Source organism: Thalia democratica, chromosome 1 (genome assembly GCF_965202585.1).
Source record: "Thalia democratica chromosome 1, ktThaDemo2.hap1.1, whole genome shotgun sequence".
Taxonomy (NCBI): Eukaryota; Metazoa; Chordata; class Thaliacea; order Salpida; family Salpidae; genus Thalia; species Thalia democratica.
In genome coordinates, this window is record NC_139165.1 from 10,959,456 (window position 1) to 11,103,634 (window position 144,179).

Sequence of the window (144,179 nt, forward strand, 5' to 3'; positions counted from 1 at the left end):
TACATAAAATTGATATTTAAGTGATATAAGTTTAAATTAAGAATAAAAAACTATAACACATTTAAAAAATAAATATGTAAACTAAATTAAAAATTTTCAACCAATGCTTGAAAGTAGTTAAAAATAAAACAGTTTTATAAAAAAGTGTCAGCAGAGGGGTTCGAACCCTCGCCCACTTGGTGGGACCCAGTAGCCAATTCTAGCTTTTCTGGTGCCTTAGACCGCTCGGCCATGCTGACTTATTGGTAAAGAAAATTATAGCATATATGTAAGGACAAAGTTTTTTCAATCTGGCACAGCTTACAACTATATCTAGATTTAAGAGTAGCTTTATTCCTATTAAGTCAATTATTAGTTTGTTTGTAGTTTTTAGAAATAGTTGGTCTAAAATGTGTGATATAAAGTTGTTTTTGTACTATTGCATATGCTGCTAGTTTCTATTGAAACGTGACGTCACAAGGAATATTTAACAAAAACAGCAAACAAAATACGTACAAATGAAAGTTTAATTATTTCATTAACATTATCAAAGCAAAAAAAAGTAAGTAAAATCATCAAGATGCAACCTTTAAAATATTTCATCATTGTTCATCGAATTCAACGTGTACTTAAAAAAAAAAAAAGCTTTAGTAATTATAACGTACTTTGAAACAAACACTTTTTTATTTAAAAGTGAACAAATTAAACCTAGCGTTAGTAACAGCGGGGGTACGCTGTAAAGTTAGTCTGAAGTTTAAAAAAAAATATACCACAATTTCATAACTTTAACAATTTTCACGGAAGACTTTACGTTTCCATTCATAACGAAAGAATGCGACTTTTTTTGGTCAATCTAAAGACATTGCCTGAAAGCTGAAATTCTCAGGAACATTTTAAAGTACTTTTTAGCTTTCTACGGCTAGAAATGACAAAGTTATTGCATTTAGAAGTTTATAATTGTGTCAAAGTTTTGTTGTTAATTTTAGAAAAATTCCAGCATGAATAATCACAAAAAGTTGCTCAATTGCAGAACGACAAAAAAACAAAGTTATAAAGATTTCATTTAATTTTCAATTTAATATTCAAAACCATTTTACTTCGAGTGAGTTACAATTTTTAAAAATAATTTTAATGTACTAAATCGGCAATAATAAAAGTATGTATGATAATAAAAGTTAAAAAATGTTTTTACTTCTTGTTAATGCGGGGAAAATACATAAAATTGATTTTTAAGTGATATAAGTTTGAATTATGAATAAGAAACTAAAACACATTTAAAAAATAAATATGTAAACTAAATTAAAAATTTTCAACCCATGCTTGAAAGTAGTTAAAAATAAAACAGTTTTATAAAAAAGTGTCAGCAGAGGGGTTCGAACCCTCGCCCACTTGGTGGGACCCAGTAGCCAATTCTAGCTTTTCTGGTGCCTTAGACCGCTCGGCCATGCTGACTTATTGGTACAGAAAATTATAGCATATATGTAAGGACAAAGTTTTTTCAATCTGGCACAGCTTACAACTATATCTAGATTTAAGAGTAGCTTTATTCCTATTAAGTCAATTACTAGTTTGTTTGTAGTTTTTAGAAATAGTTGGTCTAAAATGTGTGATATAAAGTTGTTTTTGTACTATTGCATATGCTGCTAGTTTCTATTGAAACGTGACGTCACAAGGAATATTTAACAAAAACAGCAAACAAAATACGTACAAATGAAAGTTTAATTATTTCATTAACATTATCAAAGCAAAAAAAAGTAAGTAAAATCATCAAGATGCAACCTTTAAAATATTTCATCATTGTTCATCGAATTCAACGTGTACTTAAAAAAAAAAAAAGCTTTAGTAATTATAACGTACTTTGAAACAAACACTTTTTTATTTAAAAGTGAACAAATTAAACCTAGCGTTAGTAACAGCGGGGGTACGCTGTAAAGTTAGTCTGAAGTTTAAAAAAAAATATACCACAATTTCATAACTTTAACAATTTTCACGGAAGACTTTACGTTTCCATTCATAACGAAAGAATGCGACTTTTTTTGGTCAATCTAAAGACATTGCCTGAAAGCTGAAATTCTCAGGAACATTTTAAAGTACTTTTTAGCTTTCTACGGCTAGAAATGACAAAGTTATTGCATTTAGAAGTTTATAATTGTGTCAAAGTTTTGTTGTTAATTTTAGAAAAATTCCAGCATGAATAATCACAAAAAGTTGCTCAATTGCAGAACGACAAAAAAACAAAGTTATAAAGATTTCATTTAATTTTCAATTTAATATTCAAAACCATTTTACTTCGAGTGAGTTACAATTTTTAAAAATAATTTTAATGTACTAAATCGGCAATAATAAAAGTATGTATGATAATAAAAGTTAAAAAATGTTTTTACTTCTTGTTAATGCGGGGAAAATACATAAAATTGATTTTTAAGTGATATAAGTTTGAATTATGAATAAGAAACTAAAACACATTTAAAAAATAAATATGTAAACTAAATTAAAAATTTTCAACCCATGCTTGAAAGTAGTTAAAAATAAAACAGTTTTATAAAAAAGTGTCAGCAGAGGGGTTCGAACCCTCGCCCACTTGGTGGGACCCAGTAGCCAATTCTAGCTTTTCTGGTGCCTTAGACCGCTCGGCCATGCTGACTTATTGGTACAGAAAATTATAGCATATATGTAAGGACAAAGTTTTTTCAATCTGGCACAGCTTACAACTATATCTAGATTTAAGAGTAGCTTTATTCCTATTAAGTCAATTACTAGTTTGTTTGTAGTTTTTAGAAATAGTTGGTCTAAAATGTGTGATATAAAGTTGTTTTTGTACTATTGCATATGCTGCTAGTTTCTATTGAAACGTGACGTCACAAGGAATATTTAACAAAAACAGCAAACAAAATACGTACAAATGAAAGTTTAATTATTTCATTAACATTATCAAAGCAAAAAAAAGTAAGTAAAATCATCAAGATGCAACCTTTAAAATATTTCATCATTGTTCATCGAATTCAACGTGTACTTAAAAAAAAAAAAAGCTTTAGTAATTATAACGTACTTTGAAACAAACACTTTTTTATTTAAAAGTGAACAAATTAAACCTAGCGTTAGTAACAGCGGGGGTACGCTGTAAAGTTAGTCTGAAGTTTAAAAAAAAATATACCACAATTTCATAACTTTAACAATTTTCACGGAAGACTTTACGTTTCCATTTATAACGAAAGAATGCGACTTTTTTTGGTCAATCTAAAGACATTGCCTGAAAGCTGAGATTCTCAGGAACATTTTAAAGTACTTTTTAGCTTCTTACGGCTAGAAATGACAAAGTTATTGCATTTAGAAGTTTATAATTGTGTCAAAGTTTTGTTGTTAATTTTAGAAAAATTCCAGCATGAATAATCACAAAAAGTTGCTCAATTGCAGAACGACAAAAAAACAAAGTTATAAAGATTTCATTTAATTTTCAATTTAATATTCAAAACCATTTTACTTCGAGTGAGTTACAATTTTTAAAAATAATTTTAATGTACTAAATCGGCAATAATAAAAGTATGTATGATAATAAAAGTTAAAAAATGTTTTTACTTCTTGTTAATGCGGGGAAAATACATAAAATTGATTTTTAAGTGATATAAGTTTGAATTATGAATAAGAAACTAAAACACATTTAAAAAATAAATATGTAAACTAAATTAAAAATTTTCAACCCATGCTTGAAAGTAGTTAAAAATAAAACAGTTTTATAAAAAAGTGTCAGCAGAGGGGTTCGAACCCTCGCCCACTTGGTGGGACCCAGTAGCCAATTCTAGCTTTTCTGGTGCCTTAGACCGCTCGGCCATGCTGACTTATTGGTAAAGAAAATTATAGCATATATGTAAGGACAAAGTTTTTTCAATCTGGCACAGCTTACAACTATATCTAGATTTAAGAGTAGCTTTATTCCTATTAAGTCAATTATTAGTTTGTTTGTAGTTTTTAGAATTAGTTGGTCTAAAATGTGTGATATAAAGTTGTTTTTGTACTATTGCATATGCTGCTAGTTTCTATTGAAACGTGACGTCACAAGGAATATTTAACAAAAACAGCAAACAAAATACGTACAAATGAAAGTTTAATTATTTCATTAACATTATCAAAGCAAAAAAAAAAGTAAGTAAAATCATCAAGAAGCAACCTTTAAAATATTTCATCATTGTTCATCGAATTCAACGTGTACTTAATAAAAAAAAAGCTTTAGTAATTATAACGTACTTTGAAACAAACACTTTTTTATTTAAAAGTGAACAAATTAAACCTAGCGTTAGTAACAGCGGGGGTACGCTGTAAAGTTAGTCTGAAGTTTAAAAAAAAATATACCACAATTTCATAACTTTAACAATTTTCACGGAAGACTTTACGTTTCCATTCATAACGAAAGAATGCGACTTTTTTTGGTCAATCTAAAGACATTGCCTGAAAGCTGAGATTCTCAGAAACATTTTAAAATAATTTTTAGCTTTCTACGACTAGAAATGACAAAGTTATTGCACCTTGAAGTTTATAATTGTGTCAAAGTTTTGTTAATCATCTTAGAAAAAATCCAGCATGAATAATCACAAAAAGTTGCTCATTTGCAGAACGACAAAAAAACAACCTTATAAAGATTTCATTTAATTTTCAATTTAATATTCATAACAATTTTACTTCGAGTGAGTTACAATTTTTAAAAATAATTTTTATGTACTAAATCGGCAATAATAAAAGTATGTATGATAATAAAAGTTAAAAAATGTTTTTACTTCTGGTTAATGCGGGGAAAATACATAAAATTGATATTTAAGTGATATAAGTTTGAATTAAGAATAAGAAACTAAAACACATTTAAAAAATAAATATGTAAACTAAATTAAAAATTTTCAACCCATGCTTGAAAGTAGTTAAAAATAAAACAGTTTTATAAAAAAGTGTCAGCAGAGGGGTTCGAACCCTCGCCCACTTGGTGGGACCCAGTAGCCAATTCTAGCTTTTCTGGTGCCTTAGACCGCTCGGCCATGCTGACTAATTGGTAAAGAAAATTATAGCATATATGTAAGGACAAACTTTTTCAATCTGGCACAGCTTACAACTATATCTAGATTTAAGAGTAGCTTTATTCCTATTAAGTCAATTATTAGTTTGTTTGTAGTTTTTAGAAATAGTTGGTCTAAAATGTGTGATATAAAGTTGTTTTTGTACTATTGCATATGCTGCTAGTTTCTATTGAAACGTGACGTCACAAGGAATATTTAACAAAAACAGCAAACAAAATACGTACAAATGAAAGTTTAATTATTTCATTAACATTATCAAAGCAAAAAAAAAAGTAAGTAAAATCATCAAGAAGCAACCTTTAAAATATTTCATCATTGTTCATCGAATTCAACGTGTACTTAATAAAAAAAAAGCTTTAGTAATTATAACGTACTTTGAAACAAACACTTTTTTATTTAAAAGTGAACAAATTAAACCTAGCGTTAGTAACAGCGGGGGTACGCTGTAAAGTTAGTCTGAAGTTTAAAAAAAAATATACCACAATTTCATAACTTTAACAATTTTCACGGAAGACTTTACGTTTCCATTCATAACGAAAGAATGCGACTTTTTTTGGTCAATCTAAAGACATTGCCTGAAAGCTGAGATTCTCAGAAACATTTTAAAATAATTTTTAGCTTTCTACGACTAGAAATGACAAAGTTATTGCACCTTGAAGTTTATAATTGTGTCAAAGTTTTGTTAATCATCTTAGAAAAAATCCAGCATGAATAATCACAAAAAGTTGCTCATTTGCAGAACGACAAAAAAACAAACTTATAAAGATTTCATTTAATTTTCAATTTAATATTCATAACAATTTTACTTCGAGTGAGTTACAATTTTTAAAAATAATTTTTATGTACTAAATCGGCAATAATAAAAGTATGTATGATAATAAAAGTTAAAAAATGTTTTTACTTCTGGTTAATGCGGGGAAAATACATAAAATTGATATTTAAGTGATATAAGTTTGAATTAAGAATAAGAAACTAAAACACATTTAAAAAATAAATATGTAAACTAAATTAAAAATTTTCAACCCATGCTTGAAAGTAGTTAAAAATAAAACAGTTTTATAAAAAAGTGTCAGCAGAGGGGTTCGAACCCTCGCCCACTTGGTGGGACCCAGTAGCCAATTCTAGCTTTTCTGGTGCCTTAGACCGCTCGGCCATGCTGACTAATTGGTAAAGAAAATTATAGCATATATGTAAGGACAAACTTTTTCAATCTGGCACAGCTTACAACTATATCTAGATTTAAGAGTAGCTTTATTCCTATTAAGTCAATTATTAGTTTGTTTGTAGTTTTTAGAAATAGTTGGTCTAAAATGTGTGATATAAAGTTGTTTTTGTACTATTGCATATGCTGCTAGTTTCTATTGAAACGTGACGTCACAAGGAATATTTAACAAAAACAGCAAACAAAATACGTACAAATGAAAGTTTAATTATTTCATTAACATTATCAAAGCAAAAAAAAGTAAGTAAAATCATCAAGATGCAACCTTTAAAATATTTCATCAATGTTCATCGAATTCAACGTGTACTTAAAAAAAAAAAAAGCTTTAGTAATTATAACGTACTTTGAAACAAACACTTTTTTATTTAAAAGTGAACAAATTAAACCTAGCGTTAGTAACAGCGGGGGTACGCTGTAAAGTTAGTCTGAAGTTTAAAAAAAAAATATACCACAATTTCATAACTTTAACAATTTTCACGGAAGACTTTACGTTTCCATTCATAACGAAAGAATGCGACTTTTTTTGGTCAATCTAAAGACATTGCCTGAAAGCTGAGATTCTCAGAAACATTTTAAAATAATTTTTAGCTTTCTACGACTAGAAATGACAAAGTTATTGCACCTTGAAGTTTATAATTGTGTCAAAGTTTTGTTAATCATCTTAGAAAAAATCCAGCATGAATAATCACAAAAAGTTGCTCATTTGCAGAACTACAAAAAAACAAACTTATAAAGATTTCATTTAATTTTCAATTTAATATTCATAACAATTTTACTTCGAGTGAGTTACAATTTTTAAAAATAATTTTTATGTACTAAATCGGCAATAATAAAAGTATGTATGATAATAAAAGTTAAAAAATGTTTTTAGTTCTGGTTAATGCGGGGAAAATACATAAAATTGATATTTAAGTGATATAAGTTTGAATTAAGAATAAGAAACTAAAACACATTTAAAAAATAAATATGTAAACTAAATTAAAAATTTTCAACCCATGCTTGAAAGTAGTTAAAAATAAAACAGTTTCAGCAGAGGGGTTCGAACCCTCGCCCACTTGGTGGGACCCAGTAGCCAATTCTAGCTTTTCTGGTGCCTTAGACCTGTCGGCCATGCTGACTTATTGGTAAAGAAAATTATAGCATGTATGTAAGGACAAAGTTTTTTCAATCTGGCACAGCTTACAACTATATCTAGATTTAAGAGTAGCTTTATTCCTATTAAGTCAATTACTAGTTTGTTTGTAGTTTTTAGAAATAGTTGGTCTAAAATGTTTGATATAAAGTTGTTTTTGTACTATTGCATATGCTGCTAGTTTCTATTGAAACGTGACGTCACAAGGAATATTTAACAAAAACAGCAAACAAAATACGTACAAATGAAAGTTTAATTATTTTATTAACATTATCAAAGCAAAAAAAAAGTAAAGAAATCAGCAAGAAGCAATCTTTAAAATATTTCAACATTGTTCATCCAGTTCAACGTGTATTTAAAAAAAAAAGCTTTTGTACTTATAACGTACTTTGAAACAAACACTTTTTTATTTAAAAGTGAACAAATTAAACCTAGCGTTAGTAACAGCGGGGGTACGCTGTAAAGTTAGTCTGAAGTTTAAAAAAATATATACCACAATTTCATAACTTTAACAATTTTCACGGAAGACTTTACGTTTCCATTCATAACGAAAGAATGCGACTTTTTTTGGTCAATCTAAAGACATTGCCTGAAAGCTGAGATTCTCAGAAACATTTTAAAATAATTTTTAGCTTTTTACGACTAGAAATGACAAAGTTATTGCACCTTGAAGTTTATAATTGTGTCAAAGTTTTGTTAATCATCTTAGAAAAAATCCAGCATGAATAATTACAAAAAGTTGCTCATTTGCAGAACGACAAAAAAACAAACTTATAAAGATTTCATTTAATTTTCAATTTAATATTCATAACAATTTTACTTCAAGTGAGTTACAATTTTTAAAAATAATTTTTATGTACTAAATCGGCAATAATAAAAGTATGTATGATAATAAAAGTTAAAAAATGTTTTTACTTCTGGTTAATGCGGGGAAAATACATAAAATTGATATTTAAGTGATATAAGTTTGAATTAAGAATAAGAAACTAAAACACATTTAAAAAATAAATATGTAAACTAAATTAAAAATTTTCAACCCATGCTTGAAAGTAGTTAAAAATAAAACAGTTTTATAAAAAAGTGTCAGCAGAGGGGTTCGAACCCTCGCCCACTTGGTGGGACCCAGTAGCCAATTCTAGCTTTTCTGGTGCCTTAGACCGCTCGGCCATGCTGACTTATTGGTAAAGAAAATTATAGCATATATGTAAGGACAAACTTTTTCAATCTGGCACAGCTTACAACTATATCTAGATTTAAGAGTAGCTTTAATCCTATTAAGTCAATTATTAGTTTGTTTGTAGTTTTTAGAAATAGTTGGTCTAAAATGTGTGATATAAAGTTGTTTTTGTACTATTGCATATGCTGCTAGTTTCTATTGAAACGTGACGTCACAAGGAATATTTAACAAAAACAGCAAACAAAATACGTACAAATGAAAGTTTAATTATTTCATTAACATTATCAAAGCAAAAAAAAGTAAGTAAAATCATCAAGATGCAACCTTTAAAATATTTCATCATTGTTCATCGAATTCAACGTGTACTTAAAAAAAAAAAAGCTTTAGTAATTATAACGTACTTTGAAACAAACACTTTTTTATTTAAAAGTGAACAAATTAAACCTAGCGTTAGTAACAGCGGGGGTACGCTGTAAAGTTAGTCTGAAGTTTAAAAAAAAAATATACCACAATTTCATAACTTTAACAATTTTCACGGAAGACTTTACGTTTCCATTCATAACGAAAGAATGCGACTTTTTTGGTCAATCTAAAGACATTGCCTGAAAGCTGAGATTCTCAGAAACATTTTAAAATAATTTTTAGCTTTCTACGACTAGAAATGACAAAGTTATTGCACCTTGAAGTTTATAATTGTGTCAAAGTTTTGTTAATCATCTTAGAAAAAATCCAGCATGAATAATCACAAAAAGTTGCTCATTTGCAGAACGACAAAAAAACAAACTTATAAAGATTTCATTTAATTTTCAATTTAGTATTCATAACAATTTTACTTCGAGTGAGTTACAATTTTTAAAAATAATTTTTATGTACTAAATCGGCAATAATAAAAGTATGTATGATAATAAAAGTTAAAAAATGTTTTTACTTCTGGTTAATGCGGGAAAAATACATAAAATTGATATTTAAGTGATATAATTTTGAATTAAGAATAAGAAACTAAAACACATTTAAAAAATAAATATGTAAACGAAATTAAAAATTTTCAACCCATGCTTGAAAGTAGTTAAAAATAAAACAGTTTTATAAAAAAGTGTCAGCAGAGGGGTTCGAACCCTCGCCCACTTGGTGGGACCCAGTAGCCAATTCTAGCTTTTCTGGTGCCTTAGACCTGTCGGCCATGCTGACTTATTGGTAAAGAAAATTATAGCATGTATGTAAGGACAAAGTTTTTTCAATCTGGCACAGCTTACAACTATATCTAGATTTAAGAGTAGCTTTATTCCTATTAAGTCAATTACTAGTTTGTTTGTAGTTTTTAGAAATAGTTGGTCTAAAATGTTTGATATAAAGTTGTTTTTGTACTATTGCATATGCTGCTAGTTTCTATTGAAACGTGACGTCACAAGGAATATTTAACAAAAACAGCAAACAAAATACGTACAAATGAAAGTTTAATTATTTTATTAACATTATCAAAGCAAAAAAAAGTAAAGAAATCAGCAAGAAGCAATCTTTAAAATATTTCAACATTGTTCATCCAGTTCAACGTGTATTTAAAAAAAAAAAGCTTTTGTACTTATAACGTACTTTGAAACAAACACCTTTTTATTTAAAAGTGAACAAATTAAACCTAGCGTTAGTAACAGCGGGGGTACGCTGTAAAGTTAGTCTGAAGTTTAAAAAAATATATACCACAATTTCATAACTTTAACAATTTTCACGGAAGACTTTACGTTTCCATTCATAACGAAAGAATGCGACTTTTTTTGGTCAATCTAAAGACATTGCCTGAAAGCTGAGATTCTCAGAAACATTTTAAAATAATTTTTAGCTTTTTACGACTAGAAATGACAAAGTTATTGCACCTTGAAGTTTATAATTGTGTCAAAGTTTTGTTAATCATCTTAGAAAAAATCCAGCATGAATAATTACAAAAAGTTGCTCATTTGCAGAACGACAAAAAAACAAACTTATAAAGATTTCATTTAATTTTCAATTTAATATTCATAACAATTTTACTTCAAGTGAGTTACAATTTTTAAAAATAATTTTTATGTACTAAATCGGCAATAATAAAAGTATGTATGATAATAAAAGTTAAAAAATGTTTTTACTTCTGGTTAATGCGGGGAAAATACATAAAATTGATATTTAAGTGATATAAGTTTGAATTAAGAATAAGAAACTAAAACACATTTAAAAAATAAATATGTAAACTAAATTAAAAATTTTCAACCCATGCTTGAAAGTAGTTAAAAATAAAACAGTTTTATAAAAAAGTGTCAGCAGAGGGGTTCGAACCCTCGCCCACTTGGTGGGACCGTGCCTTAGACCGCTCGGCCATGCTGACTTATTGGTAAAGAAAATTATAGCATATATGTAAGGACAAACTTTTTCAATCTGGCACAGCTTACAACTATATCTAGATTTAAGAGTAGCTTTATTCCTATTAAGTCAATTATTAGTTTGTTTGTAGTTTTTAGAAATAGTTGGTCTAAAATGTGTGATATAAAGTTGTTTTTGTACTATTGCATATGCTGCTAGTTTCTATTGAAACGTGACGTCACAAGGAATATTTAACAAAAACAGCAAACAAAATACGTACAAATGAAAGTTTAATTATTTCATTAACATTATCAAAGCAAAAAAAAGTAAGTAAAATCATCAAGATGCAACCTTTAAAATATTTCATCATTGTTCATCGAATTCAACGTGTACTTAAAAAAAAAAAAAGCTTTAGTAATTATAACGTACTTTGAAACAAACACTTTTTTATTTAAAAGTGAACAAATTAAACCTAGCGTTAGTAACAGCGGGGGTACGCTGTAAAGTTAGTCTGAAGTTTAAAAAAAAAATATACCACAATTTCATAACTTTAACAATTTTCACGGAAGACTTTACGTTTCCATTCATAACGAAAGAATGCGACTTTTTTGGTCAATCTAAAGACATTGCCTGAAAGCTGAGATTCTCAGAAACATTTTAAAATAATTTTTAGCTTTCTACGACTAGAAATGACAAAGTTATTGCACCTTGAAGTTTATAATTGTGTCAAAGTTTTGTTAATCATCTTAGAAAAAATCCAGCATGAATAATCACAAAAAGTTGCTCATTTGCAGAACGACAAAAAAACAAACTTATAAAGATTTCATTTAATTTTCAATTTAGTATTCATAACAATTTTACTTCGAGTGAGTTACAATTTTTAAAAATAATTTTTATGTACTAAATCGGCAATAATAAAAGTATGTATGATAATAAAAGTTAAAAAATGTTTTTACTTCTGGTTAATGCGGGAAAAATACATAAAATTGATATTTAAGTGATATAATTTTGAATTAAGAATAAGAAACTAAAACACATTTAAAAAATAAATATGTAAACGAAATTAAAAATTTTCAACCCATGCTTGAAAGTAGTTAAAAATAAAACAGTTTTATAAAAAAGTGTCAGCAGAGGGGTTCGAACCCTCGCCCACTTGGTGGGACCCAGTAGCCAATTCTAGCTTTTCTGGTGCCTTAGACCTGTCGGCCATGCTGACTTATTGGTAAAGAAAATTATAGCATGTATGTAAGGACAAAGTTTTTTCAATCTGGCACAGCTTACAACTATATCTAGATTTAAGAGTAGCTTTATTCCTATTAAGTCAATTACTAGTTTGTTTGTAGTTTTTAGAAATAGTTGGTCTAAAATGTTTGATATAAAGTTGTTTTTGTACTATTGCATATGCTGCTAGTTTCTATTGAAACGTGACGTCACAAGGAATATTTAACAAAAACAGCAAACAAAATACGTACAAATGAAAGTTTAATTATTTTATTAACATTATCAAAGCAAAAAAAAAGTAAAGAAATCAGCAAGAAGCAATCTTTAAAATATTTCAACATTGTTCATCCAGTTCAACGTGTATTTAAAAAAAAAAAGCTTTTGTACTTATAACGTACTTTGAAACAAACACCTTTTTATTTAAAAGTGAACAAATTAAACCTAGCGTTAGTAACAGCGGGGGTACGCTGTAAAGTTAGTCTGAAGTTTAAAAAAATATATACCACAATTTCATAACTTTAACAATTTTCACGGAAGACTTTACGTTTCCATTCATAACGAAAGAATGCGACTTTTTTTGGTCAATCTAAAGACATTGCCTGAAAGCTGAGATTCTCAGAAACATTTTAAAATAATTTTTAGCTTTCTACGACTAGAAATGACAAAGTTATTGCACCTTGAAGTTTATAATTGTGTCAAAGTTTTGTTAATCATCTTAGAAAAAATCCAGCATGAATAATCACAAAAAGTTGCTCATTTGCAGAACGACAAAAAAACAAACTTATAAAGATTTCATTTAATTTTCAATTTAATATTCATAACAATTTTACTTCAAGTGAGTTACAATTTTTAAAAATAATTTTTATGTACTAAATCGGCAATAATAAAAGTATGTATGATAATAAAAGTTAAAAAATGTTTTTACTTCTGGTTAATGCGGGGAAAATACATAAAATTGATATTTAAGTGATATAAGTTTGAATTAAGAATAAGAAACTAAAACACATTTAAAAAATAAATATGTAAACTAAATTAAAAATTTTCAACCCATGCTTGAAAGTAGTTAAAAATAAAACAGTTTTATAAAAAAGTGTCAGCAGAGGGGTTCGAACCCTCGCCCACTTGGTGGGACCCAGTAGCCAATTCTAGCTTTTCTGGTGCCTTAGACCGCTCGGCCATGCTGACTTATTGGTAAAGAAAATTATAGCATATATGTAAGGACAAACTTTTTCAATCTGGCACAGCTTACAACTATATCTAGATTTAAGAGTAGCTTTATTCCTATTAAGTCAATTATTAGTTTGTTTGTAGTTTTTAGAAATAGTTGGTCTAAAATGTGTGATATAAAGTTGTTTTTGTACTATTGCATATGCTGCTAGTTTCTATTGAAACGTGACGTCACAAGGAATATTTAACAAAAACAGCAAACAAAATACGTACAAATGAAAGTTTAATTATTTCATTAACATTATCAAAGCAAAAAAAAGTAAGTAAAATCATCAAGATGCAACCTTTAAAATATTTCATCATTGTTCATCGAATTCAACGTGTACTTAAAAAAAAAAAAAGCTTTTGTACTTATAACGTACTTTGAAACAAACACCTTTTTATTTAAAAGTGAACAAATTAAACCTAGCGTTAGTAACAGCGGGGGTACGCTGTAAAGTTAGTCTGAAGTTTAAAAAAATATATACCACAATTTCATAACTTTAACAATTTTCACGGAAGACTTTACGTTTCCATTCATAACGAAAGAATGCGACTTTTTTTGGTCAATCTAAAGACATTGCCTGAAAGCTGAGATTCTCAGAAACATTTTAAAATAATTTTTAGCTTTCTACGACTAGAAATGACAAAGTTATTGCACCTTGAAGTTTATAATTGTGTCAAAGTTTTGTTAATCATCTTAGAAAAAATCCAGCATGAATAATCACAAAAAGTTGCTCATTTGCAGAACGACAAAAAAACAAACTTATAAAGATTTCATTTAATTTTCAATTTAATATTCATAACCATTTTACTTCGAGTGAGTTACAATTTTTAAAAATAATTTTTATGTACTAAATCGGCAATAATAAAAGTATGTATGATAATAAAAGTTAAAAAATGTTTTTACTTCTTGTTAATGCGGGGAAAATACATAAAATTGATATTTAAGTGATATAAGTTTGAATTAAGAATAAGAAACTAAAACACATTTAAAAAATAAATATGTAAACTAAATTAAAAATTTTCAACCCATGCTTGAAAGTAGTTAAAAATAAAACAGTTTTATAAAAAAGTGTCAGCAGAGGGGTTCGAACCCTCGCCCACTTGGTGGGACCCAGTAGCCAATTCTAGCTTTTCTGGTGCCTTAGACCGCTCGGCCATGCTGACTTATTGGTAAAGAAAATTATAGCATATATGTAAGGACAAACTTTTTCAATCTGGCACAGCTTACAACTATATCTAGATTTAAGAGTAGCTTTATTCCTATTAAGTCAATTATTAGTTTGTTTGTAGTTTTTAGAAATAGTTGGTCTAAAATGTGTGATATAAAGTTGTTTTTGTACTATTGCATATGCTGCTAGTTTCTATTGAAACGTGACGTCACAAGGAATATTTAACAAAAACAGCAAACAAAATACGTACAAATGAAAGTTTAATTATTTCATTAACATTATCAAAGCAAAAAAAGTAAGTAAAATCATCAAGATGCAACCTTTAAAATATTTCATCATTGTTCATCGAATTCAACGTGTACTTAAAAAAAAAAAAAGCTTTAGTAATTATAACGTACTTTGAAACAAACACTTTTTTATTTAAAAGTGAACAAATTAAACCTAGCGTTAGTAACAGCGGGGGTACGCTGTAAAGTTAGTCTGAAGTTTAAAAAAAAAATATACCACAATTTCATAACTTTAACAATTTTCACGGAAGACTTTACGTTTCCATTCATAACGAAAGAATGCGACTTTTTTTGGTCAATCTAAAGACATTGCCTGAAAGCTGAGATTCTCAGAAACATTTTAAAATAATTTTTAGCTTTCTACGACTAGAAATGACAAAGTTATTGCACCTTGAAGTTTATAATTGTGTCAAAGTTTTGTTAATCATCTTAGAAAAAATCCAGCATGAATAATCACAAAAAGTTGCTCATTTGCAGAACGACAAAAAAACAAACTTATAAAGATTTCATTTAATTTTCAATTTAATATTCATAACAATTTTACTTCAAGTGAGTTACAATTTTTAAAAATAATTTTTATGTACTAAATCGGCAATAATAAAAGTATGTATGATAATAAAAGTTAAAAAATGTTTTTACTTCTGGTTAATGCGGGGAAAATACATAAAATTGATATTTAAGTGATATAAGTTTGAATTAAGAATAAGAAACTAAAACACATTTAAAAAATAAATATGTAAACTAAATTAAAAATTTTCAACCCATGCTTGAAAGTAGTTAAAAATAAAACAGTTTTATAAAAAAGTGTCAGCAGAGGGGTTCGAACCCTCGCCCACTTGGTGGGACCCAGTAGCCAATTCTAGCTTTTCTGGTGCCTTAGACCGCTCGGCCATGCTGACTTATTGGTAAAGAAAATTATAGCATATATGTAAGGACAAACTTTTTCAATCTGGCACAGCTTACAACTATATCTAGATTTAAGAGTAGCTTTATTCCTATTAAGTCAATTATTAGTTTGTTTGTAGTTTTTAGAAATAGTTGGTCTAAAATGTGTGATATAAAGTTGTTTTTGTACTATTGCATATGCTGCTAGTTTCTATTGAAACGTGACGTCACAAGGAATATTTAACAAAAACAGCAAACAAAATACGTACAAATGAAAGTTTAATTATTTCATTAACATTATCAAAGCAAAAAAAAGTAAGTAAAATCATCAAGATGCAACCTTTAAAATATTTCATCATTGTTCATCGAATTCAACGTGTACTTAAAAAAAAAAAAAGCTTTTGTACTTATAACGTACTTTGAAACAAACACCTTTTTATTTAAAAGTGAACAAATTAAACCTAGCGTTAGTAACAGCGGGGGTACGCTGTAAAGTTAGTCTGAAGTTTAAAAAAATATATACCACAATTTCATAACTTTAACAATTTTCACGGAAGACTTTACGTTTCCATTCATAACGAAAGAATGCGACTTTTTTTGGTCAATCTAAAGACATTGCCTGAAAGCTGAGATTCTCAGAAACATTTTAAAATAATTTTTAGCTTTCTACGACTAGAAATGACAAAGTTATTGCACCTTGAAGTTTATAATTGTGTCAAAGTTTTGTTAATCATCTTAGAAAAAATCCAGCATGAATAATCACAAAAAGTTGCTCATTTGCAGAACGACAAAAAAACAAACTTATAAAGATTTCATTTAATTTTCAATTTAATATTCATAACCATTTTACTTCGAGTGAGTTACAATTTTTAAAAATAATTTTTATGTACTAAATCGGCAATAATAAAAGTATGTATGATAATAAAAGTTAAAAAATGTTTTTACTTCTTGTTAATGCGGGGAAAATACATAAAATTGATATTTAAGTGATATAAGTTTGAATTAAGAATAAGAAACTAAAACACATTTAAAAAATAAATATGTAAACTAAATTAAAAATTTTCAACCCATGCTTGAAAGTAGTTAAAAATAAAACAGTTTTATAAAAAAGTGTCAGCAGAGGGGTTCGAACCCTCGCCCACTTGGTGGGACCCAGTAGCCAATTCTAGCTTTTCTGGTGCCTTAGACCGCTCGGCCATGCTGACTTATTGGTAAAGAAAATTATAGCATATATGTAAGGACAAACTTTTTCAATCTGGCACAGCTTACAACTATATCTAGATTTAAGAGTAGCTTTATTCCTATTAAGTCAATTATTAGTTTGTTTGTAGTTTTTAGAAATAGTTGGTCTAAAATGTGTGATATAAAGTTGTTTTTGTACTATTGCATATGCTGCTAGTTTCTATTGAAACGTGACGTCACAAGGAATATTTAACAAAAACAGCAAACAAAATACGTACAAATGAAAGTTTAATTATTTCATTAACATTATCAAAGCAAAAAAAGTAAGTAAAATCATCAAGATGCAACCTTTAAAATATTTCATCATTGTTCATCGAATTCAACGTGTACTTAAAAAAAAAAAAAGCTTTAGTAATTATAACGTACTTTGAAACAAACACTTTTTTATTTAAAAGTGAACAAATTAAACCTAGCGTTAGTAACAGCGGGGGTACGCTGTAAAGTTAGTCTGAAGTTTAAAAAAAAAATATACCACAATTTCATAACTTTAACAATTTTCACGGAAGACTTCACGTTTCCATTCATAACGAAAGAATGCGACTTTTTTTGGTCAATCTAAAGACATTGCCTGAAAGCTGAATTTCTCAGAAACATTTTAAAATAATTTTTAGCTTTCTACGACTAGAAATGACAAAGTTATTGCACCTTGAAGTTTATAATTGTGTCAAAGTTTTGTTAATCATCTTAGAAAAAATCCAGCATGAATAATCACAAAAAGTTGCTCATTTGCAGAACGACAAAAAAACAAACTTATAAAGATTTCATTTAATTTTCAATTTAATATTCATAACAATTTTACTTCGAGTGAGTTACAATTTTTAAAAATAATTTTTATGTACTAAATCGGCAATAATAAAAGTATGTATGATAATAAAAGTTAAAAAATGTTTTTACTTCTGGTTAATGCGGGGAAAATACATAAAATTGATATTTAAGTGATATAAGTTTGAATTAAGAATAAGAAACTAAAACACATTTAAAAAATAAATATGTAAACTAAATTAAAAATTTTCAACCCATGCTTGAAAGTAGTTAAAAATAAAACAGTTTTATAAAAAAGTGTCAGCAGAGGGGTTCGAACCCTCGCCCACTTGGTGGGACCCAGTAGCCAATTCTAGCTTTTCTGGTGCCTTAGACCTGTCGGCCATGCTGACTTATTGGTAAAGAAAATTATAGCATGTATGTAAGGACAAAGTTTTTTCAATCTGGCACAGCTTACAACTATATCTAGATTTAAGAGTAGCTTTATTCCTATTAAGTCAATTACTAGTTTGTTTGTAGTTTTTAGAAATAGTTGGTCTAAAATGTGTGATATAAAGTTGTTTTTGTACTATTGCATATGCTGCTAGTTTCTATTGAAACGTGACGTCACAAGGAATATTTAACAAAAACAGCAAACAAAATACGTACAAATGAAAGTTTAATTATTTTATTAACATTATCAAAGCAAAAAAAAAGTAAAGAAATCAGCAAGAAGCAATCTTTAAAATATTTCAACATTGTTCATCCAGTTCAACGTGTATTTAAAAAAAAAAAGCTTTTGTACTTATAACGTACTTTGAAACAAACACTTTTTTATTTAAAAGTGAACAAATTAAACCTAGCGTTAGTAACAGCGGGGGTACGCTGTAAAGTTAGTCTGAAGTTTAAAAAAAAAATATACCACAATTTCATAACTTTAACAATTTTCACGGAAGACTTTACGTTTCCATTCATAACGAAAGAATGCGACTTTTTTTGGTCAATCTAAAGACATTGCCTGAAAGCTGAGATTCTCAGAAACATTTTAAAATAATTTTTAGCTTTCTACGACTAGAAATGACAAAGTTATTGCACCTTGAAGTTTATAATTGTGTCAAAGTTTTGTTAATCATCTTAGAAAAAATCCAGCATGAATAATCACAAAAAGTTGCTCATTTGCAGAACTACAAAAAAACAAACTTATAAAGATTTCATTTAATTTTCAATTTAATATTCATAACAATTTTACTTCGAGTGAGTTACAATTTTTAAAAATAATTTTTATGTACTAAATCGGCAATAATAAAAGTATGTATGATAATAAAAGTTAAAAAATGTTTTTACTTCTGGTTAATGCGGGGAAAATACATAAAATTGATATTTAAGTGATATAAGTTTGAATTAAGAATAAGAAACTAAAACACATTTAAAAAATAAATATGTAAACTAAATTAAAAATTTTCAACCCATGCTTGAAAGTAGTTAAAAATAAAACAGTTTTATAAAAAAGTGTCAGCAGAGGGGTTCGAACCCTCGCCCACTTGGTGGGACCCAGTAGCCAATTCTAGCTTTTCTGGTGCCTTAGACCGCTCGGCCATGCTGACTTATTGGTAAAGAAAATTATAGCATATATGTAAGGACAAACTTTTTCAATCTGGCACAGCTTACAACTATATCTAGATTTAAGAGTAGCTTTATTCCTATTAAGTCAATTATTAGTTTGTTTGTAGTTTTTAGAAATAGTTGGTCTAAAATGTGTGATATAAAGTTGTTTTTGTACTATTGCATATGCTGCTAGTTTCTATTGAAACGTGACGTCACAAGGAATATTTAACAAAAACAGCAAACAAAATACGTACAAATGAAAGTTTAATTATTTTATTTACATTATCAAAGCAAAAAAAAAGTAAAGAAATCAGCAAGAAGCAATCTTTAAAATATTTCAACATTGTTCATCCAGTTCAACGTGTATTTAAAAAAAAAAAGCTTTTGTACTTATAACGTACTTTGAAACAAACACTTTTTTATTTAAAAGTGAACAAATTAAACCTAGCGTTAGTAACAGCGGGGGTACGCTGTAAAGTTAGTCTGAAGTTTAAAAAAATATATACCACAATTTCATAACTTTAACAATTTTCACGGAAGACTTTACGTTTCCATTCATAACGAAAGAATGCGACTTTTTTTGGTCAATCTAAAGACATTGCCTGAAAGCTGAGATTCTCAGAAACATTTTAAAATAATTTTTAGCTTTCTACGACTAGAAATGACAAAGTTATTGCACCTTGAAGTTTATAATTGTGTCAAAGTTTTGTTAATCATCTTAGAAAAAATCCAGCATGAATAATCACAAAAATTTGCTCAATTGCAGAACGACAAAAAAACAAACTTATAAAGATTTCATTTAATTTTCAATTTAATATTCATAACCATTTTACTTCGAGTGAGTTACAATTTTTAAAAATAATTTTTATGTACTAAATCGGCAATAATAAAAGTATGTATGATAATAAAAGTTAAAAAATGTTTTTACTTCTTGTTAATGCGGGGAAAATACATAAAATTGATATTTAAGTGATTTAAGTTTGAATTAAGAATAAGAAACTAAAACACATTTAAAAAATAAATAAGTAAACTAAATTAAAAATTTTCAACCCATGCTTGAAAGTAGTTAAAAATAAAACAGTTTTAAAAAAAAGTGTCAGCAGAGGGGTTCGAACCCTCGCCCACTTGGTGGGACCCAGTAGCCAATTCTAGCTTTTCTGGTGCCTTAGACCGCTCGGCCATGCTGACTTATTGGTACAGAAAATTATAGCATATATGTAAGGACAAAGTTTTTTCAATCTGGCACAGCTTACAACTATATCTAGATTTAAGAGTAGCTTTATTCCTATTAAGTCAATTATTAGTTTGTTTGTAGTTTTTAGAATTAGTTGGTCTAAAATGTGTGATATAAAGTTGTTTTTGTACTATTGCATATGCTGCTAGTTTCTATTGAAACGTGACGTCACAAGGAATATTTAACAAAAACAGCAAACAAAATACGTACAAATGAAAGTTTAATTATTTCATTAACATTATCAAAGCAAAAAAAAAAGTAAGTAAAATCATCAAGAAGCAACCTTTAAAATATTTCATCATTGTTCATCGAACTCAACGTGTACTTAAAAAAAAAAAAAAGCTTTAGTAATTATAACGTACTTTGAAACAAACACTTTTTTATTTAAAAGTGAACAAATTAAACCTAGCGTTAGTAACAGCGGGGGTACGCTGTAAAGTTAGTCTGAAGTTTAAAAAAAAATATACCACAATTTCATAACTTTAACAATTTTCACGGAAGACTTTACGTTTCCATTCATAACGAAAGAATGCGACTTTTTTTGGTCAATCTAAAGACATTGCCTGAAAGCTGAGAATCTCAGAAACATTTTAAAATAATTTTTGGCTTTCTACGACTAGAAATGACAAAGTTATTGCACCTTGAAGTTTATAATTGTGTCAAAGTTTTGTTAATCATCTTAGAAAAAATCCAGCATGAATAATCACAAAAATTTGCTCAATTGCAGAACGACAAAAAAACAAACTTATAAAGATTTCATTTAATTTTCAATTTAATATTCATAACCATTTTACTTCGAGTGAGTTACAATTTTTAAAAATAATTTTTATGTACTAAATCGGCAATAATAAAAGTATGTATGATAATAAAAGTTAAAAAATGTTTTTACTTCTTGTTAATGCGGGGAAAATACATAAAATTGATATTTAAGTGATATAAGTTTGAATTAAGAATAAGAAACTAAAACACATTTAAAAAATAAATAAGTAAACTAAATTAAAAATTTTCAACCCATGCTTGAAAGTAGTTAAAAATAAAACAGTTTTAAAAAAAAGTGTCAGCAGAGGGGTTCGAACCCTCGCCCACTTGGTGGGACCCAGTAGCCAATTGTAGCTTTTCTGGTGCCTTAGACCGCTCGGCCATGCTGACTTATTGGTACAGAAAATTATAGCATATATGTAAGGACAAAGTTTTTTCAATCTGGCACAGCTTACAACTATATCTAGATTTAAGAGTAGCTTTATTCCTATTAAGTCAATTATTAGTTTGTTTGTAGTTTTTAGAATTAGTTGGTCTAAAATGTGTGATATAAAGTTGTTTTTGTACTATTGCATATGCTGCTAGTTTCTATTGAAACGTGACGTCACAAGGAATATTTAACAAAAACAGCAAACAAAATACGTACAAATGAAAGTTTAATTATTTCATTAACATTATCAAAGCAAAAAAAAAAGTAAGTAAAATCATCAAGAAGCAACCTTTAAAATATTTCATCATTGTTCATCGAACTCAACGTGTACTTAAAAAAAAAAAAAAGCTTTAGTAATTATAACGTACTTTGAAACAAACACTTTTTTATTTAAAAGTGAACAAATTAAACCTAGCGTTAGTAACAGCGGGGGTACGCTGTAAAGTTAGTCTGAAGTTTAAAAAAAAATATACCACAATTTCATAACTTTAACAATTTTCACGGAAGACTTTACGTTTCCATTCATAACGAAAGAATGCGACTTTTTTTGGTCAATCTAAAGACATTGCCTGAAAGCTGAGAATCTCAGAAACATTTTAAAATAATTTTTGGCTTTCTACGACTAGAAATGACAAAGTTATTGCACCTTGAAGTTTATAATTGTGTCAAAGTTTTGTTAATCATCTTAGAAAAAATCCAGCATGAATAATCACAAAAATTTGCTCAATTGCAGAACGACAAAAAAACAAACTTATAAAGATTTCATTTAATTTTCAATTTAATATTCATAACCATTTTACTTCGAGTGAGTTACAATTTTTAAAAATAATTTTTATGTACGAAATCGGCAATAATAAAAGTATGTATGATAATAAAAGTTAAAAAATGTTTTTACTTCTTGTTAATGCGGGGAAAATACATAAAATTGATATTTAAGTGATATAAGTTTGAATTAAGAATAAGAAACTAAAACACATTTAAAAAATAAATAAGTAAACTAAATTAAAAATTTTCAACCCATGCTTGAAAGTAGTTAAAAATAAAACAGTTTTAAAAAAAAGTGTCAGCAGAGGGGTTCGAACCCTCGCCCACTTGGTGGGACCCAGTAGCCAATTGTAGCTTTTCTGGTGCCTTAGACCGCTCGGCCATGCTGACTTATTGGTACAGAAAATTATAGCATATATGTAAGGACAAAGTTTTTTCAATCTGGCACAGCTTACAACTATATCTAGATTTAAGAGTAGCTTTATTCCTATTAAGTCAATTATTAGTTTGTTTGTAGTTTTTAGAATTAGTTGGTCTAAAATGTGTGATATAAAGTTGTTTTTGTACTATTGCATATGCTGCTAGTTTCTATTGAAACGTGACGTCACAAGGAATATTTAACAAAAACAGCAAACAAAATACGTACAAATGAAAGTTTAATTATTTCATTAACATTATCAAAGCAAAAAAAAAAGTAAGTAAAATCATCAAGAAGCAACCTTTAAAATATTTCATCATTGTTCATCGAATTCAACGTGTACTTAAAAAAAAGCTTTAGTAATTATAACGTACTTTGAAACAAACACTTTTTTATTTAAAAGTGAACAAATTAAACCTAGCGTTAGTAACAGCGGGGGTACGCTGTAAAGTTAGTCTGAAGTTTAAAAAAAAAATATACCACAATTTCATAACTTTAACAATTTTCACGGAAGACTTTACGTTTCCATTCATAACGAAAGAATGCGACTTTTTTTGGTCAATCTAAAGACATTGCCTAAAAGCTGAGAATCTCAGAAACATTTTAAAATAATTTTTGGCTTTCTACGACTAGAAATGACAAAGTTATTGCACCTTGAAGTTTATAATTGTGTCAAAGTTTTGTTAATCATCTTAGAAAAAATCCAGCATGAATAATCACAAAAAGTTGCTCATTTGCAGAACGACAAAAAAACAAACTTATAAAGATTTCATTTAATTTTCAATTTAATATTCATAACCATTTTACTTCGAGTGAGTTACAATTTTTAAAAATAATTTTTATGTACTAAATCGGCAATAATAAAAGTATGTATGATAATAAAAGTTAAAAAATGTTTTTACTTCTTGTTAATGCGGGGAAAATACATAAAATTGATATTTAAGTGATATAAGTTTGAATTAAGAATAAGAAACTAAAACACATTTAAAAAATAAATATGTAAACTAAATTAAAAATTTTCAACCCATGCTTGAAAGTAGTTAAAAATAAAACAGTTTTATAAAAAAGTGTCAGCAGAGGGGTTCGAACCCTCGCCCACTTGGTGGGACCCAGTAGCCAATTCTAGCTTTTCTGGTGCCTTAGACCGCTCGGCCATGCTGACTTATTGGTAAAGAAAATTATAGCATATATGTAAGGACAAAGTTTTTTCAATCTGGCACAGCTTACAACTATATCTAGATTTAAGAGTAGCTTTATTCCTATTAAGTCAATTACTAGTTTGTTTGTAGTTTTTAGAAATAGTTGGTCTAAAATGTGTGATATAAAGTTGTTTTTGTACTATTGCATATGCTGCTAGTTTCTATTGAAACGTGACGTCACAAGGAATATTTAACAAAAACAGCAAACAAAATACGTACAAATGAAAATTTAATTATTTTATTAACATTATCAAAGCAAAAAAAAAGTAAAGAAATCAGCAAGAAGCAATCTTTAAAATATTTCAACATTGTTCATCCAGTTCAACGTGTATTTAAAAAAAAAAAGCTTTTGTACTTATAACGTACTTTGAAACAAACACTTTTTTATTTAAAAGTGAACAAATTAAACCTAGCGTTAGTAACAGCGGGGGTACGCTGTAAAGTTAGTCTGAAGTTTAAAAAAATATATACCACAATTTCATAACTTTAACAATTTTCACGGAAGACTTTACGTTTCCATTCATAACGAAAGAATGCGACTTTTTTTGGTCAATCTAAAGACATTGCCTGAAAGCTGAGATTCTCAGGAATATTTTAAAATAATTTTTGGCTTTCTACGACTAGAAATGACAAAGTTATTGCACCTTGAAGTTTATAATTGTGTCAAAGTTTTGTTAATCATCTTAGAAAAAATCCAGCATGAATAATCACAAAAATTTGCTCAATTGCAGAACGACAAAAAAACAAACTTATAAAGATTTTATTTAATTTTCAATTTAATATTCATAACCATTTTACTTCGAGTGAGTTACAATTTTTAAAAATAATTTTTATGTACTAAATCGGCAATAATAAAAGTATGTATGATAATAAAAGTTAAAAAATGTTTTTACTTCTTGTTAATGCGGGGAAAATACATAAAATTGATATTTAAGTGATATAAGTTTGAATTAAGAATAAGAAACTAAAACACATTTAAAAAATAAATATGTAAACTAAATTAAAAATTTTCAACCCATGCTTGAAAGTAGTTAAAAATAAAACAGTTTTATAAAAAAGTGTCAGCAGAGGGGTTCGAACCCTCGCCCACTTGGTGGGACCCAGTAGCCAATTCTAGCTTTTCTGGTGCCTTAGACCGCTCGGCCATGCTGACTTATTGGTAAAGAAAATTATAGCATATATGTAAGGACAAAGTTTTTTCAATCTGGCACAGCTTACAACTATATCTAGATTTAAGAGTAGCTTTATTCCTATTAAGTCAATTACTAGTTTGTTTGTAGTTTTTAGAAATAGTTGGTCTAAAATGTGTGATATAAAGTTGTTTTTGTACTATTGCATATGCTGCTAGTTTCTATTGAAACGTGACGTCACAAGGAATATTTAACAAAAACAGCAAACAAAATACGTACAAATGAAAGTTTAATTATTTTATTAACATTATCAAAGCAAAAAAAAAGTAAAGAAATCAGCAAGAAGCAATCTTTAAAATATTTCAACATTGTTCATCCAGTTCAACGTGTATTTAAAAAAAAAAAGCTTTTGTACTTATAACGTACTTTGAAACAAACACATTTTTATTTAAAAGTGAACAAATTAAACCTAGCGTTAGTAACAGCGGGGGTACGCTGTAAAGTTAGTCTGAAGTTTAAAAAAAAATATACCACAATTTCATAACTTTAACAATTTTCACGGAAGACTTTACGTTTCCATTCATAACGAAAGAATGCGACTTTTTTTGGTCAATCTAAAGACATTGCCTGAAAGCTGAGATTCTCAGAAACATTTTAAAATAATTTTTAGCTTTCTACGACTAGAAATGACAAAGTTATTGCACCTTGAAGTTTATAATTGTGTCAAAGTTTTGTTAATCATCTTAGAAAAAATCCAGCATGAATAATCACAAAAATTTGCTCAATTGCAGAACGACAAAAAAACAAACTTATAAAGATTTCATTTAATTTTCAATTTAATATTCATAACCATTTTACTTCGAGTGAGTTACAATTTTTAAAAATAATTTTTATGTACTAAATCGGCAATAATAAAAGTATGTATGATAATAAAAGTTAAAAAATGTTTTTACTTCTTGTTAATGCGGGGAAAATACATAAAATTGATATTTAAGTGATATAAGTTTGAATTAAGAATAAGAAACTAAAACACATTTAAAAAATAAATATGTAAACTAAATTAAAAATTTTCAACCCATGCTTAAAAGTAGTTGAAAATAAAACAGTTTTATAAAAAAGTGTCAGCAGAGGGGTTCGAACCCTCGCCCACTTGGTGGGACCCAGTAGCCAATTCTAGCTTTTCTGGTGCCTTAGACCGCTCGGCCATGCTGACTTATTGGTAAAGAAAATTATAGCATATATGTAAGGACAAAGTTTTTTCAATCTGGCACAGCTTACAACTATATCTAGATTTAAGAGTAGCTTTATTCCTATTAAGTCAATTACTAGTTTGTTTGTAGTTTTTAGAAATAGTTGGTCTAAAATGTGTGATATAAAGTTGTTTTTGTACTATTGCATATGCTGCTAGTTTCTATTGAAACGTGACGTCACAAGGAATATTTAACAAAAACAGCAAACAAAATACGTACAAATGAAAGTTTAATTATTTTATTAACATTATCAAAGCAAAAAAAAAGTAAAGAAATCATCAAGAAGCAACCTTTAAAATATTTCAACATTGTTCATCCAGTTCAACGTGTATTTAAAAAAAAAAAGCTTTTGTACTTATAACGTACTTTGAAACAAACACTTTTTTATTTAAAAGTGAACAAATTAAACCTAGCGTTAGTAACAGCGGGGGTACGCTGTAAAGTTAGTCTGAAGTTTAAAAAAAAATATACCACAATTTCATAACTTTAACAATTTTCACGGAAGACTTTACGTTTCCATTCATAACGAAAGAATGCGACTTTTTTTGGTCAATCTAAAGACATTGCCTGAAAGCTGAGATTCTCAGAAACATTTTAAAATAATTTTTAGCTTTCTACGACTAGAAATGACAAAGTTATTGCACCTTGAAGTTTATAATTGTGTCAAAGTTTTGTTAATCATCTTAGAAAAAATCCAGCATGAATAATCACAAAAATTTGCTCAATTGCAGAACGACAAAAAAACAAACTTATAAAGATTTCATTTAATTTTCAATTTAATATTCATAACCATTTTACTTCGAGTGAGTTACAATTTTTAAAAATAATTTTTATGTACTAAATCGGCAATAATAAAAGTATGTATGATAATAAAAGTTAAAAAATGTTTTTACTTCTTGTTAATGCGGGGAAAATACATAAAATTGATATTTAAGTGATATAAGTTTGAATTAAGAATAAGAAACTAAAACACATTTAAAAAATAAATATGTAAACTAAATTAAAAATTTTCAACCCATGCTTAAAAGTAGTTGAAAATAAAACAGTTTTATAAAAAAGTGTCAGCAGAGGGGTTCGAACCCTCGCCCACTTGGTGGGACCCAGTAGCCAATTCTAGCTTTTCTGGTGCCTTAGACCGCTCGGCCATGCTGACTTATTGGTAAAGAAAATTATAGCATATATGTAAGGACAAAGTTTTTTCAATCTGGCACAGCTTACAACTATATCTAGATTTAAGAGTAGCTTTATTCCTATTAAGTCAATTACTAGTTTGTTTGTAGTTTTTAGAAATAGTTGGTCTAAAATGTGTGATATAAAGTTGTTTTTGTACTATTGCATATGCTGCTAGTTTCTATTGAAACGTGACGTCACAAGGAATATTTAACAAAAACAGCAAACAAAATACGTACAAATGAAAGTTTAATTATTTTATTAACATTATCAAAGCAAAAAAAAAGTAAAGAAATCATCAAGAAGCAACCTTTAAAATATTTCAACATTGTTCATCCAGTTCAACGTGTATTTAAAAAAAAAAAGCTTTTGTACTTATAACGTACTTTGAAACAAACACTTTTTTATTTAAAAGTGAACAAATTAAACCTAGCGTTAGTAACAGCGGGGGTACGCTGTAAAGTTAGTCTGAAGTTTAAAAAAAAATATACCACAATTTCATAACTTTAACAATTTTCACGGAAGACTTTACGTTTCCATTCATAACGAAAGAATGCGACTTTTTTTGGTCAATCTAAAGACATTGCCTGAAAGCTGAGATTCTCAGAAACATTTTAAAATAATTTTTAGCTTTCTACGACTAGAAATGACAAAGTTATTGCACCTTGAAGTTTATAATTGTGTCAAAGTTTTGTTAATCATCTTAGAAAAAATCCAGCATGAATAATCACAAAAATTTGCTCAATTGCAGAACGACAAAAAAACAAACTTATAAAGATTTCATTTAATTTTCAATTTAATATTCATAACCATTTTACTTCGAGTGAGTTACAATTTTTAAAAATAATTTTTATGTACTAAATCGGCAATAATAAAAGTATGTATGATAATAAAAGTTAAAAAATGTTTTTACTTCTTGTTAATGCGGGGAAAATACATAAAATTGATATTTAAGTGATATAAGTTTGAATTAAGAATAAGAAACTAAAACACATTTAAAAAATAAATATGTAAACTAAATTAAAAATTTTCAACCCATGCTTAAAAGTAGTTGAAAATAAAACAGTTTTATAAAAAAGTGTCAGCAGAGGGGTTCGAACCCTCGCCCACTTGGTGGGACCCAGTAGCCAATTCTAGCTTTTCTGGTGCCTTAGACCGCTCGGCCATGCTGACTTATTGGTAAAGAAAATTATAGCATATATGTAAGGACAAAGTTTTTTCAATCTGGCACAGCTTACAACTATATCTAGATTTAAGAGTAGCTTTATTCCTATTAAGTCAATTACTAGTTTGTTTGTAGTTTTTAGAAATAGTTGGTCTAAAATGTGTGATATAAAGTTGTTTTTGTACTATTGCATATGCTGCTAGTTTCTATTGAAACGTGACGTCACAAGGAATATTTAACAAAAACAGCAAACAAAATACGTACAAATGAAAGTTTAATTATTTTATTAACATTATCAAAGCAAAAAAAAAGTAAAGAAATCATCAAGAAGCAACCTTTAAAATATTTCAACATTGTTCATCCAGTTCAACGTGTATTTAAAAAAAAAAAGCTTTTGTACTTATAACGTACTTTGAAACAAACACTTTTTTATTTAAAAGTGAACAAATTAAACCTAGCGTTAGTAACAGCGGGGGTACGCTGTAAAGTTAGTCTGAAGTTTAAAAAAAAATATACCACAATTTCATAACTTTAACAATTTTCACGGAAGACTTTACGTTTCCATTCATAACGAAAGAATGCGACTTTTTTTGGTCAATCTAAAGACATTGCCTGAAAGCTGAGATTCTCAGAAACATTTTAAAATAATTTTTAGCTTTCTACGACTAGAAATGACAAAGTTATTGCACCTTGAAGTTTATAATTGTGTCAAAGTTTTGTTAATCATCTTAGAAAAAATCCAGCATGAATAATCACAAAAATTTGCTCAATTGCAGAACGACAAAAAAACAAACTTATAAAGATTTCATTTAATTTTCAATTTAATATTCATAACCATTTTACTTCGAGTGAGTTACAATTTTTAAAAATAATTTTTATGTACTAAATCGGCAATAATAAAAGTATGTATGATAATAAAAGTTAAAAAATGTTTTTACTTCTTGTTAATGCGGGGAAAATACATAAAATTGATATTTAAGTGATATAAGTTTGAATTAAGAATAAGAAACTAAAACACATTTAAAAAATAAATATGTAAACTAAATTAAAAATTTTCAACCCATGCTTAAAAGTAGTTGAAAATAAAACAGTTTTATAAAAAAGTGTCAGCAGAGGGGTTCGAACCCTCGCCCACTTGGTGGGACCCAGTAGCCAATTCTAGCTTTTCTGGTGCCTTAGACCGCTCGGCCATGCTGACTTATTGGTAAAGAAAATTATAGCATATATGTAAGGACAAAGTTTTTTCAATCTGGCACAGCTTACAACTATATCTAGATTTAAGAGTAGCTTTATTCCTATTAAGTCAATTACTAGTTTGTTTGTAGTTTTTAGAAATAGTTGGTCTAAAATGTGTGATATAAAGTTGTTTTTGTACTATTGCATATGCTGCTAGTTTCTATTGAAACGTGACGTCACAAGGAATATTTAACAAAAACAGCAAACAAAATACGTACAAATGAAAGTTTAATTATTTTATTAACATTATCAAAGCAAAAAAAAAGTAAAGAAATCATCAAGAAGCAACCTTTAAAATATTTCAACATTGTTCATCCAGTTCAACGTGTATTTAAAAAAAAAAAGCTTTTGTACTTATAACGTACTTTGAAACAAACACTTTTTTATTTAAAAGTGAACAAATTAAACCTAGCGTTAGTAACAGCGGGGGTACGCTGTAAAGTTAGTCTGAAGTTTAAAAAAAAATATACCACAATTTCATAACTTTAACAATTTTCACGGAAGACTTTACGTTTCCATTCATAACGAAAGAATGCGACTTTTTTTGGTCAATCTAAAGACATTGCCTGAAAGCTGAGATTCTCAGAAACATTTTAAAATAATTTTTAGCTTTCTACGACTAGAAATGACAAAGTTATTGCACCTTGAAGTTTATAATTGTGTCAAAGTTTTGTTAATCATCTTAGAAAAAATCCAGCATGAATAATCACAAAAATTTGCTCAATTGCAGAACGACAAAAAAACAAACTTATAAAGATTTCATTTAATTTTCAATTTAATATTCATAACCATTTTACTTCGAGTGAGTTACAATTTTTAAAAATAATTTTTATGTACTAAATCGGCAATAATAAAAGTATGTATGATAATAAAAGTTAAAAAATGTTTTTACTTCTTGTTAATGCGGGGAAAATACATAAAATTGATATTTAAGTGATATAAGTTTGAATTAAGAATAAGAAACTAAAACACATTTAAAAAATAAATAAGTAAACTAAATTAAAAATTTTCAACCCATGCTTGAAAGTAGTTAAAAATAAAACAGTTTTAAAAAAAAGTGTCAGCAGAGGGGTTCGAACCCTCGCCCACTTGGTGGGACCCAGTAGCCAATTCTAGCTTTTCTGGTGCCTTAGACCGCTCGGCCATGCTGACTTATTGGTACAGAAAATTATAGCATATATGTAAGGACAAAGTTTTTTCAATCTGGCACAGCTTACAACTATATCTAGATTTAAGAGTAGCTTTATTCCTATTAAGTCAATTATTAGTTTGTTTGTAGTTTTTAGAATTAGTTGGTCTAAAATGTGTGATATAAAGTTGTTTTTGTACTATTGCATATGCTGCTAGTTTCTATTGAAACGTGACGTCACAAGGAATATTTAACAAAAACAGCAAACAAAATACGTACAAATGAAAGTTTAATTATTTCATTAACATTATCAAAGCAAAAAAAAAAGTAAGTAAAATCATCAAGAAGCAACCTTTAAAATATTTCATCATTGTTCATCGAACTCAACGTGTACTTAAAAAAAAAAAAAAGCTTTAGTAATTATAACGTACTTTGAAACAAACACTTTTTTATTTAAAAGTGAACAAATTAAACCTAGCGTTAGTAACAGCGGGGGTACGCTGTAAAGTTAGTCTGAAGTTTAAAAAAAAATATACCACAATTTCATAACTTTAACAATTTTCACGGAAGACTTTACGTTTCCATTCATAACGAAAGAATGCGACTTTTTTTGGTCAATCTAAAGACATTGCCTGAAAGCTGAGAATCTCAGAAACATTTTAAAATAATTTTTGGCTTTCTACGACTAGAAATGACAAAGTTATTGCACCTTGAAGTTTATAATTGTGTCAAAGTTTTGTTAATCATCTTAGAAAAAATCCAGCATGAATAATCACAAAAATTTGCTCAATTGCAGAACGACAAAAAAACAAACTTATAAAGATTTCATTTAATTTTCAATTTAATATTCATAACCATTTTACTTCGAGTGAGTTACAATTTTTAAAAATAATTTTTATGTACTAAATCGGCAATAATAAAAGTATGTATGATAATAAAAGTTAAAAAATGTTTTTACTTCTTGTTAATGCGGGGAAAATACATAAAATTGATATTTAAGTGATATAAGTTTGAATTAAGAATAAGAAACTAAAACACATTTAAAAAATAAATAAGTAAACTAAATTAAAAATTTTCAACCCATGCTTGAAAGTAGTTAAAAATAAAACAGTTTTAAAAAAAAGTGTCAGCAGAGGGGTTCGAACCCTCGCCCACTTGGTGGGACCCAGTAGCCAATTCTAGCTTTTCTGGTGCCTTAGACCGCTCGGCCATGCTGACTTATTGGTACAGAAAATTATAGCATATATGTAAGGACAAAGTTTTTTCAATCTGGCACAGCTTACAACTATATCTAGATTTAAGAGTAGCTTTATTCCTATTAAGTCAATTATTAGTTTGTTTGTAGTTTTTAGAATTAGTTGGTCTAAAATGTGTGATATAAAGTTGTTTTTGTACTATTGCATATGCTGCTAGTTTCTATTGAAACGTGACGTCACAAGGAATATTTAACAAAAACAGCAAACAAAATACGTACAAATGAAAGTTTAATTATTTCATTAACATTATCAAAGCAAAAAAAAAAGTAAGTAAAATCATCAAGAAGCAACCTTTAAAATATTTCATCATTGTTCATCGAACTCAACGTGTACTTAAAAAAAAAAAAAAGCTTTAGTAATTATAACGTACTTTGAAACAAACACTTTTTTATTTAAAAGTGAACAAATTAAACCTAGCGTTAGTAACAGCGGGGGTACGCTGTAAAGTTAGTCTGAAGTTTAAAAAAAAATATACCACAATTTCATAACTTTAACAATTTTCACGGAAGACTTTACGTTTCCATTCATAACGAAAGAATGCGACTTTTTTTGGTCAATCTAAAGACATTGCCTGAAAGCTGAGAATCTCAGAAACATTTTAAAATAATTTTTGGCTTTCTACGACTAGAAATGACAAAGTTATTGCACCTTGAAGTTTATAATTGTGTCAAAGTTTTGTTAATCATCTTAGAAAAAATCCAGCATGAATAATCACAAAAATTTGCTCAATTGCAGAACGACAAAAAAACAAACTTATAAAGATTTCATTTAATTTTCAATTTAATATTCATAACCATTTTACTTCGAGTGAGTTACAATTTTTAAAAATAATTTTTATGTACTAAATCGGCAATAATAAAAGTATGTATGATAATAAAAGTTAAAAAATGTTTTTACTTCTTGTTAATGCGGGGAAAATACATAAAATTGATATTTAAGTGATATAAGTTTGAATTAAGAATAAGAAACTAAAACACATTTAAAAAATAAATAAGTAAACTAAATTAAAAATTTTCAACCCATGCTTGAAAGTAGTTAAAAATAAAACAGTTTTAAAAAAAAGTGTCAGCAGAGGGGTTCGAACCCTCGCCCACTTGGTGGGACCCAGTAGCCAATTGTAGCTTTTCTGGTGCCTTAGACCGCTCGGCCATGCTGACTTATTGGTACAGAAAATTATAGCATATATGTAAGGACAAAGTTTTTTCAATCTGGCACAGCTTACAACTATATCTAGATTTAAGAGTAGCTTTATTCCTATTAAGTCAATTATTAGTTTGTTTGTAGTTTTTAGAATTAGTTGGTCTAAAATGTGTGATATAAAGTTGTTTTTGTACTATTGCATATGCTGCTAGTTTCTATTGAAACGTGACGTCACAAGGAATATTTAACAAAAACAGCAAACAAAATACGTACAAATGAAAGTTTAATTATTTCATTAACATTATCAAAGCAAAAAAAAAAGTAAGTAAAATCATCAAGAAGCAACCTTTAAAATATTTCATCATTGTTCATCGAATTCAACGTGTACTTAAAAAAAAGCTTTAGTAATTATAACGTACTTTGAAACAAACACTTTTTTATTTAAAAGTGAACAAATTAAACCTAGCGTTAGTAACAGCGGGGGTACGCTGTAAAGTTAGTCTGAAGTTTAAAAAAAAATATACCACAATTTCATAACTTTAACAATTTTCACGGAAGACTTTACGTTTCCATTCATAACGAAAGAATGCGACTTTTTTTGGTCAATCTAAAGACATTGCCTGAAAGCTGAGAATCTCAGAAACATTTTAAAATAATTTTTGGCTTTCTACGACTAGAAATGACAAAGTTATTGCACCTTGAAGTTTATAATTGTGTCAAAGTTTTGTTAATCATCTTAGAAAAAATCCAGCATGAATAATCACAAAAAGTTGCTCATTTGCAGAACGACAAAAAAACAAACTTATAAAGATTTCATTTAATTTTCAATTTAATATTCATAACCATTTTACTTCGAGTGAGTTACAATTTTTAAAAATAATTTTTATGTACTAAATCGGCAATAATAAAAGTATGTATGATAATAAAAGTTAAAAAATGTTTTTACTTCTTGTTAATGCGGGGAAAATACATAAAATTGATATTTAAGTGATATAAGTTTGAATTAAGAATAAGAAACTAAAACACATTTAAAAAATAAATATGTAAACTAAATTAAAAATTTTCAACCCATGCTTGAAAGTAGTTAAAAATAAAACAGTTTTATAAAAAAGTGTCAGCAGAGGGGTTCGAACCCTCGCCCACTTGGTGGGACCCAGTAGCCAATTCTAGCTTTTCTGGTGCCTTAGACCGCTCGGCCATGCTGACTTATTGGTAAAGAAAATTATAGCATATATGTAAGGACAAAGTTTTTTCAATCTGGCACAGCTTACAACTATATCTAGATTTAAGAGTAGCTTTATTCCTATTAAGTCAATTACTAGTTTGTTTGTAGTTTTTAGAAATAGTTGGTCTAAAATGTGTGATATAAAGTTGTTTTTGTACTATTGCATATGCTGCTAGTTTCTATTGAAACGTGACGTCACAAGGAATATTTAACAAAAACAGCAAACAAAATACGTACAAATGAAAATTTAATTATTTTATTAACATTATCAAAGCAAAAAAAAAGTAAAGAAATCAGCAAGAAGCAATCTTTAAAATATTTCAACATTGTTCATCCAGTTCAACGTGTATTTAAAAAAAAAAAGCTTTTGTACTTATAACGTACTTTGAAACAAACACTTTTTTATTTAAAAGTGAACAAATTAAACCTAGCGTTAGCAACAGCGGGGGTACGCTGTAAAGTTAGTCTGAAGTTTAAAAAAATATATACCACAATTTCATAACTTTAACAATTTTCACGGAAGACTTTACGTTTCCATTCATAACGAAAGAATGCGACTTTTTTTGGTCAATCTAAAGACATTGCCTGAAAGCTGAGATTCTCAGGAATATTTTAAAATAATTTTTAGCTTTCTACGACTAGAAATGACAAAGTTATTGCACCTTGAAGTTTATAATTGTGTCAAAGTTTTGTTAATCATCTTAGAAAAAATCCAGCATGAATAATCACAAAAATTTGCTCAATTGCAGAACGACAAAAAAACAAACTTATAAAGATTTTATTTAATTTTCAATTTAATATTCATAACCATTTTACTTCGAGTGAGTTACAATTTTTAAAAATAATTTTTATGTACTAAATCGGCAATAATAAAAGTATGTATGATAATAAAAGTTAAAAAATGTTTTTACTTCTTGTTAATGCGGGGAAAATACATAAAATTGATATTTAAGTGATATAAGTTTGAATTAAGAATAAGAAACTAAAACACATTTAAAAAATAAATATGTAAACTAAATTAAAAATTTTCAACCCATGCTTGAAAGTAGTTAAAAATAAAACAGTTTTATAAAAAAGTGTCAGCAGAGGGGTTCGAACCCTCGCCCACTTGGTGGGACCCAGTAGCCAATTCTAGCTTTTCTGGTGCCTTAGACCGCTCGGCCATGCTGACTTATTGGTAAAGAAAATTATAGCATATATGTAAGGACAAAGTTTTTTCAATCTGGCACAGCTTACAACTATATCTAGATTTAAGAGTAGCTTTATTCCTATTAAGTCAATTACTAGTTTGTTTGTAGTTTTTAGAAATAGTTGGTCTAAAATGTGTGATATAAAGTTGTTTTTGTACTATTGCATATGCTGCTAGTTTCTATTGAAACGTGACGTCACAAGGAATATTTAACAAAAACAGCAAACAAAATACGTACAAATGAAAGTTTAATTATTTCATTAACATTATCAAAGCAAAAAAAAACTAAAGAAATCAGCAAGAAGCAATCTTTAAAATATTTCAACATTGTTCATCCAGTTCAACGTGTATTTAAAAAAAAAAAGCTTTTGTACTTATAACGTACTTTGAAACAAACACTTTTTTATTTAAAAGTGAACAAATTAAACCTAGCGTTAGTAACAGCGGGGGTACGCTGTAAAGTTAGTCTGAAGTTTAAAAAAATATATACCACAATTTCATAACTTTAACAATTTTCACGGAAGACTTTACGTTTCCATTCATAACGAAAGAATGCGACTTTTTTTGGTCAATCTAAAGACATTGCCTGAAAGCTGAGAATCTCAGAAACATTTTAAAATAATTTTTGGCTTTCTACGACTAGAAATGACAAAGTTATTGCACCTTGAAGTTTATAATTGTGTCAAAGTTTTGTTAATCATCTTAGAAAAAATCCAGCATGAATAATCACAAAAAGTTGCTCATTTGCAGAACGACAAAAAAACAAACTTATAAAGATTTCATTTAATTTTCAATTTAATATTCATAACCATTTTACTTCGAGTGAGTTACAATTTTTAAAAATAATTTTTATGTACTAAATCGGCAATAATAAAAGTATGTATGATAATAAAAGTTAAAAAATGTTTTTACTTCTTGTTAATGCGGGGAAAATACATAAAATTGATATTTAAGTGATATAAGTTTGAATTAAGAATAAGAAACTAAAACACATTTAAAAAATAAATATGTAAACTAAATTAAAAATTTTCAACCCATGCTTGAAAGTAGTTAAAAATAAAACAGTTTTATAAAAAAGTGTCAGCAGAGGGGTTCGAACCCTCGCCCACTTGGTGGGACCCAGTAGCCAATTCTAGCTTTTCTGGTGCCTTAGACCGCTCGGCCATGCTGACTTATTGGTAAAGAAAATTATAGCATATATGTAAGGACAAAGTTTTTTCAATCTGGCACAGCTTACAACTATATCTAGATTTAAGAGTAGCTTTATTCCTATTAAGTCAATTACTAGTTTGTTTGTAGTTTTTAGAAATAGTTGGTCTAAAATGTGTGATATAAAGTTGTTTTTGTACTATTGCATATGCTGCTAGTTTCTATTGAAACGTGACGTCACAAGGAATATTTAACAAAAACAGCAAACAAAATACGTACAAATGAAAATTTAATTATTTTATTAACATTATCAAAGCAAAAAAAAAGTAAAGAAATCAGCAAGAAGCAATCTTTAAAATATTTCAACATTGTTCATCCAGTTCAACGTGTATTTAAAAAAAAAAAGCTTTTGTACTTATAACGTACTTTGAAACAAACACTTTTTTATTTAAAAGTGAACAAATTAAACCTAGCGTTAGCAACAGCGGGGGTACGCTGTAAAGTTAGTCTGAAGTTTAAAAAAATATATACCACAATTTCATAACTTTAACAATTTTCACGGAAGACTTTACGTTTCCATTCATAACGAAAGAATGCGACTTTTTTTGGTCAATCTAAAGACATTGCCTGAAAGCTGAGATTCTCAGGAATATTTTAAAATAATTTTTAGCTTTCTACGACTAGAAATGACAAAGTTATTGCACCTTGAAGTTTATAATTGTGTCAAAGTTTTGTTAATCATCTTAGAAAAAATCCAGCATGAATAATCACAAAAATTTGCTCAATTGCAGAACGACAAAAAAACAAACTTATAAAGATTTTATTTAATTTTCAATTTAATATTCATAACCATTTTACTTCGAGTGAGTTACAATTTTTAAAAATAATTTTTATGTACTAAATCGGCAATAATAAAAGTATGTATGATAATAAAAGTTAAAAAATGTTTTTACTTCTTGTTAATGCGGGGAAAATACATAAAATTGATATTTAAGTGATATAAGTTTGAATTAAGAATAAGAAACTAAAACACATTTAAAAAATAAATATGTAAACTAAATTAAAAATTTTCAACCCATGCTTGAAAGTAGTTAAAAATAAAACAGTTTTATAAAAAAGTGTCAGCAGAGGGGTTCGAACCCTCGCCCACTTGGTGGGACCCAGTAGCCAATTCTAGCTTTTCTGGTGCCTTAGACCGCTCGGCCATGCTGACTTATTGGTAAAGAAAATTATAGCATATATGTAAGGACAAAGTTTTTTCAATCTGGCACAGCTTACAACTATATCTAGATTTAAGAGTAGCTTTATTCCTATTAAGTCAATTACTAGTTTGTTTGTAGTTTTTAGAAATAGTTGGTCTAAAATGTGTGATATAAAGTTGTTTTTGTACTATTGCATATGCTGCTAGTTTCTATTGAAACGTGACGTCACAAGGAATATTTAACAAAAACAGCAAACAAAATACGTACAAATGAAAGTTTAATTATTTTATTAACATTATCAAAGCAAAAAAAAACTAAAGAAATCAGCAAGAAGCAATCTTTAAAATATTTCAACATTGTTCATCCAGTTCAACGTGTATTTAAAAAAAAAAAGCTTTTGTACTTATAACGTACTTTGAAACAAACACTTTTTTATTTAAAAGTGAACAAATTAAACCTAGCGTTAGTAACAGCGGGGGTACGCTGTAAAGTTAGTCTGAAGTTTAAAAAAATATATACCACAATTTCATAACTTTAACAATTTTCACGGAAGACTTTACGTTTCCATTCATAACGAAAGAATGCGACTTTTTTTGGTCAATCTAAAGACATTGCCTGAAAGCTGAGATTCTCAGGAATATTTTAAAATAATTTTTAGCTTTCTACGACTAGAAATGACAAAGTTATTGCACCTTGAAGTTTATAATTGTGTCAAAGTTTTGTTAATCATCTTAGAAAAAATCCAGCATGAATAATCACAAAAATTTGCTCAATTGCAGAACGACAAAAAAACAAACTTATAAAGATTTTATTTAATTTTCAATTTAATATTCATAACCATTTTACTTCGAGTGAGTTACAATTTTTAAAAATAATTTTTATGTACTAAATCGGCAATAATAAAAGTATGTATGATAATAAAAGTTAAAAAATGTTTTTACTTCTTGTTAATGCGGGGAAAATACATAAAATTGATATTTAAGTGATATAAGTTTGAATTAAGAATAAGAAACTAAAACACATTTAAAAAATAAATATGTAAACTAAATTAAAAATTTTCAACCCATGCTTGAAAGTAGTTAAAAATAAAACAGTTTTATAAAAAAGTGTCAGCAGAGGGGTTCGAACCCTCGCCCACTTGGTGGGACCCAGTAGCCAATTCTAGCTTTTCTGGTGCCTTAGACCGCTCGGCCATGCTGACTTATTGGTAAAGAAAATTATAGCATATATGTAAGGACAAAGTTTTTTCAATCTGGCACAGCTTACAACTATATCTAGATTTAAGAGTAGCTTTATTCCTATTAAGTCAATTACTAGTTTGTTTGTAGTTTTTAGAAATAGTTGGTCTAAAATGTGTGATATAAAGTTGTTTTTGTACTATTGCATATGCTGCTAGTTTCTATTGAAACGTGACGTCACAAGGAATATTTAACAAAAACAGCAAACAAAATACGTACAAATGAAAGTTTAATTATTTTATTAACATTATCAAAGCAAAAAAAAACTAAAGAAATCAGCAAGAAGCAATCTTTAAAATATTTCAACATTGTTCATCCAGTTCAACGTGTATTTAAAAAAAAAAAGCTTTTGTACTTATAACGTACTTTGAAACAAACACTTTTTTATTTAAAAGTGAACAAATTAAACCTAGCGTTAGTAACAGCGGGGGTACGCTGTAAAGTTAGTCTGAAGTTTAAAAAAATATATACCACAATTTCATAACTTTAACAATTTTCACGGAAGACTTTACGTTTCCATTCATAACGAAAGAATGCGACTTTTTTTGGTCAATCTAAAGACATTGCCTGAAAGCTGAGATTCTCAGGAATATTTTAAAATAATTTTTAGCTTTCTACGACTAGAAATGACAAAGTTATTGCACCTTGAAGTTTATAATTGTGTCAAAGTTTTGTTAATCATCTTAGAAAAAATCCAGCATGAATAATCACAAAAATTTGCTCAATTGCAGAACGACAAAAAAACAAACTTATAAAGATTTTATTTAATTTTCAATTTAATATTCATAACCATTTTACTTCGAGTGAGTTACAATTTTTAAAAATAATTTTTATGTACTAAATCGGCAATAATAAAAGTATGTATGATAATAAAAGTTAAAAAATGTTTTTACTTCTTGTTAATGCGGGGAAAATACATAAAATTGATATTTAAGTGATATAAGTTTGAATTAAGAATAAGAAACTAAAACACATTTAAAAAATAAATATGTAAACTAAATTAAAAATTTTCAACCCATGCTTGAAAGTAGTTAAAAATAAAACAGTTTTATAAAAAAGTGTCAGCAGAGGGGTTCGAACCCTCGCCCACTTGGTGGGACCCAGTAGCCAATTCTAGCTTTTCTGGTGCCTTAGACCGCTCGGCCATGCTGACTTATTGGTAAAGAAAATTATAGCATATATGTAAGGACAAAGTTTTTTCAATCTGGCACAGCTTACAACTATATCTAGATTTAAGAGTAGCTTTATTCCTATTAAGTCAATTACTAGTTTGTTTGTAGTTTTTAGAAATAGTTGGTCTAAAATGTGTGATATAAAGTTGTTTTTGTACTATTGCATATGCTGCTAGTTTCTATTGAAACGTGACGTCACAAGGAATATTTAACAAAAACAGCAAACAAAATACGTACAAATGAAAGTTTAATTATTTTATTAACATTATCAAAGCAAAAAAAAAGTAAAGAAATCAGCAAGAAGCAATCTTTAAAATATTTCAACATTGTTCATCCAGTTCAACGTGTATTTAAAAAAAAAAAGCTTTAGTACTTATAACGTACTTTGAAACAAACACTTTTTTATTTAAAAGTGAACAAATTAAACCTAGCGTTAGTAACAGCGGGGGTACGCTGTAAAGTTAGTCTGAAGTTTAAAAAAAAATATACCACAATTTCATAACTTTAACAATTTTCACGGAAGACTTTACGTTTCCATTCATAACGAAAGAATGCGACTTTTTTTGGTCAATCTAAAGACATTGCCTGAAAGCTGAGATTCTCAGGAATATTTTAAAATAATTTTTAGCTTTCTACGACTAGAAATGACAAAGTTATTGCACCTTGAAGTTTATAATTGTGTCAAAGTTTTGTTAATCATCTTAGAAAAAATCCAGCATGAATAATCACAAAAATTTGCTCAATTGCAGAACGACAAAAAAACAAACTTATAAAGATTTTATTTAATTTTCAATTTAATATTCATAACCATTTTACTTCGAGTGAGTTACAATTTTTAAAAATAATTTTTATGTACTAAATCGGCAATAATAAAAGTATGTATGATAATAAAAGTTAAAAAATGTTTTTACTTCTTGTTAATGCGGGGAAAATACATAAAATTGATATTTAAGTGATATAAGTTTGAATTAAGAATAAGAAACTAAAACACATTTAAAAAATAAATATGTAAACTAAATTAAAAATTTTCAACCCATGCTTGAAAGTAGTTAAAAATAAAACAGTTTTATAAAAAAGTGTCAGCAGAGGGGTTCGAACCCTCGCCCACTTGGTGGGACCCAGTAGCCAATTCTAGCTTTTCTGGTGCCTTAGACCGCTCGGCCATGCTGACTTATTGGTACAGAAAATTATAGCATATATGTAAGGACAAAGTTTTTTCAATCTGGCACAGCTTACAACTATATCTAGATTTAAGAGTAGCTTTATTCCTATTAAGTCAATTATTAGTTTGTTTGTAGTTTTTAGAATTAGTTGGTCTAAAATGTGTGATATAAAGTTGTTTTTGTACTATTGCATATGCTGCTAGTTTCTATTGAAACGTGACGTCACAAGGAATATTTAACAAAAACAGCAAACAAAATACGTACAAATGAAAGTTTAATTATTTCATTAACATTATCAAAGCAAAAAAAAAAGTAAGTAAAATCATCAAGAAGCAACCTTTAAAATATTTCATCATTGTTCATCGAATTCAACGTGTACTTAAAAAAAAAAAAAAGCTTTAGTAATTATAACGTACTTTGAAACAAACACTTTTTTATTTAAAAGTGAACAAATTAAACCTAGCGTTAGTAACAGCGGGGGTACGCTGTAAAGTTAGTCTGAAGTTTAAAAAAAAATATACCACAATTTCATAACTTTAACAATTTTCACGGAAGACTTTACGTTTCCATTCATAACGAAAGAATGCGACTTTTTTTGGTCAATCTAAAGACATTGCCTGAAAGCTGAGAATCTCAGAAACATTTTAAAATAATTTTTGGCTTTCTACGACTAGAAATGACAAAGTTATTGCACCTTGAAGTTTATAATTGTGTCAAAGTTTTGTTAATCATCTTAGAAAAAATCCAGCATGAATAATCACAAAAAGTTGCTCATTTGCAGAACGACAAAAAAACAAACTTATAAAGATTTCATTTAATTTTCAATTTAATATTCATAACCATTTTACTTCGAGTGAGTTACAATTTTTAAAAATAATTTTTATGTACTAAATCGGCAATAATAAAAGTATGTATGATAATAAAAGTTAAAAAATGTTTTTACTTCTTGTTAATGCGGGGAAAATACATAAAATTGATATTTAAGTGATATAAGTTTGAATTAAGAATAAGAAACTAAAACACATTTAAAAAATAAATATGTAAACTAAATTAAAAATTTTCAACCCATGCTTGAAAGTAGTTAAAAATAAAACAGTTTTATAAAAAAGTGTCAGCAGAGGGGTTCGAACCCTCGCCCACTTGGTGGGACCCAGTAGCCAATTCTAGCTTTTCTGGTGCCTTAGACCGCTCGGCCATGCTGACTTATTGGTACAGAAAATTATAGCATATATGTAAGGACAAAGTTTTTTCAATCTGGCACAGCTTACAACTATATCTAGATTTAAGAGTAGCTTTATTCCTATTAAGTCAATTATTAGTTTGTTTGTAGTTTTTAGAATTAGTTGGTCTAAAATGTGTGATATAAAGTTGTTTTTGTACTATTGCATATGCTGCTAGTTTCTATTGAAACGTGACGTCACAAGGAATATTTAACAAAAACAGCAAACAAAATACGTACAAATGAAAGTTTAATTATTTCATTAACATTATCAAAGCAAAAAAAAAAGTAAGTAAAATCATCAAGAAGCAACCTTTAAAATATTTCATCATTGTTCATCGAATTCAACGTGTACTTAAAAAAAAAAAAAAGCTTTAGTAATTATAACGTACTTTGAAACAAACACTTTTTTATTTAAAAGTGAACAAATTAAACCTAGCGTTAGTAACAGCGGGGATACGCTGTAAAGTTAGTCTGAAGTTTAAAAAAAAATATACCACAATTTCATAACTTTAACAATTTTCACGGAAGACTTTACGTTTCCATTCATAACGAAAGAATGCGACTTTTTTGGTCAATCTAAAGACATTGCCTGAAAGCTGAGAATCTCAGAAACATTTTAAAATAATTTTTGGCTTTCTACGACTAGAAATGACAAAGTTATTGCACCTTGAAGTTTATAATTGTGTCAAAGTTTTGTTAATCATCTTAGAAAAAATCCAGCATGAATAATCACAAAAAGTTGCTCATTTGCAGAACGACAAAAAAACAAACTTATAAAGATTTCATTTAATTTTCAATTTAATATTCATAACCATTTTACTTCGAGTGAGTTACAATTTTTAAAAATAATTTTTATGTACTAAATCGGCAATAATAAAAGTATGTATGATAATAAAAGTTAAAAAATGTTTTTACTTCTTGTTAATGCGGGGAAAATACATAAAATTGATATTTAAGTGATATAAGTTTGAATTAAGAATAAGAAACTAAAACACATTTAAAAAATAAATATGTAAACTAAATTAAAAATTTTCAACCCATGCTTGAAAGTAGTTAAAAATAAAACAGTTTTATAAAAAAGTGTCAGCAGAGGGGTTCGAACCCTCGCCCACTTGGTGGGACCCAGTAGCCAATTCTAGCTTTTCTGGTGCCTTAGACCGCTCGGCCATGCTGACTTATTGGTACAGAAAATTATAGCATATATGTAAGGACAAAGTTTTTTCAATCTGGCACAGCTTACAACTATATCTAGATTTAAGAGTAGCTTTATTCCTATTAAGTCAATTATTAGTTTGTTTGTAGTTTTTAGAATTAGTTGGTCTAAAATGTGTGATATAAAGTTGTTTTTGTACTATTGCATATGCTGCTAGTTTCTATTGAAACGTGACGTCACAAGGAATATTTAACAAAAACAGCAAACAAAATACGTACAAATGAAAGTTTAATTATTTCATTAACATTATCAAAGCAAAAAAAAAAGTAAGTAAAATCATCAAGAAGCAACCTTTAAAATATTTCATCATTGTTCATCGAATTCAACGTGTACTTAAAAAAAAAAAAAAGCTTTAGTAATTATAACGTACTTTGAAACAAACACTTTTTTATTTAAAAGTGAACAAATTAAACCTAGCGTTAGTAACAGCGGGGGTACGCTGTAAAGTTAGTCTGAAGTTTAAAAAAAAATATACCACAATTTCATAACTTTAACAATTTTCACGGAAGACTTTACGTTTCCATTCATAACGAAAGAATGCGACTTTTTTTGGTCAATCTAAAGACATTGCCTGAAAGCTGAGAATCTCAGAAACATTTTAAAATAATTTTTGGCTTTCTACGACTAGAAATGACAAAGTTATTGCACCTTGAAGTTTATAATTGTGTCAAAGTTTTGTTAATCATCTTAGAAAAAATCCAGCATGAATAATCACAAAAAGTTGCTCATTTGCAGAACGACAAAAAAACAAACTTATAAAGATTTCATTTAATTTTCAATTTAATATTCATAACCATTTTACTTCGAGTGAGTTACAATTTTTAAAAATAATTTTTATGTACTAAATCGGCAATAATAAAAGTATGTATGATAATAAAAGTTAAAAAATGTTTTTACTTCTTGTTAATGCGGGGAAAATACATAAAATTGATATTTAAGTGATATAAGTTTGAATTAAGAATAAGAAACTAAAACACATTTAAAAAATAAATATGTAAACTAAATTAAAAATTTTCAACCCATGCTTGAAAGTAGTTAAAAATAAAACAGTTTTATAAAAAAGTGTCAGCAGAGGGGTTCGAACCCTCGCCCACTTGGTGGGACCCAGTAGCCAATTCTAGCTTTTCTGGTGCCTTAGACCGCTCGGCCATGCTGACTTATTGGTACAGAAAATTATAGCATATATGTAAGGACAAAGTTTTTTCAATCTGGCACAGCTTACAACTATATCTAGATTTAAGAGTAGCTTTATTCCTATTAAGTCAATTATTAGTTTGTTTGTAGTTTTTAGAATTAGTTGGTCTAAAATGTGTGATATAAAGTTGTTTTTGTACTATTGCATATGCTGCTAGTTTCTATTGAAACGTGACGTCACAAGGAATATTTAACAAAAACAGCAAACAAAATACGTACAAATGAAAGTTTAATTATTTCATTAACATTATCAAAGCAAAAAAAAAAGTAAGTAAAATCATCAAGAAGCAACCTTTAAAATATTTCATCATTGTTCATCGAATTCAACGTGTACTTAAAAAAAAAAAAAAGCTTTAGTAATTATAACGTACTTTGAAACAAACACTTTTTTATTTAAAAGTGAACAAATTAAACCTAGCGTTAGTAACAGCGGGGATACGCTGTAAAGTTAGTCTGAAGTTTAAAAAAAAATATACCACAATTTCATAACTTTAACAATTTTCACGGAAGACTTTACGTTTCCATTCATAACGAAAGAATGCGACTTTTTTGGTCAATCTAAAGACATTGCCTGAAAGCTGAGAATCTCAGAAACATTTTAAAATAATTTTTGGCTTTCTACGACTAGAAATGACAAAGTTATTGCACCTTGAAGTTTATAATTGTGTCAAAGTTTTGTTAATCATCTTAGAAAAAATCCAGCATGAATAATCACAAAAAGTTGCTCATTTGCAGAACGACAAAAAAACAAACTTATAAAGATTTCATTTAATTTTCAATTTAATATTCATAACCATTTTACTTCGAGTGAGTTACAATTTTTAAAAATAATTTTTATGTACTAAATCGGCAATAATAAAAGTATGTATGATAATAAAAGTTAAAAAATGTTTTTACTTCTTGTTAATGCGGGGAAAATACATAAAATTGATATTTAATGATATAAGTTTGAATTAAGAATAAGAAACTAAAACACATTTAAAAATAAATATGTAAACTAAATTAAAAATTTTCAACCCATGCTTGAAAGTAGTTAAAAATAAAACAGTTTTATAAAAAAGTGTCAGCAGAGGGGTTCGAACCCTCGCCCACTTGGTGGGACCCAGTAGCCAATTCTAGCTTTTCTGGTGCCTTAGACCGCTCGGCCATGCTGACTTATTGGTAAAGAAAATTATAGCATATATGTAAGGACAAAGTTTTTTCAATCTGGCACAGCTTACAACTATATCTAGATTTAAGAGTAGCTTTATTCCTATTAAGTCAATTACTAGTTTGTTTGTAGTTTTTAGAAATAGTTGGTCTAAAATGTGTGATATAAAGTTGTTTTTGTACTATTGTTCATGCTGCTAGTTTCTATTGAAACGTGACGTCACAAGGAATATTTAACAAAAACAGCAAACAAAATACGTACAAATGAAAGTTTAATTATTTTATTAACATTATCAAAGCAAAAAAAAAGTAAAGAAATCAGCAAGAAGCAATCTTTAAAATATTTCAACATTGTTCATCCAGTTCAACGTGTATTTAAAAAAAAAAAGCTTTTGTACTTATAACGTACTTTGAAACAAACACTTTTTTATTTAAAAGTGAACAAATTAAACCTAGCGTTAGTAACAGCGGGGGTACGCTGTAAAGTTAGTCTGAAGTTTAAAAAAAAATATACCACAATTTCATAACTTTAACAATTTTCACGGAAGACTTTACGTTTCCATTCATAACGAAAGAATGCGACTTTTTTTGGTCAATCTAAAGACATTGCCTGAAAGCTGAGAATCTCAGAAACATTTTAAAATAATTTTTGGCTTTCTACGACTAGAAATGACAAAGTTATTGCACCTTGAAGTTTATAATTGTGTCAAAGTTTTGTTAATCATCTTAGAAAAAATCCAGCATGAATAATCACAAAAAGTTGCTCATTTGCAGAACGACAAAAAAACAAACTTATAAAGATTTCATTTAATTTTCAATTTAATATTCATAACCATTTTACTTCGAGTGAGTTACAATTTTTAAAAATAATTTTTATGTACTAAATCGGCAATAATAAAAGTATGTATGATAATAAAAGTTAAAAAATGTTTTTACTTCTTGTTAATGCGGGGAAAATACATAAAATTGATATTTAAGTGATATAAGTTTGAATTAAGAATAAGAAACTAAAACACATTTAAAAAATAAATATGTAAACTAAATTAAAAATTTTCAACCCATGCTTGATAGTAGTTAAAAATAAAACAGTTTTATAAAAAAGTGTCAGCAGAGGGGTTCGAACCCTCGCCCACTTGGTGGGACCCAGTAGCCAATTCTAGCTTTTCTGGTGCCTTAGACCGCTCGGCCATGCTGACTTATTGGTAAAGAAAATTATAGCATATATGTAAGGACAAAGTTTTTTCAATCTGGCACAGCTTACAACTATATCTAGATTTAAGAGTAGCTTTATTCCTATTAAGTCAATTACTAGTTTGTTTGTAGTTTTTAGAAATAGTTGGTCTAAAATGTGTGATATAAAGTTGTTTTTGTACTATTGCATATGCTGCTAGTTTCTATTGAAACGTGACGTCACAAGGAATATTTAACAAAAACAGCAAACAAAATACGTACAAATGAAAGTTTAATTATTTTATTAACATTATCAAAGCAAAAAAAAAGTAAAGAAATCAGCAAGAAGCAATCTTTAAAATATTTCAACATTGTTCATCCAGTTCAACGTGTATTTAAAAAAAAAAAAGCTTTTGTACTTATAACGTACTTTGAAACAAACACTTTTTTATTTAAAAGTGAACAAATTAAACCTAGCGTTAGTAACAGCGGGGGTACGCTGTAAAGTTAGTCTGAAGTTTAAAAAAATATATACCACAATTTCATAACTTTAACAATTTTCACGGAAGACTTTACGTTTCCATTCATAACGAAAGAATGCGACTTTTTTTGGTCAATCTAAAGACATTGCCTGAAAGCTGAGATTCTCAGGAACATTTTAAAATAATTTTTAGCTTTCTACGACTAGAAATGACAAAGTTATTGCACCATGAAGTTTATAATTGTGTCAAAGTTTTGTTAATCATCTTAGAAAAAATCCAGCATGAATAATCACAAAAAGTTGCTCATTTGCAGAACGACAAAAAAACAAACTTATAAAGATTTCATTTAATTTTCAATTTAATATTCATAACCATTTTACTTCGAGTGAGTTACAATTTTTAAAAATAATTTTTATGTACTAAATCGGCAATAATAAAAGTATGTATGATAATAAAAGTTAAAAAATGTTTTTACTTCTTGTTAATGCGGGGAAAATACATAAAATTGATATTTAAGTGATATAAGTTTGAATTAAGAATAAGAAACTAAAACACATTTAAAAAATAAATATGTAAACTAAATTAAAAATTTTCAACCCATGCTTGAAAGTAGTTAAAAATAAAACAGTTTTATAAAAAAGTGTCAGCAGAGGGGTTCGAACCCTCGCCCACTTGGTGGGACCCAGTAGCCAATTCTAGCTTTTCTGGTGCCTTAGACCGCTCGGCCATGCTGACTTATTGGTAAAGAAAATTATAGCATATATGTAAGGACAAAGTTTTTTCAATCTGGCACAGCTTACAACTATATCTAGATTTAAGAGTAGCTTTATTCCTATTAAGTCAATTACTAGTTTGTTTGTAGTTTTTAGAAATAGTTGGTCTAAAATGTGTGATATAAAGTTGTTTTTGTACTATTGCATATGCTGCTAGTTTCTATTGAAACGTGACGTCACAAGGAATATTTAACAAAAACAGCAAACAAAATACGTACAAATGAAAGTTTAATTATTTTATTAACATTATCAAAGCAAAAAAAAAGTAAAGAAATCAGCAAGAAGCAACCTTTAAAATATTTCATCATTGTTCATCGAATTCAACGTGTACTTAAAAAAAAAAAAAAAGCTTTAGTAATTATAACGTACTTTGAAACAAACACTTTTTTATTTAAAAGTGAACAAATTAAACCTAGCGTTAGTAACAGCGGGGGTACGCTGTAAAGTTAGTCTGAAGTTTAAAAAAAAATATACCACAATTTCATAACTTTAACAATTTTCACGGAAGACTTTACGTTTCCATTCATAACGAAAGAATGCGACTTTTTTTGGTCAATCTAAAGACATTGCCTTAAAGCTGAGAATCTCAGAAACATTTTAAAATAATTTTTGGCTTTCTACGACTAGAAATGACAAAGTTATTGCACCTTGAAGTTTATAATTGTGTCAAAGTTTTGTTAATCATCTTAGAAAAAATCCAGCATGAATAATCACAAAAAGTTGCTCATTTGCAGAACGACAAAAAAACAAACTTATAAAGATTTCATTTAATTTTCAATTTAATATTCATAACCATTTTACTTCGAGTGAGTTACAATTTTTAAAAATAATTTTTATGTACTAAATCGGCAATAATAAAAGTATGTATGATAATAAAAGTTAAAAAATGTTTTTACTTCTTGTTAATGCGGGGAAAATACATAAAATTGATATTTAAGTGATATAAGTTTGAATTAAGAATAAGAAACTAAAACACATTTAAAAAATAAATATGTAAACTAAATTAAAAATTTTCAACCCATGCTTGAAAGTAGTTAAAAATAAAACAGTTTTATAAAAAAGTGTCAGCAGAGGGGTTCGAACCCTCGCCCACTTGGTGGGACCCAGTAGCCAATTCTAGCTTTTCTGGTGCCTTAGACCGCTCGGCCATGCTGACTTATTGGTAAAGAAAATTATAGCATATATGTAAGGACAAAGTTTTTTCAATCTGGCACAGCTTACAACTATATCTAGATTTAAGAGTAGCTTTATTCCTATTAAGTCAATTACTAGTTTGTTTGTAGTTTTTAGAAATAGTTGGTCTAAAATGTGTGATATAAAGTTGTTTTTGTACTATTGCATATGCTGCTAGTTTCTATTGAAACGTGACGTCACAAGGAATATTTAACAAAAACAGCAAACAAAATACGTACAAATGAAAATTTAATTATTTTATTAACATTATCAAAGCAAAAAAAAAGTAAAGAAATCAGCAAGAAGCAATCTTTAAAATATTTCAACATTGTTCATCCAGTTCAACGTGTATTTAAAAAAAAAAAGCTTTTGTACTTATAACGTACTTTGAAACAAACACTTTTTTATTTAAAAGTGAACAAATTAAACCTAGCGTTAGCAACAGCGGGGGTACGCTGTAAAGTTAGTCTGAAGTTTAAAAAAATATATACCACAATTTCATAACTTTAACAATTTTCACGGAAGACTTTACGTTTCCATTCATAACGAAAGAATGCGACTTTTTTTGGTCAATCTAAAGACATTGCCTGAAAGCTGAGATTCTCAGGAATATTTTAAAATAATTTTTAGCTTTCTACGACTAGAAATGACAAAGTTATTGCACCTTGAAGTTTATAATTGTGTCAAAGTTTTGTTAATCATCTTAGAAAAAATCCAGCATGAATAATCACAAAAATTTGCTCAATTGCAGAACGACAAAAAAACAAACTTATAAAGATTTTATTTAATTTTCAATTTAATATTCATAACCATTTTACTTCGAGTGAGTTACAATTTTTAAAAATAATTTTTATGTACTAAATCGGCAATAATAAAAGTATGTATGATAATAAAAGTTAAAAAATGTTTTTACTTCTTGTTAATGCGGGGAAAATACATAAAATTGATATTTAAGTGATATAAGTTTGAATTAAGAATAAGAAACTAAAACACATTTAAAAAATAAATATGTAAACTAAATTAAAAATTTTCAACCCATGCTTGAAAGTAGTTAAAAATAAAACAGTTTTATAAAAAAGTGTCAGCAGAGGGGTTCGAACCCTCGCCCACTTGGTGGGACCCAGTAGCCAATTCTAGCTTTTCTGGTGCCTTAGACCGCTCGGCCATGCTGACTTATTGGTAAAGAAAATTATAGCATATATGTAAGGACAAAGTTTTTTCAATCTGGCACAGCTTACAACTATATCTAGATTTAAGAGTAGCTTTATTCCTATTAAGTCAATTACTAGTTTGTTTGTAGTTTTTAGAAATAGTTGGTCTAAAATGTGTGATATAAAGTTGTTTTTGTACTATTGCATATGCTGCTAGTTTCTATTGAAACGTGACGTCACAAGGAATATTTAACAAAAACAGCAAACAAAATACGTACAAATGAAAGTTTAATTATTTCATTAACATTATCAAAGCAAAAAAAAACTAAAGAAATCAGCAAGAAGCAATCTTTAAAATATTTCAACATTGTTCATCCAGTTCAACGTGTATTTAAAAAAAAAAAGCTTTTGTACTTATAACGTACTTTGAAACAAACACTTTTTTATTTAAAAGTGAACAAATTAAACCTAGCGTTAGTAACAGCGGGGGTACGCTGTAAAGTTAGTCTGAAGTTTAAAAAAATATATACCACAATTTCATAACTTTAACAATTTTCACGGAAGACTTTACGTTTCCATTCATAACGAAAGAATGCGACTTTTTTTGGTCAATCTAAAGACATTGCCTGAAAGCTGAGAATCTCAGAAACATTTTAAAATAATTTTTGGCTTTCTACGACTAGAAATGACAAAGTTATTGCACCTTGAAGTTTATAATTGTGTCAAAGTTTTGTTAATCATCTTAGAAAAAATCCAGCATGAATAATCACAAAAAGTTGCTCATTTGCAGAACGACAAAAAAACAAACTTATAAAGATTTCATTTAATTTTCAATTTAATATTCATAACCATTTTACTTCGAGTGAGTTACAATTTTTAAAAATAATTTTTATGTACTAAATCGGCAATAATAAAAGTATGTATGATAATAAAAGTTAAAAAATGTTTTTACTTCTTGTTAATGCGGGGAAAATACATAAAATTGATATTTAAGTGATATAAGTTTGAATTAAGAATAAGAAACTAAAACACATTTAAAAAATAAATATGTAAACTAAATTAAAAATTTTCAACCCATGCTTGAAAGTAGTTAAAAATAAAACAGTTTTATAAAAAAGTGTCAGCAGAGGGGTTCGAACCCTCGCCCACTTGGTGGGACCCAGTAGCCAATTCTAGCTTTTCTGGTGCCTTAGACCGCTCGGCCATGCTGACTTATTGGTAAAGAAAATTATAGCATATATGTAAGGACAAAGTTTTTTCAATCTGGCACAGCTTACAACTATATCTAGATTTAAGAGTAGCTTTATTCCTATTAAGTCAATTACTAGTTTGTTTGTAGTTTTTAGAAATAGTTGGTCTAAAATGTGTGATATAAAGTTGTTTTTGTACTATTGCATATGCTGCTAGTTTCTATTGAAACGTGACGTCACAAGGAATATTTAACAAAAACAGCAAACAAAATACGTACAAATGAAAATTTAATTATTTTATTAACATTATCAAAGCAAAAAAAAAGTAAAGAAATCAGCAAGAAGCAATCTTTAAAATATTTCAACATTGTTCATCCAGTTCAACGTGTATTTAAAAAAAAAAAGCTTTTGTACTTATAACGTACTTTGAAACAAACACTTTTTTATTTAAAAGTGAACAAATTAAACCTAGCGTTAGCAACAGCGGGGGTACGCTGTAAAGTTAGTCTGAAGTTTAAAAAAATATATACCACAATTTCATAACTTTAACAATTTTCACGGAAGACTTTACGTTTCCATTCATAACGAAAGAATGCGACTTTTTTTGGTCAATCTAAAGACATTGCCTGAAAGCTGAGATTCTCAGGAATATTTTAAAATAATTTTTAGCTTTCTACGACTAGAAATGACAAAGTTATTGCACCTTGAAGTTTATAATTGTGTCAAAGTTTTGTTAATCATCTTAGAAAAAATCCAGCATGAATAATCACAAAAAGTTGCTCATTTGCAGAACGACAAAAAAACAAACTTATAAAGATTTCATTTAATTTTCAATTTAATATTCATAACCATTTTACTTCGAGTGAGTTACAATTTTTAAAAATAATTTTTATGTACTAAATCGGCAATAATAAAAGTATGTATGATAATAAAAGTTAAAAAATGTTTTTACTTCTTGTTAATGCGGGGAAAATACATAAAATTGATATTTAAGTGATATAAGTTTGAATTAAGAATAAGAAACTAAAACACATTTAAAAAATAAATATGTAAACTAAATTAAAAATTTTCAACCCATGCTTGAAAGTAGTTAAAAATAAAACAGTTTTATAAAAAAGTGTCAGCAGAGGGGTTCGAACCCTCGCCCACTTGGTGGGACCCAGTAGCCAATTCTAGCTTTTCTGGTGCCTTAGACCGCTCGGCCATGCTGACTTATTGGTAAAGAAAATTATAGCATATATGTAAGGACAAAGTTTTTTCAATCTGGCACAGCTTACAACTATATCTAGATTTAAGAGTAGCTTTATTCCTATTAAGTCAATTACTAGTTTGTTTGTAGTTTTTAGAAATAGTTGGTCTAAAATGTGTGATATAAAGTTGTTTTTGTACTATTGCATATGCTGCTAGTTTCTATTGAAACGTGACGTCACAAGGAATATTTAACAAAAACAGCAAACAAAATACGTACAAATGAAAGTTTAATTATTTTATTAACATTATCAAAGCAAAAAAAAACTAAAGAAATCAGCAAGAAGCAATCTTTAAAATATTTCAACATTGTTCATCCAGTTCAACGTGTATTTAAAAAAAAAAAGCTTTTGTACTTATAACGTACTTTGAAACAAACACTTTTTTATTTAAAAGTGAACAAATTAAACCTAGCGTTAGTAACAGCGGGGGTACGCTGTAAAGTTAGTCTGAAGTTTAAAAAAATATATACCACAATTTCATAACTTTAACAATTTTCACGGAAGACTTTACGTTTCCATTCATAACGAAAGAATGCGACTTTTTTTGGTCAATCTAAAGACATTGCCTGAAAGCTGAGATTCTCAGGAATATTTTAAAATAATTTTTAGCTTTCTACGACTAGAAATGACAAAGTTATTGCACCTTGAAGTTTATAATTGTGTCAAAGTTTTGTTAATCATCTTAGAAAAAATCCAGCATGAATAATCACAAAAATTTGCTCAATTGCAGAACGACAAAAAAACAAACTTATAAAGATTTTATTTAATTTTCAATTTAATATTCATAACCATTTTACTTCGAGTGAGTTACAATTTTTAAAAATAATTTTTATGTACTAAATCGGCAATAATAAAAGTATGTATGATAATAAAAGTTAAAAAATGTTTTTACTTCTTGTTAATGCGGGGAAAATACATAAAATTGATATTTAAGTGATATAAGTTTGAATTAAGAATAAGAAACTAAAACACATTTAAAAAATAAATATGTAAACTAAATTAAAAATTTTCAACCCATGCTTGAAAGTAGTTAAAAATAAAACAGTTTTATAAAAAAGTGTCAGCAGAGGGGTTCGAACCCTCGCCCACTTGGTGGGACCCAGTAGCCAATTCTAGCTTTTCTGGTGCCTTAGACCGCTCGGCCATGCTGACTTATTGGTAAAGAAAATTATAGCATATATGTAAGGACAAAGTTTTTTCAATCTGGCACAGCTTACAACTATATCTAGATTTAAGAGTAGCTTTATTCCTATTAAGTCAATTACTAGTTTGTTTGTAGTTTTTAGAAATAGTTGGTCTAAAATGTGTGATATAAAGTTGTTTTTGTACTATTGCATATGCTGCTAGTTTCTATTGAAACGTGACGTCACAAGGAATATTTAACAAAAACAGCAAACAAAATACGTACAAATGAAAATTTAATTATTTTATTAACATTATCAAAGCAAAAAAAAAGTAAAGAAATCAGCAAGAAGCAATCTTTAAAATATTTCAACATTGTTCATCCAGTTCAACGTGTATTTAAAAAAAAAAAGCTTTTGTACTTATAACGTACTTTGAAACAAACACTTTTTTATTTAAAAGTGAACAAATTAAACCTAGCGTTAGCAACAGCGGGGGTACGCTGTAAAGTTAGTCTGAAGTTTAAAAAAATATATACCACAATTTCATAACTTTAACAATTTTCACGGAAGACTTTACGTTTCCATTCATAACGAAAGAATGCGACTTTTTTTGGTCAATCTAAAGACATTGCCTGAAAGCTGAGATTCTCAGGAATATTTTAAAATAATTTTTAGCTTTCTACGACTAGAAATGACAAAGTTATTGCACCTTGAAGTTTATAATTGTGTCAAAGTTTTGTTAATCATCTTAGAAAAAATCCAGCATGAATAATCACAAAAATTTGCTCAATTGCAGAACGACAAAAAAACAAACTTATAAAGATTTTATTTAATTTTCAATTTAATATTCATAACCATTTTACTTCGAGTGAGTTACAATTTTTAAAAATAATTTTTATGTACTAAATCGGCAATAATAAAAGTATGTATGATAATAAAAGTTAAAAAATGTTTTTACTTCTTGTTAATGCGGGGAAAATACATAAAATTGATATTTAAGTGATATAAGTTTGAATTAAGAATAAGAAACTAAAACACATTTAAAAAATAAATATGTAAACTAAATTAAAAATTTTCAACCCATGCTTGAAAGTAGTTAAAAATAAAACAGTTTTATAAAAAAGTGTCAGCAGAGGGGTTCGAACCCTCGCCCACTTGGTGGGACCCAGTAGCCAATTCTAGCTTTTCTGGTGCCTTAGACCGCTCGGCCATGCTGACTTATTGGTAAAGAAAATTATAGCATATATGTAAGGACAAAGTTTTTTCAATCTGGCACAGCTTACAACTATATCTAGATTTAAGAGTAGCTTTATTCCTATTAAGTCAATTACTAGTTTGTTTGTAGTTTTTAGAAATAGTTGGTCTAAAATGTGTGATATAAAGTTGTTTTTGTACTATTGCATATGCTGCTAGTTTCTATTGAAACGTGACGTCACAAGGAATATTTAACAAAAACAGCAAACAAAATACGTACAAATGAAAGTTTAATTATTTCATTAACATTATCAAAGCAAAAAAAAACTAAAGAAATCAGCAAGAAGCAATCTTTAAAATATTTCAACATTGTTCATCCAGTTCAACGTGTATTTAAAAAAAAAAAGCTTTTGTACTTATAACGTACTTTGAAACAAACACTTTTTTATTTAAAAGTGAACAAATTAAACCTAGCGTTAGTAACAGCGGGGGTACGCTGTAAAGTTAGTCTGAAGTTTAAAAAAATATATACCACAATTTCATAACTTTAACAATTTTCACGGAAGACTTTACGTTTCCATTCATAACGAAAGAATGCGACTTTTTTTGGTCAATCTAAAGACATTGCCTGAAAGCTGAGAATCTCAGAAACATTTTAAAATAATTTTTGGCTTTCTACGACTAGAAATGACAAAGTTATTGCACCTTGAAGTTTATAATTGTGTCAAAGTTTTGTTAATCATCTTAGAAAAAATCCAGCATGAATAATCACAAAAAGTTGCTCATTTGCAGAACGACAAAAAAACAAACTTATAAAGATTTCATTTAATTTTCAATTTAATATTCATAACCATTTTACTTCGAGTGAGTTACAATTTTTAAAAATAATTTTTATGTACTAAATCGGCAATAATAAAAGTATGTATGATAATAAAAGTTAAAAAATGTTTTTACTTCTTGTTAATGCGGGGAAAATACATAAAATTGATATTTAAGTGATATAAGTTTGAATTAAGAATAAGAAACTAAAACACATTTAAAAAATAAATATGTAAACTAAATTAAAAATTTTCAACCCATGCTTGAAAGTAGTTAAAAATAAAACAGTTTTATAAAAAAGTGTCAGCAGAGGGGTTCGAACCCTCGCCCACTTGGTGGGACCCAGTAGCCAATTCTAGCTTTTCTGGTGCCTTAGACCGCTCGGCCATGCTGACTTATTGGTAAAGAAAATTATAGCATATATGTAAGGACAAAGTTTTTTCAATCTGGCACAGCTTACAACTATATCTAGATTTAAGAGTAGCTTTATTCCTATTAAGTCAATTACTAGTTTGTTTGTAGTTTTTAGAAATAGTTGGTCTAAAATGTGTGATATAAAGTTGTTTTTGTACTATTGCATATGCTGCTAGTTTCTATTGAAACGTGACGTCACAAGGAATATTTAACAAAAACAGCAAACAAAATACGTACAAATGAAAATTTAATTATTTTATTAACATTATCAAAGCAAAAAAAAAGTAAAGAAATCAGCAAGAAGCAATCTTTAAAATATTTCAACATTGTTCATCCAGTTCAACGTGTATTTAAAAAAAAAAAGCTTTTGTACTTATAACGTACTTTGAAACAAACACTTTTTTATTTAAAAGTGAACAAATTAAACCTAGCGTTAGCAACAGCGGGGGTACGCTGTAAAGTTAGTCTGAAGTTTAAAAAAATATATACCACAATTTCATAACTTTAACAATTTTCACGGAAGACTTTACGTTTCCATTCATAACGAAAGAATGCGACTTTTTTTGGTCAATCTAAAGACATTGCCTGAAAGCTGAGATTCTCAGGAATATTTTAAAATAATTTTTAGCTTTCTACGACTAGAAATGACAAAGTTATTGCACCTTGAAGTTTATAATTGTGTCAAAGTTTTGTTAATCATCTTAGAAAAAATCCAGCATGAATAATCACAAAAAGTTGCTCATTTGCAGAACGACAAAAAAACAAACTTATAAAGATTTCATTTAATTTTCAATTTAATATTCATAACCATTTTACTTCGAGTGAGTTACAATTTTTAAAAATAATTTTTATGTACTAAATCGGCAATAATAAAAGTATGTATGATAATAAAAGTTAAAAAATGTTTTTACTTCTTGTTAATGCGGGGAAAATACATAAAATTGATATTTAAGTGATATAAGTTTGAATTAAGAATAAGAAACTAAAACACATTTAAAAAATAAATATGTAAACTAAATTAAAAATTTTCAACCCATGCTTGAAAGTAGTTAAAAATAAAACAGTTTTATAAAAAAGTGTCAGCAGAGGGGTTCGAACCCTCGCCCACTTGGTGGGACCCAGTAGCCAATTCTAGCTTTTCTGGTGCCTTAGACCGCTCGGCCATGCTGACTTATTGGTAAAGAAAATTATAGCATATATGTAAGGACAAAGTTTTTTCAATCTGGCACAGCTTACAACTATATCTAGATTTAAGAGTAGCTTTATTCCTATTAAGTCAATTACTAGTTTGTTTGTAGTTTTTAGAAATAGTTGGTCTAAAATGTGTGATATAAAGTTGTTTTTGTACTATTGCATATGCTGCTAGTTTCTATTGAAACGTGACGTCACAAGGAATATTTAACAAAAACAGCAAACAAAATACGTACAAATGAAAGTTTAATTATTTTATTAACATTATCAAAGCAAAAAAAAACTAAAGAAATCAGCAAGAAGCAATCTTTAAAATATTTCAACATTGTTCATCCAGTTCAACGTGTATTTAAAAAAAAAAAGCTTTTGTACTTATAACGTACTTTGAAACAAACACTTTTTTATTTAAAAGTGAACAAATTAAACCTAGCGTTAGTAACAGCGGGGGTACGCTGTAAAGTTAGTCTGAAGTTTAAAAAAATATATACCACAATTTCATAACTTTAACAATTTTCACGGAAGACTTTACGTTTCCATTCATAACGAAAGAATGCGACTTTTTTTGGTCAATCTAAAGACATTGCCTGAAAGCTGAGATTCTCAGGAATATTTTAAAATAATTTTTAGCTTTCTACGACTAGAAATGACAAAGTTATTGCACCTTGAAGTTTATAATTGTGTCAAAGTTTTGTTAATCATCTTAGAAAAAATCCAGCATGAATAATCACAAAAATTTGCTCAATTGCAGAACGACAAAAAAACAAACTTATAAAGATTTTATTTAATTTTCAATTTAATATTCATAACCATTTTACTTCGAGTGAGTTACAATTTTTAAAAATAATTTTTATGTACTAAATCGGCAATAATAAAAGTATGTATGATAATAAAAGTTAAAAAATGTTTTTACTTCTTGTTAATGCGGGGAAAATACATAAAATTGATATTTAAGTGATATAAGTTTGAATTAAGAATAAGAAACTAAAACACATTTAAAAAATAAATATGTAAACTAAATTAAAAATTTTCAACCCATGCTTGAAAGTAGTTAAAAATAAAACAGTTTTATAAAAAAGTGTCAGCAGAGGGGTTCGAACCCTCGCCCACTTGGTGGGACCCAGTAGCCAATTCTAGCTTTTCTGGTGCCTTAGACCGCTCGGCCATGCTGACTTATTGGTAAAGAAAATTATAGCATATATGTAAGGACAAAGTTTTTTCAATCTGGCACAGCTTACAACTATATCTAGATTTAAGAGTAGCTTTATTCCTATTAAGTCAATTACTAGTTTGTTTGTAGTTTTTAGAAATAGTTGGTCTAAAATGTGTGATATAAAGTTGTTTTTGTACTATTGCATATGCTGCTAGTTTCTATTGAAACGTGACGTCACAAGGAATATTTAACAAAAACAGCAAACAAAATACGTACAAATGAAAGTTTAATTATTTTATTAACATTATCAAAGCAAAAAAAAACTAAAGAAATCAGCAAGAAGCAATCTTTAAAATATTTCAACATTGTTCATCCAGTTCAACGTGTATTTAAAAAAAAAAAGCTTTTGTACTTATAACGTACTTTGAAACAAACACTTTTTTATTTAAAAGTGAACAAATTAAACCTAGCGTTAGTAACAGCGGGGGTACGCTGTAAAGTTAGTCTGAAGTTTAAAAAAATATATACCACAATTTCATAACTTTAACAATTTTCACGGAAGACTTTACGTTTCCATTCATAACGAAAGAATGCGACTTTTTTTGGTCAATCTAAAGACATTGCCTGAAAGCTGAGATTCTCAGGAATATTTTAAAATAATTTTTAGCTTTCTACGACTAGAAATGACAAAGTTATTGCACCTTGAAGTTTATAATTGTGTCAAAGTTTTGTTAATCATCTTAGAAAAAATCCAGCATGAATAATCACAAAAATTTGCTCAATTGCAGAACGACAAAAAAACAAACTTATAAAGATTTTATTTAATTTTCAATTTAATATTCATAACCATTTTACTTCGAGTGAGTTACAATTTTTAAAAATAATTTTTATGTACTAAATCGGCAATAATAAAAGTATGTATGATAATAAAAGTTAAAAAATGTTTTTACTTCTTGTTAATGCGGGGAAAATACATAAAATTGATATTTAAGTGATATAAGTTTGAATTAAGAATAAGAAACTAAAACACATTTAAAAAATAAATATGTAAACTAAATTAAAAATTTTCAACCCATGCTTGAAAGTAGTTAAAAATAAAACAGTTTTATAAAAAAGTGTCAGCAGAGGGGTTCGAACCCTCGCCCACTTGGTGGGACCCAGTAGCCAATTCTAGCTTTTCTGGTGCCTTAGACCGCTCGGCCATGCTGACTTATTGGTAAAGAAAATTATAGCATATATGTAAGGACAAAGTTTTTTCAATCTGGCACAGCTTACAACTATATCTAGATTTAAGAGTAGCTTTATTCCTATTAAGTCAATTACTAGTTTGTTTGTAGTTTTTAGAAATAGTTGGTCTAAAATGTGTGATATAAAGTTGTTTTTGTACTATTGCATATGCTGCTAGTTTCTATTGAAACGTGACGTCACAAGGAATATTTAACAAAAACAGCAAACAAAATACGTACAAATGAAAGTTTAATTATTTTATTAACATTATCAAAGCAAAAAAAAAGTAAAGAAATCAGCAAGAAGCAATCTTTAAAATATTTCAACATTGTTCATCCAGTTCAACGTGTATTTAAAAAAAAAAAGCTTTAGTACTTATAACGTACTTTGAAACAAACACTTTTTTATTTAAAAGTGAACAAATTAAACCTAGCGTTAGTAACAGCGGGGGTACGCTGTAAAGTTAGTCTGAAGTTTAAAAAAAAATATACCACAATTTCATAACTTTAACAATTTTCACGGAAGACTTTACGTTTCCATTCATAACGAAAGAATGCGACTTTTTTTGGTCAATCTAAAGACATTGCCTGAAAGCTGAGATTCTCAGGAATATTTTAAAATAATTTTTAGCTTTCTACGACTAGAAATGACAAAGTTATTGCACCTTGAAGTTTATAATTGTGTCAAAGTTTTGTTAATCATCTTAGAAAAAATCCAGCATGAATAATCACAAAAATTTGCTCAATTGCAGAACGACAAAAAAACAAACTTATAAAGATTTTATTTAATTTTCAATTTAATATTCATAACCATTTTACTTCGAGTGAGTTACAATTTTTAAAAATAATTTTTATGTACTAAATCGGCAATAATAAAAGTATGTATGATAATAAAAGTTAAAAAATGTTTTTACTTCTTGTTAATGCGGGGAAAATACATAAAATTGATATTTAAGTGATATAAGTTTGAATTAAGAATAAGAAACTAAAACACATTTAAAAAATAAATATGTAAACTAAATTAAAAATTTTCAACCCATGCTTGAAAGTAGTTAAAAATAAAACAGTTTTATAAAAAAGTGTCAGCAGAGGGGTTCGAACCCTCGCCCACTTGGTGGGACCCAGTAGCCAATTCTAGCTTTTCTGGTGCCTTAGACCGCTCGGCCATGCTGACTTATTGGTACAGAAAATTATAGCATATATGTAAGGACAAAGTTTTTTCAATCTGGCACAGCTTACAACTATATCTAGATTTAAGAGTAGCTTTATTCCTATTAAGTCAATTATTAGTTTGTTTGTAGTTTTTAGAATTAGTTGGTCTAAAATGTGTGATATAAAGTTGTTTTTGTACTATTGCATATGCTGCTAGTTTCTATTGAAACGTGACGTCACAAGGAATATTTAACAAAAACAGCAAACAAAATACGTACAAATGAAAGTTTAATTATTTCATTAACATTATCAAAGCAAAAAAAAAAGTAAGTAAAATCATCAAGAAGCAACCTTTAAAATATTTCATCATTGTTCATCGAATTCAACGTGTACTTAAAAAAAAAAAAAAGCTTTAGTAATTATAACGTACTTTGAAACAAACACTTTTTTATTTAAAAGTGAACAAATTAAACCTAGCGTTAGTAACAGCGGGGGTACGCTGTAAAGTTAGTCTGAAGTTTAAAAAAAAATATACCACAATTTCATAACTTTAACAATTTTCACGGAAGACTTTACGTTTCCATTCATAACGAAAGAATGCGACTTTTTTTGGTCAATCTAAAGACATTGCCTGAAAGCTGAGAATCTCAGAAACATTTTAAAATAATTTTTGGCTTTCTACGACTAGAAATGACAAAGTTATTGCACCTTGAAGTTTATAATTGTGTCAAAGTTTTGTTAATCATCTTAGAAAAAATCCAGCATGAATAATCACAAAAAGTTGCTCATTTGCAGAACGACAAAAAAACAAACTTATAAAGATTTCATTTAATTTTCAATTTAATATTCATAACCATTTTACTTCGAGTGAGTTACAATTTTTAAAAATAATTTTTATGTACTAAATCGGCAATAATAAAAGTATGTATGATAATAAAAGTTAAAAAATGTTTTTACTTCTTGTTAATGCGGGGAAAATACATAAAATTGATATTTAAGTGATATAAGTTTGAATTAAGAATAAGAAACTAAAACACATTTAAAAAATAAATATGTAAACTAAATTAAAAATTTTCAACCCATGCTTGAAAGTAGTTAAAAATAAAACAGTTTTATAAAAAAGTGTCAGCAGAGGGGTTCGAACCCTCGCCCACTTGGTGGGACCCAGTAGCCAATTCTAGCTTTTCTGGTGCCTTAGACCGCTCGGCCATGCTGACTTATTGGTACAGAAAATTATAGCATATATGTAAGGACAAAGTTTTTTCAATCTGGCACAGCTTACAACTATATCTAGATTTAAGAGTAGCTTTATTCCTATTAAGTCAATTATTAGTTTGTTTGTAGTTTTTAGAATTAGTTGGTCTAAAATGTGTGATATAAAGTTGTTTTTGTACTATTGCATATGCTGCTAGTTTCTATTGAAACGTGACGTCACAAGGAATATTTAACAAAAACAGCAAACAAAATACGTACAAATGAAAGTTTAATTATTTCATTAACATTATCAAAGCAAAAAAAAAAGTAAGTAAAATCATCAAGAAGCAACCTTTAAAATATTTCATCATTGTTCATCGAATTCAACGTGTACTTAAAAAAAAAAAAAAGCTTTAGTAATTATAACGTACTTTGAAACAAACACTTTTTTATTTAAAAGTGAACAAATTAAACCTAGCGTTAGTAACAGCGGGGATACGCTGTAAAGTTAGTCTGAAGTTTAAAAAAAAATATACCACAATTTCATAACTTTAACAATTTTCACGGAAGACTTTACGTTTCCATTCATAACGAAAGAATGCGACTTTTTTGGTCAATCTAAAGACATTGCCTGAAAGCTGAGAATCTCAGAAACATTTTAAAATAATTTTTGGCTTTCTACGACTAGAAATGACAAAGTTATTGCACCTTGAAGTTTATAATTGTGTCAAAGTTTTGTTAATCATCTTAGAAAAAATCCAGCATGAATAATCACAAAAAGTTGCTCATTTGCAGAACGACAAAAAAACAAACTTATAAAGATTTCATTTAATTTTCAATTTAATATTCATAACCATTTTACTTCGAGTGAGTTACAATTTTTAAAAATAATTTTTATGTACTAAATCGGCAATAATAAAAGTATGTATGATAATAAAAGTTAAAAAATGTTTTTACTTCTTGTTAATGCGGGGAAAATACATAAAATTGATATTTAATGATATAAGTTTGAATTAAGAATAAGAAACTAAAACACATTTAAAAATAAATATGTAAACTAAATTAAAAATTTTCAACCCATGCTTGAAAGTAGTTAAAAATAAAACAGTTTTATAAAAAAGTGTCAGCAGAGGGGTTCGAACCCTCGCCCACTTGGTGGGACCCAGTAGCCAATTCTAGCTTTTCTGGTGCCTTAGACCGCTCGGCCATGCTGACTTATTGGTAAAGAAAATTATAGCATATATGTAAGGACAAAGTTTTTTCAATCTGGCACAGCTTACAACTATATCTAGATTTAAGAGTAGCTTTATTCCTATTAAGTCAATTACTAGTTTGTTTGTAGTTTTTAGAAATAGTTGGTCTAAAATGTGTGATATAAAGTTGTTTTTGTACTATTGTTCATGCTGCTAGTTTCTATTGAAACGTGACGTCACAAGGAATATTTAACAAAAACAGCAAACAAAATACGTACAAATGAAAGTTTAATTATTTTATTAACATTATCAAAGCAAAAAAAAAGTAAAGAAATCAGCAAGAAGCAATCTTTAAAATATTTCAACATTGTTCATCCAGTTCAACGTGTATTTAAAAAAAAAAAGCTTTTGTACTTATAACGTACTTTGAAACAAACACTTTTTTATTTAAAAGTGAACAAATTAAACCTAGCGTTAGTAACAGCGGGGGTACGCTGTAAAGTTAGTCTGAAGTTTAAAAAAAAATATACCACAATTTCATAACTTTAACAATTTTCACGGAAGACTTTACGTTTCCATTCATAACGAAAGAATGCGACTTTTTTTGGTCAATCTAAAGACATTGCCTGAAAGCTGAGAATCTCAGAAACATTTTAAAATAATTTTTGGCTTTCTACGACTAGAAATGACAAAGTTATTGCACCTTGAAGTTTATAATTGTGTCAAAGTTTTGTTAATCATCTTAGAAAAAATCCAGCATGAATAATCACAAAAAGTTGCTCATTTGCAGAACGACAAAAAAACAAACTTATAAAGATTTCATTTAATTTTCAATTTAATATTCATAACCATTTTACTTCGAGTGAGTTACAATTTTTAAAAATAATATTTATGTACTAAATCGGCAATAATAAAAGTATGTATGATAATAAAAGTTAAAAAATGTTTTTACTTCTTGTTAATGCGGGGAAAATACATAAAATTGATATTTAAGTGATATAAGTTTGAATTAAGAATAAGAAACTAAAACACATTTAAAAAATAAATATGTAAACTAAATTAAAAATTTTCAACCCATGCTTGATAGTAGTTAAAAATAAAACAGTTTTATAAAAAAGTGTCAGCAGAGGGGTTCGAACCCTCGCCCACTTGGTGGGACCCAGTAGCCAATTCTAGCTTTTCTGGTGCCTTAGACCGCTCGGCCATGCTGACTTATTGGTAAAGAAAATTATAGCATATATGTAAGGACAAAGTTTTTTCAATCTGGCACAGCTTACAACTATATCTAGATTTAAGAGTAGCTTTATTCCTATTAAGTCAATTACTAGTTTGTTTGTAGTTTTTAGAAATAGTTGGTCTAAAATGTGTGATATAAAGTTGTTTTTGTACTATTGCATATGCTGCTAGTTTCTATTGAAACGTGACGTCACAAGGAATATTTAACAAAAACAGCAAACAAAATACGTACAAATGAAAGTTTAATTATTTTATTAACATTATCAAAGCAAAAAAAAAGTAAAGAAATCAGCAAGAAGCAATCTTTAAAATATTTCAACATTGTTCATCCAGTTCAACGTGTATTTAAAAAAAAAAAAGCTTTTGTACTTATAACGTACTTTGAAACAAACACTTTTTTATTTAAAAGTGAACAAATTAAACCTAGCGTTAGTAACAGCGGGGGTACGCTGTAAAGTTAGTCTGAAGTTTAAAAAAATATATACCACAATTTCATAACTTTAACAATTTTCACGGAAGACTTTACGTTTCCATTCATAACGAAAGAATGCGACTTTTTTTGGTCAATCTAAAGACATTGCCTGAAAGCTGAGATTCTCAGGAACATTTTAAAATAATTTTTAGCTTTCTACGACTAGAAATGACAAAGTTATTGCACCATGAAGTTTATAATTGTGTCAAAGTTTTGTTAATCATCTTAGAAAAAATCCAGCATGAATAATCACAAAAAGTTGCTCATTTGCAGAACGACAAAAAAACAAACTTATAAAGATTTCATTTAATTTTCAATTTAATATTCATAACCATTTTACTTCGAGTGAGTTACAATTTTTAAAAATAATTTTTATGTACTAAATCGGCAATAATAAAAGTATGTATGATAATAAAAGTTAAAAAATGTTTTTACTTCTTGTTAATGCGGGGAAAATACATAAAATTGATATTTAAGTGATATAAGTTTGAATTAAGAATAAGAAACTAAAACACATTTAAAAAATAAATATGTAAACTAAATTAAAAATTTTCAACCCATGCTTGAAAGTAGTTAAAAATAAAACAGTTTTATAAAAAAGTGTCAGCAGAGGGGTTCGAACCCTCGCCCACTTGGTGGGACCCAGTAGCCAATTCTAGCTTTTCTGGTGCCTTAGACCGCTCGGCCATGCTGACTTATTGGTAAAGAAAATTATAGCATATATGTAAGGACAAAGTTTTTTCAATCTGGCACAGCTTACAACTATATCTAGATTTAAGAGTAGCTTTATTCCTATTAAGTCAATTACTAGTTTGTTTGTAGTTTTTAGAAATAGTTGGTCTAAAATGTGTGATATAAAGTTGTTTTTGTACTATTGCATATGCTGCTAGTTTCTATTGAAACGTGACGTCACAAGGAATATTTAACAAAAACAGCAAACAAAATACGTACAAATGAAAGTTTAATTATTTTATTAACATTATCAAAGCAAAAAAAAAGTAAAGAAATCAGCAAGAAGCAACCTTTAAAATATTTCATCATTGTTCATCGAATTCAACGTGTACTTAAAAAAAAAAAAAAAGCTTTAGTAATTATAACGTACTTTGAAACAAACACTTTTTTATTTAAAAGTGAACAAATTAAACCTAGCGTTAGTAACAGCGGGGGTACGCTGTAAAGTTAGTCTGAAGTTTAAAAAAAAATATACCACAATTTCATAACTTTAACAATTTTCACGGAAGACTTTACGTTTCCATTCATAACGAAAGAATGCGACTTTTTTTGGTCAATCTAAAGACATTGCCTGAAAGCTGAGAATCTCAGAAACATTTTAAAATAATTTTTGGCTTTCTACGACTAGAAATGACAAAGTTATTGCACCTTGAAGTTTATAATTGTGTCAAAGTTTTGTTAATCATCTTAGAAAAAATCCAGCATGAATAATCACAAAAAGTTGCTCATTTGCAGAACGACAAAAAAACAAACTTATAAAGATTTCATTTAATTTTCAATTTAATATTCATAACCATTTTACTTCGAGTGAGTTACAATTTTTAAAAATAATTTTTATGTACTAAATCGGCAATAATAAAAGTATGTATGATAATAAAAGTTAAAAAATGTTTTTACTTCTTGTTAATGCGGGGAAAATACATAAAATTGATATTTAAGTGATATAAGTTTGAATTAAGAATAAGAAACTAAAACACATTTAAAAAATAAATATGTAAACTAAATTAAAAATTTTCAACCCATGCTTGAAAGTAGTTAAAAATAAAACAGTTTTATAAAAAAGTGTCAGCAGAGGGGTTCGAACCCTCGCCCACTTGGTGGGACCCAGTAGCCAATTCTAGCTTTTCTGGTGCCTTAGACCGCTCGGCCATGCTGACTTATTGGTAAAGAAAATTATAGCATATATGTAAGGACAAAGTTTTTTCAATCTGGCACAGCTTACAACTATATCTAGATTTAAGAGTAGCTTTATTCCTATTAAGTCAATTACTAGTTTGTTTGTAGTTTTTAGAAATAGTTGGTCTAAAATGTGTGATATAAAGTTGTTTTTGTACTATTGCATATGCTGCTAGTTTCTTTTGAAACGTGACGTCACAAGGAATATTTAACAAAAACAGCAAACAAAATACGTACAAATGAAAGTTTAATTATTTTATTAACATTATCAAAGCAAAAAAAAAGTAAAGAAATCAGCAAGAAGCAATCTTTAAAATATTTCAACATTGTTCATCCAGTTCAACGTGTATTTAAAAAAAAAAAGCTTTTGTACTTATAACGTACTTTGAAACAAACACTTTTTTATTTAAAAGTGAACAAATTAAACCTAGCGTTAGTAACAGCGGGGGTACGCTGTAAAGTTAGTCTGAAGTTTAAAAAAATATATGCCACAATTTCATAACTTTAACAATTTTCACGGAAGACTTTACGTTTCCATTCATAACGAAAGAATGCGACTTTTTTTGGTCAATCTAAAGACATTGCCTGAAAGCTGAGATTCTCAGGAACATTTTAAAATAATTTTTAGCTTTCTACGACTAGAAATGACAAAGTTATTGCACCATGAAGTTTATAATTGTGTCAAAGTTTTGTTAATCATCTTAGAAAAAATCCAGCATGAATAATCACAAAAATTTGCTCATTTGCAGAACGACAAAAAAACAAACTTATAAAGATTTCATTTAATTTTCAATTTAATATTCATAACCATTTTACTTCGAGTGAGTTACAATTTTTAAAAATAATTTTTATGTACTAAATCGGCAATAATAAAAGTATGTATGATAATAAAAGTTAAAAAATGTTTTTACTTCTTGTTAATGCGGGGAAAATACATAAAATTGATATTTAAGTGATATAAGTTTGAATTAAGAATAAGAAACTAAAACACATTTAAAAAATAAATATGTAAACTAAATTAAAAATTTTCAACCCATGCTTGAAAGTAGTTAAAAATAAAACAGTTTTATAAAAAAGTGTCAGCAGAGGGGTTCGAACCCTCGCCCACTTGGTGGGACCCAGTAGCCAATTCTAGCTTTTCTGGTGCCTTAGACCGCTCGGCCATGCTGACTTATTGGTAAAGAAAATTATAGCATATATGTAAGGACAAAGTTTTTTCAATCTGGCACAGCTTACAACTATATCTAGATTTAAGAGTAGCTTTATTCCTATTAAGTCAATTACTAGTTTGTTTGTAGTTTTTAGAAATAGTTGGTCTAAAATGTGTGATATAAAGTTGTTTTTGTACTATTGCATATGCTGCTAGTTTCTATTGAAACGTGACGTCACAAGGAATATTTAACAAAAACAGCAAACAAAATACGTACAAATGAAAGTTTAATTATTTTATTAACATTATCAAAGCAAAAAAAAAAGTAAAGAAATCAGCAAGAAGCAATCTTTAAAATATTTCAACATTGTTCATCCAGTTCAACGTGTATTTAAAAGAAAAAAAAGCTTTTGTACTTATAACGTACTTTGAAACAAACACTTTTTTATTTAAAAGTGAACAAATTAAACCTAGCGTTAGTAACAGCGGGGGTACGCTGTAAAGTTAGTCTGAAGTTTAAAAAAATATATACCACAATTTCATAACTTTAACAATTTTCACGGAAGACTTTACGTTTCCATTCATAACGAAAGAATGCGACTTTTTTTGGTCAATCTAAAGACATTGCCTGAAAGCTGAGATTCTCAGGAATATTTTAAAATAATTTTTAGCTTTCTACGACTAGAAATGACAAAGTTATTGCACCTTGAAGTTTATAATTGTGTCAAAGTTTTGTTAATCATCTTAGAAAAAATCCAGCATGAATAATCACAAAAATTTGCTCAATTGCAGAACGACAAAAAAACAAACTTATAAAGATTTCATTTAATTTTCAATTTAATATTCATAACCATTTTACTTCGAGTGAGTTACAATTTTTAAAAATAATTTTTATGTACTAAATCGGCAATAATAAAAGTATGTATGATAATAAAAGTTAAAAAATGTTTTTACTTCTTGTTAATGCGGGGAAAATACATAAAATTGATATTTAAGTGATATAAGTTTGAATTAAGAATAAGAAACTAAAACACATTTAAAAAATAAATATGTAAACTAAATTAAAAATTTTCAACCCATGCTTGAAAGTAGTTAAAAATAAAACAGTTTTATAAAAAAGTGTCAGCAGAGGGGTTCGAACCCTCGCCCACTTGGTGGGACCCAGTAGCCAATTCTAGCTTTTCTGGTGCCTTAGACCGCTCGGCCATGCTGACTTATTGGTAAAGAAAATTATAGCATATATGTAAGGACAAAGTTTTTTCAATCTGGCACAGCTTACAACTATATCTAGATTTAAGAGTAGCTTTATTCCTATTAAGTCAATTACTAGTTTGTTTGTAGTTTTTAGAAATAGTTGGTCTAAAATGTGTGATATAAAGTTGTTTTTGTTCTATTGCATATGCTGCTAGTTTCTATTGAAACGTGACGTCACAAGGAATATTTAACAAAAACAGCAAACAAAATACGTACAAATGAAAGTTTAATTATTTTATTAACATTATCAAAGCAAAAAAAAAAGTAAAGAAATCAGCAAGAAGCAATCTTTAAAATATTTCAACATTGTTCATCCAGTTCAACGTGTATTTAAAAGAAAAAAAAGCTTTTGTACTTATAACGTACTTTGAAACAAACACTTTTTTATTTAAAAGTGAACAAATTAAACCTAGCGTTAGTAACAGCGGGGGTACGCTGTAAAGTTAGTCTGAAGTTTAAAAAAATATATACCACAATTTCATAACTTTAACAATTTTCACGGAAGACTTTACGTTTCCATTCATAACGAAAGAATGCGACTTTTTTTGGTCAATCTAAAGACATTGCCTGAAAGCTGAGAATCTCAGAAACATTTTAAAATAATTTTTGGCTTTCTACGACTAGAAATGACAAAGTTATTGCACCTTGAAGTTTATAATTGTGTCAAAGTTTTGTTAATCATCTTAGAAAAAATCCAGCATGAATAATCACAAAAAGTTGCTCATTTGCAGAACGACAAAAAAACAAACTTATAAAGATTTCATTTAATTTTCAATTTAATATTCATAACCATTTTACTTCGAGTGAGTTACAATTTTTAAAAATAATTTTTATGTACTAAATCGGCAATAATAAAAGTATGTATGATAATAAAAGTTAAAAAATGTTTTTACTTCTTGTTAATGCGGGGAAAATACATAAAATTGATATTTAAGTGATATAAGTTTGAATTAAGAATAAGAAACTAAAACACATTTAAAAAATAAATATGTAAACTAAATTAAAAATTTTCAACCCATGCTTGAAAGTAGTTAAAAATAAAACAGTTTTATAAAAAAGTGTCAGCAGAGGGGTTCGAACCCTCGCCCACTTGGTGGGACCCAGTAGCCAATTCTAGCTTTTCTGGTGCCTTAGACCGCTCGGCCATGCTGACTTATTGGTAAAGAAAATTATAGCATATATGTAAGGACAAACTTTTTCAATCTGGCACAGCTTACAACTATATCTAGATTTAAGAGTAGCTTTATTCCTATTAAGTCAATTATTAGTTTGTTTGTAGTTTTTAGAAATAGTTGGTCTAAAATGTGTGATATAAAGTTGTTTTTGTACTATTGCATATGCTGCTAGTTTCTATTGAAACGTGACGTCACAAGGAATATTTAACAAAAACAGCAAACAAAATACGTACAAATGAAAGTTTAATTATTTTATTAACATTATCAAAGCAAAAAAAAAGTAAAGAAATCAGCAAGAAGCAATCTTTAAAATATTTCAACATTGTTCATCCAGTTCAACGTGTATTTAAAAAAAAAAAGCTTTTGTACTTATAACGTACTTTGAAACAAACACTTTTTTATTTAAAAGTGAACAAATTAAACCTAGCGTTAGTAACAGCGGGGGTACGCTGTAAAGTTAGTCTGAAGTTTAAAAAAAAATATACCACAATTTCATAACTTTAACAATTTTCACGGAAGACTTTACGTTTCCATTCATAACGAAAGAATGCGACTTTTTTTGGTCAATCTAAAGACATTGCCTGAAAGCTGAGAATCTCAGAAACATTTTAAAATAATTTTTGGCTTTCTACGACTAGAAATGACAAAGTTATTGCACCTTGAAGTTTATAATTGTGTCAAAGTTTTGTTAATCATCTTAGAAAAAATCCAGCATGAATAATCACAAAAATTTGCTCAATTGCAGAACGACAAAAAAACAAACTTATAAAGATTTCATTTAATTTTCAATTTAATATTCATAACCATTTTACTTCGAGTGAGTTACAATTTTTAAAAATAATTTTTATGTACTAAATCGGCAATAATAAAAGTATGTATGATAATAAAAGTTAAAAAATGTTTTTACTTCTTGTTAATGCGGGGAAAATACATAAAATTGATATTTAAGTGATATAAGTTTGAATTAAGAATAAGAAACTAAAACACATTTAAAAAATAAATATGTAAACTAAATTAAAAATTTTCAACCCATGCTTGAAAGTAGTTAAAAATAAAACAGTTTTATAAAAAAGTGTCAGCAGAGGGGTTCGAACCCTCGCCCACTTGGTGGGACCCAGTAGCCAATTCTAGCTTTTCTGGTGCCTTAGACCGCTCGGCCATGCTGACTTATTGGTACAGAAAATTATAGCATATATGTAAGGACAAAGTTTTTTCAATCTGGCACAGCTTACAACTATATCTAGATTTAAGAGTAGCTTTATTCCTATTAAGTCAATTATTAGTTTGTTTGTAGTTTTTAGAATTAGTTGGTCTAAAATGTGTGATATAAAGTTGTTTTTGTACTATTGCATATGCTGCTAGTTTCTATTGAAACGTGACGTCACAAGGAATATTTAACAAAAACAGCAAACAAAATACGTACAAATGAAAGTTTAATTATTTCATTAACATTATCAAAGCAAAAAAAAAAGTAAAGAAATCAGCAAGAAGCAACCTTTAAAATATTTCATCATTGTTCATCGAATTCAACGTGTACTTAAAAAAAAAAAAAGCTTTAGTAATTATAACGTACTTTGAAACAAACACTTTTTTATTTAAAAGTGAACAAATTAAACCTAGCGTTAGTAACAGCGGGGGTACGCTGTAAAGTTAGTCTGAAGTTTAAAAAAAAATATACCACAATTTCATAACTTTAACAATTTTCACGGAAGACTTTACGTTTCCATTCATATCGAAAGAATGCGACTTTTTTTGGTCAATCTAAAGACATTGCCTTAAAGCTGAGATTCTGAGGAACATTTTAAAATACTTTTTAGCTTTCTACGACTAGAAATGACAAAGTTATTGCACCTTGAAGTTTATAATTGTGTCAAAGTTTTGTTAATCATCTTAGAAAAAATCCAGCATGAATAATCACAAAAATTTGCTCAATTGCAGAACGACAAAAAAACAAACTTATAAAGATTTCATTTAATTTTCAATTTAATATTCATAACCATTTTACTTCGAGTGAGTTACAATTTTTAAAAATAATTTTTATGTACTAAATCGGCAATAATAAAAGTATGTATGATAATAAAAGTTAAAAAATGTTTTTACTTCTTGTTAATGCGGGGAAAATACATAAAATTGATATTTAAGTGATATAAGTTTGAATTAAGAATAAGAAACTAAAACACATTTAAAAAATAAATATGTAAACTAAATTAAAAATTTTCAACCCATGCTTGAAAGTAGTTAAAAATAAAACAGTTTTATAAAAAAGTGTCAGCAGAGGGGTTCGAACCCTCGCCCACTTGGTGGGACCCAGTAGCCAATTCTAGCTTTTCTGGTGCCTTAGACCGCTCGGCCATGCTGACTTATTGGTAAAGAAAATTATAGCATATATGTAAGGACAAAGTTTTTTCAATCTGGCACAGCTTACAACTATATCTAGATTTAAGAGTAGCTTTATTCCTATTAAGTCAATTACTAGTTTGTTTGTAGTTTTTAGAAATAGTTGGTCTAAAATGTGTGATATAAAGTTGTTTTTGTACTATTGCATATGCTGCTAGTTTCTATTGAAACGTGACGTCACAAGGAATATTTAACAAAAACAGCAAACAAAATACGTACAAATGAAAGTTTAATTATTTTATTAACATTATCAAAGCAAAAAAAAAAGTAAAGAAATCAGCAAGAAGCAATCTTTAAAATATTTCAACATTGTTCATCCAGTTCAACGTGTATTTAAAAGAAAAAAAAGCTTTTGTACTTATAACGTACTTTGAAACAAACACTTTTTTATTTAAAAGTGAACAAATTAAACCTAGCGTTAGTAACAGCGGGGGTACGCTGTAAAGTTAGTCTGAAGTTTAAAAAAATATATACCACAATTTCATAACTTTAACAATTTTCACGGAAGACTTTACGTTTCCATTCATAACGAAAGAATGCGACTTTTTTTGGTCAATCTAAAGACATTGCCTGAAAGCTGAGATTCTCAGGAATATTTTAAAATAATTTTTAGCTTTCTACGACTAGAAATGACAAAGTTATTGCACCTTGAAGTTTATAATTGTGTCAAAGTTTTGTTAATCATCTTAGAAAAAATCCAGCATGAATAATCACAAAAATTTGCTCAATTGCAGAACGACAAAAAAACAAACTTATAAAGATTTCATTTAATTTTCAATTTAATATTCATAACCATTTTACTTCGAGTGAGTTACAATTTTTAAAAATAATTTTTATGTACTAAATCGGCAATAATAAAAGTATGTATGATAATAAAAGTTAAAAAATGTTTTTACTTCTTGTTAATGCGGGGAAAATACATAAAATTGATATTTAAGTGATATAAGTTTGAATTAAGAATAAGAAACTAAAACACATTTAAAAAATAAATATGTAAACTAAATTAAAAATTTTCAACCCATGCTTGAAAGTAGTTAAAAATAAAACAGTTTTATAAAAAAGTGTCAGCAGAGGGGTTCGAACCCTCGCCCACTTGGTGGGACCCAGTAGCCAATTCTAGCTTTTCTGGTGCCTTAGACCGCTCGGCCATGCTGACTTATTGGTAAAGAAAATTATAGCATATATGTAAGGACAAACTTTTTCAATCTGGCACAGCTTACAACTATATCTAGATTTAAGAGTAGCTTTATTCCTATTAAGTCAATTACTAGTTTGTTTGTAGTTTTTAGAAATAGTTGGTCTAAAATGTGTGATATAAAGTTGTTTTTGTACTATTGCATATGCTGCTAGTTTCTATTGAAACGTGACGTCACAAGGAATATTTAACAAAAACAGCAAACAAAATACGTACAAATGAAAGTTTAATTATTTTATTAACATTATCAAAGCAAAAAAAAAAGTAAAGAAATCAGCAAGAAGCAATCTTTAAAATATTTCAACATTGTTCATCCAGTTCAACGTGTATTTAAAAGAAAAAAAAGCTTTTGTACTTATAACGTACTTTGAAACAAACACTTTTTTATTTAAAAGTGAACAAATTAAACCTAGCGTTAGTAACAGCGGGGGTACGCTGTAAAGTTAGTCTGAAGTTTAAAAAAATATATACCACAATTTCATAACTTTAACAATTTTCACGGAAGACTTTACGTTTCCATTCATAACGAAAGAATGCGACTTTTTTTGGTCAATCTAAAGACATTGCCTGAAAGCTGAGATTCTCAGGAATATTTTAAAATAATTTTTAGCTTTCTACGACTAGAAATGACAAAGTTATTGCACCTTGAAGTTTATAATTGTGTCAAAGTTTTGTTAATCATCTTAGAAAAAATCCAGCATGAATAATCACAAAAATTTGCTCAATTGCAGAACGACAAAAAAACAAACTTATAAAGATTTCATTTAATTTTCAATTTAATATTCATAACCATTTTACTTCGAGTGAGTTACAATTTTTAAAAATAATTTTTATGTACTAAATCGGCAATAATAAAAGTATGTATGATAATAAAAGTTAAAAAATGTTTTTACTTCTTGTTAATGCGGGGAAAATACATAAAATTGATATTTAAGTGATATAAGTTTGAATTAAGAATAAGAAACTAAAACACATTTAAAAAATAAATATGTAAACTAAATTAAAAATTTTCAACCCATGCTTGAAAGTAGTTAAAAATAAAACAGTTTTATAAAAAAGTGTCAGCAGAGGGGTTCGAACCCTCGCCCACTTGGTGGGACCCAGTAGCCAATTCTAGCTTTTCTGGTGCCTTAGACCGCTCGGCCATGCTGACTTATTGGTACAGAAAATTATAGCATATATGTAAGGACAAAGTTTTTTCAATCTGGCACAGCTTACAACTATATCTAGATTTAAGAGTAGCTTTATTCCTATTAAGTCAATTATTAGTTTGTTTGTAGTTTTTAGAATTAGTTGGTCTAAATTGTGTGATATAAAGTTGTTTTTGTACTATTGCATATGCTGTTAGTTTCTATTGAAACGTGACGTCACAAGGAATATTTAACAAAAACAGCAAACAAAATACGTACAAATGAAAGTTTAATTATTTCATTAACATTATCAAAGCAAAAAAAAAAGTAAAGAAATCAGCAAGAAGCAACCTTTAAAATACTTCATCATTGTTCATCGAATTCAACGTGTACTTAAAAAAAAAAATGCTTTAGTAATTATAACGTACTTTGAAACAAACACTTTTTTATTTAAAAGTGAACAAATTAAACCTAGCGTTAGTAACAGCGGGGGTACGCTGTAAAGTTAGTCTGAAGTTTAAAAAAAAATATACCACAATTTCATAACTTTAACAATTTTCACGGAAGACTTTACGTTTCCATTCATAACGAAAGAATGCGACTTTTTTTGGTTAATCTAAAGACATTGCCTGAAAGCTGAGAATCTCAGAAACATTTTAAAATAATTTTTGGCTTTCTACGACTAGAAATGACAAAGTTATTGCACCTTGAAGTTTATAATTGTGTCAAAGTTTTGTTAATCATCTTAGAAAAAATCCAGCATGAATAATCACAAAAATTTGCTCAATTGCAGAACGACAAAAAAACAAACTTATAAAGATTTCATTTAATTTTCAATTTAATATTCATAACCATTTTACTTCGAGTGAGTTACAATTTTTAAAAATAATTTTTATGTACTAAATCGGCAATAATAAAAGTATGTATGATAATAAAAGTTAAAAAATGTTTTTACTTCTTGTTAATGCGGGGAAAATACATAAAATTGATATTTAAGTGATATAAGTTTGAATTAAGAATAAGAAACTAAAACACATTTAAAAAATAAATATGTAAACTAAATTAAAAATTTTCAACCCATGCTTGAAAGTAGTTAAAAATAAAACAGTTTTATAAAAAAGTGTCAGCAGAGGGGTTCGAACCCTCGCCCACTTGGTGGGACCCAGTAGCCAATTCTAGCTTTTCTGGTGCCTTAGACCGCTCGGCCATGCTGACTTATTGGTAAAGAAAATTATAGCATATATGTAAGGACAAAGTTTTTTCAATCTGGCACAGCTTACAACTATATCTAGATTTAAGAGTAGCTTTATTCCTATTAAGTCAATTATTAGTTTGTTTGTAGTTTTTAGAAATAGTTGGTCTAAAATGTGTGATATAAAGTTGTTTTTGTACTATTGCATATGCTGCTAGTTTCTATTGAAACGTGACGTCACAAGGAATATTTAACAAAAACAGCAAACAAAATACGTACAAATGAAAGTTTAATTATTTTATTAACATTATCAAAGCAAAAAAAAGTAAGTAAAATCATCAAGATGCAACCTTTAAAATATTTCATCATTGTTCATCGAATTCAACGTGTACTTAAAAAAAAAAAAAATGCTTTAGTAATTATAACGTACTTTGAAACAAACACTTTTTTATTTAAAAGTGAACAAATTAAACCTAGCGTTAGTAACAGCGGGGGTACGCTGTAAAGTTAGTCTGAAGTTTAAAAAAAAATATACCACAATTTCATAACTTTAACAATTTTCACGGAAGACTTTACGTTTCCATTCATAACGAAAGAATGCGACTTTTTTTGGTCAATCTAAAGACATTGCCTGAAAGCTGAGATTCTCAGGAATATTTTAAAATAATTTTTAGCTTTCTACGACTAGAAATGACAAAGTTATTGCACCTTGAAGTTTATAATTGTGTCAAAGTTTTGTTAATCATCTTAGAAAAAATCCAGCATGAATAATCACAAAAATTTGCTCAATTGCAGAACGACAAAAAAACAAACTTATAAAGATTTCATTTAATTTTCAATTTAATATTCATAACCATTTTACTTCGACTGAGTTACAATTTTTAAAAATAATTTTTATGTACTAAATCGGCAATAATAAAAGTATGTATGATAATAAAAGTTAAAAAATGTTTTTACTTCTTGTTAATGCGGGGAAAATACATAAAATTGATATTTAAGTGATATAAGTTTGAATTAAGAATAAGAAACTAAAACACATTTAAAAAATAAATATGTAAACTAAATTAAAAATTTTCAACCCATGCTTGAAAGTAGTTAAAAATAAAACAGTTTTATAAAAAAGTGTCAGCAGAGGGGTTCGAACCCTCGCCCACTTGGTGGGACCCAGTAGCCAATTCTAGCTTTTCTGGTGCCTTAGACCGCTCGGCCATGCTGACTTATTGGTAAAGAAAATTATAGCATATATGTAAGGACAAAGTTTTTTCAATCTGGCACAGCTTACAACTATATCTAGATTTAAGAGTAGCTTTATTCCTATTAAGTCAATTACTAGTTTGTTTGTAGTTTTTAGAAATAGTTGGTCTAAAATGTGTGATATAAAGTTGTTTTTGTACTATTGCATATGCTGCTAGTTTCTATTGAAACGTGACGTCACAAGGAATATTTAACAAAAACAGCAAACAAAATACGTACAAATGAAAGTTTAATTATTTTATTAACATTATCAAAGCAAAAAAAAAAGTAAAGAAATCAGCAAGAAGCAATCTTTAAAATATTTCAACATTGTTCATCCAGTTCAACGTGTATTTAAAAGAAAAAAAAGCTTTTGTACTTATAACGTACTTTGAAACAAACACTTTTTTATTTAAAAGTGAACAAATTAAACCTAGCGTTAGTAACAGCGGGGGTACGCTGTAAAGTTAGTCTGAAGTTTAAAAAAATATATACCACAATTTCATAACTTTAACAATTTTCACGGAAGACTTTACGTTTCCATTCATAACGAAAGAATGCGACTTTTTTTGGTCAATCTAAAGACATTGCCTGAAAGCTGAGATTCTCAGGAATATTTTAAAATAATTTTTAGCTTTCTACGACTAGAAATGACAAAGTTATTGCACCTTGAAGTTTATAATTGTGTCAAAGTTTTGTTAATCATCTTAGAAAAAATCCAGCATGAATAATCACAAAAATTTGCTCAATTGCAGAACGACAAAAAAACAAACTTATAAAGATTTCATTTAATTTTCAATTTAATATTCATAACCATTTTACTTCGACTGAGTTACAATTTTTAAAAATAATTTTTATGTACTAAATCGGCAATAATAAAAGTATGTATGATAATAAAAGTTAAAAAATGTTTTTACTTCTTGTTAATGCGGGGAAAATACATAAAATTGATATTTAAGTGATATAAGTTTGAATTAAGAATAAGAAACTAAAACACATTTAAAAAATAAATATGTAAACTAAATTAAAAATTTTCAACCCATGCTTGAAAGTAGTTAAAAATAAAACAGTTTTATAAAAAAGTGTCAGCAGAGGGGTTCGAACCCTCGCCCACTTGGTGGGACCCAGTAGCCAATTCTAGCTTTTCTGGTGCCTTAGACCGCTCGGCCATGCTGACTTATTGGTAAAGAAAATTATAGCATATATGTAAGGACAAAGTTTTTTCAATCTGGCACAGCTTACAACTATATCTAGATTTAAGAGTAGCTTTATTCCTATTAAGTCAATTACTAGTTTGTTTGTAGTTTTTAGAAATAGTTGGTCTAAAATGTGTGATATAAAGTTGTTTTTGTACTATTGCATATGCTGCTAGTTTCTATTGAAACGTGACGTCACAAGGAATATTTAACAAAAACAGCAAACAAAATACGTACAAATGAAAGTTTAATTATTTTATTAACATTATCAAAGCAAAAAAAAAAGTAAAGAAATCAGCAAGAAGCAATCTTTAAAATATTTCAACATTGTTCATCCAGTTCAACGTGTATTTAAAAGAAAAAAAAGCTTTTGTACTTATAACGTACTTTGAAACAAACACTTTTTTATTTAAAAGTGAACAAATTAAACCTAGCGTTAGTAACAGCGGGGGTACGCTGTAAAGTTAGTCTGAAGTTTAAAAAAATATATACCACAATTTCATAACTTTAACAATTTTCACGGAAGACTTTACGTTTCCATTCATAACGAAAGAATGCGACTTTTTTTGGTCAATCTAAAGACATTGCCTGAAAGCTGAGATTCTCAGGAATATTTTAAAATAATTTTTAGCTTTCTACGACTAGAAATGACAAAGTTATTGCACCTTGAAGTTTATAATTGTGTCAAAGTTTTGTTAATCATCTTAGAAAAAATCCAGCATGAATAATCACAAAAATTTGCTCAATTGCAGAACGACAAAAAAACAAACTTATAAAGATTTCATTTAATTTTCAATTTAATATTCATAACCATTTTACTTCGAGTGAGTTACAATTTTTAAAAATAATTTTTATGTACTAAATCGGCAATAATAAAAGTATGTATGATAATAAAAGTTAAAAAATGTTTTTACTTCTTGTTAATGCGGGGAAAATACATAAAATTGATATTTAAGTGATATAAGTTTGAATTAAGAATAAGAAACTAAAACACATTTAAAAAATAAATATGTAAACTAAATTAAAAATTTTCAACCCATGCTTGAAAGTAGTTAAAAATAAAACAGTTTTATAAAAAAGTGTCAGCAGAGGGGTTCGAACCCTCGCCCACTTGGTGGGACCCAGTAGCCAATTCTAGCTTTTCTGGTGCCTTAGACCGCTCGGCCATGCTGACTTATTGGTACAGAAAATTATAGCATATATGTAAGGACAAAGTTTTTTCAATCTGGCACAGCTTACAACTATATCTAGATTTAAGAGTAGCTTTATTCCTATTAAGTCAATTATTAGTTTGTTTGTAGTTTTTAGAATTAGTTGGTCTAAATTGTGTGATATAAAGTTGTTTTTGTACTATTGCATATGCTGTTAGTTTCTATTGAAACGTGACGTCACAAGGAATATTTAACAAAAACAGCAAACAAAATACGTACAAATGAAAGTTTAATTATTTCATTAACATTATCAAAGCAAAAAAAAAAGTAAAGAAATCAGCAAGAAGCAACCTTTAAAATATTTCATCATTGTTCATCGAATTCAACGTGTACTTAAAAAAAAAAAATGCTTTAGTAATTATAACGTACTTTGAAACAAACACTTTTTTATTTAAAAGTGAACAAATTAAACCTAGCGTTAGTAACAGCGGGGGTACGCTGTAAAGTTAGTCTGAAGTTTAAAAAAAAATATACCACAATTTCATAACTTTAACAATTTTCACGGAAGACTTTACGTTTCCATTCATAACGAAAGAATGCGACTTTTTTTGGTTAATCTAAAGACATTGCCTGAAAGCTGAGAATCTCAGAAACATTTTAAAATATTTTTTGGCTTTCTACGACTAGAAATGACAAAGTTATTGCACCTTGAAGTTTATAATTGTGTCAAAGTTTTGTTAATCATCTTAGAAAAAATCCAGCATGAATAATCACAAAAATTTGCTCAATTGCAGAACGACAAAAAAACAAACTTATAAAGATTTCATTTAATTTTCAATTTAATATTCATAACCATTTTACTTCGAGTGAGTTACAATTTTTAAAAATAATTTTTATGTACTAAATCGGCAATAATAAAAGTATGTATGATAATAAAAGTTAAAAAATGTTTTTACTTCTTGTTAATGCGGGGAAAATACATAAAATTGATATTTAAGTGATATAAGTTTGAATTAAGAATAAGAAACTAAAACACATTTAAAAAATAAATATGTAAACTAAATTAAAAATTTTCAACCCATGCTTGAAAGTAGTTAAAAATAAAACAGTTTTATAAAAAAGTGTCAGCAGAGGGGTTCGAACCCTCGCCCACTTGGTGGGACCCAGTAGCCAATTCTAGCTTTTCTGGTGCCTTAGACCGCTCGGCCATGCTGACTTATTGGTACAGAAAATTATAGCATATATGTAAGGACAAAGTTTTTTCAATCTGGCACAGCTTACAACTATATCTAGATTTAAGAGTAGCTTTATTCCTATTAAGTCAATTATTAGTTTGTTTGTAGTTTTTAGAATTAGTTGGTCTAAATTGTGTGATATAAAGTTGTTTTTGTACTATTGCATATGCTGTTAGTTTCTATTGAAACGTGACGTCACAAGGAATATTTAACAAAAACAGCAAACAAAATACGTACAGATGAAAGTTTAATTATTTCATTAACATTATCAAAGCAAAAAAAAAAAGTAAAGAAATCAGCAAGAAGCAACCTTTAAAATATTTCATCATTGTTCATCGAATTCAACGTGTACTTAAAAAAAAAAAAAGCTTTAGTAATTATAACGTACTTTGAAACAAACACTTTTTTATTTAAAAGTGAACAAATTAAACCTAGCGTTAGTAACAGCGGGGGTACGCTGTAAAGTTAGTCTGAAGTTTAAAAAAAAATATACCACAATTTCATAACTTTAACAATTTTCACGGAAGACTTTACGTTTCCATTCATAACGAAAGAATGCGACTTTTTTTGGTTAATCTAAAGACATTGCCTGAAAGCTGAGAATCTCAGAAACATTTTAAAATAATTTTTGGCTTTCTACGACTAGAAATGACAAAGTTATTGCACCTTGAAGTTTATAATTGTGTCAAAGTTTTGTTAATCATCTTAGAAAAAATCCAGCATGAATAATCACAAAAATTTGCTCAATTGCAGAACGACAAAAAAACAAACTTATAAAGATTTCATTTAATTTTCAATTTAATATTCATAACCATTTTACTTCGAGTGAGTTACAATTTTTAAAAATAATTTTTATGTACTAAATCGGCAATAATAAAAGTATGTATGATAATAAAAGTTAAAAAATGTTTTTACTTCTTGTTAATGCGGGGAAAATACATAAAATTGATATTTAAGTGATATAAGTTTGAATTAAGAATAAGAAACTAAAACACATTTAAAAAATAAATATGTAAACTAAATTAAAAATTTTCAACCCATGCTTGAAAGTAGTTAAAAATAAAACAGTTTTATAAAAAAGTGTCAGCAGAGGGGTTCGAACCCTCGCCCACTTGGTGGGACCCAGTAGCCAATTCTAGCTTTTCTGGTGCCTTAGACCGCTCGGCCATGCTGACTTATTGGTAAAGAAAATTATAGCATATATGTAAGGACAAAGTTTTTTCAATCTGGCACAGCTTACAACTATATCTAGATTTAAGAGTAGCTTTATTCCTATTAAGTCAATTATTAGTTTGTTTGTAGTTTTTAGAAATAGTTGGTCTAAAATGTGTGATATAAAGTTGTTTTTGTACTATTGCATATGCTGCTAGTTTCTATTGAAACGTGACGTCACAAGGAATATTTAACAAAAACAGCAAACAAAATACGTACAAATGAAAGTTTAATTATTTTATTAACATTATCAAAGCAAAAAAAAGTAAGTAAAATCATCAAGATGCAACCTTTAAAATATTTCATCATTGTTCATCGAATTCAACGTGTACTTAAAAAAAAAAAAAAGCTTTAGTAATTATAACGTACTTTGAAACAAACACTTTTTTATTTAAAAGTGAACAAATTAAACCTAGCGTTAGTAACAGCGGGGGTACGCTGTAAAGTTAGTCTGAAGTTTAAAAAAAAATATACCACAATTTCATAACTTTAACAATTTTCACGGAAGACTTTACGTTTCCATTCATAACGAAAGAATGCGACTTTTTTTGGTCAATCTAAAGACATTGCCTGAAAGCTGAGAATCTCAGAAACATTTTAAAATAATTTTTGGCTTTCTACGACTAGAAATGACAAAGTTATTGCACCTTGAAGTTTATAATTGTGTCAAAGTTTTGTTAATCATCTTAGAAAAAATCCAGCATGAATAATCACAAAAAGTTGCTCATTTGCAGAACGACAAAAAAACAAACTTATAAAGATTTCATTTAATTTTCAATTTAATATTCATAACAATTTTACTTCGAGTGAGTTACAATTTTTAAAAATAATTTTTATGTACTAAATCGGCAATAATAAAAGTATGTATGATAATAAAAGTTAAAAAATGTTTTTACTTCTGGTTAATGCGGGGAAAATACATAAAATTGATATTTAAGTGATATAAGTTTGAATTAAGAATAAGAAACTAAAACACATTTAAAAAATAAATATGTAAACTAAATTAAAAATTTTCAACCCATGCTTGAAAGTAGTTAAAAATAAAACAGTTTTATAAAAAAGTGTCAGCAGAGGGGTTCGAACCCTCGCCCACTTGGTGGGACCCAGTAGCCAATTCTAGCTTTTCTGGTGCCTTAGACCGCTCGGCCATGCTGACTTATTGGTACAGAAAATTATAGCATATATGTAAGGACAAAGTTTTTTCAATCTGGCACAGCTTACAACTATATCTAGATTTAAGAGTAGCTTTATTCCTATTAAGTCAATTACTAGTTTGTTTGTAGTTTTTAGAAATAGTTGGTCTAAAATGTGTGATATAAAGTTGTTTTTGTACTATTGCATATGCTGCTAGTTTCTATTGAAACGTGACGTCACAAGGAATATTTAACAAAAACAGCAAACAAAATACGTACAAATGAAAGTTTAATTATTTTATTAACATTATCAAAGCAAAAAAAAGTAAAGAAATCAGCAAGAAGCAATCTTTAAAATATTTCAACATTGTTCATCGAATTCAACGTGTATTTAAAAAAAAAAAGCTTTTGTACTTATAACGTACTTTGAAACAAACACTTTTTTATTTAAAAGTGAACAAATTAAACCTAGCGTTAGTAACAGCGGGGGTACGCTGTAAAGTTAGTCTGAAGTTTAAAAAAAAATATACCACAATTTCATAACTTTAACAATTTTCACGGAAGACTTTACGTTTCCATTCATAACGAAAGAATGCGACTTTTTTTGGTCAATCTAAAGACATTGCCTGAAAGCTGAGAATCTCAGAAACATTTTAAAATAATTTTTGGCTTTCTACGACTAGAAATGACAAAGTTATTGCACCTTGAAGTTTATAATTGTGTCAAAGTTTTGTTAATCATCTTAGAAAAAATCCAGCATGAATAATCACAAAAAGTTGCTCAATTGCAGAACGACAAAAAAACAAACTTATAAAGATTTCATTTAATTTTCAATTTAATATTCATAACAATTTTACTTCGAGTGAGTTACAATTTTTAAAAATAATTTTTATGTACTAAATCGGCAATAATAAAAGTATGTATGATAATAAAAGTTAAAAAATGTTTTTACTTCTGGTTAATGCGGGGAAAATACATAAAATTGATATTTAAGTGATATAAGTTTGAATTAAGAATAAGAAACTAAAACACATTTAAAAAATAAATATGTAAACTAAATTAAAAATTTTCAACCCATGCTTGAAAGTAGTTAAAAATAAAACAGTTTTATAAAAAAGTGTCAGCAGAGGGGTTCGAACCCTCGCCCACTTGGTGGGACCCAGTAGCCAATTCTAGCTTTTCTGGTGCCTTAGACCGCTCGGCCATGCTGACTTATTGGTAAAGAAAATTATAGCATATATGTAAGGACAAACTTTTTCAATCTGGCACAGCTTACAACTATATCTAGATTTAAGAGTAGCTTTATTCCTATTAAGTCAATTATTAGTTTGTTTGTAGTTTTTAGAATTAGTTGGTCTAAAATGTGTGATATAAAGTTGTTTTTGTACTATTGCATATGCTGCTAGTTTCTATTGAAACGTGACGTCACAAGGAATATTTAACAAAAACAGCAAACAAAATACGTACAAATGAAAGTTTAATTATTTCATTAACATTATCAAAGCAAAAAAAAAAGTAAGTAAAATCATCAAGAAGCAACCTTTAAAATATTTCATCATTGTTCATCGAATTCAACGTGTACTTAAAAAAAAAAAAAGCTTTAGTAATTATAACGTACTTTGAAACAAACACTTTTTTATTTAAAAGTGAACAAATTAAACCTAGCGTTAGTAACAGCGGGGGTACGCTGTAAAGTTAGTCTGAAGTTTAAAAAAAAATATACCACAATTTCATAACTTTAACAATTTTCACGGAAGACTTTACGTTTCCATTCATAACGAAAGAATGCGACTTTTTTTGGTCAATCTAAAGACATTGCCTGAAAGCTGAGAATCTCAGAAACATTTTAAAATAATTTTTGGCTTTCTACGACTAGAAATGACAAAGTTATTGCACCTTGAAGTTTATAATTGTGTCAAAGTTTTGTTAATCATCTTAGAAAAAATCCAGCATGAATAATCACAAAAAGTTGCTCATTTGCAGAACGACAAAAAAACAAACTTATAAAGATTTCATTTAATTTTCAATTTAATATTCATAACAATTTTACTTCGAGTGAGTTACAATTTTTAAAAATAATTTTTATGTACTAAATCGGCAATAATAAAAGTATGTATGATAATAAAAGTTAAAAAATGTTTTTACTTCTGGTTAATGCGGGGAAAATACATAAAATTGATATTTAAGTGATATAAGTTTGAATTAAGAATAAGAAACTAAAACACATTTAAAAAATAAATATGTAAACTAAATTAAAAATTTTCAACCCATGCTTGAAAGTAGTTAAAAATAAAACAGTTTTATAAAAAAGTGTCAGCAGAGGGGTTCGAACCCTCGCCCACTTGGTGGGACCCAGTAGCCAATTCTAGCTTTTCTGGTGCCTTAGACCGCTCGGCCATGCTGACTTATTGGTAAAGAAAATTATAGCATATATGTAAGGACAAACTTTTTCAATCTGGCACAGCTTACAACTATATCTAGATTTAAGAGTAGCTTTATTCCTATTAAGTCAATTACTAGTTTGTTTGTAGTTTTTAGAAATAGTTGGTCTAAAATGTGTGATATAAAGTTGTTTTTGTACTATTGCATATGCTGCTAGTTTCTATTGAAACGTGACGTCACAAGGAATATTTAACAAAAACAGCAAACAAAATACGTACAAATGAAAGTTTAATTATTTCATTAACATTATCAAAGCAAAAAAAAGTAAGTAAAATCATCAAGATGCAACCTTTCAAATATTTCATCATTGTTCATCGAATTCAACGTGTACTTAAAAAAAAAAAAAAGCTTTAGTAATTATAACGTACTTTGAAACAAACACTTTTTTATTTAAAAGTGAACAAATTAAACCTAGCGTTAGTAACAGCGGGGGTACGCTGTAAAGTTAGTCTGAAGTTTAAAAAAAAAATATACCACAATTTCATAACTTTAACAATTTTCACGGAAGACTTTACGTTTCCATTCATAACGAAAGAATACGACTTTTTTTGGTCAATCTAAAGACATTGCCTGAAAGCTGAGAATCTCAGAAACATTTTAAAATAATTTTTGGCTTTCTACGACTAGAAATGACAAAGTTATTGCACCTTGAAGTTTATAATTGTGTCAAAGTTTTGTTAATCATCTTAGAAAAAATCCAGCATGAATAATCACAAAAAGTTGCTCATTTGCAGAACGACAAAAAAACAAACTTATAAAGATTTCATTTAATTTTCAATTTAATATTCATAACAATTTTACTTCGAGTGAGTTACAATTTTTAAAAACAATTTTTATGTACTAAATCGGCAATAATAAAAGTATGTATGATAATAAAAGTTAAAAAATGTTTTTACTTCTGGTTAATGCGGGGAAAATACATAAAATTGATATTTAAGTGATATAAGTTTGAATTAAGAATAAGAAACTAAAACACATTTAAAAAATAAATATGTAAACTAAATTAAAAATTTTCAACCCATGCTTGAAAGTAGTTAAAAATAAAACAGTTTTATAAAAAAGTGTCAGCAGAGGGGTTCGAACCCTCGCCCACTTGGTGGGACCCAGTAGCCAATTCTAGCTTTTCTGGTGCCTTAGACCGCTCGGCCATGCTGACTTATTGGTAAAGAAAATTATAGCATATATGTAAGGACAAACTTTTTCAATCTGGCACAGCTTACAACTATATCTAGATTTAAGAGTAGCTTTATTCCTATTAAGTCAATTATTAGTTTGTTTGTAGTTTTTAGAAATAGTTGGTCTAAAATGTGTGATATAAAGTTGTTTTTGTACTATTGCATATGCTGCTAGTTTCTATTGAAACGTGACGTCACAAGGAATATTTAACAAAAACAGCAAACAAAATACGTACAAATGAAAGTTTAATTATTTCATTAACATTATCAAAGCAAAAAAAAGTAAGTAAAATCATCAAGATGCAACCTTTCAAATATTTCATCATTGTTCATCGAATTCAACGTGTACTTAAAAAAAAAAAAAAGCTTTAGTAATTATAACGTACTTTGAAACAAACACTTTTTTATTTAAAAGTGAACAAATTAAACCTAGCGTTAGTAACAGCGGGGGTACGCTGTAAAGTTAGTCTGAAGTTTAAAAAAAAAATATACCACAATTTCATAACTTTAACAATTTTCACGGAAGACTTTACGTTTCCATTCATAACGAAAGAATACGACTTTTTTTGGTCAATCTAAAGACATTGCCTGAAAGCTGAGAATCTCAGAAACATTTTAAAATAATTTTTGGCTTTCTACGACTAGAAATGACAAAGTTATTGCACCTTGAAGTTTATAATTGTGTCAAAGTTTTGTTAATCATCTTAGAAAAAATCCAGCATGAATAATCACAAAAAGTTGCTCATTTGCAGAACGACAAAAAAACAAACTTATAAAGATTTCATTTAATTTTCAATTTAATATTCATAACAATTTTACTTCGAGTGAGTTACAATTTTTAAAAATAATTTTTATGTACTAAATCGGCAATAATAAAAGTATGTATGATAATAAAAGTTAAAAAATGTTTTTACTTCTGGTTAATGCGGGGAAAATACATAAAATTGATATTTAAGTGATATAAGTTTGAATTAAGAATAAGAAACTAAAACACATTTAAAAAATAAATATGTAAACTAAATTAAAAATTTTCAACCCATGCTTGAAAGTAGTTAAAAATAAAACAGTTTTATAAAAAAGTGTCAGCAGAGGGGTTCGAACCCTCGCCCACTTGGTGGGACCCAGTAGCCAATTCTAGCTTTTCTGGTGCCTTAGACCGCTCGGCCATGCTGACTTATTGGTAAAGAAAATTATAGCATATATGTAAGGACAAACTTTTTCAATCTGGCACAGCTTACAACTATATCTAGATTTAAGAGTAGCTTTATTCCTATTAAGTCAATTACTAGTTTGTTTGTAGTTTTTAGAAATAGTTGGTCTAAAATGTGTGATATAAAGTTGTTTTTGTACTATTGCATATGCTGCTAGTTTCTATTGAAACGTGACGTCACAAGGAATATTTAACAAAAACAGCAAACAAAATACGTACAAATGAAAGTTTAATTATTTCATTAACATTATCAAAGCAAAAAAAAGTAAGTAAAATCATCAAGATGCAACCTTTCAAATATTTCATCATTGTTCATCGAATTCAACGTGTACTTAAAAAAAAAAAAAAGCTTTAGTAATTATAACGTACTTTGAAACAAACACTTTTTTATTTAAAAGTGAACAAATTAAACCTAGCGTTAGTAACAGCGGGGGTACGCTGTAAAGTTAGTCTGAAGTTTAAAAAAAAAATATACCACAATTTCATAACTTTAACAATTTTCACGGAAGACTTTACGTTTCCATTCATAACGAAAGAATACGACTTTTTTTGGTCAATCTAAAGACATTGCCTGAAAGCTGAGAATCTCAGAAACATTTTAAAATAATTTTTGGCTTTCTACGACTAGAAATGACAAAGTTATTGCACCTTGAAGTTTATAATTGTGTCAAAGTTTTGTTAATCATCTTAGAAAAAATCCAGCATGAATAATCACAAAAAGTTGCTCATTTGCAGAACGACAAAAAAACAAACTTATAAAGATTTCATTTAATTTTCAATTTAATATTCATAACAATTTTACTTCGAGTGAGTTACAATTTTTAAAAACAATTTTTATGTACTAAATCGGCAATAATAAAAGTATGTATGATAATAAAAGTTAAAAAATGTTTTTACTTCTGGTTAATGCGGGGAAAATACATAAAATTGATATTTAAGTGATATAAGTTTGAATTAAGAATAAGAAACTAAAACACATTTAAAAAATAAATATGTAAACTAAATTAAAAATTTTCAACCCATGCTTGAAAGTAGTTAAAAATAAAACAGTTTTATAAAAAAGTGTCAGCAGAGGGGTTCGAACCCTCGCCCACTTGGTGGGACCCAGTAGCCAATTCTAGCTTTTCTGGTGCCTTAGACCGCTCGGCCATGCTGACTTATTGGTAAAGAAAATTATAGCATATATGTAAGGACAAACTTTTTCAATCTGGCACAGCTTACAACTATATCTAGATTTAAGAGTAGCTTTATTCCTATTAAGTCAATTATTAGTTTGTTTGTAGTTTTTAGAAATAGTTGGTCTAAAATGTGTGATATAAAGTTGTTTTTGTACTATTGCATATGCTGCTAGTTTCTATTGAAACGTGACGTCACAAGGAATATTTAACAAAAACAGCAAACAAAATACGTACAAATGAAAGTTTAATTATTTCATTAACATTATCAAAGCAAAAAAAAGTAAGTAAAATCATCAAGATGCAACCTTTCAAATATTTCATCATTGTTCATCGAATTCAACGTGTACTTAAAAAAAAAAAAAAGCTTTAGTAATTATAACGTACTTTGAAACAAACACTTTTTTATTTAAAAGTGAACAAATTAAACCTAGCGTTAGTAACAGCGGGGGTACGCTGTAAAGTTAGTCTGAAGTTTAAAAAAAAAATATACCACAATTTCATAACTTTAACAATTTTCACGGAAGACTTTACGTTTCCATTCATAACGAAAGAATACGACTTTTTTTGGTCAATCTAAAGACATTGCCTGAAAGCTGAGAATCTCAGAAACATTTTAAAATAATTTTTGGCTTTCTACGACTAGAAATGACAAAGTTATTGCACCTTGAAGTTTATAATTGTGTCAAAGTTTTGTTAATCATCTTAGAAAAAATCCAGCATGAATAATCACAAAAAGTTGCTCATTTGCAGAACGACAAAAAAACAAACTTATAAAGATTTCATTTAATTTTCAATTTAATATTCATAACAATTTTACTTCGAGTGAGTTACAATTTTTAAAAATAATTTTTATGTACTAAATCGGCAATAATAAAAGTATGTATGATAATAAAAGTTAAAAAATGTTTTTACTTCTGGTTAATGCGGGGAAAATACATAAAATTGATATTTAAGTGATATAAGTTTGAATTAAGAATAAGAAACTAAAACACATTTAAAAAATAAATATGTAAACTAAATTAAAAATTTTCAACCCATGCTTGAAAGTAGTTAAAAATAAAACAGTTTTATAAAAAAGTGTCAGCAGAGGGGTTCGAACCCTCGCCCACTTGGTGGGACCCAGTAGCCAATTCTAGCTTTTCTGGTGCCTTAGACCGCTCGGCCATGCTGACTTATTGGTAAAGAAAATTATAGCATATATGTAAGGACAAACTTTTTCAATCTGGCACAGCTTACAACTATATCTAGATTTAAGAGTAGCTTTATTCCTATTAAGTCAATTATTAGTTTGTTTGTAGTTTTTAGAAATAGTTGGTCTAAAATGTGTGATATAAAGTTGTTTTTGTACTATTGCATATGCTGCTAGTTTCTATTGAAACGTGACGTCACAAGGAATATTTAACAAAAACAGCAAACAAAATACGTACAAATGAAAGTTTAATTATTTCATTAACATTATCAAAGCAAAAAAAAGTAAGTAAAATCATCAAGATGCAACCTTTCAAATATTTCATCATTGTTCATCGAATTCAACGTGTACTTAAAAAAAAAAAAAAGCTTTAGTAATTATAACGTACTTTGAAACAAACACTTTTTTATTTAAAAGTGAACAAATTAAACCTAGCGTTAGTAACAGCGGGGGTACGCTGTAAAGTTAGTCTGAAGTTTAAAAAAAAAATATACCACAATTTCATAACTTTAACAATTTTCACGGAAGACTTTACGTTTCCATTCATAACGAAAGAATACGACTTTTTTTGGTCAATCTAAAGACATTGCCTGAAAGCTGAGAATCTCAGAAACATTTTAAAATAATTTTTGGCTTTCTACGACTAGAAATGACAAAGTTATTGCACCTTGAAGTTTATAATTGTGTCAAAGTTTTGTTAATCATCTTAGAAAAAATCCAGCATGAATAATCACAAAAAGTTGCTCATTTGCAGAACGACAAAAAAACAAACTTATAAAGATTTCATTTAATTTTCAATTTAATATTCATAACAATTTTACTTCGAGTGAGTTACAATTTTTAAAAATAATTTTTATGTACTAAATCGGCAATAATAAAAGTATGTATGATAATAAAAGTTAAAAAATGTTTTTACTTCTGGTTAATGCGGGGAAAATACATAAAATTGATATTTAAGTGATATAAGTTTGAATTAAGAATAAGAAACTAAAACACATTTAAAAAATAAATATGTAAACTAAATTAAAAATTTTCAACCCATGCTTGAAAGTAGTTAAAAATAAAACAGTTTTATAAAAAAGTGTCAGCAGAGGGGTTCGAACCCTCGCCCACTTGGTGGGACCCAGTAGCCAATTCTAGCTTTTCTGGTGCCTTAGACCGCTCGGCCATGCTGACTTATTGGTAAAGAAAATTATAGCATATATGTAAGGACAAACTTTTTCAATCTGGCACAGCTTACAACTATATCTAGATTTAAGAGTAGCTTTATTCCTATTAAGTCAATTATTAGTTTGTTTGTAGTTTTTAGAAATAGTTGGTCTAAAATGTGTGATATAAAGTTGTTTTTGTACTATTGCATATGCTGCTAGTTTCTATTGAAACGTGACGTCACAAGGAATATTTAACAAAAACAGCAAACAAAATACGTACAAATGAAAGTTTAATTATTTCATTAACATTATCAAAGCAAAAAAAAGTAAGTAAAATCATCAAGATGCAACCTTTAAAATATTTCATCATTGTTCATCGAATTCAACGTGTACTTAAAAAAAAAAAAAAGCTTTAGTAATTATAACGTACTTTGAAACAAACACTTTTTTATTTAAAAGTGAACAAATTAAACCTAGCGTTAGTAACAGCGGGGGTACGCTGTAAAGTTAGTCTGAAGTTTAAAAAAAAAATATACCACAATTTCATAACTTTAACAATTTTCACGGAAGACTTTACGTTTCCATTCATAACGAAAGAATGCGACTTTTTTTGGTCAATCTAAAGACATTGCCTGAAAGCTGAGAATCTCAGAAACATTTTAAAATAATTTTTGGCTTTCTACGACTAGAAATGACAAAGTTATTGCACCTTGAAGTTTATAATTGTGTCAAAGTTTTGTTAATCATCTTAGAAAAAATCCAGCATGAATAATCACAAAAAGTTGCTCATTTGCAGAACGACAAAAAAACAAACTTATAAAGATTTCATTTAATTTTCAATTTAATATTCATATCAATTTTACTTCGAGTGAGTTACAATTTTTAAAAATAATTTTTATGTACTAAATCGGCAATAATAAAAGTATGTATGATAATAAAAGTTAAAAAATGTTTTTACTTCTGGTTAATGCGGGGAAAATACATAAAATTGATATTTAAGTGATATAAGTTTGAATTAAGAATAAGAAACTAAAACACATTTAAAAAATAAATATGTAAACTAAATTAAAAATTTTCAACCCATGCTTGAAAGTAGTTAAAAATAAAACAGTTTTATAAAAAAGTGTCAGCAGAGGGGTTCGAACCCTCGCCCACTTGGTGGGACCCAGTAGCCAATTCTAGCTTTTCTGGTGCCTTAGACCGCTCGGCCATGCTGACTTATTGGTACAGAAAATTATAGCATATATGTAAGGACAAAGTTTTTTCAATCTGGCACAGCTTACAACTATATCTAGATTTAAGAGTAGCTTTATTCCTATTAAGTCAATTATTAGTTTGTTTGTAGTTTTTAGAATTAGTTGGTCTAAAATGTGTGATATAAAGTTGTTTTTGTACTATTGCATATGCTGCTAGTTTCTATTGAAACGTGACGTCACAAGGAATATTTAACAAAAACAGCAAACAAAATACGTACAAATGAAAGTTTAATTATTTCATTAACATTATCAAAGCAAAAAAAAAAGTAAGTAAAATCATCAAGAAGCAACCTTTAAAATATTTCATCATTGTTCATCGAATTCAACGTGTACTTAAAAAAAAAAAAAGCTTTAGTAATTATAACGTACTTTGAAACAAACACTTTTTTATTTAAAAGTGAACAAATTAAACCTAGCGTTAGTAACAGCGGGGGTACGCTGTAAAGTTAGTCTGAAGTTTAAAAAAAAATATACCACAATTTCATAACTTTAACAATTTTCACGGAAGACTTTACGTTTCCATTCATAACGAAAGAATGCGACTTTTTTTGGTCAATCTAAAGACATTGCCTGAAAGCTGAGAATCTCAGAAACATTTTAAAATAATTTTTGGCTTTCTACGACTAGAAATGACAAAGTTATTGCACCTTGAAGTTTATAATTGTGTCAAAGTTTTGTTAATCATCTTAGAAAAAATCCAGCATGAATAATCACAAAAAGTTGCTCATTTGCAGAACGACAAAAAAACAAACTTATAAAGATTTCATTTAATTTTCAATTTAATATTCATATCAATTTTACTTCGAGTGAGTTACAATTTTTAAAAATAATTTTTATGTACTAAATCGGCAATAATAAAAGTATGTATGATAATAAAAGTTAAAAAATGTTTTTACTTCTGGTTAATGCGGGGAAAATACATAAAATTGATATTTAAGTGATATAAGTTTGAATTAAGAATAAGAAACTAAAACACATTTAAAAAATAAATATGTAAACTAAATTAAAAATTTTCAACCCATGCTTGAAAGTAGTTAAAAATAAAACAGTTTTATAAAAAAGTGTCAGCAGAGGGGTTCGAACCCTCGCCCACTTGGTGGGACCCAGTAGCCAATTCTAGCTTTTCTGGTGCCTTAGACCGCTCGGCCATGCTGACTTATTGGTACAGAAAATTATAGCATATATGTAAGGACAAAGTTTTTTCAATCTGGCACAGCTTACAACTATATCTAGATTTAAGAGTAGCTTTATTCCTATTAAGTCAATTATTAGTTTGTTTGTAGTTTTTAGAATTAGTTGGTCTAAAATGTGTGATATAAAGTTGTTTTTGTACTATTGCATATGCTGCTAGTTTCTATTGAAACGTGACGTCACAAGGAATATTTAACAAAAACAGCAAACAAAATACGTACAAATGAAAGTTTAATTATTTCATTAACATTATCAAAGCAAAAAAAAAAGTAAGTAAAATCATCAAGAAGCAACCTTTAAAATATTTCATCATTGTTCATCGAATTCAACGTGTACTTAAAAAAAAAAAAAGCTTTAGTAATTATAACGTACTTTGAAACAAACACTTTTTTATTTAAAAGTGAACAAATTAAACCTAGCGTTAGTAACAGCGGGGGTACGCTGTAAAGTTAGTCTGAAGTTTAAAAAAAAATATACCACAATTTCATAACTTTAACAATTTTCACGGAAGACTTTACGTTTCCATTCATAACGAAAGAATGCGACTTTTTTTGGTCAATCTAAAGACATTGCCTGAAAGCTGAGAATCTCAGAAACATTTTAAAATAATTTTTGGCTTTCTACGACTAGAAATGACAAAGTTATTGCACCTTGAAGTTTATAATTGTGTCAAAGTTTTGTTAATCATCTTAGAAAAAATCCAGCATGAATAATCACAAAAAGTTGCTCATTTGCAGAACGACAAAAAAACAAACTTATAAAGATTTCATTTAATTTTCAATTTAATATTCATAACAATTTTACTTCGAGTGAGTTACAATTTTTAAAAATAATTTTTATGTACTAAATCGGCAATAATAAAAGTATGTATGATAATAAAAGTTAAAAAATGTTTTTACTTCTGGTTAATGCGGGGAAAATACATAAAATTGATATTTAAGTGATATAAGTTTGAATTAAGAATAAGAAACTAAAACACATTTAAAAAATAAATATGTAAACTAAATTAAAAATTTTCAACCCATGCTTGAAAGTAGTTAAAAATAAAACAGTTTTATAAAAAAGTGTCAGCAGAGGGGTTCGAACCCTCGCCCACTTGGTGGGACCCAGTAGCCAATTCTAGCTTTTCTGGTGCCTTAGACCGCTCGGCCATGCTGACTTATTGGTAAAGAAAATTATAGCATATATGTAAGGACAAACTTTTTCAATCTGGCACAGCTTACAACTATATCTAGATTTAAGAGTAGCTTTATTCCTATTAAGTCAATTACTAGTTTGTTTGTAGTTTTTAGAAATAGTTGGTCTAAAATGTGTGATATAAAGTTGTTTTTGTACTATTGCATATGCTGCTAGTTTCTATTGAAACGTGACGTCACAAGGAATATTTAACAAAAACAGCAAACAAAATACGTACAAATGAAAGTTTAATTATTTTATTAACATTATCAAAGCAAAAAAAAAGTAAAGAAATCAGCAAGAAGCAATCTTTAAAATATTTCAACATTGTTCATCCAGTTCAACGTGTATTTAAAAAAAAAAAGCTTTTGTACTTATAACGTACTTTGAAACAAACACTTTTTTATTTAAAAGTGAACAAATTAAACCTAGCGTTAGTAACAGCGGGGGTACGCTGTAAAGTTAGTCTGAAGTTTAAAAAAATATATGCCACAATTTCATAACTTTAACAATTTTCACGGAAGACTTTACGTTTCCATTCATAACGAAAGAATGCGACTTTTTTTGGTCAATCTAAAGACATTGCCTGAAAGCTGAGATTCTCAGGAACATTTTAAAATAATTTTTAGCTTTCTACGACTAGAAATGACAAAGTTATTGCACCATGAAGTTTATAATTGTGTCAAAGTTTTGTTAATCATCTTAGAAAAAATCCAGCATGAATAATCACAAAAATTTGCTCATTTGCAGAACGACAAAAAAACAAACTTATAAAGATTTCATTTAATTTTCAATTTAATATTCATAACCATTTTACTTCGAGTGAGTTACAATTTTTAAAAATAATTTTTATGTACTAAATCGGCAATAATAAAAGTATGTATGATAATAAAAGTTAAAAAATGTTTTTACTTCTTGTTAATGCGGGGAAAATACATAAAATTGATATTTAAGTGATATAAGTTTGAATTAAGAATAAGAAACTAAAACACATTTAAAAAATAAATATGTAAACTAAATTAAAAATTTTCAACCCATGCTTGAAAGTAGTTAAAAATAAAACAGTTTTATAAAAAAGTGTCAGCAGAGGGGTTCGAACCCTCGCCCACTTGGTGGGACCCAGTAGCCAATTCTAGCTTTTCTGGTGCCTTAGACCGCTCGGCCATGCTGACTTATTGGTAAAGAAAATTATAGCATATATGTAAGGACAAAGTTTTTTCAATCTGGCACAGCTTACAACTATATCTAGATTTAAGAGTAGCTTTATTCCTATTAAGTCAATTACTAGTTTGTTTGTAGTTTTTAGAAATAGTTGGTCTAAAATGTGTGATATAAAGTTGTTTTTGTACTATTGCATATGCTGCTAGTTTCTATTGAAACGTGACGTCACAAGGAATATTTAACAAAAACAGCAAACAAAATACGTACAAATGAAAGTTTAATTATTTTATTAACATTATCAAAGCAAAAAAAAAGTAAAGAAATCAGCAAGAAGCAATCTTTAAAATATTTCAACATTGTTCATCCAGTTCAACGTGTATTTAAAAAAAAAAAGCTTTTGTACTTATAACGTACTTTGAAACAAACACTTTTTTATTTAAAAGTGAACAAATTAAACCTAGCGTTAGTAACAGCGGGGGTACGCTGTAAAGTTAGTCTGAAGTTTAAAAAAAAATATACCACAATTTCATAACTTTAACAATTTTCACGGAAGACTTTACGTTTCCATTCATAACGAAAGAATGCGACTTTTTTTGGTCAATCTAAAGACATTGCCTGAAAGCTGAGAATCTCAGAAACATTTTAAAATAATTTTTGGCTTTCTACGACTAGAAATGACAAAGTTATTGCACCTTGAAGTTTATAATTGTGTCAAAGTTTTGTTAATCATCTTAGAAAAAATCCAGCATGAATAATCACAAAAAGTTGCTCATTTGCAGAACGACAAAAAAACAAACTTATAAAGATTTCATTTAATTTTCAATTTAATATTCATAACCATTTTACTTCGAGTGAGTTACAATTTTTAAAAATAATTTTTATGTACTAAATCGGCAATAATAAAAGTATGTATGATAATAAAAGTTAAAAAATGTTTTTACTTCTTGTTAATGCGGGGAAAATACATAAAATTGATATTTAAGTGATATAAGTTTGAATTAAGAATAAGAAACTAAAACACATTTAAAAAATAAATATGTAAACTAAATTAAAAATTTTCAACCCATGCTTGAAAGTAGTTAAAAATAAAACAGTTTTATAAAAAAGTGTCAGCAGAGGGGTTCGAACCCTCGCCCACTTGGTGGGACCCAGTAGCCAATTCTAGCTTTTCTGGTGCCTTAGACCGCTCGGCCATGCTGACTTATTGGTAAAGAAAATTATAGCATATATGTAAGGACAAACTTTTTCAATCTGGCACAGCTTACAACTATATCTAGATTTAAGAGTAGCTTTATTCCTATTAAGTCAATTATTAGTTTGTTTGTAGTTTTTAGAAATAGTTGGTCTAAAATGTGTGATATAAAGTTGTTTTTGTACTATTGCATATGCTGCTAGTTTCTATTGAAACGTGACGTCACAAGGAATATTTAACAAAAACAGCAAACAAAATACGTACAAATAAAAGTTTAATTATTTTATTAACATTATCAAAGCAAAAAAAAAGTAAAGAAATCAGCAAGAAGCAATCTTTAAAATATTTCAACATTGTTCATCCAGTTCAACGTGTATTTAAAAAAAAAAAGCTTTTGTACTTATAACGTACTTTGAAACAAACACTTTTTTATTTAAAAGTGAACAAATTAAACCTAGCGTTAGTAACAGCGGGGGTACGCTGTAAAGTTAGTCTGAAGTTTAAAAAAAAATATACCACAATTTCATAACTTTAACAATTTTCACGGAAGACTTTACGTTTCCATTCATAACGAAAGAATGCGACTTTTTTTGGTCAATCTAAAGACATTGCCTGAAAGCTGAGAATCTCAGAAACATTTTAAAATAATTTTTGGCTTTCTACGACTAGAAATGACAAAGTTATTGCACCTTGAAGTTTATAATTGTGTCAAAGTTTTGTTAATCATCTTAGAAAAAATCCAGCATGAATAATCACAAAAATTTGCTCAATTGCAGAACGACAAAAAAACAAACTTATAAAGATTTCATTTAATTTTCAATTTAATATTCATAACCATTTTACTTCGAGTGAGTTACAATTTTTAAAAATAATTTTTATGTACTAAATCGGCAATAATAAAAGTATGTATGATAATAAAAGTTAAAAAATGTTTTTACTTCTTGTTAATGCGGGGAAAATACATAAAATTGATATTTAAGTGATATAAGTTTGAATTAAGAATAAGAAACTAAAACACATTTAAAAAATAAATATGTAAACTAAATTAAAAATTTTCAACCCATGCTTGAAAGTAGTTAAAAATAAAACAGTTTTATAAAAAAGTGTCAGCAGAGGGGTTCGAACCCTCGCCCACTTGGTGGGACCCAGTAGCCAATTCTAGCTTTTCTGGTGCCTTAGACCGCTCGGCCATGCTGACTTATTGGTACAGAAAATTATAGCATATATGTAAGGACAAAGTTTTTTCAATCTGGCACAGCTTACAACTATATCTAGATTTAAGAGTAGCTTTATTCCTATTAAGTCAATTATTAGTTTGTTTGTAGTTTTTAGAATTAGTTGGTCTAAAATGTGTGATATAAAGTTGTTTTTGTACTATTGCATATGCTGCTAGTTTCTATTGAAACGTGACGTCACAAGGAATATTTAACAAAAACAGCAAACAAAATACGTACAAATGAAAGTTTAATTATTTCATTAACATTATCAAAGCAAAAAAAAAAGTAAAGAAATCAGCAAGAAGCAACCTTTAAAATATTTCATCATTGTTCATCGAATTCAACGTGTACTTAAAAAAAAAAAAAGCTTTAGTAATTATAACGTACTTTGAAACAAACACTTTTTTATTTAAAAGTGAACAAATTAAACCTAGCGTTAGTAACAGCGGGGGTACGCTGTAAAGTTAGTCTGAAGTTTAAAAAAAAATATACCACAATTTCATAACTTTAACAATTTTCACGGAAGACTTTACGTTTCCATTCATAACGAAAGAATGCGACTTTTTTTGGTCAATCTAAAGACATTGCCTGAAAGCTGAGATTCTCAGGAATATTTTAAAATAATTTTTAGCTTTCTACGACTAGAAATGACAAAGTTATTGCACCTTGAAGTTTATAATTGTGTCAAAGTTTTGTTAATCATCTTAGAAAAAATCCAGCATGAATAATCACAAAAATTTGCTCAATTGCAGAACGACAAAAAAACAAACTTATAAAGATTTCATTTAATTTTCAATTTAATATTCATAACCATTTTACTTCGAGTGAGTTACAATTTTTAAAAATAATTTTTATGTACTAAATCGGCAATAATAAAAGTATGTATGATAATAAAAGTTAAAAAATGTTTTTACTTCTTGTTAATGCGGGGAAAATACATAAAATTGATATTTAAGTGATATAAGTTTGAATTAAGAATAAGAAACTAAAACACATTTAAAAAATAAATATGTAAACTAAATTAAAAATTTTCAACCCATGCTTGAAAGTAGTTAAAAATAAAACAGTTTTATAAAAAAGTGTCAGCAGAGGGGTTCGAACCCTCGCCCACTTGGTGGGACCCAGTAGCCAATTCTAGCTTTTCTGGTGCCTTAGACCGCTCGGCCATGCTGACTTATTGGTAAAGAAAATTATAGCATATATGTAAGGACAAAGTTTTTTCAATCTGGCACAGCTTACAACTATATCTAGATTTAAGAGTAGCTTTATTCCTATTAAGTCAATTACTAGTTTGTTTGTAGTTTTTAGAAATAGTTGGTCTAAAATGTGTGATATAAAGTTGTTTTTGTACTATTGCATATGCTGCTAGTTTCTATTGAAACGTGACGTCACAAGGAATATTTAACAAAAACAGCAAACAAAATACGTACAAATGAAAGTTTAATTATTTTATTAACATTATCAAAGCAAAAAAAAAAGTAAAGAAATCAGCAAGAAGCAATCTTTAAAATATTTCAACATTGTTCATCCAGTTCAACGTGTATTTAAAAAAAAAAAGCTTTTGTACTTATAACGTACTTTGAAACAAACACTTTTTTATTTAAAAGTGAACAAATTAAACCTAGCGTTAGTAACAGCGGGGGTACGCTGTAAAGTTAGTCTGAAGTTTAAAAAAATATATACCACAATTTCATAACTTTAACAATTTTCACGGAAGACTTTACGTTTCCATTCATAACGAAAGAATGCGACTTTTTTTGGTCAATCTAAAGACATTGCCTGAAAGCTGAGATTCTCAGGAATATTTTAAAATAATTTTTAGCTTTCTACGACTAGAAATGACAAAGTTATTGCACCTTGAAGTTTATAATTGTGTCAAAGTTTTGTTAATCATCTTAGAAAAAATCCAGCATGAATAATCACAAAAATTTGCTCAATTGCAGAACGACAAAAAAACAAACTTATAAAGATTTCATTTAATTTTCAATTTAATATTCATAACCATTTTACTTCGAGTGAGTTACAATTTTTAAAAATAATTTTTATGTACTAAATCGGCAATAATAAAAGTATGTATGATAATAAAAGTTAAAAAATGTTTTTACTTCTTGTTAATGCGGGGAAAATACATAAAATTGATATTTAAGTGATATAAGTTTGAATTAAGAATAAGAAACTAAAACACATTTAAAAAATAAATATGTAAACTAAATTAAAAATTTTCAACCCATGCTTGAAAGTAGTTAAAAATAAAACAGTTTTATAAAAAAGTGTCAGCAGAGGGGTTCGAACCCTCGCCCACTTGGTGGGACCCAGTAGCCAATTCTAGCTTTTCTGGTGCCTTAGACCGCTCGGCCATGCTGACTTATTGGTACAGAAAATTATAGCATATATGTAAGGACAAAGTTTTTTCAATCTGGCACAGCTTACAACTATATCTAGATTTAAGAGTAGCTTTATTCCTATTAAGTCAATTATTAGTTTGTTTGTAGTTTTTAGAATTAGTTGGTCTAAATTGTGTGATATAAAGTTGTTTTTGTACTATTGCATATGCTGTTAGTTTCTATTGAAACGTGACGTCACAAGGAATATTTAACAAAAACAGCAAACAAAATACGTACAAATGAAAGTTTAATTATTTCATTAACATTATCAAAGCAAAAAAAAAAGTAAAGAAATCAGCAAGAAGCAACCTTTAAAATATTTCATCATTGTTCATCGAATTCAACGTGTACTTAAAAAAAAAAAATGCTTTAGTAATTATAACGTACTTTGAAACAAACACTTTTTTATTTAAAAGTGAACAAATTAAACCTAGCGTTAGTAACAGCGGGGGTACGCTGTAAAGTTAGTCTGAAGTTTAAAAAAAAATATACCACAATTTCATAACTTTAACAATTTTCACGGAAGACTTTACGTTTCCATTCATAACGAAAGAATGCGACTTTTTTTGGTTAATCTAAAGACATTGCCTGAAAGCTGAGAATCTCAGAAACATTTTAAAATATTTTTTGGCTTTCTACGACTAGAAATGACAAAGTTATTGCACCTTGAAGTTTATAATTGTGTCAAAGTTTTGTTAATCATCTTAGAAAAAATCCAGCATGAATAATCACAAAAATTTGCTCAATTGCAGAACGACAAAAAAACAAACTTATAAAGATTTCATTTAATTTTCAATTTAATATTCATAACCATTTTACTTCGAGTGAGTTACAATTTTTAAAAATAATTTTTATGTACTAAATCGGCAATAATAAAAGTATGTATGATAATAAAAGTTAAAAAATGTTTTTACTTCTTGTTAATGCGGGGAAAATACATAAAATTGATATTTAAGTGATATAAGTTTGAATTAAGAATAAGAAACTAAAACACATTTAAAAAATAAATATGTAAACTAAATTAAAAATTTTCAACCCATGCTTGAAAGTAGTTAAAAATAAAACAGTTTTATAAAAAAGTGTCAGCAGAGGGGTTCGAACCCTCGCCCACTTGGTGGGACCCAGTAGCCAATTCTAGCTTTTCTGGTGCCTTAGACCGCTCGGCCATGCTGACTTATTGGTAAAGAAAATTATAGCATATATGTAAGGACAAAGTTTTTTCAATCTGGCACAGCTTACAACTATATCTAGATTTAAGAGTAGCTTTATTCCTATTAAGTCAATTATTAGTTTGTTTGTAGTTTTTAGAAATAGTTGGTCTAAAATGTGTGATATAAAGTTGTTTTTGTACTATTGCATATGCTGCTAGTTTCTATTGAAACGTGACGTCACAAGGAATATTTAACAAAAACAGCAAACAAAATACGTACAAATGAAAGTTTAATTATTTTATTAACATTATCAAAGCAAAAAAAAGTAAGTAAAATCATCAAGATGCAACCTTTAAAATATTTCATCATTGTTCATCGAATTCAACGTGTACTTAAAAAAAAAAAAAAGCTTTAGTAATTATAACGTACTTTGAAACAAACACTTTTTTATTTAAAAGTGAACAAATTAAACCTAGCGTTAGTAACAGCGGGGGTACGCTGTAAAGTTAGTCTGAAGTTTAAAAAAAAAATATACCACAATTTCATAACTTTAACAATTTTCACGGAAGACTTTACGTTTCCATTCATAACGAAAGAATGCGACTTTTTTTGGTCAATCTAAAGACATTGCCTGAAAGCTGAGAATCTCAGAAACATTTTAAAATAATTTTTGGCTTTCTACGACTAGAAATGACAAAGTTATTGCACCTTGAAGTTTATAATTGTGTCAAAGTTTTGTTAATCATCTTAGAAAAAATCCAGCATGAATAATCACAAAAAGTTGCTCATTTGCAGAACGACAAAAAAACAAACTTATAAAGATTTCATTTAATTTTCAATTTAATATTCATAACAATTTTACTTCGAGTGAGTTACAATTTTTAAAAATAATTTTTATGTACTAAATCGGCAATAATAAAAGTATGTATGATAATAAAAGTTAAAAAATGTTTTTACTTCTGGTTAATGCGGGGAAAATACATAAAATTGATATTTAAGTGATATAAGTTTGAATTAAGAATAAGAAACTAAAACACATTTAAAAAATAAATATGTAAACTAAATTAAAAATTTTCAACCCATGCTTGAAAGTAGTTAAAAATAAAACAGTTTTATAAAAAAGTGTCAGCAGAGGGGTTCGAACCCTCGCCCACTTGGTGGGACCCAGTAGCCAATTCTAGCTTTTCTGGTGCCTTAGACCGCTCGGCCATGCTGACTTATTGGTACAGAAAATTATAGCATATATGTAAGGACAAAGTTTTTTCAATCTGGCACAGCTTACAACTATATCTAGATTTAAGAGTAGCTTTATTCCTATTAAGTCAATTACTAGTTTGTTTGTAGTTTTTAGAAATAGTTGGTCTAAAATGTGTGATATAAAGTTGTTTTTGTACTATTGCATATGCTGCTAGTTTCTATTGAAACGTGACGTCACAAGGAATATTTAACAAAAACAGCAAACAAAATACGTACAAATGAAAGTTTAATTATTTTATTAACATTATCAAAGCAAAAAAAAGTAAAGAAATCAGCAAGAAGCAATCTTTAAAATATTTCAACATTGTTCATCGAATTCAACGTGTATTTAAAAAAAAAAAGCTTTTGTACTTATAACGTACTTTGAAACAAACACTTTTTTATTTAAAAGTGAACAAATTAAACCTAGCGTTAGTAACAGCGGGGGTACGCTGTAAAGTTAGTCTGAAGTTTAAAAAAATATATACCACAATTTCATAACTTTAACAATTTTCACGGAAGACTTTACGTTTCCATTCATAACGAAAGAATGCGACTTTTTTTGGTCAATCTAAAGACATTGCCTGAAAGCTGAATTCTCAGGAATATTTTAAAATAATTTTTAGCTTTCTACGACTAGAAATGACAAAGTTATTGCACCTTGAAGTTTATAATTGTGTCAAAGTTTTGTTAATCATCTTAGAAAAAATCCAGCATGAATAATCACAAAAATTTGCTCAATTGCAGAACGACAAAAAAACAAACTTATAAAGATTTCATTTAATTTTCAATTTAATATTCATAACCATTTTACTTCGAGTGAGTTACAATTTTTAAAAATAATTTTTATGTACTAAATCGGCAATAATAAAAGTATGTATGATAATAAAAGTTAAAAAATGTTTTTACTTCTTGTTAATGCGGGGAAAATACATAAAATTGATATTTAAGTGATATAAGTTTGAATTAAGAATAAGAAACTAAAACACATTTAAAAAATAAATATGTAAACTAAATTAAAAATTTTCAACCCATGCTTGAAAGTAGTTAAAAATAAAACAGTTTTATAAAAAAGTGTCAGCAGAGGGGTTCGAACCCTCGCCCACTTGGTGGGACCCAGTAGCCAATTCTAGCTTTTCTGGTGCCTTAGACCGCTCGGCCATGCTGACTTATTGGTACAGAAAATTATAGCATATATGTAAGGACAAAGTTTTTTCAATCTGGCACAGCTTACAACTATATCTAGATTTAAGAGTAGCTTTATTCCTATTAAGTCAATTATTAGTTTGTTTGTAGTTTTTAGAATTAGTTGGTCTAAATTGTGTGATATAAAGTTGTTTTTGTACTATTGCATATGCTGTTAGTTTCTATTGAAACGTGACGTCACAAGGAATATTTAACAAAAACAGCAAACAAAATACGTACAAATGAAAGTTTAATTATTTCATTAACATTATCAAAGCAAAAAAAAAAGTAAAGAAATCAGCAAGAAGCAACCTTTAAAATATTTCATCATTGTTCATCGAATTCAACGTGTACTTAAAAAAAAAAAAAGCTTTAGTAATTATAACGTACTTTGAAACAAACACTTTTTTATTTAAAAGTGAACAAATTAAACCTAGCGTTAGTAACAGCGGGGGTACGCTGTAAAGTTAGTCTGAAGTTTAAAAAAAAATATACCACAATTTCATAACTTTAACAATTTTCACGGAAGACTTTACGTTTCCATTCATAACGAAAGAATGCGACTTTTTTTGGTTAATCTAAAGACATTGCCTGAAAGCTGAGAATCTCAGAAACATTTTAAAATAATTTTTGGCTTTCTACGACTAGAAATGACAAAGTTATTGCACCTTGAAGTTTATAATTGTGTCAAAGTTTTGTTAATCATCTTAGAAAAAATCCAGCATGAATAATCACAAAAATTTGCTCAATTGCAGAACGACAAAAAAACAAACTTATAAAGATTTCATTTAATTTTCAATTTAATATTCATAACCATTTTACTTCGAGTGAGTTACAATTTTTAAAAATAATTTTTATGTACTAAATCGGCAATAATAAAAGTATGTATGATAATAAAAGTTAAAAAATGTTTTTACTTCTTGTTAATGCGGGGAAAATACATAAAATTGATATTTAAGTGATATAAGTTTGAATTAAGAATAAGAAACTAAAACACATTTAAAAAATAAATATGTAAACTAAATTAAAAATTTTCAACCCATGCTTGAAAGTAGTTAAAAATAAAACAGTTTTATAAAAAAGTGTCAGCAGAGGGGTTCGAACCCTCGCCCACTTGGTGGGACCCAGTAGCCAATTCTAGCTTTTCTGGTGCCTTAGACCGCTCGGCCATGCTGACTTATTGGTAAAGAAAATTATAGCATATATGTAAGGACAAAGTTTTTTCAATCTGGCACAGCTTACAACTATATCTAGATTTAAGAGTAGCTTTATTCCTATTAAGTCAATTATTAGTTTGTTTGTAGTTTTTAGAAATAGTTGGTCTAAAATGTGTGATATAAAGTTGTTTTTGTACTATTGCATATGCTGCTAGTTTCTATTGAAACGTGACGTCACAAGGAATATTTAACAAAAACAGCAAACAAAATACGTACAAATGAAAGTTTAATTATTTTATTAACATTATCAAAGCAAAAAAAAGTAAGTAAAATCATCAAGATGCAACCTTTAAAATATTTCATCATTGTTCATCGAATTCAACGTGTACTTAAAAAAAAAAAAAAGCTTTAGTAATTATAACGTACTTTGAAACAAACACTTTTTTATTTAAAAGTGAACAAATTAAACCTAGCGTTAGTAACAGCGGGGGTACGCTGTAAAGTTAGTCTGAAGTTTAAAAAAAAAATATACCACAATTTCATAACTTTAACAATTTTCACGGAAGACTTTACGTTTCCATTCATAACGAAAGAATGCGACTTTTTTTTGGTCAATCTAAAGACATTGCCTGAAAGCTGAGAATCTCAGAAACATTTTAAAATAATTTTTGGCTTTCTACGACTAGAAATGACAAAGTTATTGCACCTTGAAGTTTATAATTGTGTCAAAGTTTTGTTAATCATCTTAGAAAAAATCCAGCATGAATAATCACAAAAAGTTGCTCATTTGCAGAACGACAAAAAAACAAACTTATAAAGATTTCATTTAATTTTCAATTTAATATTCATAACAATTTTACTTCGAGTGAGTTACAATTTTTAAAAATAATTTTTATGTACTAAATCGGCAATAATAAAAGTATGTATGATAATAAAAGTTAAAAAATGTTTTTACTTCTGGTTAATGCGGGGAAAATACATAAAATTGATATTTAAGTGATATAAGTTTGAATTAAGAATAAGAAACTAAAACACATTTAAAAAATAAATATGTAAACTAAATTAAAAATTTTCAACCCATGCTTGAAAGTAGTTAAAAATAAAACAGTTTTATAAAAAAGTGTCAGCAGAGGGGTTCGAACCCTCGCCCACTTGGTGGGACCCAGTAGCCAATTCTAGCTTTTCTGGTGCCTTAGACCGCTCGGCCATGCTGACTTATTGGTACAGAAAATTATAGCATATATGTAAGGACAAAGTTTTTTCAATCTGGCACAGCTTACAACTATATCTAGATTTAAGAGTAGCTTTATTCCTATTAAGTCAATTACTAGTTTGTTTGTAGTTTTTAGAAATAGTTGGTCTAAAATGTGTGATATAAAGTTGTTTTTGTACTATTGCATATGCTGCTAGTTTCTATTGAAACGTGACGTCACAAGGAATATTTAACAAAAACAGCAAACAAAATACGTACAAATGAAAGTTTAATTATTTTATTAACATTATCAAAGCAAAAAAAAGTAAAGAAATCAGCAAGAAGCAATCTTTAAAATATTTCAACATTGTTCATCGAATTCAACGTGTATTTAAAAAAAAAAAGCTTTTGTACTTATAACGTACTTTGAAACAAACACTTTTTTATTTAAAAGTGAACAAATTAAACCTAGCGTTAGTAACAGCAGGGGTACGCTGTAAAGTTAGTCTGAAGTTTAAAAAAATATATACCACAATTTCATAACTTTAACAATTTTCACGGAAGACTTTACGTTTCCATTCATAACGAAAGAATGCGACTTTTTTTGGTCAATCTAAAGACATTGCCTGAAAGCTGAGATTCTCAGGAATATTTTAAAATAATTTTTGGCTTTCTACGACTAGAAATGACAAAGTTATTGCACCTTGAAGTTTATAATTGTGTCAAAGTTTTGTTAATCATCTTAGAAAAAATCCAGCATGAATAATCACAAAAAGTTGCTCATTTGCAGAACGACAAAAAAACAAACTTATAAAGATTTCATTTAATTTTCAATTTAATATTCATAACAATTTTACTTCGAGTGAGTTACAATTTTTAAAAATAATTTTTATGTACTAAATCGGCAATAATAAAAGTATGTATGATAATAAAAGTTAAAAAATGTTTTTACTTCTGGTTAATGCGGGGAAAATACATAAAATTGATATTTAAGTGATATAAGTTTGAATTAAGAATAAGAAACTAAAACACATTTAAAAAATAAATATGTAAACTAAATTAAAAATTTTCAACCCATGCTTGAAAGTAGTTAAAAATAAAACAGTTTTATAAAAAAGTGTCAGCAGAGGGGTTCGAACCCTCGCCCACTTGGTGGGACCCAGTAGCCAATTCTAGCTTTTCTGGTGCCTTAGACCGCTCGGCCATGCTGACTTATTGGTACAGAAAATTATAGCATATATGTAAGGACAAAGTTTTTTCAATCTGGCACAGCTTACAACTATATCTAGATTTAAGAGTAGCTTTATTCCTATTAAGTCAATTACTAGTTTGTTTGTAGTTTTTAGAAATAGTTGGTCTAAAATGTGTGATATAAAGTTGTTTTTGTACTATTGCATATGCTGCTAGTTTCTATTGAAACGTGACGTCACAAGGAATATTTAACAAAAACAGCAAACAAAATACGTACAAATGAAAGTTTAATTATTTTATTAACATTATCAAAGCAAAAAAAAGTAAAGAAATCAGCAAGAAGCAATCTTTAAAATATTTCAACATTGTTCATCGAATTCAACGTGTATTTAAAAAAAAAAAGCTTTTGTACTTATAACGTACTTTGAAACAAACACTTTTTTATTTAAAAGTGAACAAATTAAACCTAGCGTTAGTAACAGCGGGGGTACGCTGTAAAGTTAGTCTGAAGTTTAAAAAAATATATACCACAATTTCATAACTTTAACAATTTTCACGGAAGACTTTACGTTTCCATTCATAACGAAAGAATGCGACTTTTTTTGGTCAATCTAAAGACATTGCCTGAAAGCTGAATTCTCAGGAATATTTTAAAATAATTTTTAGCTTTCTACGACTAGAAATGACAAAGTTATTGCACCTTGAAGTTTATAATTGTGTCAAAGTTTTGTTAATCATCTTAGAAAAAATCCAGCATGAATAATCACAAAAATTTGCTCAATTGCAGAACGACAAAAAAACAAACTTATAAAGATTTCATTTAATTTTCAATTTAATATTCATAACCATTTTACTTCGAGTGAGTTACAATTTTTAAAAATAATTTTTATGTACTAAATCGGCAATAATAAAAGTATGTATGATAATAAAAGTTAAAAAATGTTTTTACTTCTTGTTAATGCGGGGAAAATACATAAAATTGATATTTAAGTGATATAAGTTTGAATTAAGAATAAGAAACTAAAACACATTTAAAAAATAAATATGTAAACTAAATTAAAAATTTTCAACCCATGCTTGAAAGTAGTTAAAAATAAAACAGTTTTATAAAAAAGTGTCAGCAGAGGGGTTCGAACCCTCGCCCACTTGGTGGGACCCAGTAGCCAATTCTAGCTTTTCTGGTGCCTTAGACCGCTCGGCCATGCTGACTTATTGGTACAGAAAATTATAGCATATATGTAAGGACAAAGTTTTTTCAATCTGGCACAGCTTACAACTATATCTAGATTTAAGAGTAGCTTTATTCCTATTAAGTCAATTATTAGTTTGTTTGTAGTTTTTAGAATTAGTTGGTCTAAATTGTGTGATATAAAGTTGTTTTTGTACTATTGCATATGCTGTTAGTTTCTATTGAAACGTGACGTCACAAGGAATATTTAACAAAAACAGCAAACAAAATACGTACAAATGAAAGTTTAATTATTTCATTAACATTATCAAAGCAAAAAAAAAAGTAAAGAAATCAGCAAGAAGCAACCTTTAAAATATTTCATCATTGTTCATCGAATTCAACGTGTACTTAAAAAAAAAAAAAGCTTTAGTAATTATAACGTACTTTGAAACAAACACTTTTTTATTTAAAAGTGAACAAATTAAACCTAGCGTTAGTAACAGCGGGGGTACGCTGTAAAGTTAGTCTGAAGTTTAAAAAAAAATATACCACAATTTCATAACTTTAACAATTTTCACGGAAGACTTTACGTTTCCATTCATAACGAAAGAATGCGACTTTTTTTGGTTAATCTAAAGACATTGCCTGAAAGCTGAGAATCTCAGAAACATTTTAAAATAATTTTTGGCTTTCTACGACTAGAAATGACAAAGTTATTGCACCTTGAAGTTTATAATTGTGTCAAAGTTTTGTTAATCATCTTAGAAAAAATCCAGCATGAATAATCACAAAAATTTGCTCAATTGCAGAACGACAAAAAAACAAACTTATAAAGATTTCATTTAATTTTCAATTTAATATTCATAACCATTTTACTTCGAGTGAGTTACAATTTTTAAAAATAATTTTTATGTACTAAATCGGCAATAATAAAAGTATGTATGATAATAAAAGTTAAAAAATGTTTTTACTTCTTGTTAATGCGGGGAAAATACATAAAATTGATATTTAAGTGATATAAGTTTGAATTAAGAATAAGAAACTAAAACACATTTAAAAAATAAATATGTAAACTAAATTAAAAATTTTCAACCCATGCTTGAAAGTAGTTAAAAATAAAACAGTTTTATAAAAAAGTGTCAGCAGAGGGGTTCGAACCCTCGCCCACTTGGTGGGACCCAGTAGCCAATTCTAGCTTTTCTGGTGCCTTAGACCGCTCGGCCATGCTGACTTATTGGTAAAGAAAATTATAGCATATATGTAAGGACAAAGTTTTTTCAATCTGGCACAGCTTACAACTATATCTAGATTTAAGAGTAGCTTTATTCCTATTAAGTCAATTATTAGTTTGTTTGTAGTTTTTAGAAATAGTTGGTCTAAAATGTGTGATATAAAGTTGTTTTTGTACTATTGCATATGCTGCTAGTTTCTATTGAAACGTGACGTCACAAGGAATATTTAACAAAAACAGCAAACAAAATACGTACAAATGAAAGTTTAATTATTTTATTAACATTATCAAAGCAAAAAAAAGTAAGTAAAATCATCAAGATGCAACCTTTAAAATATTTCATCATTGTTCATCGAATTCAACGTGTACTTAAAAAAAAAAAAAAGCTTTAGTAATTATAACGTACTTTGAAACAAACACTTTTTTATTTAAAAGTGAACAAATTAAACCTAGCGTTAGTAACAGCGGGGGTACGCTGTAAAGTTAGTCTGAAGTTTAAAAAAAAAATATACCACAATTTCATAACTTTAACAATTTTCACGGAAGACTTTACGTTTCCATTCATAACGAAAGAATGCGACTTTTTTTTGGTCAATCTAAAGACATTGCCTGAAAGCTGAGAATCTCAGAAACATTTTAAAATAATTTTTGGCTTTCTACGACTAGAAATGACAAAGTTATTGCACCTTGAAGTTTATAATTGTGTCAAAGTTTTGTTAATCATCTTAGAAAAAATCCAGCATGAATAATCACAAAAAGTTGCTCATTTGCAGAACGACAAAAAAACAAACTTATAAAGATTTCATTTAATTTTCAATTTAATATTCATAACAATTTTACTTCGAGTGAGTTACAATTTTTAAAAATAATTTTTATGTACTAAATCGGCAATAATAAAAGTATGTATGATAATAAAAGTTAAAAAATGTTTTTACTTCTGGTTAATGCGGGGAAAATACATAAAATTGATATTTAAGTGATATAAGTTTGAATTAAGAATAAGAAACTAAAACACATTTAAAAAATAAATATGTAAACTAAATTAAAAATTTTCAACCCATGCTTGAAAGTAGTTAAAAATAAAACAGTTTTATAAAAAAGTGTCAGCAGAGGGGTTCGAACCCTCGCCCACTTGGTGGGACCCAGTAGCCAATTCTAGCTTTTCTGGTGCCTTAGACCGCTCGGCCATGCTGACTTATTGGTACAGAAAATTATAGCATATATGTAAGGACAAAGTTTTTTCAATCTGGCACAGCTTACAACTATATCTAGATTTAAGAGTAGCTTTATTCCTATTAAGTCAATTACTAGTTTGTTTGTAGTTTTTAGAAATAGTTGGTCTAAAATGTGTGATATAAAGTTGTTTTTGTACTATTGCATATGCTGCTAGTTTCTATTGAAACGTGACGTCACAAGGAATATTTAACAAAAACAGCAAACAAAATACGTACAAATGAAAGTTTAATTATTTTATTAACATTATCAAAGCAAAAAAAAGTAAAGAAATCAGCAAGAAGCAATCTTTAAAATATTTCAACATTGTTCATCGAATTCAACGTGTATTTAAAAAAAAAAAGCTTTTGTACTTATAACGTACTTTGAAACAAACACTTTTTTATTTAAAAGTGAACAAATTAAACCTAGCGTTAGTAACAGCGGGGGTACGCTGTAAAGTTAGTCTGAAGTTTAAAAAAATATATACCACAATTTCATAACTTTAACAATTTTCACGGAAGACTTTACGTTTCCATTCATAACGAAAGAATGCGACTTTTTTTGGTCAATCTAAAGACATTGCCTGAAAGCTGAGATTCTCAGGAATATTTTAAAATAATTTTTAGCTTTCTACGACTAGAAATGACAAAGTTATTGCACCTTGAAGTTTATAATTGTGTCAAAGTTTTGTTAATCATCTTAGAAAAAATCCAGCATGAATAATCACAAAAATTTGCTCAATTGCAGAACGACAAAAAAACAAACTTATAAAGATTTCATTTAATTTTCAATTTAATATTCATAACCATTTTACTTCGAGTGAGTTACAATTTTTAAAAATAATTTTTATGTACTAAATCGGCAATAATAAAAGTATGTATGATAATAAAAGTTAAAAAATGTTTTTACTTCTTGTTAATGCGGGGAAAATACATAAAATTGATATTTAAGTGATATAAGTTTGAATTAAGAATAAGAAACTAAAACACATTTAAAAAATAAATATGTAAACTAAATTAAAAATTTTCAACCCATGCTTGAAAGTAGTTAAAAATAAAACAGTTTTATAAAAAAGTGTCAGCAGAGGGGTTCGAACCCTCGCCCACTTGGTGGGACCCAGTAGCCAATTCTAGCTTTTCTGGTGCCTTAGACCGCTCGGCCATGCTGACTTATTGGTAAAGAAAATTATAGCATATATGTAAGGACAAACTTTTTCAATCTGGCACAGCTTACAACTATATCTAGATTTAAGAGTAGCTTTATTCCTATTAAGTCAATTACTAGTTTGTTTGTAGTTTTTAGAAATAGTTGGTCTAAAATGTGTGATATAAAGTTGTTTTTGTACTATTGCATATGCTGCTAGTTTCTATTGAAACGTGACGTCACAAGGAATATTTAACAAAAACAGCAAACAAAATACGTACAAATGAAAGTTTAATTATTTCATTAACATTATCAAAGCAAAAAAAAGTAAGTAAAATCATCAAGATGCAACCTTTAAAATATTTCATCATTGTTCATCGAATTCAACGTGTACTTAAAAAAAAAAAAAAGCTTTAGTAATTATAACGTACTTTGAAACAAACACTTTTTTATTTAAAAGTGAACAAATTAAACCTAGCGTTAGTAACAGCGGGGGTACGCTGTAAAGTTAGTCTGAAGTTTAAAAAAAAAATATACCACAATTTCATAACTTTAACAATTTTCACGGAAGACTTTACGTTTCCATTCATAACGAAAGAATACGACTTTTTTTGGTCAATCTAAAGACATTGCCTGAAAGCTGAGAATCTCAGAAACATTTTAAAATAATTTTTGGCTTTCTACGACTAGAAATGACAAAGTTATTGCACCTTGAAGTTTATAATTGTGTCAAAGTTTTGTTAATCATCTTAGAAAAAATCCAGCATGAATAATCACAAAAAGTTGCTCATTTGCAGAACGACAAAAAAACAAACTTATAAAGATTTCATTTAATTTTCAATTTAATATTCATAACAATTTTACTTCGAGTGAGTTACAATTTTTAAAAATAATTTTTATGTACTAAATCGGCAATAATAAAAGTATGTATGATAATAAAAGTTAAAAAATGTTTTTACTTCTGGTTAATGCGGGTAAAATACATAAAATTGATATTTAAGTGATATAAGTTTGAATTAAGAATAAGAAACTAAAACACATTTAAAAAATAAATATGTAAACTAAATTAAAAATTTTCAACCCATGCTTGAAAGTAGTTAAAAATAAAACAGTTTTATAAAAAAGTGTCAGCAGAGGGGTTCGAACCCTCGCCCACTTGGTGGGACCCAGTAGCCAATTCTAGCTTTTCTGGTGCCTTAGACCGCTCGGCCATGCTGACTTATTGGTAAAGAAAATTATAGCATATATGTAAGGACAAACTTTTTCAATCTGGCACAGCTTACAACTATATCTAGATTTAAGAGTAGCTTTATTCCTATTAAGTCAATTATTAGTTTGTTTGTAGTTTTTAGAAATAGTTGGTCTAAAATGTGTGATATAAAGTTGTTTTTGTACTATTGCATATGCTGCTAGTTTCTATTGAAACGTGACGTCACAAGGAATATTTAACAAAAACAGCAAACAAAATACGTACAAATGAAAGTTTAATTATTTCATTAACATTATCAAAGCAAAAAAAAGTAAGTAAAATCATCAAGATGCAACCTTTAAAATATTTCATCATTGTTCATCGAATTCAACGTGTACTTAAAAAAAAAAAAAAGCTTTAGTAATTATAACGTACTTTGAAACAAACACTTTTTTATTTAAAAGTGAACAAATTAAACCTAGCGTTAGTAACAGCGGGGGTACGCTGTAAAGTTAGTCTGAAGTTTAAAAAAAAAATATACCACAATTTCATAACTTTAACAATTTTCACGGAAGACTTTACGTTTCCATTCATAACGAAAGAATGCGACTTTTTTTGGTCAATCTAAAGACATTGCCTGAAAGCTGAGAATCTCAGAAACATTTTAAAATAATTTTTGGCTTTCTACGACTAGAAATGACAAAGTTATTGCACCTTGAAGTTTATAATTGTGTCAAAGTTTTGTTAATCATCTTAGAAAAAATCCAGCATGAATAATCACAAAAAGTTGCTCATTTGCAGAACGACAAAAAAACAAACTTATAAAGATTTCATTTAATTTTCAATTTAATATTCATAACAATTTTACTTCGAGTGAGTTACAATTTTTAAAAATAATTTTTATGTACTAAATCGGCAATAATAAAAGTATGTATGATAATAAAAGTTAAAAAATGTTTTTACTTCTGGTTAATGCGGGGAAAATACATAAAATTGATATTTAAGTGATATAAGTTTGAATTAAGAATAAGAAACTAAAACACATTTAAAAAATAAATATGTAAACTAAATTAAAAATTTTCAACCCATGCTTGAAAGTAGTTAAAAATAAAACAGTTTTATAAAAAAGTGTCAGCAGAGGGGTTCGAACCCTCGCCCACTTGGTGGGACCCAGTAGCCAATTCTAGCTTTTCTGGTGCCTTAGACCGCTCGGCCATGCTGACTTATTGGTACAGAAAATTATAGCATATATGTAAGGACAAAGTTTTTTCAATCTGGCACAGCTTACAACTATATCTAGATTTAAGAGTAGCTTTATTCCTATTAAGTCAATTATTAGTTTGTTTGTAGTTTTTAGAATTAGTTGGTCTAAAATGTGTGATATAAAGTTGTTTTTGTACTATTGCATATGCTGCTAGTTTCTATTGAAACGTGACGTCACAAGGAATATTTAACAAAAACAGCAAACAAAATACGTACAAATGAAAGTTTAATTATTTCATTAACATTATCAAAGCAAAAAAAAAAGTAAGTAAAATCATCAAGAAGCAACCTTTAAAATATTTCATCATTGTTCATCGAATTCAACGTGTACTTAAAAAAAAAAAAAGCTTTAGTAATTATAACGTACTTTGAAACAAACACTTTTTTATTTAAAAGTGAACAAATTAAACCTAGCGTTAGTAACAGCGGGGGTACGCTGTAAAGTTAGTCTGAAGTTTAAAAAAAAATATACCACAATTTCATAACTTTAACAATTTTCACGGAAGACTTTACGTTTCCATTCATAACGAAAGAATGCGACTTTTTTTGGTCAATCTAAAGACATTGCCTGAAAGCTGAGAATCTCAGAAACATTTTAAAATAATTTTTGGCTTTCTACGACTAGAAATGACAAAGTTATTGCACCTTGAAGTTTATAATTGTGTCAAAGTTTTGTTAATCATCTTAGAAAAAATCCAGCATGAATAATCACAAAAAGTTGCTCATTTGCAGAACGACAAAAAAACAAACTTATAAAGATTTCATTTAATTTTCAATTTAATATTCATAACAATTTTACTTCGAGTGAGTTACAATTTTTAAAAATAATTTTTATGTACTAAATCGGCAATAATAAAAGTATGTATGATAATAAAAGTTAAAAAATGTTTTTACTTCTGGTTAATGCGGGGAAAATACATAAAATTGATATTTAAGTGATATAAGTTTGAATTAAGAATAAGAAACTAAAACACATTTAAAAAATAAATATGTAAACTAAATTAAAAATTTTCAACCCATGCTTGAAAGTAGTTAAAAATAAAACAGTTTTATAAAAAAGTGTCAGCAGAGGGGTTCGAACCCTCGCCCACTTGGTGGGACCCAGTAGCCAATTCTAGCTTTTCTGGTGCCTTAGACCGCTCGGCCATGCTGACTTATTGGTAAAGAAAATTATAGCATATATGTAAGGACAAACTTTTTCAATCTGGCACAGCTTACAACTATATCTAGATTTAAGAGTAGCTTTATTCCTATTAAGTCAATTACTAGTTTGTTTGTAGTTTTTAGAAATAGTTGGTCTAAAATGTGTGATATAAAGTTGTTTTTGTACTATTGCATATGCTGCTAGTTTCTATTGAAACGTGACGTCACAAGGAATATTTAACAAAAACAGCAAACAAAATACGTACAAATGAAAGTTTAATTATTTCATTAACATTATCAAAGCAAAAAAAAGTAAGTAAAATCATCAAGATGCAACCTTTAAAATATTTCATCATTGTTCATCGAATTCAACGTGTACTTAAAAAAAAAAAAAAGCTTTAGTAATTATAACGTACTTTGAAACAAACACTTTTTTATTTAAAAGTGAACAAATTAAACCTAGCGTTAGTAACAGCGGGGGTACGCTGTAAAGTTAGTCTGAAGTTTAAAAAAAAAATATACCACAATTTCATAACTTTAACAATTTTCACGGAAGACTTTACGTTTCCATTCATAACGAAAGAATGCGACTTTTTTTGGTCAATCTAAAGACATTGCCTGAAAGCTGAGAATCTCAGAAACATTTTAAAATAATTTTTGGCTTTCTACGACTAGAAATGACAAAGTTATTGCACCTTGAAGTTTATAATTGTGTCAAAGTTTTGTTAATCATCTTAGAAAAAATCCAGCATGAATAATCACAAAAAGTTGCTCATTTGCAGAACGACAAAAAAACAAACTTATAAAGATTTCATTTAATTTTCAATTTAATATTCATAACAATTTTACTTCGAGTGAGTTACAATTTTTAAAAATAATTTTTATGTACTAAATCGGCAATAATAAAAGTATGTATGATAATAAAAGTTAAAAAATGTTTTTACTTCTGGTTAATGCGGGGAAAATACATAAAATTGATATTTAAGTGATATAAGTTTGAATTAAGAATAAGAAACTAAAACACATTTAAAAAATAAATATGTAAACTAAATTAAAAATTTTCAACCCATGCTTGAAAGTAGTTAAAAATAAAACAGTTTTATAAAAAAGTGTCAGCAGAGGGGTTCGAACCCTCGCCCACTTGGTGGGACCCAGTAGCCAATTCTAGCTTTTCTGGTGCCTTAGACCGCTCGGCCATGCTGACTTATTGGTACAGAAAATTATAGCATATATGTAAGGACAAAGTTTTTTCAATCTGGCACAGCTTACAACTATATCTAGATTTAAGAGTAGCTTTATTCCTATTAAGTCAATTATTAGTTTGTTTGTAGTTTTTAGAATTAGTTGGTCTAAAATGTGTGATATAAAGTTGTTTTTGTACTATTGCATATGCTGCTAGTTTCTATTGAAACGTGACGTCACAAGGAATATTTAACAAAAACAGCAAACAAAATACGTACAAATGAAAGTTTAATTATTTCATTAACATTATCAAAGCAAAAAAAAAAGTAAGTAAAATCATCAAGAAGCAACCTTTAAAATATTTCATCATTGTTCATCGAATTCAACGTGTACTTAAAAAAAAAAAAAGCTTTAGTAATTATAACGTACTTTGAAACAAACACTTTTTTATTTAAAAGTGAACAAATTAAACCTAGCGTTAGTAACAGCGGGGGTACGCTGTAAAGTTAGTCTGAAGTTTAAAAAAAAATATACCACAATTTCATAACTTTAACAATTTTCACGGAAGACTTTACGTTTCCATTCATAACGAAAGAATGCGACTTTTTTTGGTCAATCTAAAGACATTGCCTGAAAGCTGAGAATCTCAGAAACATTTTAAAATAATTTTTGGCTTTCTACGACTAGAAATGACAAAGTTATTGCACCTTGAAGTTTATAATTGTGTCAAAGTTTTGTTAATCATCTTAGAAAAAATCCAGCATGAATAATCACAAAAAGTTGCTCATTTGCAGAACGACAAAAAAACAAACTTATAAAGATTTCATTTAATTTTCAATTTAATATTCATAACAATTTTACTTCGAGTGAGTTACAATTTTTAAAAATAATTTTTATGTACTAAATCGGCAATAATAAAAGTATGTATGATAATAAAAGTTAAAAAATGTTTTTACTTCTGGTTAATGCGGGGAAAATACATAAAATTGATATTTAAGTGATATAAGTTTGAATTAAGAATAAGAAACTAAAACACATTTAAAAAATAAATATGTAAACTAAATTAAAAATTTTCAACCCATGCTTGAAAGTAGTTAAAAATAAAACAGTTTTATAAAAAAGTGTCAGCAGAGGGGTTCGAACCCTCGCCCACTTGGTGGGACCCAGTAGCCAATTCTAGCTTTTCTGGTGCCTTAGACCGCTCGGCCATGCTGACTTATTGGTAAAGAAAATTATAGCATATATGTAAGGACAAACTTTTTCAATCTGGCACAGCTTACAACTATATCTAGATTTAAGAGTAGCTTTATTCCTATTAAGTCAATTACTAGTTTGTTTGTAGTTTTTAGAAATAGTTGGTCTAAAATGTGTGATATAAAGTTGTTTTTGTACTATTGCATATGCTGCTAGTTTCTATTGAAACGTGACGTCACAAGGAATATTTAACAAAAACAGCAAACAAAATACGTACAAATGAAAGTTTAATTATTTCATTAACATTATCAAAGCAAAAAAAAGTAAGTAAAATCATCAAGATGCAACCTTTAAAATATTTCATCATTGTTCATCGAATTCAACGTGTACTTAAAAAAAAAAAAAAGCTTTAGTAATTATAACGTACTTTGAAACAAACACTTTTTTATTTAAAAGTGAACAAATTAAACCTAGCGTTAGTAACAGCGGGGGTACGCTGTAAAGTTAGTCTGAAGTTTAAAAAAAAAATATACCACAATTTCATAACTTTAACAATTTTCACGGAAGACTTTACGTTTCCATTCATAACGAAAGAATACGACTTTTTTTGGTCAATCTAAAGACATTGCCTGAAAGCTGAGAATCTCAGAAACATTTTAAAATAATTTTTGGCTTTCTACGACTAGAAATGACAAAGTTATTGCACCTTGAAGTTTATAATTGTGTCAAAGTTTTGTTAATCATCTTAGAAAAAATCCAGCATGAATAATCACAAAAAGTTGCTCATTTGCAGAACGACAAAAAAACAAACTTATAAAGATTTCATTTAATTTTCAATTTAATATTCATAACAATTTTACTTCGAGTGAGTTACAATTTTTAAAAACAATTTTTATGTACTAAATCGGCAATAATAAAAGTATGTATGATAATAAAAGTTAAAAAATGTTTTTACTTCTGGTTAATGCGGGGAAAATACATAAAATTGATATTTAAGTGATATAAGTTTGAATTAAGAATAAGAAACTAAAACACATTTAAAAAATAAATATGTAAACTAAATTAAAAATTTTCAACCCATGCTTGAAAGTAGTTAAAAATAAAACAGTTTTATAAAAAAGTGTCAGCAGAGGGGTTCGAACCCTCGCCCACTTGGTGGGACCCAGTAGCCAATTCTAGCTTTTCTGGTGCCTTAGACCGCTCGGCCATGCTGACTTATTGGTAAAGAAAATTATAGCATATATGTAAGGACAAACTTTTTCAATCTGGCACAGCTTACAACTATATCTAGATTTAAGAGTAGCTTTATTCCTATTAAGTCAATTATTAGTTTGTTTGTAGTTTTTAGAAATAGTTGGTCTAAAATGTGTGATATAAAGTTGTTTTTGTACTATTGCATATGCTGCTAGTTTCTATTGAAACGTGACGTCACAAGGAATATTTAACAAAAACAGCAAACAAAATACGTACAAATGAAAGTTTAATTATTTCATTAACATTATCAAAGCAAAAAAAAGTAAGTAAAATCATCAAGATGCAACCTTTAAAATATTTCATCATTGTTCATCGAATTCAACGTGTACTTAAAAAAAAAAAAAAGCTTTAGTAATTATAACGTACTTTGAAACAAACACTTTTTTATTTAAAAGTGAACAAATTAAACCTAGCGTTAGTAACAGCGGGGGTACGCTGTAAAGTTAGTCTGAAGTTTAAAAAAAAAATATACCACAATTTCATAACTTTAACAATTTTCACGGAAGACTTTACGTTTCCATTCATAACGAAAGAATGCGACTTTTTTTGGTCAATCTAAAGACATTGCCTGAAAGCTGAGAATCTCAGAAACATTTTAAAATAATTTTTGGCTTTCTACGACTAGAAATGACAAAGTTATTGCACCTTGAAGTTTATAATTGTGTCAAAGTTTTGTTAATCATCTTAGAAAAAATCCAGCATGAATAATCACAAAAAGTTGCTCATTTGCAGAACGACAAAAAAACAAACTTATAAAGATTTTATTTAATTTTCAATTTAATATTCATAACAATTTTACTTCGAGTGAGTTACAATTTTTAAAAATAATTTTTATGTACTAAATCGGCAATAATAAAAGTATGTATGATAATAAAAGTTAAAAAATGTTTTTACTTCTGGTTAATGCGGGGAAAATACATAAAATTGATATTTAAGTGATATAAGTTTGAATTAAGAATAAGAAACTAAAACACATTTAAAAAATAAATATGTAAACTAAATTAAAAATTTTCAACCCATGCTTGAAAGTAGTTAAAAATAAAACAGTTTTATAAAAAAGTGTCAGCAGAGGGGTTCGAACCCTCGCCCACTTGGTGGGACCCAGTAGCCAATTCTAGCTTTTCTGGTGCCTTAGACCGCTCGGCCATGCTGACTTATTGGTAAAGAAAATTATAGCATATATGTAAGGACAAACTTTTTCAATCTGGCACAGCTTACAACTATATCTAGATTTAAGAGTAGCTTTATTCCTATTAAGTCAATTATTAGTTTGTTTGTAGTTTTTAGAAATAGTTGGTCTAAAATGTGTGATATAAAGTTGTTTTTGTACTATTGCATATGCTGCTAGTTTCTATTGAAACGTGACGTCACAAGGAATATTTAACAAAAACAGCAAACAAAATACGTACAAATGAAAGTTTAATTATTTCATTAACATTATCAAAGCAAAAAAAAGTAAGTAAAATCATCAAGATGCAACCTTTAAAATATTTCATCATTGTTCATCGAATTCAACGTGTACTTAAAAAAAAAAAAAGCTTTAGTAATTATAACGTACTTTGAAACAAACACTTTTTTATTTAAAAGTGAACAAATTAAACCTAGCGTTAGTAACAGCGGGGGTACGCTGTAAAGTTAGTCTGAAGTTTAAAAAAAAAATATACCACAATTTCATAACTTTAACAATTTTCACGGAAGACTTTACGTTTCCATTCATAACGAAAGAATACGACTTTTTTTGGTCAATCTAAAGACATTGCCTGAAAGCTGAGAATCTCAGAAACATTTTAAAATAATTTTTGGCTTTCTACGACTAGAAATGACAAAGTTATTGCACCTTGAAGTTTATAATTGTGTCAAAGTTTTGTTAATCATCTTAGAAAAAATCCAGCATGAATAATCACAAAAAGTTGCTCATTTGCAGAACGACAAAAAAACAAACTTATAAAGATTTCATTTAATTTTCAATTTAATATTCATAACAATTTTACTTCGAGTGAGTTACAATTTTTAAAAATAATTTTTATGTACTAAATCGGCAATAATAAAAGTATGTATGATAATAAAAGTTAAAAAATGTTTTTACTTCTGGTTAATGCGGGGAAAATACATAAAATTGATATTTAAGTGATATAAGTTTGAATTAAGAATAAGAAACTAAAACACATTTAAAAAATAAATATGTAAACTAAATTAAAAATTTTCAACCCATGCTTGAAAGTAGTTAAAAATAAAACAGTTTTATAAAAAAGTGTCAGCAGAGGGGTTCGAACCCTCGCCCACTTGGTGGGACCCAGTAGCCAATTCTAGCTTTTCTGGTGCCTTAGACCGCTCGGCCATGCTGACTTATTGGTAAAGAAAATTATAGCATATATGTAAGGACAAACTTTTTCAATCTGGCACAGCTTACAACTATATCTAGATTTAAGAGTAGCTTTATTCCTATTAAGTCAATTATTAGTTTGTTTGTAGTTTTTAGAAATAGTTGGTCTAAAATGTGTGATATAAAGTTGTTTTTGTACTATTGCATATGCTGCTAGTTTCTATTGAAACGTGACGTCACAAGGAATATTTAACAAAAACAGCAAACAAAATACGTACAAATGAAAGTTTAATTATTTCATTAACATTATCAAAGCAAAAAAAAGTAAGTAAAATCATCAAGATGCAACCTTTAAAATATTTCATCATTGTTCATCGAATTCAACGTGTACTTAAAAAAAAAAAAAAGCTTTAGTAATTATAACGTACTTTGAAACAAACACTTTTTTATTTAAAAGTGAACAAATTAAACCTAGCGTTAGTAACAGCGGGGGTACGCTGTAAAGTTAGTCTGAAGTTTAAAAAAAAAATATACCACAATTTCATAACTTTAACAATTTTCACGGAAGACTTTACGTTTCCATTCATATCGAAAGAATGCGACTTTTTTTGGTCAATCTAAAGACATTGCCTGAAAGCTGAGATTCTGAGGAACATTTTAAAATACTTTTTAGCTTTCTACGACTAGAAATGACAAAGTTATTGCACCTTGAAGTTTATAATTGTGTCAAAGTTTTGTTAATCATCTTAGAAAAAATCCAGCATGAATAATCACAAAAAGTTGCTCATTTGCAGAACGACAAAAAAACAAACTTATAAAGATTTCATTTAATTTTCAATTTAATATTCATAACAATTTTACTTCGAGTGAGTTACAATTTTTAAAAATAATTTTTATGTACTAAATCGGCAATAATAAAAGTATGTATGATAATAAAAGTTAAAAAATGTTTTTACTTCTGGTTAATGCGGGGAAAATACATAAAATTGATATTTAAGTGATATAAGTTTGAATTAAGAATAAGAAACTAAAACACATTTAAAAAATAAATATGTAAACTAAATTAAAAATTTTCAACCCATGCTTGAAAGTAGTTAAAAATAAAACAGTTTTATAAAAAAGTGTCAGCAGAGGGGTTCGAACCCTCGCCCACTTGGTGGGACCCAGTAGCCAATTCTAGCTTTTCTGGTGCCTTAGACCGCTCGGCCATGCTGACTTATTGGTACAGAAAATTATAGCATATATGTAAGGACAAAGTTTTTTCAATCTGGCACAGCTTACAACTATATCTAGATTTAAGAGTAGCTTTATTCCTATTAAGTCAATTACTAGTTTGTTTGTAGTTTTTAGAAATAGTTGGTCTAAAATGTGTGATATAAAGTTGTTTTTGTACTATTGCATATGCTGCTAGTTTCTATTGAAACGTGACGTCACAAGGAATATTTAACAAAAACAGCAAACAAAATACGTACAAATGAAAGTTTAATTATTTTATTAACATTATCAAAGCAAAAAAAAGTAAAGAAATCAGCAAGAAGCAATCTTTAAAATATTTCAACATTGTTCATCGAATTCAACGTGTATTTAAAAAAAAAAAAGCTTTTGTACTTATAACGTACTTTGAAACAAACACTTTTTTATTTAAAAGTGAACAAATTAAACCTAGCGTTAGTAACAGCGGGGGTACGCTGTAAAGTTAGTCTGAAGTTTAAAAAAATATATACCACAATTTCATAACTTTAACAATTTTCACGGAAGACTTTACGTTTCCATTCATAACGAAAGAATGCGACTTTTTTTGGTCAATCTAAAGACATTGCCTGAAAGCTGAGAATCTCAGAAACATTTTAAAATAATTTTTGGCTTTCTACGACTAGAAATGACAAAGTTATTGCACCTTGAAGTTTATAATTGTGTCAAAGTTTTGTTAATCATCTTAGAAAAAATCCAGCATGAATAATCACAAAAATTTGCTCAATTGCAGAACGACAAAAAAACAAACTTATAAAGATTTCATTTAATTTTCAATTTAATATTCATAACCATTTTACTTCGAGTGAGTTACAATTTTTAAAAATAATTTTTATGTACTAAATCGGCAATAATAAAAGTATGTATGATAATAAAAGTTAAAAAATGTTTTTACTTCTTGTTAATGCGGGGAAAATACATAAAATTGATATTTAAGTGATATAAGTTTGAATTAAGAATAAGAAACTAAAACACATTTAAAAAATAAATATGTAAACTAAATTAAAAATTTTCAACCCATGCTTGAAAGTAGTTAAAAATAAAACAGTTTTATAAAAAAGTGTCAGCAGAGGGGTTCGAACCCTCGCCCACTTGGTGGGACCCAGTAGCCAATTCTAGCTTTTCTGGTGCCTTAGACCGCTCGGCCATGCTGACTTATTGGTACAGAAAATTATAGCATATATGTAAGGACAAAGTTTTTTCAATCTGGCACAGCTTACAACTATATCTAGATTTAAGAGTAGCTTTATTCCTATTAAGTCAATTATTAGTTTGTTTGTAGTTTTTAGAATTAGTTGGTCTAAAATGTGTGATATAAAGTTGTTTTTGTACTATTGCATATGCTGCTAGTTTCTATTGAAACGTGACATCACAAGGAATATTTAACAAAAACAGCAAACAAAATACGTACAAATGAAAGTTTAATTATTTCATTAACATTATCAAAGCAAAAAAAAAAGTAAGTAAAATCATCAAGAAGCAACCTTTAAAATATTTCATCATTGTTCATCGAATTCAACGTGTACTTAAAAAAAAAAAAAGCTTTAGTAATTATAACGTACTTTGAAACAAACACTTTTTTATTTAAAAGTGAACAAATTAAACCTAGCGTTAGTAACAGCGGGGGTACGCTGTAAAGTTAGTCTGAAGTTTAAAAAAAAATATACCACAATTTCATAACTTTAACAATTTTCACGGAAGACTTTACGTTTCCATTCATAACGAAAGAATGCGACTTTTTTTGGTCAATCTAAAGACATTGCCTGAAAGCTGAGAATCTCAGAAACATTTTAAAATAATTTTTGGCTTTCTACGACTAGAAATGACAAAGTTATTGCACCTTGAAGTTTATAATTGTGTCAAAGTTTTGTTAATCATCTTAGAAAAAATCCAGCATGAATAATCACAAAAAGTTGCTCATTTGCAGAACGACAAAAAAACAAACTTATAAAGATTTCATTTAATTTTCAATTTAATATTCATAACAATTTTACTTCGAGTGAGTTACAATTTTTAAAAATAATTTTTATGTACTAAATCGGCAATAATAAAAGTATGTATGATAATAAAAGTTAAAAAATGTTTTTACTTCTGGTTAATGCGGGGAAAATACATAAAATTGATATTTAAGTGATATAAGTTTGAATTAAGAATAAGAAACTAAAACACATTTAAAAAATAAATATGTAAACTAAATTAAAAATTTTCAACCCATGCTTGAAAGTAGTTAAAAATAAAACAGTTTTATAAAAAAGTGTCAGCAGAGGGGTTCGAACCCTCGCCCACTTGGTGGGACCCAGTAGCCAATTCTAGCTTTTCTGGTGCCTTAGACCGCTCGGCCATGCTGACTTATTGGTAAAGAAAATTATAGCATATATGTAAGGACAAACTTTTTCAATCTGGCACAGCTTACAACTATATCTAGATTTAAGAGTAGCTTTATTCCTATTAAGTCAATTACTAGTTTGTTTGTAGTTTTTAGAAATAGTTGGTCTAAAATGTGTGATATAAAGTTGTTTTTGTACTATTGCATATGCTGCTAGTTTCTATTGAAACGTGACGTCACAAGGAATATTTAACAAAAACAGCAAACAAAATACGTACAAATGAAAGTTTAATTATTTCATTAACATTATCAAAGCAAAAAAAAGTAAGTAAAATCATCAAGATGCAACCTTTAAAATATTTCATCATTGTTCATCGAATTCAACGTGTACTTAAAAAAAAAAAAAAGCTTTAGTAATTATAACGTACTTTGAAACAAACACTTTTTTATTTAAAAGTGAACAAATTAAACCTAGCGTTAGTAACAGCGGGGGTACGCTGTAAAGTTAGTCTGAAGTTTAAAAAAAAATATACCACAATTTCATAACTTTAACAATTTTCACGGAAGACTTTACGTTTCCATTCATAACGAAAGAATGCGACTTTTTTTGGTCAATCTAAAGACATTGCCTGAAAGCTGAGAATCTCAGAAACATTTTAAAATAATTTTTGGCTTTCTACGACTAGAAATGACAAAGTTATTGCACCTTGAAGTTTATAATTGTGTCAAAGTTTTGTTAATCATCTTAGAAAAAATCCAGCATGAATAATCACAAAAAGTTGCTCATTTGCAGAACGACAAAAAAACAAACTTATAAAGATTTCATTTAATTTTCAATTTAATATTCATAACAATTTTACTTCGAGTGAGTTACAATTTTTAAAAATAATTTTTATGTACTAAATCGGCAATAATAAAAGTATGTATGATAATAAAAGTTAAAAAATGTTTTTACTTCTGGTTAATGCGGGGAAAATACATAAAATTGATATTTAAGTGATATAAGTTTGAATTAAGAATAAGAAACTAAAACACATTTAAAAAATAAATATGTAAACTAAATTAAAAATTTTCAACCCATGCTTGAAAGTAGTTAAAAATAAAACAGTTTTATAAAAAAGTGTCAGCAGAGGGGTTCGAACCCTCGCCCACTTGGTGGGACCCAGTAGCCAATTCTAGCTTTTCTGGTGCCTTAGACCGCTCGGCCATGCTGACTTATTGGTAAAGAAAATTATAGCATATATGTAAGGACAAACTTTTTCAATCTGGCACAGCTTACAACTATATCTAGATTTAAGAGTAGCTTTATTCCTATTAAGTCAATTATTAGTTTGTTTGTAGTTTTTAGAAATAGTTGGTCTAAAATGTGTGATATAAAGTTGTTTTTGTACTATTGCATATGCTGCTAGTTTCTATTGAAACGTGACGTCACAAGGAATATTTAACAAAAACAGCAAACAAAATACGTACAAATGAAAGTTTAATTATTTCATTAACATTATCAAAGCAAAAAAAAGTAAGTAAAATCATCAAGATGCAACCTTTAAAATATTTCATCATTGTTCATCGAATTCAACGTGTACTTAAAAAAAAAAAAAAGCTTTAGTAATTATAACGTACTTTGAAACAAACACTTTTTTATTTAAAAGTGAACAAATTAAACCTAGCGTTAGTAACAGCGGGGGTACGCTGTAAAGTTAGTCTGAAGTTTAAAAAATAAATATACCACAATTTCATAACTTTAACAATTTTCACGGAAGACTTTACGTTTCCATTCATAACGAAAGAATGCGACTTTTTTTGGTCAATCTAAAGACATTGCCTGAAAGCTGAGAATCTCAGAAACATTTTAAAATAATTTTTGGCTTTCTACGACTAGAAATGACAAAGTTATTGCACCTTGAAGTTTATAATTGTGTCAAAGTTTTGTTAATCATCTTAGAAAAAATCCAGCATGAATAATCACAAAAAGTTGCTCATTTGCAGAACGACAAAAAAACAAACTTATAAAGATTTCATTTAATTTTCAATTTAATATTCATAACAATTTTACTTCGAGTGAGTTACAATTTTTAAAAATAATTTTTATGTACTAAATCGGCAATAATAAAAGTATGTATGATAATAAAAGTTAAAAAATGTTTTTACTTCTGGTTAATGCGGGGAAAATACATAAAATTGATATTTAAGTGATATAAGTTTGAATTAAGAATAAGAAACTAAAACACATTTAAAAAATAAATATGTAAACTAAATTAAAAATTTTCAACCCATGCTTGAAAGTAGTTAAAAATAAAACAGTTTTATAAAAAAGTGTCAGCAGAGGGGTTCGAACCCTCGCCCACTTGGTGGGACCCAGTAGCCAATTCTAGCTTTTCTGGTGCCTTAGACCGCTCGGCCATGCTGACTCATTGGTAAAGAAAATTATAGCATATATGTAAGGGCAAACTTTTTCAATCTGGCACAGCTTACAACTATATCTAGATTTAAGAGTAGCTTTATTCCTATTAAGTCAATTACTAGTTTGTTTGTAGTTTTTAGAAATAGTTGGTCTAAAGTGTGTGATATAAAGTTGTTTTTGTACTATTGCATATGCTGCTAGTTTCTATTGAAACGTGACGTCACAAGGAATATTTAACAAAAACAGCAAACAAAATACGTACAAATGAAAGTTTAATTATTTCATTAACATTATCAAAGCAAAAAAAAGTAAGTAAAATCATCAAGATGCAACCTTTAAAATATTTCATCATTGTTCATCGAATTCAACGTGTACTTAAAAAAAAAAAAAAGCTTTAGTAATTATAACGTACTTTGAAACAAACACTTTTTTATTTAAAAGTGAACAAATTAAACCTAGCGTTAGTAACAGCGGGGGTACGCTGTAAAGTTAGTCTGAAGTTTAAAAAAAAAATATACCACAATTTCATAACTTTAACAATTTTCACGGAAGACTTTACGTTTCCATTCATAACGAAAGAATACGACTTTTTTTGGTCAATCTAAAGACATTGCCTGAAAGCTGAGAATCTCAGAAACATTTTAAAATAATTTTTGGCTTTCTACGACTAGAAATGACAAAGTTATTGCACCTTGAAGTTTATAATTGTGTCAAAGTTTTGTTAATCATCTTAGAAAAAATCCAGCATGAATAATCACAAAAAGTTGCTCATTTGCAGAACGACAAAAAAACAAACTTATAAAGATTTCATTTAATTTTCAATTTAATATTCATAACAATTTTACTTCGAGTGAGTTACAATTTTTAAAAATAATTTTTATGTACTAAATCGGCAATAATAAAAGTATGTATGATAATAAAAGTTAAAAAATGTTTTTACTTCTGGTTAATGCGGGGAAAATACATAAAATTGATATTTAAGTGATATAAGTTTGAATTAAGAATAAGAAACTAAAACACATTTAAAAAATAAATATGTAAACTAAATTAAAAATTTTCAACCCATGCTTGAAAGTAGTTAAAAATAAAACAGTTTTATAAAAAAGTGTCAGCAGAGGGGTTCGAACCCTCGCCCACTTGGTGGGACCCAGTAGCCAATTCTAGCTTTTCTGGTGCCTTAGACCGCTCGGCCATGCTGACTTATTGGTAAAGAAAATTATAGCATATATGTAAGGACAAACTTTTTCAATCTGGCACAGCTTACAACTATATCTAGATTTAAGAGTAGCTTTATTCCTATTAAGTCAATTATTAGTTTGTTTGTAGTTTTTAGAAATAGTTGGTCTAAAATGTGTGATATAAAGTTGTTTTTGTACTATTGCATATGCTGCTAGTTTCTATTGAAACGTGACGTCACAAGGAATATTTAACAAAAACAGCAAACAAAATACGTACAAATGAAAGTTTAATTATTTCATTAACATTATCAAAGCAAAAAAAAGTAAGTAAAATCATCAAGATGCAACCTTTAAAATATTTCATCATTGTTCATCGAATTCAACGTGTACTTAAAAAAAAAAAAAAGCTTTAGTAATTATAACGTACTTTGAAACAAACACTTTTTTATTTAAAAGTGAACAAATTAAACCTAGCGTTAGTAACAGCGGGGGTACGCTGTAAAGTTAGTCTGAAGTTTAAAAAATAAATATACCACAATTTCATAACTTTAACAATTTTCACGGAAGACTTTACGTTTCCATTCATAACGAAAGAATACGACTTTTTTTGGTCAATCTAAAGACATTGCCTGAAAGCTGAGAATCTCAGAAACATTTTAAAATAATTTTTGGCTTTCTACGACTAGAAATGACAAAGTTATTGCACCTTGAAGTTTATAATTGTGTCAAAGTTTTGTTAATCATCTTAGAAAAAATCCAGCATGAATAATCACAAAAAGTTGCTCATTTGCAGAACGACAAAAAAACAAACTTATAAAGATTTCATTTAATTTTCAATTTAATATTCATAACAATTTTACTTCGAGTGAGTTACAATTTTTAAAAATAATTTTTATGTACTAAATCGGCAATAATAAAAGTATGTATGATAATAAAAGTTAAAAAATGTTTTTACTTCTGGTTAATGCGGGGAAAATACATAAAATTGATATTTAAGTGATATAAGTTTGAATTAAGAATAAGAAACTAAAACACATTTAAAAAATAAATATGTAAACTAAATTAAAAATTTTCAACCCATGCTTGAAAGTAGTTAAAAATAAAACAGTTTTATAAAAAAGTGTCAGCAGAGGGGTTCGAACCCTCGCCCACTTGGTGGGACCCAGTAGCCAATTCTAGCTTTTCTGGTGCCTTAGACCGCTCGGCCATGCTGACTCATTGGTAAAGAAAATTATAGCATATATGTAAGGGCAAACTTTTTCAATCTGGCACAGCTTACAACTATATCTAGATTTAAGAGTAGCTTTATTCCTATTAAGTCAATTACTAGTTTGTTTGTAGTTTTTAGAAATAGTTGGTCTAAAATGTGTGATATAAAGTTGTTTTTGTACTATTGCATATGCTGCTAGTTTCTATTGAAACGTGACGTCACAAGGAATATTTAACAAAAACAGCAAACAAAATACGTACAAATGAAAGTTTAATTATTTCATTAACATTATCAAAGCAAAAAAAAGTAAGTAAAATCATCAAGATGCAACCTTTAAAATATTTCATCATTGTTCATCGAATTCAACGTGTACTTAAAAAAAAAAAAAAGCTTTAGTAATTATAACGTACTTTGAAACAAACACTTTTTTATTTAAAAGTGAACAAATTAAACCTAGCGTTAGTAACAGCGGGGGTACGCTGTAAAGTTAGTCTGAAGTTTAAAAAAAAAATATACCACAATTTCATAACTTTAACAATTTTCACGGAAGACTTTACGTTTCCATTCATAACGAAAGAATACGACTTTTTTTGGTCAATCTAAAGACATTGCCTGAAAGCTGAGATTCTCAGGAACATTTTAAAATACTTTTTAGCTTCTTACGACTAGAAATGACAAAGTTATTGCATCTAGAAGTTTATAATTGTGTCAAAGTTTTGTTGTTAATTTTAGAAAAAATCCAGCATAAATAATCACAAAAAGTTGCTCATTTGCAGAACGACGAAAAAACAAAGTTATAAAGATTTCATTTAGTTTTCAATTTAATATTCATAACCATTTTACTTCGAATGAATTACAATTTTTAAAAATAATTTTTATGTACTAAATCGGCAATAATAAAAGTATGTATGATAATAAAAGTTAAAAAATGTTTTTACTTCTGGTTAATGCGGGGAAAATACATAAAATTGATATTTAAGTGATATAAGTTTGAATTAAGAATAAGAAACTAAAACACATTTAAAAAATAAATATGTAAACTAAATTAAAAATTTTCAACCCATGCTTGAAAGTAGTTAAAAATAAAACAGTTTTATAAAAAAGTGTCAGCAGAGGGGTTCGAACCCTCGCCCACTTGGTGGGACCCAGTAGCCAATTCTAGCTTTTCTGGTGCCTTAGACCGCTCGGCCATGCTGACTTATTGGTAAAGAAAATTATAGCATATATGTAAGGACAAACTTTTTCAATCTGGCACAGCTTACAACTATATCTAGATTTAAGAGTAGCTTTATTCCTATTAAGTCAATTATTAGTTTGTTTGTAGTTTTTAGAAATAGTTGGTCTAAAATGTGTGATATAAAGTTGTTTTTGTACTATTGCATATGCTGCTAGTTTCTATTGAAACGTGACGTCACAAGGAATATTTAACAAAAACAGCAAACAAAATACGTACAAATGAAAGTTTAATTATTTCATTAACATTATCAAAGCAAAAAAAAGTAAGTAAAATCATCAAGATGCAACCTTTAAAATATTTCATCATTGTTCATCGAATTCAACGTGTACTTAAAAAAAAAAAAAAGCTTTAGTAATTATAACGTACTTTGAAACAAACACTTTTTTATTTAAAAGTGAACAAATTAAACCTAGCGTTAGTAACAGCGGGGGTACGCTGTAAAGTTAGTCTGAAGTTTAAAAAATAAATATACCACAATTTCATAACTTTAACAATTTTCACGGAAGACTTTACGTTTCCATTCATAACGAAAGAATGCGACTTTTTTTGGTCAATCTAAAGACATTGCCTGAAAGCTGAGAATCTCAGAAACATTTTAAAATAATTTTTGGCTTTCTACGACTAGAAATGACAAAGTTATTGCACCTTGAAGTTTATAATTGTGTCAAAGTTTTGTTGTTAATTTTAGAAAAAATCCAGCATGAATAATCACAAAAAGTTGCTCATTTGCAGAACGACAAAAAAACAAAGTTATAAAGATTTCATTTAGTTTTCAATTTAATATTCATAACCATTTTACTTCGAATGAATTACAATTTTTAAAAATAATTTTTATGTACTAAATCGGCAATAATAAAAGTATGTATGATAATAAAAGTTAAAAAATGTTTTTACTTCTGGTTAATGCGGGGAAAATACATAAAATTGATATTTAAGTGATATAAGTTTGAATTAAGAATAAGAAACTAAAACACATTTAAAAAATAAATATGTAAACTAAATTAAAAATTTTCAACCCATGCTTGAAAGTAGTTAAAAATAAAACAGTTTTATAAAAAAGTGTCAGCAGAGGGGTTCGAACCCTCGCCCACTTGGTGGGACCCAGTAGCCAATTCTAGCTTTTCTGGTGCCTTAGACCGCTCGGCCATGCTGACTTATTGGTAAAGAAAATTATAGCATATATGTAAGGACAAACTTTTTCAATCTGGCACAGCTTACAACTATATCTAGATTTAAGAGTAGCTTTATTCCTATTAAGTCAATTATTAGTTTGTTTGTAGTTTTTAGAAATAGTTGGTCTAAAATGTGTGATATAAAGTTGTTTTTGTACTATTGCATATGCTGCTAGTTTCTATTGAAACGTGACGTCACAAGGAATATTTAACAAAAACAGCAAACAAAATACGTACAAATGAAAGTTTAATTATTTCATTAACATTATCAAAGCAAAAAAAAGTAAGTAAAATCATCAAGATGCAACCTTTAAAATATTTCATCATTGTTCATCGAATTCAACGTGTACTTAAAAAAAAAAAAAAGCTTTAGTAATTATAACGTACTTTGAAACAAACACTTTTTTATTTAAAAGTGAACAAATTAAACCTAGCGTTAGTAACAGCGGGGGTACGCTGTAAAGTTAGTCTGAAGTTTAAAAAATAAATATACCACAATTTCATAACTTTAACAATTTTCACGGAAGACTTTACGTTTCCATTCATAACGAAAGAATGCGACTTTTTTTGGTCAATCTAAAGACATTGCCTGAAAGCTGAGAATCTCAGAAACATTTTAAAATAATTTTTGGCTTTCTACGACTAGAAATGACAAAGTTATTGCACCTTGAAGTTTATAATTGTGTCAAAGTTTTGTTAATCATCTTAGAAAAAATCCAGCATGAATAATCACAAAAAGTTGCTCATTTGCAGAACGACAAAAAAACAAACTTATAAAGATTTCATTTAATTTTCAATTTAATATTCATAACAATTTTACTTCGAGTGAGTTACAATTTTTAAAAATAATTTTTATGTACTAAATCGGCAATAATAAAAGTATGTATGATAATAAAAGTTAAAAATGTTTTTACTTCTGGTTAATGCGGGGAAAATACATAAAATTGATATTTAAGTGATATAAGTTTGAATTAAGAATAAGAAACTAAAACACATTTAAAAAATAAATATGTAAACTAAATTAAAAATTTTCAACCCATGCTTGAAAGTAGTTAAAAATAAAACAGTTTTATAAAAAAGTGTCAGCAGAGGGGTTCGAACCCTCGCCCACTTGGTGGGACCCAGTAGCCAATTCTAGCTTATCTGGTGCCTTAGACCGCTCGGCCATGCTGACTTATTAGTAAAGAAAATTATAGCATGTATGTAAGGACAAAGTTTTTTCAATCTGGCACAGCTTACAACTATATCTAGATTTAAGAGTAGCTTTATTCCTATTAAGTCAATTATTAGTTTGTTTGTAGTTTTTAGAAATAGTTGGTCTAAAATGTGTGATATAAAGTTGTTTTTGTACTATTGCATATGCTGCTAGTTTCTATTGAAACGTGACGTCACAAGGAATATTTAACAAAAACAGCAAACAAAATACGTACAAATGAAAGTTTAATTATTTCATTAACATTATCAAAGCAAAAAAAAGTAAGTAAAATCATCAAGATGCAACCTTTAAAATATTTCATCATTGTTCATCGAATTCAACGTGTACTTAAAAAAAAAAAAGCTTTAGTAATTATAACGTACTTTGAAACAAACACTTTTTTATTTAAAAGTGAACAAATTAAACCTAGCGTTAGTAACAGCGGGGGTACGCTGTAAAGTTAGTCTGAAGTTTAGAAAAAAATATACCACAATTTCATAACTTTAACAATTTTCACGGAAGACTTTACGTTTCCATTCATAACGAAAGAATGCGACCTTTTTTGGTCAATCTAAAGACATTGCCTGAAAGCTGAGATTCTCAGGAACATTTTAAAATAATTTTTGGCTTTCTACGACTAGAAATGACAAAGTTATTGCACCTTGAAGTTTATAATTGTGTCAAAGTTTTGTTAATCATCTTAGAAAAAATCCAGCATGAATAATCACAAAAAGTTGCTCATTTGCAGAACGACAAAAAAACAAACTTATAAAGATTTCATTTAATTTTCAATTTAATATTCATAACCATTTTACTTCGAATGAATTACAATTTTTAAAAATAATTTTTTTGTACTAAATCGGCAAGAATAAAAATATATATGATAATAACAGTTAAAAGTTATTTGTACTTCTTGTTAATGCGGGAAAAATACATAAAATTGATATTTAAGTGATAGAAGTTTGAATTAAGAATAAGAAACTAAAACACATTTAAAAATAAATAAGTTAATTAAAATAACAATTTTCAACCAATGCTTATAAGTAGTTAAAAATAAAACACTTTTATAAAAAAGTGTCAGCAGAGGGGTTCGAACCCTCGCCCACTTGGTGGGACCCAGTAGCCAATTCTAGCTTTTCTGGTGCCTTAGACCGCTCGGCCATGCTGACTTATTGGTACAGAAAAATATAGCATATATGTAGGACACAGTTTTTTCAATCTGACACAGCTTACAACTATATCTAGATTTAAGAGTAGCTTTATTCCTATTAAGTGAATTCTTAGTTTGTTTGTAGTTTTTAGAAATAGTTGGTCTAAAATGTGTGATATAAAGTTGTTTTTGTACTATTGTATATGCTGCTAGTTTCTATTGAAACATGACGTCACTAGGAAAATTTAACAAAAACAGCAAACAAAATACGTACAAATGAAAGTTTAATTATTTCATTAACTTTATCAAAGCAAATAAAAGTAAGTGAAATCATCAAGAAGCAACCTTTAAAATATTTCATCATTGTTCATCGAGTTCAACGTGTATTAAAAAAAAAAAAAACTTCAGTACTTATAACGTACCTTGAAACAAACACTTTTTTATTTAAAAGTGAACAAATTAAACCTAGCGTTAGTAACTGCGGGGGTACGCTGTAAAGTTTGTCTGAAGTTTAAAAAAAATTATACCACAATTTCATAACTTTGATAATTTTCACGGAAGACTTTACGTTTCTACTCATATCGAAAGAATGCGACTTTTTTTGGTCAATCTAAAGACATTGCCTGAAAGCTGAGATTCTCAGGACCATTTTAAAATACTTTTTAGCTTCTTACGACTAGAAATGACAAAGTTATTGCATCTAGAAGTTTATAATTGTGTCAAAGTTTTGTTGTTAATTTTAGAAAAAATCCAGCATAAATAATCACAAAAAGTTGCTCATTTGCAGAACGACGAAAAAACAAAGTTATAAAGATTTCATTTAGTTTTCAATTTAATATTCATAACCATTTTACTTCGAATGAATTACAATTTTTAAAAATAATTTTTTTGTACTAAATCGGCAAGAATAAAAATATATATGATAATAACAGTTAAAAGTTATTTGTACTTCTTGTTAATGCGGGAAAAATACATAAAATTGATATTTAAGTGATAGAAGTTTGAATTAAGAATAAGAAACTAAAACACATTTAAAAATAAATAAGTTAATTAAAATAACAATTTTCAACCCATGCTTATAAGTAGTTAAAAATAAAACACTTTTATAAAAAAGTGTCAGCAGAGAGGTTCGAACCCTCGCCCACTTGGTGGGACCCAGTAGCCAATTCTAGCTTTTCTGGTGCCTTAGACCGCTCGGCCATGCTGACTTATTGGTAAAGAAAAATATAGCATTAATGTAGGACACAGTTTTTTCAATCTGACACAGCTTACAACTATATCTAGATTTAAGAGTAGCTTTATTCCTATTAAGTGAATTCTTAGTTTGTTTGTAGTTTTTAGAAATAGTTGGTCTAAAATGTGTGATATAAAGTTGTTTTTGTACTATTGTATATGCTGCTAGTTTCTATTGAAACATGACGTCACTAGGAAAATTTAACAAAAACAGCAAACAAAATACGTACAAATGAAAGTTTAATTATTTCATTAACTTTATCAAAGCAAATAAAAGTAAGTGAAATCATCAAGAAGCAACCTTTAAAATATTTCATCATTGTTCATCGAGTTCAACGTGTATTAAAAAAAAAAAAAACTTCAGTACTTATAACGTACCTTGAAACAAACACTTTTTTATTTAAAAGTGAACAAATTAAACCTAGCGTTAGTAACTGCGGGGGTACGCTGTAAAGTTTGTCTGAAGTTTAAAAAAAATTATACCACAATTTCATAACTTTGATAATTTTCACGGAAGACTTTACGTTTCTACTCATATCGAAAGAATGCGACTTTTTTGGTCAATCTAAAGACATTGCCTGAAAGCTGAGATTCTCAGGAACATTTTAAAATACTTTTTAGCTTCTTACGACTAGAAATGACAAAGTTATTGCATCTAGAAGTTTATAATTGTGTCAAAGTTTTGTTGTTAATTTTAGAAAAAATCCAGCATAAATAATCACAAAAAGTTGCTCATTTGCAGAACGACGAAAAAACAAAGTTATAAAGATTTCATTTAGTTTTCAATTTAATATTCATAACCATTTTACTTCGAATGAATTACAATTTTTAAAAATAATTTTTTTGTACTAAATCGGCAAGAATAAAAATATATATGATAATAACAGTTAAAAGTTATTTGTACTTCTTGTTAATGCGGGAAAAATACATAAAATTGATATTTAAGTGATAGAAGTTTGAATTAAGAATAAGAAACTAAAACACATTTAAAAATAAATAAGTTAATTAAAATAACAATTTTCAACCCATGCTTATAAGTAGTTAAAAATAAAACACTTTTATAAAAAAGTGTCAGCAGAGGGGTTCGAACCCTCGCCCACTTGGTGGGACCCAGTAGCCAATTCTAGCTTTTCTGGTGCCTTGGACCGCTCGGCCATGCTGACTTATTGGTAAAGAAAAATATAGCATATATGTAGGACACAGTTTTTTCAATCTGACACAGCTTACAACTATATCTAGATTTAAGAGTAGCTTTATTCCTATTAAGTGAATTCTTAGTTTGTTTGTAGTTTTTAGAAATAGTTGGTCTAAAATGTGTGATATAAAGTTGTTTTTGTACTATTGTATATGCTGCTAGTTTCTATTGAAACATGACGTCACTAGGAAAATTTAACAAAAACAGCAAACAAAATACGTACAAATGAAAGTTTAATTATTTCATTAACATTATAAAAGCAAAAAAAAGTAAGTGAAATCATCAAGAAGCAACTTTTAAAATATTTCATCATTGTTCATCGAGTTTAACGTGTATTAAAAAAAAAAAAAACTTCAGTACTTATAACGTACCTTGAAACAAACACTTTTTTATTTAAAAGTGAACAAATTAAACCTAGCGTTAGTAACTGCAGGGGTACGCTGTAAAGTTTGTCTGAAGTTTAAAAAAAATTATACCACAATTTCATAACTTTGATAATTTTCACGGAAGACTTTACGTTTCTACTCATATCGAAAGAATGCGACTTTTTTGGTCAATCTAAAGACATTGCCTGAAAGCTGAGATTCTCAGGAACATTTTAAAATACTTTTTAGCTTCTTACGACTAGAAATGACAAAGTTATTGCATCTAGAAGTTTATAATTGTAACAAAGTTTTGTTGTTAATTTTAGAAAAAATCCAGCATAAATAATCACAAAAAGTTGCTCATTTGCAGAACGACGAAAAAACAAAGTTATAAAGATTTCATTTAATTTTCAATTTAATATTCATAACCATTTTACTTCGACTGAATTACAATTTTTAAAAATAATTTTTATGTACTAAATCGGCAAGAATAAAAATATATATGATAATAACAGTTAAAAGTTATTTGTACTTCTTGTTAATGCGGGAAAAATACATAAAATTGATATTTAAGTGATAGAAGTTTGAATTAAGAATAAGAAACTAAAACACATTTAAAAATAAATAAGTTAATTAAAATAACAATTTTCAACCCATGCTTATAAGTAGTTAAAAATAGAACACTTTTATAAAAAAGTGTCAGCAGAGGGGTTCGAACCCTCGCCCACTTGGTGGGACCCAGTAGCCAATTCTAGCTTTTCTGGTGCCTTAGACCGCTCGGCCATGCTGACTTATTGGTACAGAAAAATATAGCATATATGTAGGACACAGTTTTTTCAATCTGACACAGCTTACAACTATATCTAGATTTAAGAGTAGCTTTATTCCTATTAAGTGAACTCTTAGTTTGTTTGTAGTTTTTAGAAATAGTTGGTCTAAAATGTGTGATATAAAGTTGTTTTTGTACTATTGTATATGCTGCTAGTTTCTATTGAAACATGACGTCACTAGGAAAATTTAACAAAAACAGCAAACAAAATACGTACAAATTAAAGTTTAATTAATTCATTAACATTATAAAAGCAAAAAAAAGTAAGTGAAATCATCAAGAAGCAACTTTTAAAATATTTCATCATTGTTCATCGAGTTCAACGTGTATTAAAAAAAAAAAACTTCAGTACTTATAACGTACCTTGAAACAAACACTTTTTTATTTAAAAGTGAACAAATTAAACCTAGCGTTAGTAACTGCGGGGGTACGCTGTAAAGTTTGTCTGAAGTTTAAAAAAAATTATACCACAATTTCATAACTTTGATAATTTTCACGGAAGACTTTACGTTTCTACTCATATCGAAAGAATGCGACTTTTTTTGGTCAATCTAAAGACATTGCCTGAAAGCTGAGATTCTCAGAAACATTTTAAAATACTTTTTAGCTTCTTACGACTAGAAATAACAAAGTTATTGCATCTAGAAGTTTATTATTGTGTCAAAGTTTTGTTGTTAATTTTAGAAAAAATCCAGCATAAATAATCACAAAAAGTTGCTCATTTGCAGAACGACGAAAAAACAAAGTTATAAAGATTTCATTTAATTTTCAATTTAATATTCATAACCATTTTACTTCGACTGAATTACAATTTTTAAAAATAATTTTTATGTACTAAATCGGCAAGAATAAAAATATATATGATAATAACAGTTAAAAGTTATTTGTACTTCTTGTTAATGCGGGAAAAATACATAAAATTGATATTTAAGTGATAGAAGTTTGAATTAAGAATAAGAAACTAAAACACATTTAAAAATAAATAAGTTAATTAAAATAACAATTTTCAACCAATGCTTATAAGTAGTTAAAAATAAAACACTTTTATAAAAAAGTGTCAGCAGAGGGGTTCGAACCCTCGCCCACTTGGTGGGACCCAGTAGCCAATTCTAGCTTTTCTGGTGCCTTAGACCGATCGGCCATGCTGACTTATTGGTACAGAAAAATATAGCATATATGTAGGACACAGTTTTTTCAATCTGACACAGCTTACAACTATATCTAGATTTAAGAGTAGCTTTATTCCTATTAAGTGAATTCTTAGTTTGTTTGTAGTTTTTAGAAATAGTTGGTCTAAAATGTGTGATATAAAGTTGTTTTTGTACTATTGTATATGCTGCTAGTTTCTATTGAAACATGACGTCACTAGGAAAATTTAACAAAAACAGCAAACAAAATACGTACAAATGAAAGTTTAATTATTTCATTAACTTTATCAAAGCAAATAAAAGTAAGTGAAATCATCAAGAAGCAACCTTTAAAATATTTCATCATTGTTCATCGAGTTCAACGTGTATTAAAAAAAAAAAAAACTTCAGTACTTATAACGTACCTTGAAACAAACACTTTTTTATTTAAAAGTGAACAAATTAAACCTAGCGTTAGTAACTGCGGGGGTACGCTGTAAAGTTTGTCTGAAGTTTAAAAAAAATTATACCACAATTTCATAACTTTGATAATTTTCACGGAAGACTTTACGTTTCTACTCATATCGAAAGAATGCGACTTTTTTTGGTCAATCTAAAGACATTGCCTGAAAGCTGAGATTCTCAGGAACATTTTAAAATACTTTTTAGCTTTTTACGACTAGAAATGACAAAGTTATTGCATCTAGAAGTTTATAATTGTGTCAAAGTTTTGTTGTTAATTTTAGAAAAAATCCAGCATAAATAATCACAAAAAGTTGCTCATTTGCAGAACGACGAAAAAACAAAGTTATAAAGATTTCATTTAGTTTTCAATTTAATATTCATAACCATTTTACTTCGACTGAATTACAATTTTTAAAAATAATTTTTTTGTACTAAATCGGCAAGAATAAAAATATATATGATAATAACAGTTAAAAGTTATTTGTACTTCTTGTTAATGCGGGAAAAATACATAAAATTGATATTTAAGTGATAGAAGTTTGAATTAAGAATAAGAAACTAAAACACATTTAAAAATAAATAAGTTAATTAAAATAACAATTTTCAACCCATGCTTATAAGTAGTTAAAAATAAAACACTTTTATAAAAAAGTGTCAGCAGAGGGGTTCGAACCCTCGCCCACTTGGTGGGACCCAGTAGCCAATTCTAGCTTTTCTGGTGCCTTAGACCGCTCGGCCATGCTGACTTATTGGTAAAGAAAAATATAGCATATATGTAGGACACAGTTTTTTCAATCTGACACAGCTTACAACTATATCTAGATTTAAGAGTAGCTTTATTCCTATTAAGTGAATTCTTAGTTTGTTTGTAGTTTTTAGAAATAGTTGGTCTAAAATGTGTGATATAAAGTTGTTTTTGTACTATTGTATATGCTGCTAGTTTCTATTGAAACATGACGTCACTAGGAAAATTTAACAAAAACAGCAAACAAAATACGTACAAATGAAAGTTTAATTATTTCATTAACATTATAAAAGCAAAAAAAAGTAAGTGAAACCATCAAGAAGCAACTTTTAAAATATTTCATCATTGTTCATCGAGTTTAACGTGTATTAAAAAAAAAAAAAACTTCAGTACTTATAACGTACCTTGAAACAAACACTTTTTTATTTAAAAGTGAACAAATTAAACCTAGCGTTAGTAACTGCAGGGGTACGCTGTAAAGTTTGTCTGAAGTTTAAAAAAAATTATACCACAATTTCATAACTTTGATAATTTTCACGGAAGACTTTACGTTTCTACTCATATCGAAAGAATGCGACTTTTTTGGTCAATCTAAAGACATTGCCTGAAAGCTGAGATTCTCAGGAACATTTTAAAATACTTTTTAGCTTCTTACGACTAGAAATGACAAAGTTATTGCATCTAGAAGTTTATAATTGTGTCAAAGTTTTGTTGTTAATTTTAGAAAAAATCCAGCATAAATAATCACAAAAAGTTGCTCATTTGCAGAACGACGAAAAAACAAAGTTATAAAGATTTCATTTAATTTTCAATTTAATATTCATAACCATTTTACTTCGACTGAATTACAATTTTTAAAAATAATTTTTATGTACTAAATCGGCAATAATAAAAGTATGTATGATAATAAAAGTTAAAAAATGTTTTTACTTCTTGTTAATGCGGGGAAAATACATAAAATTGATATTTAAGTGATATAAGTTTGA